Genomic DNA, 101,959 nt, shown 5'->3' with positions numbered 1-101,959 from the left:
TCTCATATATTATGATCGAGTCCGATGAAGTGAGAATATTGATTCTCTAAAGGACATTTCCCATAAAAGAATTGCATGCACATTTGCACCTAAATGCGCGTGGTATTGTCTACTTTCATTTGCCTTCACAAATATATATATATATATATATATACATGCTCCTTCTATTAAGGTATACTTCAACTTATTTATGTTGAGGTATACCATGTTGGGGCCCACACGAGTCGTTTTGTGTCGATCCGAACCGTTCAATTTTTACATCTCCATAGATAGATAATACTTGCAAAAAATTAGCCAACTCGGAAACTATTTAATTTTCATCAAATAAACTGACGAACAAAATATTTTCGATGAAACCGTCCATTTGGTTTATCAAAGTTAGATAGACAAATGATTTCCGATTTGGCTAATTTTTTGCAAAGATGATCTATCAATGAAGATGATCCTTGCGAACGGTTCGGATCGACACAAAACGACTCGTGTGGGCCCCAACAAGGTTATACCTCAACATAAATAAGTTGAGGTATACCTCAACAGAAGGAGCCTATATATATATATATATATATAAGAATACTCTAAAACTAACTAGTTAGTAAGTTAATACAAATTTAACTACCCTATTGGGTCTATTGCACAATGTAATTTCAAAATCAGAAGTCATTTAGCTATTTGATTATGATAACAATTATTTATATGTTTTTATCAAAAACAGTGATCGTCTATTTATTTGATCACAATTAAATGACTAAATGATTTCTAATATTGTATATATACACGTACATATACACACACGCAATGTATACAGGCATGCAATACACATTAATGTGCATCTTTTGTAATGTTGTGGCTGCAGCTAGCGTGAAATAATTTATCTACTCGATCTGCATATATCTTGGGTCCATTTCTATTATTAGAAAGTGTGGGGTACGTATTATGTTGAGACAGGCCAAGACTTATATCGAACGTATGGCCCTAATTAGATATCGATATATCGTTGATTCAAAGCTTTTGCATCAGTACTTCTGGGCTAGCTACCAATATATACCTTCGGAGATAGTAACTACGTACTATGAAAGACGAATTTGCCTAAACTGGTGGTGGAGGATATTGTCCAGAAATTGATCAATAATTCAATAACTACGTACGTACAGGTTCACGTGGTGCCCTAAGTTGGGTTCAAGCTAGGCACTGCACCAGGGATGTTTGTTTGCATGTTTTAAATTCATTGTTGGCACTTGGCACTGCTTGGCTTGGCTTTCAAAAACATACTACAGCAACGATGGCAAATCCGTAATTAAACTCAACTTGCAATGGCAAATTCCATGCACATGCACCAACATATAATGCTTCTATATAATTCGAACCATATATGCTTCTATTATACATTTATAGATGACACCACCATTTGCTTCACTCTCTCCTCTTCAAACCTCCAAACCCACCACTCCAAAAAATGCAAGCCAACCCCCTCCAAATTATTCCCAGAATATTCTCTCCACCGATAAGGCTATCTCCGGTGCACCGAGCTCCGTCACCTGCTGCCACCAGACCGCCACGTGCCATATCCATCTCCGGACCCAACGAAACCCAGGGTCCAAATCCAATTACCATTTCAACCGTGGATGACTCCGTGGCAGCATTCTGGGACTACCAGTTCCTCTTCGTGTCGCAGCGCTCGGAAACCCCCGAACCCGTGGCCCTCCGCATAGTGGACGGCGCACTCCCGCCGGAGTTCCCCTCCGGCACGTACTACTTGACCGGGCCGGGGCTCTTCAGCGACGACCACGGGTCCACCGTGCACCCGCTGGACGGCCACGGGTACCTCCGGGCCTTCCGGTTTGATAAAATTGGAGACGAAGTCAAGTTCATGGCCAAGTACGTGAAGACTGAGGCCCAGGTGGAAGAGCACGACCCGTTGACTGACACGTGGCGGTTCACGCATCGGGGGCCATTTTCGGTGTTGAAGGGTGGACAGAAAGTTGGGAACACTAAGGTGATGAAGAATGTGGCGAATACGAGTGTCGTGAGGTGGGGTGGGAAGCTGTTGTGCTTGTGGGAAGGTGGGGACCCGTATGAGATTGAATCTGGGACGTTGGATACGGTCGGGAAGGTCCACCTGATGGACGGCTGTGATTCGATTGTGGAGTGTGAGAATGGTGGTGGGGGTGTATGGGATGTGGCTGCCAGGTTGCTCAAGCCGATTTTGTACGGTACGTATGAGAGAATATAATACAAGGCAAGTGGTGAACCAAACTAAGTGAATTGGTTTGTCCTTTGCAAAAAAAGAAAATATTTGAACTGGTTTTTTAAATGGAAAGTTTACGTTCAAACTATTTCCTATGGTTTAAAGACAAAATATAAGTTAATGATCATGTATAATATAATCGATAGATATTGATGTAGATGGATTAGTTGTATTGAATTGATGGGCACTAATATTATCAAAATTAGAACGAGTAACATTGAGACACTTATTATTGATTAATAATTTAATAAGTTATGAAAAATGGTAACTACATTCTCTTTTTTACCTTCTATTTTTTTTTTCCTGTTTATTGTTTAGTTTATTCTCATGATTGAATCATTTATTTTTATATTACTCATTCAAGATCATCTTTGCTAAAAATCAATTAAATTAAAAATCGTTGATTCATCTATCTGTTATCATATATATAGACGAGATTGATAATATTTAAATAACTAGACAATTTTTAATTTAATTGATTTGTTGTAGATGTGATTTTAAAATATGATTTAGAAAATAACAAGTTTTGATCATGATATTATACTATAGAATGCGCTTGAGAAGAAAAAATATAGAAGAAAAATGTAGAAAGGAAAAGGTAGCTAACATTAATGCTTCCATTAAACTACATCCTAACACCATATATATATGTATTATAAAGATAATTCTTTTTGATAAATTAAAGACTGATTGCATTAGTTTTCAACCCAGCACTTTTTATATGGCCGGCTATTCAGTATGAGGAGGAGGGGGTAACTTTGAACAAAGTGTCTGAAATCGATCAATTGTGTTTTTTATTAACTCAGCACGTTTTATATGGCTAGAATTGCTATTTTATATTGAAAATAAAATAGATTAGCAATTTTATTTGGTAGGAACTAGGAAGTCGCATATGGTGTGTTTTGTTGCATTAATATTTTTGGGCATAAACTTCACAGGAGTGTTTAAGATGCCTCCAAAGCGACTGTTGTCTCATTATAAGCTCGATGCTCGCAGAAATAGGCTTCTTATGGTGTCATGTAATGCAGAGGATATGCTCTTGCCCCTCAGTCATTTTACATTTTATGGTAATTAAATAATTGAAGGCATGCACATGAATTACAGCTGTTTTTAATTATGTTGATTTTTCAAAGCATGTTAAGGAACAAATATATTATATATACAAGTACAACTTACATATATATTTGTTTTTCTTTCTTTCAGAATTTGATTCGAATTTCAAGGTGCTGGGAAGGCAAGAATTTAACATACCTGATCACTTGATGATCCATGATTGGGCTTTCACCGACACTTATTATATACTATTTGCTAATCGCATCAAACTTGATGTACCCGGTAATGACATCAAAGCTTCATCTACATTGAATAATAATTATATTACTAGAATATCAATCAATCCAAAACAAATATTTAAATACAGCAGAACGTTTTCTTATTGGAGAATCTCACAACATGATATGCTTATATTTATATTATTAGACTATAAATTAAGATCATTAATTATAGTCGATCCAAATTCACAATTTGAAATCATACACATCTAATATTATTACATGTTTGGTCATAGAATATTACTGTTCAAGCACGTAATATGATTTAGTTAATTATGAATAACAGTCTAGTAATATATCAGTTATATGCTATTAACATTTCTCTGTACACGTACGTAGGTAAAATATCTAAGTCTAACAAAGTTGTATGTTGAAATATTGCAGGGGCAATGACTGCAGTTTGTGGGACTACTCCGATGATAACAGCATTGTCAGGGAACCCTAGCAAGGCCACAACTCCCATATATTTGCTTCCTCGGTTCCCTAACGAAATGGATCGACATAGAGATTGGAGAGTTCCCGTCGAAGCTTCTTCACAGTTGTGGCTGCTACATGTAGGCAATGCCTATGAAAATTTGGATGACAATGGCAATCTGGATATCCAAGTACAAGCTTCCGCTTGCTCTTACGAGTGGTTCAATTTTCAAAAATTATTTGGTAACTTTTTTTTTTTCCAAATTAATATAATTTTTTTTTTTTTACAAATTATGTTATGTTATTAGACTATAAATTTAAACTATATATATTATTCAGATGTGTGGTTCATAATAGTAATTTAGTAATATAATATGTCGATCAGTTAAATATTATTGCTTTATGCAACTACAAATTAAGGCTTACTGATATTGTTTTATGCGAATAGGATATGATTGGCAAAGTGGTAAACTAGACCCTTCGATTATGAACATAAATGGAAGCCAAAGCCTGACTTTGCCTCACCTTATTCAGGTTTTTTTTTTATCGAATCTGGATATATCCTTTACTTGTCTTGTTTTCACTTAATGTTATCTTGTGTTTTTGTGTTTTATTCTTAAACCTTAAACGATAGAAGAACCTTTGAATTTGTAATATGAAAGTCCATTTCCTTCTAACTCAAGCATAATATATAAGTTTAAATGGCAAGTAAGTAATATTAGTGCATGAATTAATTAATGCAGGTTTCCATCAACTTGGATGCCAATGGGGCTTGTCAAAGATGTCATGTGGAGCCTTTGAACCAGTGGAACAAGTCATCAGATTTTCCAGTTATTAATCCAGATTTCTCAGGCAGCAAAAACAAATACATATATGCAGCAGCTTCTTCAGGTTCTCGCAGTGCCTTGCCACACTTTCCATTTGACATGGTGGTGAAGCTAAATACTTCAACTCAATCTGTGCATACATGGTCTGTTGGGAGTAGAAGATTCATTGGTGAACCTACTTTTATCCCCAAAGGTTATGAAGAAGATGATGGTTACATTCTTGTAGTTGAGGTAATAATTCGATCAAGTGGTTGATCAGATATGCACATTTTCTAGAAAAGACTATATATGATCAAATTGCTTAGTATATTTTCCGCAGGACAAACATGGACTTATTCTATCTTGCTTGTATTGCAGTATGCAGTTGCAGTTCAAAGATGTTATTTGGTTGTCTTAGATTCCAAGAGGATAGGAGGAGCCGATGCACTTGTAGCAAGACTTGAAGTCCCCAAGCATCTAAATTTCCCTCTTGGTTTTCATGGTTTCTGGGCCAATGACCAATAATTAGTTTTCGGTAATCTCACACCCATTTGTTAATTGATAACTTGACATTGATGTTGGAGTGCGAATTTAAGCAAATTTCATCTCTAGGGGGGCAATTCAGTGTAAATGAACTTGAAAAATCCTATACCCCCATATATATATATTTAAACATTATAATCAGTGAGATATATTACATATTCAAAAATTAAAAAGAGCAAGAAGAAACAATTACATCATCCCTTGTGATATCGAAAAAAGTCATAGTGGTGTTTTCTCCATCTCTGAATTAGATTAGATCGATTCTGAAATTTACAATTCAATCTATATCAAATCATTTTTAAATGATGTGTTAAGCTAAGAATAAAATCAAACAAATCTTAACACGGAAGAATCCGTACAGGTAATTCCCTTTTTATTAGATTATAAGCGTATTTATAAAAAAGTGTTTTTTTTTTCTTGGCTATTGTATTTATAAAAGTAACTAACATTTAAAAAAAAAAAAGTTTGAAACTGGCAAACACTTTTATAAATTATTAAAAAAAGGATAAAGACTTAGAGTCCAGTCTATTTTATGAGCCTTTCTTAGACTAATATCGGTAGTAATTTAAGGTTTTTAATTAAGTCATTTTATTTTTCTTATTTGACAACTTTATGTTATGTTTTAAATTACAACTCATTAAAAAGAAGATAAACACCTACGCTATCATGTTGGGCTGGGCTTCAATAAGCCCATAAAATTTCTGAAAGCCATGAAAATCATTCTGGACTTGAAAAAAATGAATAAATAAATTTGAAAACGTTAAGTTCGTTAACCTAAAACCCAAAATTCTAGGTGGCATGGCTAGAAAGAAAAAGAAAAACCTCAATAGGGAGCCATCCACATTCCCTGAGGAGCAGCAGCAGAGAAGAAGAGGGTCGAATACAATGTCGGGTTTCGCATTCGGAACCTCCGCCTCCTCTTCTTCTTCTCACTCACCAAACCCGCCACCATAACCGGGTTCTCATTCGGATCCTACTCCTCCTCATCTCCTTACTCTTCCTTCAAAACCACCATCTCCTCTACTTTCAGTACCCCAAACCCTAGCTCCACCCCGATTCCTTCTTTCGGATTCGGATCCTCCGCACCCAATACTTTAAGCTTCTCATTCAGGACGACACCCCCTCTCTGGGCTTTTCAACCGGTACCTCCCTTGATGGATTTTGGACTCCCCTTGACCGGTTTTCTCCTGGCCTCTCTTAGTTGATAAAAACAGCAAAATCAATCTCTACTGTGCCTGCATTTGCATTTGGTGTATTTTCTCTCAAACTTGTGTTTGCCTATTTGAATATTTGTATATACTACAACTTTAAGCTTTACTATTTTACAAAGAAACATTAAACGAGACATGAAAATTTTGGTGGTTCATATGCACCAATCTAATACAGGCTTCTGAATGCTGATCATTGACATGGGAAATTCATGAATCAACGGCCACCTGGATTTTGAATACTCTACGTGAATACAATAAAGATGGCTTCATAGTCATCAAATGTTCTTCATTGCACCCCCATGACTAACCAGACTATATATCTCCTCACTGGTGGTTGAAAAATAGCCAGGTGGTAAACAAGGGAAGTACATAGCACACATCTAATTCCATGGACTGGGCAACCGAGCATCTCTGAAAGTAGAAGTGCCACCAGACGCAACAGGGGATGGAGAGGATGCCATGTAATTTGTTCCTGATACAGATAATGTAGGCAGATTTGCAGGATGCCCTTGGTGCCCTATGGGAGCAAAGTGTGATGGACTACTACCAGGAACCCCCAAACTTGGTCGTGTGGGGTGTGGAACCTGCTCATAAATTTGATACCAGATATGAGTACATGAAAAGATAGCAAAGCAAAGAAACATCATTTACATGAAAAGTCTCTTTGTTTCTTAAGAGAGCTACTTCTGTTAGTCCCAAACTTCACTTGCAATTCAAAACATTTTTAATTTATAAGTTTTCAGAAGAAAATGACAAATCCATCAACACAGTTGAGGTAAAAAAAATGAATATGCATACAAGTATGGTACCATAAATAATACTAGCAAACCAAATACATTACCACAATGTGCTGAATATAGGCTGGCCTTCTAAGAGGAGACTCTGCAGACGGGGATGCACTGTTCATCCAAAACACATGGCGGGAATGAAAGTTATGGTTTGATTCATCGCCTTCACCCCCTTCCATATCACCACTAAGATTTGCCTCCGAGCCCAACCTGGCAGCAGCATGCCTAGTCATTGACCCAGAGTCATTTGTTGCATCCCCTTGAAGTGATACAGAGGGGCGAACCACCATTCCTTGCATATTATTCCGTCTCTTCAATTCCTCCTCTGCACTTAAGATCTGTAAACCACCATGAACCAACTCCCTGAGTGTTGATCCTTCCTAATGCAACGCAAAGATAAACCCGAGTGGATTATGGAGCCAACACTTACCTGCTTCAACACTTGTACTAGATTATGCTTCTTCTGGTTCAACACTCGCAACTTCTCCTCAACTTCTCTTTTCCTGTTCTGCTTGTCATTTAACACTTCATCTTTGTTGCATGTCTATCACATAAACAAATAGTAACAGTTACTAACTTACTAAACATTACTCTAAACTAGGCAATAAAAACTTAATTTCTTAATCATAGTTCTCAATATATACATGTATGCATAGATTTGATAAGTACTCGAATTTCTTAATCATCCACATTATATTGCAAAATCCAACTTTCACATATCAATGCAAGAACAACATGAACTTTGAAAATACCCAATACAAAAGCTGACATAATCTTCCATACCTCAGAATTAGGGTTTTCCACTTGATCCACTTTCTCGACCTTAACAACAGCTTGTGAATTTGCACCAGCAACCGCAACATCCGAAACTTTCTCAGCCAAATCGGATTTAAGCACAGCCGATAAACCGGACCCATCACCGAATTTCACTGTAAAATCAGCACCGTCCGATTGTTTCTGATCCTTGTCCTCCCCAGAAGGCCCAGCAGCTCCGGAATCAGCAACAACCTTGTCTGCTGCTGCTGCTTCGAACTCAATCTTGGGTTGAGGCAAATTGTCCACTTTTGGGGCTTCATTGAGCTGGTCCGGAACAAAATTAGGGTTAGGGTTCGATGATGCGGCAGGCAGGGTGGATTGGAGGCGAGAGAGGGCAATTGAGCGACGGGTTATAAGGGATTTGAAATCCTTGAGAGAGATTTTGGGGGTTGGCATAAGCCATCGACGAGGCACGTCTGGGACTCTGTGGAGGTTTCCTCTGTACAGAGAAATCGCCACCATATCTGTCGATTTCTCTGCTGCTCTGGTTTTTATTTTTTGAATTTTGATACGAAAAAGGAGAAGTGTTAAGTGGGTGGTGTTATAATAATCCAGAAGCCGCTTTAAAAACGAACGAGTTTGTTGTAAACTAACTCTAAACAGCAACCATTCACTTATCCAAAGGTGGACTTCGAGCTTTTATGTTCGACTATCCTTAATTTTAGATGTAGTGTTTTATGTGCATCTCAATTTAAAAGAAAAAAAAAATTAGATGGTATTGTTCATGATTGACAATGTTAGTTTGATATATATATATATATATATATATTATTAATTAATTTTTAAGATTTTGAATTTTAGAGTTTAATGCATGTTTAACCGTAAAGTGTTTGTTCAATAACGAAGACAACTATAATTGAGTTTTGAACCATAAATAAGTAAACATGTTTCAAATCACAAATAAGATAGTTAATCATGCTCATGCCAGTAGATTTTCTGTGGTATTATTATCCATTTAGGCCACACCAAATCAAGAAACTAAGTTTGTTATTAAAGCTTAGTACACATGACACACACCAAATCTTCATAGTTCAAAGTAACAGAGTTCCTAAGTTACTAGAATAGTTGCATCATTCATGTACAAGGAGATAGAAGTGCCAACAGAGGTCTATTTATTACAAATCTTAATGCAGTAATGACTGTAATGCCATCAATTTTGGGGTAAATATTATTCAGTAGTAGAATGGTTCTTCCATAAGTTCAGGTAACTCCAAGAACATTTCATTCTCTCTAGCCACTATGTCTTCCACAAATGAACTGTCACATGGTGCTGTAGCCTGAACCTCACTGCTTGAGAGTGTATAATCTATACCTATAGGTCCATTATATTTTTGCATAGCAGCTAGGCCTTCAACTAGGTCTTGTGGCATTGCTGCTTGTGCTTGGTTCAACATGTCCTTTGACGAAAACTCAGCCATATTTCCGTGTTCTTGAGCATGATGATCAGTTGGTATAAATGCGTCTTCAAGGAGAAAATCGCTCCATATGAAGGCCGGAGTTGACTTCTCTTGCAGGGCAGATGAACAAGCAGAAAATGATGATGATGACAAGGTGCCTTCGCTGTAGAAATTGGGTGCTAAAGAAGATTCATGGTTGGTGGTGGAGTTTGAGGCCTCTGTCACCAACTTTATGGCTTGCAGCTGTGTAAGAAGATCGAGTGGTTGGTTGCTAGATTGATTGTTGTTGAAGAAACTGTCTTGAATTGGTTCCATTTTGGTTGGTACCATTGTTGGCATAAAATAGCTGTAGATATTTGACAAATCTTGTGACGGCAACGAGTATGGTTCTGACTTTATCAACATTGCATTCTTCAAGTCTTTGTTGAGAGACCCCCCAATTCCTATTCTCATTCCAGCTTGGGGGAGGCCACCAATGTTTCCATAGTCAGCTAAAATTTGAGAAAAGGCCTTGTGGGTAACAGGGTCTATTCCCATTTCTGAGAGCTTCTTTTTCAGCTTAGTGTTCCAGTAGTTCTTCACATCATTGTCTGTCCTCCCAGGAAGTTGTTGAGCTATTATAGACCACCTGAAAACCATAGAGAACAAGATGAATATCATGTGTTTGGCAGCAAAGAAAATTGTAGATAGAAAGTCTGCATAGCAACATACCTGCTTCCAATGATTGCATGAAGTCTGACAATCAACTCTTCTTCTTGGGGTGTGAATGACTCATGCCTTAGATTAGGCCTTAGGTAATTAGTCCACCTAAGCCTGCAACTCTTCCCACATCTTGTAAGTCCTGTAAACACTCATACATTGAGTTAATTAGCCCCAAAATGCAGTCCTTAATCCAAATCCCCCCCGGCTAACGGGTCAAGAAAGGAGAAAAAGAGAATGAAGGAGAAGAAAAAGCCTCCAATTGAACCTGCTTTTTTCGGGACAGCAGTCCAGTTACCGGTTCCATGCTTCGATACATGAGCAAGTATCTTTGCATCTTCCTCTTCTGTCCAAAGACCCTTTTTCATACTCAGCTTGTCACAGCAAGCAGGTCTCACCATCTTATCTGTTAATCGAAAATTGCACTTAAAATCATAAAAACAAAAAAACAAAAAAGAAGCAGAAAACAAAAAGGAAGTGATGATAAAAGAAAAGAAGTCAGATTATAAGAGAGATGAGACTGTTTTCAACTTCAAACTCTGCTTATGCAGATGCTGTTTTGAGTTTTGAGAGATGTAAGATGATGAGAAGAGGAAAGGTGCTGGTTTAAGGTATAACAAGTGTGGAGGCAAGAAAAGCATGATCAGGAAATGGCATCATTTTCACATTAACTGTTTGAAATACAAATCAGCCTTCACACACTCGCTTGTTGGGTCCAAGACCACTTTGGAGTCTGGTTTAATTTGGGTGAATTATTTGGTTAAACTTAGATTAAATCCAAGTAAAAAATGGCATAAATAATTTGATTGTTTAGATTATTTTGCCTTTGTGTAAAAGGAAATGACTACTACTGCTTCAGTTTCTGAAAATCACAAGTTTGATGAGACCAACTATTTTAAACAAAAGATTCAACTAAGTAAATAGTTAACTTGAAGAAACACAGATGAGCCTCACTCGCACAAGCTTTAATCACCATGTATGCATGATATGTACGTAGCAGTATAAATGTATCCTACCAAGTGTTTGTTAACTTGAAACATTTCAATGCAATAAATCTCGGTCGGTGTATTCTGACAAAGTGTTGGCGACTCAGCGCCTAGCCTTCGACCAGTTCAAGCTCGCTAACTTCCGGCCAAGAACCTTCGCTTCGGCCGGAAATTTGGCATGGTGGGGGAGATGGACTTTTTTTTTTTTTGGTAATCGGAGATGGACTTGAATCTCTTTGGGAGAGAGTTGGTCGTTGTCAGAGAGTTGGCCATTGAGGGACTCCCTCTTAATTGGGCTGGACTCTTTTTTTTTTTGGACAAGGAATTGGGCTAGACTCTAAAGTGTCCCAAAGTAGGAAAATTATTTCACAGCCCAAGCCCATGAAATTTTGTTAAGCCATGAATAATGATTAATGACTCGGGAATTGAAAAAAAAAAAAAAAAAAATCTCTGGCCCCAAAAACCCCAAATTTGAAAAACCCCAGCGAGCCATTCACAGAGAGAGAGAGAGAGCAGAGACGAAGAGGGAGTGACGGACACAATGTCGGGCTTCACATTCGGATCCTCCGCCTCCCCATTCGGATCCACCACCGCCTCCTCTTCTTCTCAATCTACCACCCCTTTCTCATTCACCAACCCTCCCTCTTCCGCTCCCCCCGCCTCCCCTTTCTCATTCGGATCCTCCGCTTCCCCATTCGGATCCTCCACCGCCGCACCCGCCGCGTCGACCGGGTTCTCATTAGGATCCTCCTCCGCCTTCGCTTCCACTCCCCCAAACGCTTCCTCCTCCCCATCTCCCCTCTCCTTCTTCAACCCCACCACCACCACCACCACCTCCAATTCCTCCTCCGCCGCTTTCGGTACCTCAAACCCTAGCTCCGCCCCGATCCTTTCTTTCGGATTCGGATCCTTCGCCGCCACCACCACAACCTCCTCTGCTCCCGCCCCAACATTCCCATTCAGTTCCTCCACTGCAACTTCTGCTCCATCCCTTTTCGGTTCTTCGTCTTCAGCCCCCATGTTTGGTTCCTCTCCATCCCAATCCCTGTTCGGAGCAACTGTTTCCGCGGCCAGTTCAGCCACTAGTTCTTCTCCCATGTTTGGTTCCTCTCCATCCCAATCCCTGTTCGGAGCAACTGTTTCCGCGGCCAGTTCAGCCACTAGTTCTTCTCCCCTGTTTGGCTCATCCACTGCTTCTGCTCCACCTCTGTTTGGGACAACTCCAACCGCACCCAACACAGGTTCATCCACTACTTCTGCTTCACCCTTGTTCGGGACAACTTCAACCGCACCCAGCACAGGTTCATCCATGTTTGGCTCATCGATTGCTTCTTCCACAGCTACAACAAACTTGTTCGGCTCTTCAACACCAGCAGCAGCTTCAGCTTCAACCACTCCCTCATTCCCCAGCTTTTCGAGCTCGTCTGCTCCGGGTTTCTCATTCGCAACAAGTTCAGCTGTTGCGAAGCCCACTACAACAACCTCCACACCCACTACTGTATCTTCATCAACAGGCACTTCAAGCTTCTCATTTGGAGGGACACCCATTTCCTCGGCTTCTCAACCCTCTTTCGGGTTCTCCAATGTCTCTGCCTCATCTCCCGCCCCGGTGTCCACCCCAAAACCCACATTATCTTTCTCAACAGCTTCGGCGCCGCTGTATTCGACTGCCACTACCACCACCGCTTCTTTCACCCCGGCAGCTAATACTACAACCCAGGCTTCTCTGTCTATGCCGGGTTTTGGTGTGACTCCTACTGCTCCGGCTGCGAGCACCACTGCATCGGCTACAACGGCTTTAACAGTGCCTTCCAGCTCAGCTGCTGCATCGGGCACAACGGGTTCGTTTACAGGTTTTGGAGTCTCCTTCGCAACTGCTTCGTCAGGGGCTACTGCTTCTTCTTCGTCTGGCCTTTCGATGTTGACTAAAGCATCTTTGCCTGCTTCCTCATCACAAGCACAACCAAGCACTGCTGTGCCTGCATTTGGTGTGTTTCCTCAACCTTTTGTGTCTATTAAATATTGTGGAAAACTTCTTGGGTTATTTGAATAATTGAATCTATATTGGGTATGTTGGTAGTATGCTGAATTGCAATACTAGATTATGTTGTAAAGGACTTTATGACTTCGGAGTTCGCTTGTTTAGACTTTAGAGCAATTTGAGTTCCCTGAGGCGCATGAGAAAGCGATTTAAAACCAACCACATTGTTTTGAAATGTTTACATGCCTAGCTCAAGTATTTTGTTTAAACTTTAAACTAACCCCATTTTGTTGAAAATGTTCTGTAGGTGTCCCTACATCAGCATCTGTAACTGCAGCCATAAACGGTTCCAGTAGCACTGCATCGCAGACATCAACATCACTTGTTGTGGCTTCTACTAGTGGGTATGTGTACTTTGCCTTGGTGCTGACTTTGCATTATTGTTTCTGTTGGCATCTAAACTATCTGGTATTGTATTTTCCAATGCAACAAGTCCAACTTGTTGACACATTATGCCTTCTACTTTTTCGCTTTAACAGTAATCTTTTTCGGTATTTCATGTGCTCTTCATGTTATAATGAATTTTCGTACAGATAAGTGAACAGAAAAATAAACTTAAAAGATTATGATGGAATGCTGTTGTGTAATTATGCAGTTCGTCTAAACTATCTGCTGAAAACGAAAAGTTGGAAAGAAAAAAAAAAAACTTTGGTACAAATGCTCAGATCTTAAAAAATAGAGACTTCAATTAATTTGACTTGTGCTTTTCTGTTCTGCTTGTCTTATAGGACAACTTCGACTATCAGCACTACAGTATCTACTGCACCAAAATTACCGTCTGAGATTACTGGGAAGACTGTTGAGGAGGTACCTCATATGTTTGCCTTTTCGTTATTAGTAATTGTATCTTGCTGATTTATGAGCCAATTACAACTTATATGTTTGATTTCTATGAATGAAAAATTTGTACAATTCTACTACTGAGCATTAAGTACTGTGAAAGCAAATATATTATGTACACACACACACACACATAATATTACACTATATATGATATCTCCTACAACTTAAAGGGAGGACTATTTTCCTTAAAATAGCTTCCAGAAATTGAAAAGAGGAAAAGGAAAATCCTAGTTATCTAAAAAACATGCGAACCTACCCTGAATGTATGCAACTGAATTTACAATCCCCTCTAGAGCTCTGTGGAGCAATTGCTTCCATCTTTGTCATGATTACCTTTACTTTAGTCATCTTTGTTATGCTCACCTTCCATCTTGTCAGAAGGAAGAAAGGTGAGACATCTCTTTGAGGCAAATACTTTTCAGAGTTCAGACTACCAGTTTCTCTACCCTACTCCCTCTATTATCAGTGCATGTTCATATTATTACAGCACCTAAATTCTTTTTGTTTTATTACCTCTCTATTCTATTAAATTATGAAGTAATTTCTTTTTTGCTTTAATTGAAGATCATCAAGGAGTGGAATGCTGAGCTTCAAGAACGCACTGGAAAATTCCGGAAGCAGGCTAATGCAATAGCAGACTGGGACCGGAGGATTTTGCATAACCGTGATGTTCTTCTTAGGCTTGAGGTGATCTATTTCCCAATACATCAGAGAAATTGTTTAGTTAGACTGATTAAGATATGTGAACTTGTTCAGGCCAATTTTATTCTGTATGTTGATAGCTTTGCTAAATTGTTATGAAGTAGTTATGATTAAGTATAAAGTTTGATTTTCCTGGCCCAAAAGAAAAAAGTATAATGTTTGATTCACATTGCTGTTGCTTTAATTATATAGATTGAAGTGGCGAAAGTGGTTGAAACCCAATCTAAATTGGAGCGGCAACTAGAGTTAATTGAGACACATCAACAAGAGGTACTTTCACAAGTTTTTTGTAGTTTTACTATGCAAAGTTATAATTGTTTGTGCACTAATTGTAAGAGCCTTTGTTATGTCAGTCTTTGTCTATACTTATGCATCTTAATTGGTATTTCCTTAATATATGAAGCTACTCTCTAGTTCTTTAGATATTCTTTTTCCAGGCCCAAGAGGTCTGCAATTGATCACCTTAGATTGATTTACACATCCAGTACTAAATAAACCAATAATAAATATCACCAGTTATGTTTTTTTTTTTGGGGCAGTCACTGTAATAAGAAAAAAAAAAAAAATTCCATTCTAACTTTTGTGTATATTTAAAGCCTGTAAGCTGATACTTAGAAATTTTATTTTTGGAATTCAAATAGTAGCCTTCAAGAAATTTGTAGATTAGCCCTTGTCACCTAAAGGTATTCTTTTCTTCCTTGTACCCAAGAATATATAGAGCTGTCTATAGACCAAAGCAATTGCAAATATAAGCATGATAACATTCCTTCTTATGTTTATATTGTTAGGTTGATAAGGCTTTGCTAAGCATGGAAGAAGAAGCTGAGCGCATATACAAGGATGAGTGTGGATTGCTGCTTGATGATGAAGCTGCATCCACAAGAGATGCAATGTCAGTACTTGCTGTGTTGCTTTGTTTTATTTTATATGATGTAAATTTGTATGGCATGCTTTATGCTATCATTTTTGGACCAATTGCATATGTGCCTTTTCTGTTCTAGTAGTACATTTTTGGACCAAGTAAGTTTAGTGACTTGACATGGAGTATAGAGAATAGATTGTTGGGAACATGTGAACTAGCCAACTGTTGTTGGTTTACTGGGATTAATCTGTTGATTGAAAATCCCTTCAGAGGATCTGTTTACTCCTTTTTATTGGAGTTAGGGTGAAGAGTTATAGGATTACCATTTCAACATGTTCCCTCACATAAGTGCAAGTGAGAGTAGACAATTGCACAGCTTGTAATTGGTCGGGCGAAATTAGTCAAAATCTAAACTTGACATATTTATAATAAAGAGTTGTAATCTCTGATAGCCATTTACTAGGAGATGACTGAGGAAGCTTGACTGACTGAATCCTTTTAATAACATGAAAATGATGAAAGATATGTTAATTTAGTTAGTATTGTATTAAAATCAATTACTGATTTTTCAATGATCTGATTTGGGACGGAGTCATCCTCATAGTGAGTTGGCTCAAACATGCAGAGGCTATATTTTGTGAAAATTGCTGGATTTGGTTTAACTTGCTCTCTCTCTCTCTCTCTCTCTCTCTCTCTCTCTCTCTCTCACCCACACACACACACCCACACAGAGTGAAGCACACATAAAGATTCCTCATTTATTATTGCTCTGGCTTCAATTGCAGGTATGAGCAAGCTGAGTTTATTGAGAGGGAACTAGAGCAGGTGACAGAACAGATCAAATCAATTATTCAGACCCTAAATGCCAACCAGGTAAAGGTTTTCAGTGTTTCTACTTCTTAAAAAGCTTTTCCAACTTATGTTGATGATGATAGTGATGTTTTTATTTCATTTAGGGAGGAGAACTTGATGCAAATGATGGGATGGCTCCATTAGATGTGGTTGTCCGAATCTTAAACAATCAGCTTAGTTCTTTAGTGTGGATCGATGAAAAGGTTGGTACCTTTGTTGCATAATTTTTCGAGTCATTATTATTATTTTTTAAAATGGGTGCATTTTATTGGTTTCATTGGTAACTGGTACTTGAAGAATATAAGGGACTTGCTGAGATGTCAGGCAGATTGCATAGATGTTTGCTTTGGGTAATGTGAAAGAGTTATCAATCTGGAGAAATTTCAAAACCTGGACAACTGCATTCTTTTGTGTACATATTTAGAAATCCTCACTGTTTCCTTTAAATCAGAAAAGTTGGGGGGAGGGGTTAAAAATGCACTTGTTTTTGAAGAATCCCGAGTGTCTGTGGCATTTTCTTTTCAGTATGTTCTTACATTTGTAAGATCCACAGTATCAAGAGTCTAAGACTACTCAACTCCCCTGAGAAAACAACATAATGATTATAACAATGGAATTGGGTGGTTAGATGTGTTTTTCAAATGAATGTGTTACTATTCCGTCAATATTTTCAGATGTGCTTTCATTTTATTTGGAACACTGATCTTCCTCAATCTCATCAGGCTGAAGAATTCTCTTCCCGGATTCAGAAGCTTGCCAATCAAGGTCCTGCAGCAGATCGTGAATTGATGGGCCCAAGATACTGGATGTCATGATCTTAAACTACCTTTATTTTCCCCACCAAGATCAGTTGCTTACTGTATAAGATTAGTATATGCCAAATAGTCTTTGTATACCCTTCCATTTTTCCCCAAATATACATTTGTGGTGCATGGATGTTGATTTTGCTGGATAAGATCAGCAGAAATTCAATCTATATTAACTTTTTGGGGATGTTTACTACTCCTCAACAATGATTGTATCCTTTTGTTCAATTGACTGCTATAAGAATCCCATTGCATGAATGTCAGTCTCTCTTTTGGTGAGGAATCGTGGATCATTCTCTCTTCCCTGAATGATTATGAAATTATGATGGGCTCCCTTAAGAGCAGCAAATGGTGATATGTGCTCGTCCATGCATGTACCCCTTAATCAATAAAACAAGTATCTTCTCTTAGATCTTTCGCTTTAATATCAATCAAGACTTGCTAAACATTGTTCACTATGTGTAGAATTAACACTCTAGTAGTTACGTTAATTACCAAAATGACCAATTTTATGAATCAGTCTGTGGTTGCAGTTCCAAGTATGATAGATCCCAAATGAAAAAAAGTAAATATGATCCAAGACCATTCATTGAACTAAACAATGTTTCAAGGTGTGTAATGTCCACAAATGAGACCGAGTTAAGGTAGTACTAGTTGACTGAGACTTATTATGATGATGATCAATGTGCTTTGTACAAACATCTTTTACTAGGTAAACTGGTGATCAGCCCCTGTGGAATCGAGTGACAACCACAATCAAGAGGATCACAACAGAGAGAAGCAATGAAGATCTAACTTTTTCTTCAAACTGGTCCATGTTGTCGGCCGCAGGGTTTTTCCTCTGTGTCGTCTCTGGAGGAACAAACATCTCATTCATGAGTGATACAAATTTCTCAATGAGTTCCTTAACCTTTTCTTTTGTTATATCCATAATCCACCTCATAAAGCATGCACCTAACTCTGGTTCTTGGTTTGAATTCTGAGGCAGCCCTTCATTTTCAACCAAATAGATCAAAATTTAGTAGAAAGTAGAAGTTAAGCTAAAATTTCTACTTAGTACAAGATCAATTAACACCATAGTGCTTGAGTCAGGCTGTGCATAAAGTTGCTCAAAGTGACTCATTTGTCTTTCAAGGAATCTTGAGCCAGTAATTTGATAAAACACATTGCACATGCTGACAGTTGCTTAGAAGATCATTTTCAGTAGTTCTAGTATTTGATCTTAGAACCAAGTTTGCTTGAGTGAAAGATTGCTCTTGATTGCATTGTTTGTATAAGAAGGTGCTGTAAGTTGCATAGCAGATTTCTGGAATGACCTAAAACTGAGAAGGTCTCAACTTCAGCTCAAGTATTTTAACTTGTTTACAGCCAATTGTGTAGCTATGGATCACCACATCTTATAGACTAGTTCCCTTTTTTTTCCCCATTTGGACATTAATTAGTACTTAAGAATTAATGAAAGCAAGGAATCCACATCAACTTCTATTAACTGTGAATTCTCTGTTTCACTCATGACTGCGATGACAGATAAGGCAACCTGATTTCCTAATTTTTCCTTTTTTGTTTATCAAAAACACTACTTTGAGACAATTAGGAATACTTTTGCATAAAGCTTTCTTTGACACTGCTGTCTAGACACCTAGGCTGCATTGCACTCATATGTCCTTATCGGTTATCAGCATGATTGACAGTTTTACTTGAAGCCCTTTATATGGTCGAGATACATCAAACAAATATGCAGCAATGGCATTGGTGCTGCCAATTTTCTATATGAGAAATCTGTGAAAGATAAAACAACAACCAAATTAATTAAATTAAGTCCAAGATAAGTGGAATGCATACCTGAGGCGAGAGGCTCCCAGAGCTTCCTAACCAACTCATTGTTGGTAACAGCATCCCATAGGGCTTTATCAGATGATAGGGAAACCACCAGTCTCTGCACTCAAGTAGATTTCTCAAGGAAGGGGGTCAAAAACAAGATAAAAGACTGACCTATGCAAGTATCATTTCAATATAATTAACAAATTATAATGGAAAATGCAGAAAAAGGCTTTACATCGAAGGGTTTGCCTAACTGTGAAACAACTACAAAAACTCCACAATGAGAAAACAGAATGAAAAACATGTTTAAATTCTTTGAAGGATAAAGAAAAATTATAACTCCCAAAGAAAATTGTTTGTTTTTTTTTTTGGGGGGGGGAAGCTGTGTTGAGGATGTTGTAAATACTGCTGTAAGATTCATTATCTTCAAATCTATGGACCAATGGTACTCTTTATCAGAATAGGTGGCATAATAAATTATAGTACAGAGTTATAGGGTTGGATCCTTCACCAAGTTAAAACAGGTTCCAAATAAGCCCTTAGCATAAATACAAGAAGGCACCTTAACAGAAGGATCGGTTTGCAGCAATTGGAAAGCATCATGAACTCTTCTGTGTCCATACGACAGAAATTTTCTTGTAACACAACAATCCAGTATTTTCTGAAGCAATTCTAACTCCGATTGAGACGAGGTTATCCCCTGCATAAAACTTGCCAAGATGGATATATGGTCAGAAACACTCAAGTCTCAAGTGCAAGGCAATCAATCATTTAATCAGAAAGGTACAATGCAAAGCATGATGAAAAAGTCATGCTACAAAGTACAAACCGATGGAAAAATTTAGTTGTTTTAAGGTCTTTGATTTGTTTTGTTAACTACAAGCATAGCTTTCTCTGTTTTGGATATCATCCAAATAATTTCTTATTTTAGGTAAATAAAATCTTGGCTGCTTTTCATGGGATTGAATATCTCCTCTCTCTCTCTCTGTGGACAAAATTTGAATTTCATATGATTAAAATATATAATTTGAAGAATAGAAAGGATATAAAATATAAAATCTGAAGATCGAAAGGATATTCAGCGATTTTTTATGAATTCCATATTCTGCTATATATAGGTCTAGTAGAATTACCAATAGCCAAAAAAAAATAACTAGTTGTGTAAATTTAACACTTACTTCAAAAGAGCAGCTATGGCATTTTTGACTTCAAACTGGGATGGAACAGGCCCAAAAACAGAGCTAAACAAAGACCCACTTGCTCTTTTATCTTCATTTCCACATACAGACTCTAGTTTTCTGCAAGTCCCACTCTCACAGAAGCAGTTTGAAGCAGAACAAGAAGGTTTAACAGATACAACATTACTGGATGAAACAACATTACTGGATGAAACTGGCAGTGGAAGATTAAGATTATTATTTTTACTACCACTATTAGAAGAAGCAGAAGAATATTGTTTGATGTGCATGAAGGGCAGGTCAAAGTGCATGGTTCCTCCTCCCATGGCTTTTCTTTCTTCAAATCCACTGAAGTCTGTCTCTGCTTCTCTTGTAAGCTTCTGAGTTGATTTTATAAAATGAAAGGAAAGTGCCTTACTTTTTGTTGGTTGTTCTCATATCTAATTATCTACACGTCAAAGACTCAAAGATTCAATACCTGATATTTTGCCAATCAGTTCTATTATTTCTATACTAACCTCATCATTTCCATAGGCCCATGCATATATCATTTGGGCTGAGGGAGGCACCCTTTTATACCCATTAATACCAAACCAGACCATAGAAGAGCCCAAAGAATCAACAACCAAAATAGAAAATCTACATTTTTTAATTGAATAGCACAATATTATATAAACTATTTAAAAATATGAGTTCATCTTTAATGCCAAGAGAAGAACTTATTTATCCTTCATGTGACATTACTTGGTATCCTCGTTCTCTCTCATTGGCTCTCTTTTATCTTACTCTCTTTTTTTCATTTTTTGTTTATATATATATTTTTTAAAAATGTCACATCACTACAACATAAACATAAATAAATTTTTTCCTGATGCCAAATAAGAAAGCTTATTGACATATCAAGAGGCTAGTACACTTACACCATTGGTAATAAAAAAAAAAAAAAAAAAGAGGCTAGTATACTGTACACCTACAAAGCTTTGGTAAAATAAAAAAAGTAACTAAAATATGAGATGAAAATACGACGTCGTCACGTCATGCTTATTCCGTTCCATTCCATCAACAAATGTAAATTTCTATGCTGCTATTAGTAATGGCGTTGGCGAGTCAATGAAGAGCCGAAGAGGACGCGAAGCGTTGCGTCGAGAGACAAAGCAACAAAGAATAGGCTAATAGATTTGAACACCATTTTCTCAGAAACACCTCACATTTGGAATAGCTTCCCCATATCTCTGTGTTTTCTTCATCTTCAAGGTACATTTTCCCTCTCTTGTTTCGATTTTTGATCCATATTATATATATGTATATGTATATGAAATATGAAGAAAATTTATAATGTGGGTTGGATTGGATCAGATGGCTGAAGGGAATGCGCAATCGAGGTACGTGAAGCTGACCAGGGAACAAGAAGCGCCAGCGGAGGATATCAACCCTGGAGAGCTCAACCAGCCCATTGAAATCCCCCAGGTCCTTGTTTCACTCCCTCGACCTTGAATTTTTTGGGGTGCAAATGTCAATTTTCGGTGCATATGAAATGAAATACGATAATGTGTTATATGGTTATTGTTTGTTTTAGTGATTTCATGAAAATTTCCTATCTTTTTGCAAATTGGCATCTGGGTTTGCTTATAATTGAGAATTCAAAGAAATCTTTTCTTTTTTGTCTTTGGATTATATATAGAAAAAAACAATACTAATAATATTTCTGACATTAAGTGGACTGAGTTTCGTGTACATGAAGCATCTGTACCTCAATTTATAATGTTGGAATATTGTCCTCGTCCTCGTCCTTCTTGTTGTTGTTGATTATGTTCAGTATTGAACAGTTAGTTGTTGAGAAGTGTCACGAATGCGGGCAACCCCTACCAGAAACATACCAACCCCCAGCTGATGAAGATTGGATAACTGGGATATTTGGCTGTGCTGAAGATCCCGAGAGCTGTAAGCTAGATTTCATCTGCTTTATTGCTTTTTATTGTTTTTTTTTTTTTTGGGAGGAGGGGCGGTTTCAAAGCATAGTTTGCCACTTAGGATAATTAATCTGGTGAAGAATAACAAGTTCTATGTGACCTAATGTTTCAGGAAGTACACCTTTAGATTGTCCAAGTTATGCATTGATTGTTTTTGCTTGCAACCTGTGCTCATCTCAGCAGGTCAGAAGCTTTGCATGTCAACCGAGGAGCATTTTGGCAATGTCTCTATTACTCCCCTAGTTTGTTTTTGCCTATTGTGCTTCTTGCAGAGATCATAGTTTGCTTAGTTTTTGTAATATGTAGTTGAGTGGGACAAGATAGAAGTCGCTACCTCCATGAAAGATCTCTATGTTCATCACACTTTCCTGATTATTGATAATTCCTTGAGTTATTGTGTTTATGTTGCAGGCCGGACTGGACTTTTCTGTCCATGTGTGTTGTTTGGGCGCAATGTTGAAACAATACGAGATGATATTCCGTGGAACAATGCCTGTGTTTTCCATGCATTGTGCGTTGAAGGAGGAATCGCAGTTGCAACAGCAACAGCCTTCTTCCATGGTATTGATCCTAATACATCAGTTCTCATCTGTGAGACATTGCTATTTGCCTGGTGGATGTGTGCAATCTACACTGGTCTGTTTAGGCAGTCATTGCAAAAGAAGTATCATCTCAAGGTGAATTGCAGTTCCTATATTTTCTTGAACTTGGATTTACATGCAAAATACATCTGATAATATGGAAGAATAGGATGCAAAAACTAAGGTTTCTGACATGTAAAAGGTCTGTGTACATCCAATATATAGAATTTGATGTTCTCCGCAATTCATTTTTCTCTTTTTGATATGTAATTTTGTTAGATTTTCCCCCATTGTTTGCATTGTAACCAAATGGCTTTCGGCGATTGATCCTACTTTTATAAGGTCAAATTGAGAAGAATCTTGCCTGACATACAGTATATAGCTTCTGATGAGAATTTTACTTACTACTATGATATGTTGGTTTCACATGTTGGACTTTGCAAATGATAGCTGGGATTAATATGTATATCTGCAATGAGCGTGTGCTTGTGTTTGTGCCTCCAGTTCAAGTGGGATGTTCTTGTGTGTATGATGTGTATCAGTGTTCTTTTGACATTATACTGATTTCTTTTATGAAAAAAACATTTGCTTGTACATTTGGATGTGAGATTGTGACTCTTTTTGCCTCATTGTCTCTATTGTTGGAAGCATAAATATGGTTGACACATAGTGGTGCTGGGTGCTGACTCATTGGTGTTACTTCTCTGCAGGATTCACCGTGTGATCCATGCATGGTGCATTGCTGCATGCACTGGTGTGCTTTGTGTCAAGAGCACAGGGAGATGAGGAACCACTTATCCGATAATGTTAGCTTGCAAATGACCATTGTTGACCCTCCACCAGTTCAAGAGATGAACTCCGGTGACTCTGGTGCGAAGAGGGACGCTGGTGACTCTGGTGCAAAGAGGGACGCTGGTGACTCTGGTGAGAAGAAGGATGTTGCTTCGTCTGCAGAGTCTTCTGGTCATGAACACACTGGTATGGAGTTGCAGTTGCAGCCTGTGTAGGATTAGCATTTTGCTATATACATGAAAAGAATCTTTCTTTTCCATAAATTTTGCGTTTTCAGAAGATCAACCTGTGCAGAATTTTAAAGATTGCTTTTGAGAAAAATATTATCAGCAAGGCTTGTTATTGGCATCAAGTCGACATGTTCAACATCAATTTTGTAAACCCATGATTTTGCCTTATAGTTGCAGTCATACTAAGCCACAAAAGCTCTTCAAGACTGTTGCATCTTTGCAATATTATACAAAAAAGAAAATTTCAGGTAACCTCGGGGGATCAAGCCCAGCAAATATTATCATTTTTTGTTTGTTTGCATAGCCTCTTAGTTTTGGTTACATTAAAGATGATCGATTTGGTTTTACTTGTAACCTAATTCTTGACCCTTTCTCACCATTAGGCTAATCCCAAAGGATTTTGTAATAGCCTCATTTCGAGGTCATATATGCTTTCTTTTGCATCATGGAACATCTGAGACTGGTCAGCTTCTTGACAAGTGCTAACTTGAATCCCCTATCTTGAAGATTTTTGGTTGTCATCGGATAAACGAAAAAAATTAAAAGTTGTTAGCGGAGATTAATGACCATTGGTAGTAATGATAGACTGTTCTTGTAACTCTTGTTTAATCATGCAATCTTCTCTCTCTACTAAAAATAACACTAACAGACATTAATTAAATATATTGTAACATAATAAAAACTTGGCTTATTCACGCTAATGTCATCTGAAAGTAATTTCGATTTTCAATTTGCCCCTTAAAACTTCATTCCTCCCACTTTACCCCCGAATTTTACAAAATATCATATTCCGTCAAGTCCGTTATAAGCTCTTATAGGCAGACTTAACGAAATATGATATTTTGTAAAGTTTGAGGGGCAAAGTGAGAGTAATGAAGTTTCAGGGGGTAAATTGAAAATCGAAATTACTTTCAGGGGCATTGACGCGAATAAGCCTAAAAACTTATATCTAATACATTGTATAATTAAGATCCAAAGTGTTCCTGAAAAAAAAAAAAAAAATTCAAATGGTTCGATTCGTAATTAGAAAAAAGTCACATCTTTTATAGAAGATTTAGCTTTCACTATCATATTGCAATTCTTATACATGCCTTTTTCATACCTATTTTTGGCTTTTTTTCTTTTATAGACATCCTTGTTGGATACCTAAAAAATATAATTGCATATTATTCAAAGTTAACTATTAATGATCCATTACAGAACAAAAAAGAAAAAGAAAAACTAAACTATTAATGATCCTGCACTATTTTGTTTTCTTATAGTAATAGCTTTTTGAATAAATTTTAATACATTCTTTAATCATCATTAAGAACAAGGGAAAATGTTAGCAAAAGGACTATAACTGTACTCCTATTTTCAGTTGAGGATCCCATTTTCACTTTACTTTAATTAAGGACTATTATTTTTCAAGTCCTTCAATCAAGGATATTTCGTCAATTCTGTTAAAACTTCCATTAAAATTGATCACGTGAGGGTCACGTGACCAATTTATAAGAGCAAAATAGTATTTTCTCATAAAAAAATAAAACTAAATAAATTTAAACAAATTTAAAAACAAAAAAGAAATTCCCTCCATCTCCCACCTTCGCCACCCCCTGCACCATGTCCTTGCCCCCTCCTCCTACTATACCATCGCCATCCCTCCCCCCTCCCCTACCCGTCCCAGCCATGGCCCCATCCAGCTCCACCAACCCAACCCAGCCCCGGCCCCGTCGCAAACCCAGTCAAACCAGCCCAGAGTAGCGAGTACTCCACACGCCTCCAATTGCGAGCGTTGGAGCTCTCGGTCGGAGTCTCCCTGGACCGGTTGCCGTCGTCCAAGGCTTAGTAGGAGCCGTCGGTCTCCAACTCCATCATGGCCACATTCAAGCGGTCGCAGGTGAACCAGCGTAGGCACCCGGAGAGCTTCCACTTGCAGCAGATTTACAACCAGCAACAAACAGCGTCGCTTTTGAAGGTCGAGCTCAAGAACTTCATTTTGTCGATTTTGGACGACCCGATTGTGAGTCGGGTCTTCAGGGAAGCCGGGTTTTAGAGCCGTGATATAAAGCTCGCGGTTGTTCACCCCCTGGTGACTCAAGCGTCGACCCGGTTTCCATGGACTAGGTGCCCGCCCATTTTCTTATGCAATTTAACGGATTCGGACCCTGCTCTTCCGGGTTTCAGCTTCCTCTTTTCTGGATTCGAAGATAGGGACAAGAATTGTAGACGAATCGGCGACGTTTTGTCCAGAAATAGCGTTGAAAAAGGGATTTTGAAGTTTGTTGTCAATGGTGGGAGTGAAGAGAAGATGGGTATCAAGCTTAACGAGGTGGGTCACATGGCTGAGCATTGCTCTGGAGTTGGTGTTATTGTCAACTTGGGTGAATTGAAGGCTTTAGTGGGTGAGGGTGTGGTGGACGGGGCTGGGGCTGGGGCTGGGTTTGACTGGGTTTTGTGACGGGGCCAGGGCTGGGTTGGGGTGATGGAGCTGGGATGGGTGGGGGTGGGGGTGGGGGAGGGGGGAGGGATGGCGATGGTATAGGGGGAGGAGGGGGCGAGGACATCGTGCAGGGGGTGGCGAAGGTGAGAGATGGAGGGAGATGGAGGGAATTTCTTTTTTGTTTTTAAATTTGTTTAAATTTATTTAGTTTTATTTTTTTATGAGAAAAAACTATTTTGCCCTTATAAATTGGTCACGTGATCAATTTTAACAGAAGTTTTGACAGAATTGACGGAATATCCTTGATTGAAGCACTTGAAAAATAATAGTCCTTAATTGATGCAAAGTGAAAACGAGATCCTCAACTGAAAATAGGGGTATAGTTATAGTCCTTTTGCTAACATTTTCTCTTAAGAACAATATGATTGGAGTGTAACCTTAATTTATAATCTAAATAGTGATTAGTTGCAATTTTATTTAACCTAATTATGCTTTTAGGATGTCATTGATTCAAATCAATAATGACATTAAGCCATGTCCAGTTTAAGCGCCATCTTAGCATTGTTAATTTGTTACCCGTCTTCATCTGCTTACCTATCACTGGCCCTAATTTTTTATGTATATCTTTCTGCATGTCTACATGTTGAGTAGACTAACCAGCCTTCAGGAATTTGCCTCTATCATGTTTGAGAGATTTTAATTTCGAATTCGTATCTCTAAGTATTCAATTTGTTGTCAAATTCAATGAAAAAGCCCATCACAAACCCGAGCCCAATCATTGACCCAAAAAAAAAAACAAAACCTGAGCCCAATCAACCCGACCCGTTTTTTCTTTCTCTCTCCTAATATTTGCAACTCGCAAAACCAGCACCAACACACAGTGACTCAGTGAGTGACACAGAGGGAACTCAGGGAAGGAAGCGAGCGAAGGTTCAGGGTTTTACCTCGACCCCGCAAAACCCAAAACCCTACTGACCAGGCCACAACCATGGTACGCTTCCCCCGACCCTCCACACCACGCCTCCTCTATACCCTCTACACCACCCCCAAAACGACGCCGTCCCCATCTCCATCACCAACCTCCTCTCTCCTCCTCGGCTCCTTCCACTTCCGCCACTTCTCCTCCGGCAACCTCGCACGTGTCAATGACGACAAAGAACCCTGGTGGAAGGACTCCATGGACAAGCTCCGAAACATCGGGATCTCGGCCCACATCGACTCCGGCAAGACCACCCTCACCGAGAGAGTTCTGTTTTACACTGGGAAGATCCACGAGATTCATGAGGTCCGAGGGAGGGATGGGGTCGGCGCGAAAATGGACTCCATGGACTTGGAGAGAGAGAAGGGAATCACCATTCAGTCTGCTGCCACTTACTGTACTTGGAATGGTTATCAGGTAATTCTAGTTTCTGGGTTTTGGGTTTGCTTCTGTTTTTCTTGCTCGGAAAGTAATGGAATTCGATGGAATTGAGAGTTGTTTAATGGTAAGAATTGGTCTTCGTTTTAAGTATTGGGAGATGGGAACTTGGGATTAGCTTAGTAATGGTGTTGGTTTAGTTGGATTGTTAAATTTATGAACTTGTTGAAAATGGAGAGGTGATCACTTTGATATGGTCTAGCTAGAGTTGGTCTTGGTCCTTTGTTGTCTTAACTAAGTAGTATTAAAGTTTAAAATTTACAAATTTTTGAAAACTTTTGGATTTTGAATTTAATATATACAAAGAGATGGAATAACAGTTCAGTTTGTTGCTTCTTAGTATCTACTATAATATTTAAGAGGCTTGATTCAGTTCTTTTTCATTGAAGAGAAGTTGTAGGAAATGAACGTGGGCATTATTGCCACTTTTGCTCTTAATTGAGACCTGGGAATACCAGAAGGAGTGAAGATCATATTAGAATATAACATTACTTTTGGAGTTAGTAGGACAAAACAGTATTAATATGTTCCTGTCTAAACCTACTTATTATGGTAAATCAAATTACTATTGTAGATATGTTGGCGTACTGTCTGCTGTTCTAAAAGAAAATAAAATCTTGGAAATCACCAAGTAAGATTCAGTTTGTCATCCATGCTTCTCCTTCACTGCCTTCCCTTAGTAAAATTATTACTTGTTAAAAACTAAAGTGAGGATGGAGTCTTAACTTTTCACCGTGTGGTTACTCTGGAACTGTGAATTTTAGTTAAGATTTTGAATTTAAGAATTGCAGTACTTCAAACTTTGTGCTTGCGTTAACTAAATTCCAGAATAAAAGCCAAAACTGTTACCTTCCTTGCATATTCTAATGATCTCTTATAGAACCAGAAATTTTCCATTGCAGATTAACATAATTGACACCCCTGGTCATGTTGATTTCACCATTGAGGTTGAGAGAGCTTTGCGAGTTCTTGATGGTGCCATTCTTGTCCTTTGTAGTGTTGGCGGCGTGCAAAGTCAGTCAATTACTGTTGATCGGCAAATGAAGAGATATGAAGTTCCAAGAATTGCATTTATAAACAAACTTGACCGAATGGGTGCAGATCCGTGGAAAGTTCTGAACCAGGTGCATTTCAAAATTGATTAATCATGGAAAGATCTTAGATTTATTATTTTTTTTAAGGTTTATTTATTATTTTTCTACAAGGGAAAGCATTCAGTATACTGTTTCCTTCATCATATTGAACACAAACCAGTACCTAATATCTCATGATCTTGGCCTGCTAATTATCCCTTGAGGTTTGCAGTGCATGTCTGTAATATACCTGTCAGAAATTGATTTGATAATTGTGTTTTTAAATCTCTATTTCTAGGGATGTAAAATTCTTTGGTTAATATAATTGTAATTTTGTAGGATATTGTTTCGGTTGAGTAGAAAATATGAATAATCTTTAGTTTCGGTTGATTCACAATGTCCGTATCGTTTATAGTATGTTGCCAAATGCCTTCTGCATGGTTTTAATTTATGCAACAACTTCATGCAGTGAAGTTTGAATTTTCTTTTTCTTTGATACAATGCAACTAGCATGCTAAAAGTTACTAGTTTCAGTTAAGGTTATGCAACAAGCCAGATTACCCTTGATGGTTCAGATTGAAATTTTGTCTGGATAGTTGTACATGTTCATATAAATTATATTGAACCTTAAATAGTGACGTGGTAATGAAATTGATTTTCTTGTAGGCAAGGTCTAAGCTCCGACATAACAGTGCTGCCATGCAAGTTCCGATTGGGTTGGAAGATGATTTCAAGGGTCTTATTGACCTTGTGGAGTTAAAAGCTTACTATTTTCATGGTGCTAGTGGGTCTGTTATTAACACTATTGTGTTTGCATGGTTTGTTTTGGATGTGCTTTGCCATTTCTAAAATTTTGCTTATGGTCTTTTTGCATGTTTTAGTGAAAAGATTGTTACTGAAGAAGTTCCTTCTGATATGGAGGCGTTAGTCGCAGAAAAGAGGCGTGAGCTAATTGAAGTTGTATCTGAAGTTGATGACAAACTTGCTGAAGCATTTCTTGATGATGAGCCCATATCATCTACGGATCTTGCGGTACGTTGAACAAAATAAAATTAAAAAAATCTGAAGAAAGAGTTGTGGAAAAATGAAAATACAAAATATTTTCTTGATTTATCAGATGCGACATAAGCTACAATTTTTAATTCTGTTTGCCATTTGATCTGTTGCGGGTTTTGGTGGTTGTATGTTCTTACAAAGTTAAAAATATAATTTTGTACATAGAAAATTCTAGATGGTGCTATTTCTAATGTCAAATTTTGTTCGGGGGAAATTAATTGTGCTTATGTATCTTTCTGTGCTCTTGAAGTTTAAAGTTTTCTTTTTCTTTTTTGAGTAGGAAGCTGTGCGAAGGGCTACTGTAGCAAGGAAATTTATACCTGTGTTCATGGGTAGTGCATTTAAAAACAAGGTATTTCTTTAAATTTTTTTTTCCTTTGGACAATGTGTATATTGTATTGTATTGTCTCGTCATTACTCATCAATCAATTTGAAACTGCTTTAAGTTGATGTGTTAAATTTCAAATGCTTTTGCTTAATGAAGATTATGATGTATTATTTTATACAGTAAAGGCTCTAAAAAATTTATGATCATCAGCTTAAATGCTATTTGGTTCCCCAGTGGGTAATTGGGCATAGATATATCTAATCTCTCTATAATTAGAGGTTTTTTCTCTCTTTTTATAGCTATTTGGTTCTACTTGAGGTAAGCCTAAATGGGCTAACACAGGGACCTTACTGTTATTTTTTATATTTTTGGTTTTTCCCCATTGGCTTTGTTGAGACTTTATGGTCTTTGTTGGTGCAGTTGCATGTTATTACATTGTGGGAAATTATGGATGTCTTCTAGCAAGCAATGGTTTTCTTTGGTCTGTTGCATTGCATTGCATTGCCTTGTTGTTAATAATTGTGATATTGGCAATTCTTGTTGTCATCAGTTCTCTAGAGTAGTTGTCCTTTTCCTTTAAAAACCATTTAGGTCAAAGGATTTCGTATATGCCACTCATTTTGGTCTGAATTTTATTAATGATACTCGTGGCTCTTTATAATTTCCATTTTCTGCCATTTATGGAGTACAGGGTGTACAACCACTTTTGAATGCAGTACTTAGTTATTTGCCTTGTCCAACTGAAGTCAGTAATTATGCTCTTGATCAGACTAAGGATGAAGAGAAGGTATTAAGTTGGCGGAAATTCATCCTGAAACTTTTCTTTTATTTCATTCTCCATACCTGTCTAGGTAATCAAAAAATTGTCGTAATGCTGTAGGTTACATTGGGTGGAACTCCAGATGGGCCTCTTGTAGCATTGGCTTTTAAATTGGAGGAAGGGCGTTTTGGTCAGTTAACATATTTAAGGTATGCCTTAGAGGTGCTATGTTTCCATTGTAAAGTTTGTGTTGCTTATCTTATTTTATGCTAACAATTATTTTGTTGATGAAGAATCTATGAAGGTGTCATTCGGAAGGGTGATTTTATTTTTAACATTAACACTGGCAAGAAGATTAAGGTAAGTTCAAGGAATGTAATGTTTCAGCTAATAGTTCAAGGAATGTAATGTTTCAGCTTAAAGTTCAAGGAATTTAATTTTGACCCACAAAAAAAAAAAAAAGTGAAGCCTTTATGCCTTATGGTTATGCTGCAATATTTGTTTCATGCTACCAGTTTTTTTCATCTAGTCTTTTGGAATCTATTTTTATCTTTTTTAAAAAGCAATTGGTGGCTAATTATGATAGGTGGAATGATCTGGTAATATATGATTTTGTATGGTAGTTTAAATATGTTCTTATAAAAAAATGGTAGATTAAATATGAGGCAAGGTGATTGAGGTCAATTGTGGGAAGCGATAATTATTTACTATAATTGTTTAAGGAAACTACTTTGAGCTGGCTAATTCCAGCGTCAGGTACTGCTCTGTGTTGTGGAAGGCACACGCTTTATGGGGAGGGAAGAAGTGTGAAGTATTAAGGAGATGTAGAGTGTCGGCTGTGTTTTGTGTAATTTGGTTGGAAAGAAATAGGAGGATGTTTTTACAGCTTTAGGGGTGAGGAGGGGGAGTTTGTGGGATAAAGTTCGTTGTTGGGCATCCTTATGGGCTTCAGTGTCTACAGAATTTCAGGAAATGCCTTTATTTGCATTTTTTCAGATTGGAGGGCTGCTTTATTTGGGGAAAAGTACTGTGTCTGCAAGGTTTCTTCTTTGTAAGATTGTTAGAATATGAGCTCTATTTACAGTGGACATCGTGCTCTCTGATTTGTACTCTTTCTTGTTAATTACTAAAGTTGGTATCTTATTGAAAAAGTTAGTTACTACAATTGTTGGTATGATTGCAACAAGCAAGGTTCATTAATTTTATAGGCCATTTGGTTAGAACACTCGAACAAACTGACCCATAAAATCAATGAACCTTAGAGTTGCATTTCTCTGAAAGAGGTGATTAGGAGGGTTGAAGAGTAGTAGAAACTGATTAGGATGGAAATGTCTACAAGAGATGTAGTGGAGGATATAACTCTTAAAGAGGATTGGATGGTGAAAGAAATTCTTGTGGTGGTTTCCAATTTGTTTCAGATAAGGATTCGTGTAGCTACCCCAAGCAGTTGGGGAATAAAGCTGAGTTGAGTAGAATTTGGTTTAGAAGACTGCCATCTATATGATGTGAACTGTTACGTTATTTGTCTATTACCAGTGGTGAAGAGTAGTAGAAACTGATTAGGATGGAAATGTCTACAAGAGATGTAGTGGAGGATATAACTCTTAAAGAGGATTGGATGGTGAAAGAAATTCTTGTGGTGGTTTCCAATTTGTTTCAGATAAGGATTCGTGTAGCTACCCCAAGCAGTTGGGGAATAAAGCTGAGTTGAGTAGAATTTGGTTTAGAAGACTGCCATCTATATGATGTGAACTGTTACGTTATTTGTCTATTACCAGTGGTGAACTTTTACTTTTTGTTTTTCTGGAAAGTCTATTTTCAAATCAATGGTATGAAACTTTAATTTGTATTCTTTTGTATGTCTTGTTGAATTTCTGTTATCGTCCTGGAACAGGTTCCTCGCTTGGTCCGGATGCATTCTGATGAGATGGAGGTTAGTTTTTTTTCTGAAAGTTCTGCTAATAAAATTATTTGAGCTTTCAACATGTGAAAATAATTTCTAAGATAAAACATCTCTAAAATGTTCTGATGGTGGGTCTCTTCTCTGGTGATGCATGGGTAGGATGGCATTTGGGGAGTTCCTAGATTCAAATGCGACATGAAAGATTGTCTTTAGCGGATTAACACTGCAAATTAGACTTAAATGGTATAAACTTTGTCAATTTACTGATATATTTATTTTTTTGTGGGGCATTTCATCCACAGGATATTCAAGAGGCACATGCTGGGCAAATAGTTGCTGTATTTGGTGTGGACTGTGCATCAGGTTTGACTCTTCCCTTTTCATGTCCTGAGAAGCACAATATGTGTCTGCTTGTGCACACATGTTTAGATAAACGATAGATGTATAGATTTACTAGATCTACATTATTGACATTGTTTTCCTTGTAATCTGAGTATTTACTAGATTTGCTGAGTATTAGCTGTATGGAGTCATTCAGAGAAGATCTAAATTTTTACAGTCAAGTTTAAGTCATAGCTTTCTTAATTTTGTACATGAAAACTAACAGGGATTAAGCCATATAACCTGATGATTATAATGCTTTCTTCCCTTGTTTTGTTTTGTTTGTTTTTTTATAAATTTGTACTCACATGTTTTCTTGTATCTTCAGGAGATACATTTACTAATGGGTCAGTTAAATATACAATGACTTCTATGAATGTCCCCGAGCCAGTGATGTCGTTAGCTGTTCAACCAGTTTCAAAAGATTCTGGAGGACAAGTGAGTGGATTTCCTGTGATTTTTAGTGTGCATGTGTGTATGTATAGTATTCAATGCTACTTAAATCGGCCTTTATGTTTCTTTGTTGCTAGTTTTCGAAGGCTTTGAATCGTTTCCAGAAAGAGGATCCTACTTTCCGTGTTGGCTTGGACCCTGAGAGCGGACAGGTTCGATTTACAATATGATCTCCTCTCTCTCTCTCTCTCTCTCAAATGCAAATGGTCAAAATATATTTTGTCTCCACTTCAAGAAACAATTGCCTTGCCTTACAATTATTGTTCCTTGAGTAGACAATTATCTCTGGAATGGGAGAGCTGCATTTGGAGGTTTATGTTGAACGCATTCGGAGAGAATATAAGGTGCCTGGCCTGTTCTCTTTTTCTAATATATAATATCAAATTTTTAATGTTATGTAGGTTACATTTTTCACCTTGTATTGATTCTTTGTTCATATTATCATATGTTGTGTTAAACAGGTTGATGCCACTGTTGGAAAACCTCGTGTAAACTTCAGAGAGACTGTTACTCAACGGGCTGAATTTGATTATTTACATAAGAAGCAATCTGGAGGACAAGGTCAATATGGGCGAGTATGTGGGTAAGTCCAGATGATGCCTTTATCCTACAGACCTGATTGTATTTATGCAACACATCATGTACATGACATTTTACATGTACTCAGGTTACTTGGCAAACCCGCTAATTGGTTTTGTAACTGCAACTTGGTGTTCTCCCTTGTTTGTAATATTATTTCTTCTATTTCTACATTGCAGATATGTTGAACCACTGCCTGCCGGTTCACCCACCAAGTTTGAATTTGAAAACATTATCGTGGGACAAGCTATACCATCAAATTTTATCCCAGCTATTGAGAAGGGTTTCAAAGAAGCAGCAAATTCGTGAGTCCCCTGTCCGGTCTTGAAAGTTGGTTATGGAAATTTGGATAATACGATGTCTAATATATTCAGGAATTATGACACTATAGGGTGTTTGCTCATAATGCTATTCCTTGTACAGGGGCTCATTAATTGGACATCCAGTTGAAAATATTCGTGTTGTTTTAACTGATGGTGCAGCCCATGCTGTGGATTCCAGTGAACTTGCATTTAAATTAGCTGCAATATATGCATTTAGAAAGGTCCTTCTCATATCCTTTGTTCCGATTGAATTCTTTGTAATTGTTTGATTGAAATGAATTCTTAGAAAGGTCCTTCTCATATTCTGTGATTTTGCCCATGCATCATGCAGAGCATTGGAAATTAATTTTTCCTTCACAATCTATTCTCTGTCTTCAAAATTTTCTCTGACCTGGTTATTGTATGTTTTTTAACTTCTGAAATTGTTAAACAGTGTTATACAGCTGCAAGACCAGTGATATTGGAGCCTGTTATGCTGGTGGAGTTGAAAGTACCTACAGAATTTCAAGGCACTGTTGCTGGTGATATTAACAAGTGAGTGTTTATCCATCGAATATCTCCGGGCCTCAGTTAGAACGTTTTAAGGTTTTTTATTTTTTGGTCAACTGAAGTATTATGGTTTAATTACCAATTATTTTACCTGAAAATATCACTGCTTTCATTTGATAGGAGAAAAGGTATCATTGTTGGAAATGACCAGGAGGGAGATGACTCTGTTATTACTGCCCATGTAAGTACCTCTTTCTTTTCATGTAATGCATCTTCATTGGATAGCCGAAGAAAAAGGGCACTGTTGCACATCTTGACTTTAATAGTTTAATGCCACTAAGAAAATTTGATAAAATTTGCATATTCTATTCAACATCTGTGTAAGGTTCAAGCATGATATGATACTACTATATTTCCAGCTTCTCTTCTAGTTAAAAGTTTGATATCAGCATTGCTCTTAGGAAATGTGGGAGCTTCTGTAGGAGTAACTTTTATATGTAGATATATATGTTTTACTTTAATTGAGAAAATGTAGGAATTCCTTGAAGTTTTTTCTATTTGTAAGTATGCTTTTTTCTCACCAAGAAGAAATTTGTAGCTTGAATTAGTCCATATACTTGCTTCTTTAAACTGTATCTATGTCTATATTTGCTCAATTAAAACAATTGATGATCTGATTTCAGAGTGAAGACACTTCACCTATGTGACGTGTCTTGCTATTCATTGTTACATTTAAATTCTTATAAAAGAAAACTTTATATTAATTTGCTAAATTTGATTTTAGTCTTGATTGCAATACCTGAACTGAATGACAGTTGTATGAGATAAGTCCTTGAAAAATAATGTTATTGTCTCTTTAGGTCCCTCTGAACAACATGTTCGGGTATTCGACTGCTCTTCGATCAATGACACAGGTAATGAAGAACACTGTACTTTTAAGTGCAAAATACTCCATTTTCCAATTCCCACTTGCATTCTATGTAAGTTTTGTCTATCTGATGCCTCTATCTCTGCAGGGAAAAGGTGAATTCACAATGGAGTACAAAGAGCACTCGGCTGTTTCTAATGATGTGCAGGCGCAATTGGTAAACAATTACAAGGGCCCCAATGCTGCCGAATAGTATGCATTAAAGACAGGCATCTGCTCCTTTGTGTTGCCGCAGTCAAATATATTTGTTACAATGATATTTTTTCCTCCAATTTTGTTAATTATTTTTAGGAAAGAGGAGTCATGTATGTTACATGATCCATAATTTTGAAAAGCCCCAATAAAACTCAAATTTCCTTTTCTGAGCTGAGATGTATCAAAGTAATCAAACAAGAATTGTGTATCATATAGTTGTACGTTTTTTCTTTTATTATTATTACTGAATAGCTGTACTATACCATTATATATTAAAAATTTGTCCTTCATAAATGACTATGCAATATTCATCCTAGCTTCTCCTTTGTTCCTGTCTTCCATTTAATGCAATTTTTATTATGGATTGCAATGTTTTTGCACACTTTTTGGGCAAAACTTAAAAATTCGTTGGGGTAATATTCTATTTATTCGTTGAAACTTGAAACAAGCAAAGGCTCTGACAAAAATAGACAATTATTAGGAAAGAAAAAAGAAAAAGAAGATAAATTTCATAATTAAGGTATCAGAGATGTTGCAGAAACTAAATAATAAGAACAAGCATCTTTACTTGAGCTAGAGTTCGTATTAAATTACATTTTCTTTGTAATTCTAATAGAACTTCCCATATAAACCACAAGTTTCCTCATTTTGAATAAGCAAAAAGAAGAGTCGATACCAATTTTTAAGTCAGCAAACTCGATGAAATTCTAATTTGGCCAAAATAAACTGCTGCTTTGTCATTGCAAGAAAGACAGGAACTGAGTGGCGTCTACGTTGGGGGAGTGTCAGTGTACGCACATAATTGCGTAGCAAATGTTGAATTTTGTATCTCTGCTAACATCAAAAGGGCAATTTGGTACTAGAAATTGCTATATATACCACCCTCAAATGCTTTATCCACCAAGCATATCCCACACAACAGCAAAGCATCTGAAAGAGAAACAGATAGAAAATGAAAAGCTTTTTCTCAAAAGGGTCCATCAGTGCCGTCCTAGTCAGTCTCCTTTTAACAATTTGCTTGGTTGCTGAAGCTCAACAATGTCATCCAAGCAGCAGGATCAGAGGAAGGAAGGCCCCTCCTGGACAATGTAATCAGGAGAATGACTCTGACTGCTGTGTTGCTGGAAAAATGTACCCAACCTACACATGTTCACCCCCGTTGTCTGGGAGCACCAAGGCCTACCTCACTCTCAACAGTTTCGAGGCAGGAGGTGATGGCGGCGGTCCATCAGAGTGTGACAACAAATACCACAATGACAACACCCCACTTGTGGCACTGTCCACTGGATGGTACAACAATGGAGGAAGGTGCCATAACAACATCACTATCAGTGCCAATGGGCGCAGTGTGGTGGCCATGGTGGTGGATGAGTGTGACTCTACTGAGGGATGTGATGCAGACCATGACTATCAGCCTCCTTGTCCTAACAACATTGTTGATGCCTCTAAGGCTGTCTGGAAAGCCTTGGGTTTGCCTGAAGACCAATGGGGTGGCTTAGATATCACCTGGTCCGACTCTTAGTTACATTAGTGTCTCTGTCTAGCTAGCTTGTTGCCTTTGTTGTCTTATTGCCTTATGTCTGTGTAGCTTCATGGAATGTGTTCTGTATGATGTTATGTATCTTATAGAAGTCAATATAGACATTGACTTCTGTTTATGTGATCATGCTAAAACTTCTATCATCTTATTTTGTTTATGTGGAACTTTAAGACAATCTAAAACATGGATCTCATCTATAAGTAAAGTAAATCTTTTATGCTTTGAAGAAATGAAAAAGGGGATTGAGGTTTCTTTCCTTTGCAAAGAACAGAGTGTTTGTTTATGTTTAATCTACCCAGTCATGAATGTTCACTGAGATTTTATGTTTCTAATAGCATACTAGTTAAAAGACAGTGTCCTTTGTCTTCATTTTGGGCAATTTTGGGCTTATAACCAGCCATTCATGAATCAAAGATCTGAAAGTCACTTGTTATGGCTAAAAATGCTTCTGCCACAACATGCCTCGCCGTAGGCGAGGTTTTCAACCTTTGGGCGTGAGTGCGTAGGCATGCCACTATTCGGCTTAGAGTAGCCAAATAGAAAAAGTGTGCAAAAAGGGAAATTAAAATAAATATGAGGCGCCAAATAAAAATCTAACTTCTAAAAGCGATTGAGCGATATAAAAGGAACGAGAAAAATCTATTTGGGTTCGTTTCTTGCCTAGGCATTCCAGGACTTTGGGTATGAACAACCAATGAAGACTAATAAATAAAAAGAGTCTAAAATAAACGAAGAAAACTAGAAGACTGTTGTAAATATATTGTTATATGTGGCTATCCCTGTAATTAGTTGTAGGGGCATACTAGTAAATATACAAAACCTAGTAAACCCTACTTCTATATAAGGATATTTATAACATGAATAAGAATGACTGATCATATTCTCTCTGCCTCCTCTCTTCCACAAACCCTAGATTTCTACATACTTTTACAACACGTTATCAGCACGAAAAGCTCTTTGGATTGTGGACCGCCAAACAAAAGAGGATCATCATTCAATCCGTTCTTCAATCAATCAAGCACGAGAAGCTCTTTGGATTGTGGATTGTGGATCGATAAACGAAAGAGGATCATCCTTCAATTTGTTCTTCAACCAAGTAGGTTTTATAAAACAATTTTATGTTCATGTTTTAAAACCTTGATTGATTGAAAAAATCTCCATAAAGCATGAACCCTAAATCTATGTGATTGATTTATTTGGGATTACATATATTTTATACATGTATTTGGGTTGAATGATTAAATAATAAAAAGGAGGAAATTTATTGGGGTGATCGGAAACCACCCCGCGCGGCCAGCAGCCCCCCTCACCCACGAGCGTTGCCTCGCGCTTCGCTGCCAGCAGCAGCAGCGCAGCAGCAGAGCCTCGCGCCGCTGCCAGCGTTGCCAGCGCCTCCTCGCGCGCACAGCAGCCCAGCAGCAGCGCCTCCTCGCGCGCATAGCAGCAGCCTCGCGCTGCCAGCCCTCTTGCACCAGTAGCCATGCAGCAGCCCAGCAGGCCTTGCTGCCTTGCAGAGGCGCAGCCCAGCAGGTCTTGCAGCAGCCCAGAGGCGGAGCCCAGCAGGCCTTGCTGCAGCTCAGCAGCGCAGCCCAGCAGTGCAGCGCGGCCCAGCCCAGCAGCCTCGCAGGCCCAGCAGGCCTCCCACGCTGGCAGCCCAGTAGGCCCGCCACGCAGGCGCCACGTCACTCCCACGCAGGCAGCCCAGTAGGCCCGCCACGCAGGCGCCACGTCACTCCCATTTTGGCAGCCCAGTAGGCCCGCCACGCAGGTGCCACGTCACCTCCACGCTGGCAGCTCAGCAGCCCACCTTGCAGCCGCTGCCACGTGGACGCCACGCGAGCTGCCACGCAGGCAGCCCAGGCCCGCCACGTCAGCTGCCACGTCAGTGCCACGTCGCTGCCACATCAGCGCCATGCAGGCGCCACGTCAGCGCCACGTCGCTGCCACTCCCACGTTGACACATGGCAAGCCTCCTGAAACTTTGTAAAAAGGAGATGTTAATTCTTGTCATGCCTGGGGTTTGAACCCAGGACCTCTTGGGTACCAAGAGTGCACCTTAACCACTGTGCTGCTGATAGTTTATTGTTAGTATACAAACCATTTAATATATATACTCTAAATGCCAGAAACTTTTATTCAAACAATTTTGTGATATTTTTCTGTTCTACTTGGGTATATGAATATTTTACTTGTTTAAATTTTTGCACTAGAATATATGTGTAGAAATTGCAGGTAATTAATAAACCAGTAGTTCATACATAAATATTGAAACTGTAGCTTCAATAATGCCGTATAAGGAACCTGAAGTTTCCTTCATAAATTCACCATACATGATAAAACCAGTAGATTTTACATGTCTATACCATGTTATAGAACTTGAAGTTCTTATTTATTGCTTATCGATGTTATTGCCCGAAGCACTAATTATAATTATTTGTTCCTTTCAACCAAAGAATGTCAAATCTCAACAAGCTTGATTTTGTCGCTTTGGAAGTTTCCGGAAGAAACTATCTAAAGTGGACTCAAGATGTTAAGCTTCATTTGACTGCCAAGAAGATGAGATCGACAATCAATGCAGACAATGTTGTCGCAGAATCTCTTAAGGCAAGTGCCATGATCTTCATGAGGAAGCATATGGAGGAAGCACTTCAAGTTGAGTACCTCGCTGAAGAGGATCCACGAGCTCTTTGGGTTGCTCTGGAAGAGCGGTTTGACCATCAAAAGACCATTTTCTTGCCTGAAGCAAGACATGATTGGCAGAACATTCGTTTCCAGGATTTCAAATCCGTGAATGAGTATAATTCGGAGATCTGCCGGATCCGGTCGCTCCTCAAATTTTGTGGGGAGGAGCTCACCGAAGCTGATCTATTGGAGAAGACTTTCTCCACCTTCCCTGCCTCCTGTTTGGTCCTGCAGCAACAATACAGGGAGAGGAATTTTACCAAGTTCTCGGCATTGATCACCACTCTGTTGCTCGCTGAAAAGAACAACAACTTATTAATGAGAAATGATCAAGCCCGACATGTCGGTACTAAAGCAGCACCATTGCCTGAAGCAAACGCTGTTACTTATCGCGATTCAAACCGCGAAAGAGGATACCGAGGTCATGGAAAGGGCACAAAGTCTGACCGCCCGAGATATGGAAGGAAAGGTTCTCAGAGGAATGGCCTGTATGACGGAGGCCAACGTGGCCATGGCCCACGTGGTAGAAACCACGGTCTCTCGGCCCTAAGAACTCGAAATGAGAGGAACACTGGTCCAGCCCGTCGCCACCAGAATCAGAATCAGAATGATCTCTGTTACCGATGTGGATGAACTGATCACTGGTCCCGCACCTGCCGTGCATCAGCGCAAGCTGTAAATGAGTATCACGCCAGTCGCGGAACTCGAGAGACCAATCTCGTTGATGGATCATTTCCTATGGATACCACCTTAGAGGTCACTGATTTCCAGACTGCTACTGGACACTTCGAGGACTAGAAACTCGATGACATGGATATGATCGGCGCTTGTGCCGTATTTATTTTCTGAATAATGTTTTTCTTATTCAGATTATTTTGGTGATTTATGATTTTGATTATTTGTTTTGGAAATTTGGTTATGCTCGAATATTATTTAATTCAATCAAGTTATTTTCATACATGTGATCTATTGAATTAAATTTATGAATAAGCATGTTTAGTGGGGAAGTTTGTTGTCTGGCAGACAGTGCTACTACGCACACCATACTTCAAGATCGGAAGTATTTTTCAAACTTATTGCTTACTCATACCTCTGTGACAACCATATCAGGCCAATCCAACCTGATAGAGGGTCATGGCAAAGGCCATTTTATGTTGTCCAATGGTACCGAATTTACCATTAATGAGGCCTTATATTCTCCATGTTCCAGAAGAACGTTGTTGAGTTATAAGGATATTCGAGCCAACGGTTATCACGTTGAAACCACTGAGGAAAATGGAGTGGAATATCTTTGCATAACCTCCAATTTGTATGGCCAGAAGCATACATTGGAGAAATTGAAATGTCTATCGAGCGGTCTCTATATGACCACCATTAGATCGATTGAGGCAAATCACATAGTTAACCAGAAGTTAACCAATTCGAGCAGTTTCTTTCTATGGCATGACCGGTTGGGATACCCAGGTCAAAGTATGATGCGCCGTATCCTCAATTCATCACACGGGCATCCCCTTACTAATAAGGATCTTGTGTTTAGTGACACACTATGCCAAACTTGCTCGCTTAGAAAGTTGAATACTAGACCATCATATGCAAAGACTAGTAAAGACTCCATCCTTTTCCTGCAAATGATACAAGGGAATATTTGTGGACTTATCCAACCACCATGCGGACCATTTAAATATTTCATGGTTTTGGTTGATGCATCGACAAAGTGATCACATGTTACACTATTGTCCACAAGAAACGCTGCTTTTGCTAAACTTCTCGCCCAGAAGGCTCACCACACGGATTATCCTATAAAGTCCAGAAGATTTGATAATGCCGGAGAGTTTACATCGAAAACTTTCGATGATTATTGCATGCCCCTAGGGATTAATGTTGAACATCGAGTTCCCTATGTTTACACCCAGAATGGTCTCGCAGAAGCGTTCATTAAAAGATTACAAATGATCGCACGAACCTTGGTTATGCGCACCAAGCTTCCAATTTCTGCGTGGGGCTATGCAATCTTGCATGCAACCATGTTGGTCCGGTTGAGGCCCACTGCTACCCAACCTTACTCCGCGTTACAGCTGGTGACTGGGTACGAACCTGACGTTTCGTACTTACGCGTATTTGGGTATGCAGTTTACGTGCCAGTTGCGCCGCTACAACGTACCAAAATGGGTCCTCAACGAACGATGGGCATATATGTCGATTATGAATCCCCATCCATTATACGCTTTTTAGAGCCCTTGATAGGCGATCTCTTTACCGCTAGATTTGCGGATTGTCACTTTGATGAGACAGTCTTCCCGCCGTTAGGGGGAGATATGAACGTCACCGTTCCTGAAGAACGACGTGAATTGACGTGGAATGTCCCCACTATGTCTCATTTCGATCCCCGAACCGCACAATGTGATAGTGAAGTGCGGAGAATTCTAGATCTACGGAGTATAACTCATAATATGCCAGACGCATTCTCTGATCTAGCTAAAGTGACGAGATCACATATACCTGCTGCAAATGTGCCTGCAAGGATATTCGTCCTCGAAGGACGTGTCGTCCTAGGAGGACGTGTCGTCCTAGGAGGACGTGTCGTCCCAGATGGACGAGGTACAACAATAGTGGCTAACCAGTCATATGTCCCTGCCCAGAAGTGAGGTTGACCACTAGGTTCGATGGACTCTTATCCCCGGAAGATGATACATTTGGCACAAATGAGTCCCCTTGACATCGCGATCTCAATCGATCCATCTCACGAAATAGTTCCGGATTATGGGTCCGTCCCAGAAGAGACGGCGTTGGGGGACGCTCCAACGTTAGAACCCACTCCCGAGAACATAGAGATCTCTATAAATTATGCATGCTTAAGTGAGCTCTGGAATCGAAACGAGATTATCATCGATGGTATATTTGTATTCGCGGTAGCTACCGAAATCATAACTAGCGATGACATCGAACCTCACTCCGTTGATGAATGTCAACGTCGAGACGACTGGCCAAAATGGAAAGAAGCAATCCAGGTCGAATTAGATTCCTTGACAAAGAGAAAGGTGTTTGGGCCTGTCGTTCCTACACCTTCCCATGTTAAACCTGTAGAATTTAAATGGGTATTTGTAAGGAAGCGTAATGAGAAAAATGAGATTGTGAGATACAAGGCTCGTCTAGTGGCGCAAGGATTTTCTCAACGCCCTGGGACTGATTACGAGGAAGAGTATTCCCCCGTAATGGACGTCATAACGTTCCACTACCTTTTCAGTTTGGTAGTTTCCGAAAAACTGAGTATGCAGCTTATGGATGTGGTCACTGCTTATCTCTATGGGGATCTTGATACAGAGATATATATGAAAGTTCCCGAAGGACTTAAGACACCCGATGCAAATAGTTCCAGACCACGGAACACGCTCTCCATTAGTTTGAGGCGTTCACTTTATGGATTGAAACAATCTGGACGGAGGTGGTATAACCGTCTAAGTGAGTATTTGATCGGGATGGGATATGTGAATAATGTTCTATGCCCTTGCGTGTTTATTAAGAACAAGTTCCGGCTTTGCTATTGTAGTTGTTTATGTCGATGACATGAATCTAATTGGTACTCTTGAAGAGATCAAGTAAACAACTAAACACCTGAAGTTGGAATTCGAGATGAAAGATCTTGGGAGAACGAACTTCTGTCTCGGCCTAGAGCTCGAGCACCGTGCAGATGGAATTTTGGTCCATCAATCGAATTACATCCAGAAGATGTTAAGGTGCTTTAATGAGGATAAAGCGAAGCCTTCTAGCACGCCCATGATCGTCCGTTGTCTAGATCCTAAGAATAATCCGTTTCATCCCGTAGATGATAACGAAGAGATATTGGCACTAGAAGTCCCATATCTAAGTACAATAGGCGCATTATTGTACTTGTCTCAATGTACTAGACCGGACATATCATTCGCTGTGAACTTGTTAGCTAGATGTAGCTCTGCGCCAACACGCCGCCACTGAAATGGCATAAAAGACATTTTCCGCTACCTTAGAGGTACGACGGATATGGGCTTATTCTATCCCTAGCTACGCATCAAGGAATGAATCGAACCCCCTCGATCCTCGGAATGATGCCCGCCTTTTGGATATGCTGACGCAGGGTATCTATCAGACCCGCATAAGGCGCGTTCTCAAACTGGTTATGTCTTTACCATTGAGAATACAACAATATCTTGGAGGTCTACGAAACAGACTTTTGTTGCTACCTCTTCGAATCATGCTGAGATTCTAGCCCTTCACGAAGCAGTTCGTGAATGTATATGGCTAAGAGCAGTTTCCAAGCATGTTCGAACTACGTGTGGGCTGAATTCCACCACTGATGAACCAACGATTATCTATGAGGATAATGCCGCTTGCATCCAGCAGATGAAGACAGATTTCATCAAAGGAGACAACACCAAGCATATTGTACTGAAGTTCTTCTTCAATCAACAGCAACAAGAGCATCAGATGATTGAAGTCAAGCAGATCCGATCTCAAGACAACCATGCAGACCTCTTTACCAAGTCACTGCCAAAGTCCACGTTCTTGATGCATGTTCGAGGTATTGGGTTGCGTAGATTGGCTGATTTACCTAGTATGTAGTCTTCAGGGGGAGTCGACATCAGGGGGAGTATCCCGAAGCATACTCACTTGATCATCGTGTACTCTTTTGTCCTTCGTCCAGGGTTATTTTGTCCCACTGGGTTTTGTTACCTGGCAAGGTTTTAATGAGGCACATCTTGGCATGGTCACCCTACTCATACTACATCCTGAAGATGTATTGATCTGATATATATGCATTTGCTCATCTTTTCCCTTCGACCACGGGTTTCTCCCATTGGGTTTACCGGGCAAGGTTTTGGTGTAGCAACTCTAATGCACTCCGCTCCCATAGACATACTATTTGCCTATGATCCATAAGATATGACTTCACCTACTTTCGAGGTTCTGATGCGACTACTCCACACTCACGCGCGTTGCACTCTTTTTCCTTCGACCAAGGTTGTTTTTGTTCCCACAGGGTTTTTATTACTTGGCAAGGTTTTAACGAGGCAACTTAGAAGCGCCTAGCAGAGACAACACTAATAACATGAAATATCCAAGGGGGAGTGTTGTAAATATATTGTTATATGTGGCTATCCCTGTAATTAGTTGTAGGGGCATACTAGTAAATATACAAAACCTAGTAAACCCTACTTCTATATAAGGATATTTATAACATGAATAAGAATGACTGATCATATTCTCTCTGCCTCCTCTCTTCCACAAACCCTAGATTTCTACATACTTTTACAACAAAGACAAAGCTTTAAAATAAAAGCTAGCTGATGTAAAACAACATTAATGTAAACTCAATGCTAAGGAGAGGCTAGATCTTAGCAAAGCAGCAAAGAAAACATGAATTAATATTAAAGATCTTGGGACTTGACAAAAACATATAAAGAAATTAAAAGCAACAAAAGAGAGCTTGAAAGCTATGAAGACGAAAATACATAAAGCTTTAAGAATTAAACAGCCTATGGGCCGAATCTGAGAGCAAAAGTTGCTATGAGATTTCACATTGCGTGAGTGTTCTGGGTATATCGAGAAGCCCTTTCCAATTGCCTTGTCTTCCTTTTTATATTAAACCATTTACTTTGTCCCCAAGTTTTGGTAGCCACGTGTGTGGCTAAGAATGACCTGCTTTTTGGATAGGTAGACAGCTGTAGTTGAGTGACTTTGAGTGATGGACACCTGTCTAAAAGATAAGAATGAAGTGTGAATGAGCTGATTGATAAGTAGCACAACAGTTGACAGGCTAGCTAGCCGAGAGATATATCAAAGGCTGATTTAGATGGCTGATGGAGAGATTGTTTTGTTGTTGGATCAAGAAACAATACACACCTTAATTGCCCAAAAGATACCCACGTGGCCTTGTCAAAAAGAATTACAAACCCCAGGAAAGTACTTCCACTCACATCATCCATGCTTACTATATATATATATATAAGCCTTGTTTCAATCACTTCAAAGCCATATTTGCCAAAATCATTCGCCCAGACCAATACCATTCGCAAAGACCAATTTGCGTAGGCCAAATTGTTCCCCTAGTCATTTCTTCGCCCAGCACCAAGTCTATTCGTCAAGACTAAATATGCCTTCGCCAACCCATTTCTTGTCCAATTTTGCTCTTAGGACTATCTCCTAATCAATTCCGGGAGGTGTAAAAACGGGTACAAACAACACTAATTGGTGTTCTGAACTTTAACGTATACCTTTCATTCTAATAAGGCACACCCCTTGCAATATCAACACAAGAGTAGCAGCTATTATAGACTATTTTGTTTGCATTTTGAAACCCAAGACATATCTATTTAAGCATCAGCGCAAGTAATATCCAATTCTCCCCAGTCATCCTTAGGAGCTCCACAAGGCTTCCCAAACTGCTCTTAGAGTTAGAGGCATCAACAATGTTATCAGCAGATGGTGGCTGATAATCATGGTCTTCATCAATCCCATTGTAAAGTCACATTCATCAACAACCATTGCCACCACAATCTCACCATTACCACTTACAGTACTGTTGTTGAGGTACCTGGCTTTTCTATTGAACCAGCCAGTTGATAGTACTAGTGCCACAATTGGATTGTCATCAGAGTGATATTATTTCTTGTCACAGTCGGATGGACCGCTGCGAACCCCTCCCTTCTCGAAACTGTTGAGGCTTAGAACTGGCTAGCCTTGGTGTGGCTGGAAACTGAGAGTGAGCACTACTTGTAGGTTGTGTAGAGCTTGCCTTTGATGCAACAATCGGAATCATTCTCTTTGCTGCATTGCCGAGGAGGGGGTTTCTTCCCTATGATTTTGCCACTTGGCCTGCAAACTCGAGCTTCTACCTCTAAACAATTTGCAACAAGATCAAGTAATGTAGAAAGAGACACTATTAAGATTTTTTTTTTTCTTCATTCTCTATTCTAATTAGATAGTTTGATTAGAAATGTTCAAAAGATGGTACCATATTATTTTACAGTGATGATGTCAACCCTTTTATAGACTTTTCTTTCAGGGCCTGTTGAGTGCAAATATTTGAATTATTTAGTCTTTAACTAACTAACCTGGTTCTAACATGCTTGTGCATGATAGTCCTAAACATGACCTTTGCATTGCCTTATTAAAATTTGTGCGATCAAAGGGTAAGTAATTGTCTATCATTAAGTATATGAATAGGATTATAGGAATACTTGGTGCAACCTCGGGGGCCCAAAGACTTGCACCCAACATGTCTGGCTGTGGCTGACTGAAGTTCACTAAACAGGTAGTCTGATGGATCTCTACGCGTTTAGATAATTATAACATGGTATCAAAGCCTTGTTTGCAGGAAGTCTCGGGTTCCAATCCCCCATCCCGAGTTTTGTCTTTTTTTGGCTATACATGAGGGAGGGTGTTAGCTTGATATACATTATTGGTCCATTTCCTGACAGTTTAAATTTTTGGGGTACAGTGATTGTTTAACAGGACAATATTGTAGTCTTAGCAGTAGATACTATGTTCAAGGATTTATTATAATATGGTATCAAAGCCTTGTTTGCAGGAAGTCTCGGGTTCCAATCCCCCATCCCGAGTTTTGTCTATTTTTTGGCTATACATGAGGGAGAGTGTTAGTTTGATATACATTATTGGTCAATTTCCTGACAGTTTAAATTTTTGGGGTGCAGTGATTGTCTAACAGGACAATATTGTAGTCTTAGCAGTAGATACTATGTTCAAGGATTTATCTTATAATTAGCTGGAGTAGCATAAGCCAAAAGTATACTTCTAAGTTGTGTCGTACTAGTCAGTCTCCTTTTAACAATTTGCTTGTTTGCTGAAGCTCAGCAATGTCGTCCAAGCGGCAGAATTAGAGGAAGGAAGGTCCCTCCTGGACAAAGTAATCAGGAGAATGACTCTGACTGCTGTGTTGCTGGAAAAATGTACCCATGCCGTTGTCCGGGAGCACCAAGGCCTACCTCACACTAAACAGTTTTGAGGCAGGCGGGGATGGCGGGGGTCCATCAGAATGTGACAACAAATACCACAATGACAACACTCCAGTTGTGGCACTGACACTGTCCACTGGGTGGTACAACAAAGGAGGAAGGTGCCACAACAACATCACTATCAGTCTATCAGTCTATCAGTGCTAATGGGCGCAGTGTGGTGGCCGTGGTGGTGGATGACTGTGACTCTACTGAGGGATGTGATGCAGTCCATGACTACCAACCTCCTTGTCCTAACAACATTGTTGATGCCTCCAAGGCTGTCTGGAAAGCCTTGGGTGTGCCTGAACACCAATGGGGTGGCTTAGATATCACATGTTCCGATTCTTAGTTACATTAGTGTCTTTCTAGCTAGCTTGTTGCTTTTGTTGCTGTGTGTAAGTATGCGGAATGTTTTCTATAATATGTCATGTTATAGATCACTTTGACTTTCTGTTTATGTTTACGTGAACGTGAACGTATGTATTAAATCTAATTCTGTAATATGTATATATATTAAATCTAATTCTGTAATATGTTATGGAAGAAACGCTGTACTTTTTTGTGTCAAATTGTGACATGTATGTAGTTATTTGGATGTGTTTCCAATACTAGAAAGATTCTTCAAAATCTGAAAGACGGTCACCACATACTACATGTCACGATCACACAATTTTTACAATCAAGTTGATACGATACCTTTCAAATCAAATAAAAAGGAAATCATGCGATTATGCAAACAAAGTAGGTTTTAGTTTTGTGAACAACAAAGAAGGTAGTTGCCTCTAATAATCAGTAATCCCTTCAAAATGTTTGGTTTTACTTTAGAAATTACAAATTCTATATTAAGCAATAAATGAAACAAAAAACATTGAAACCATTATAATGGGTTTACAAACTAGTTCAGGTCAGTCAACTCATCGGATGGGGAGGTGGGGGCATTTGAATGTTAGGGGGCCTCATTTGAGGGGGTGGTGGCGGCCGCCAAAGAGGTTGTTGGTTCCCCATACTCCCCATACCCATCGGTGGTGGAAGAGACCTTGGAGGAGCTGAAGCAGCTTGTGAAGGGGGTGGTGGCATGTTTTGGGGAGGAGGAGGTCTGTACTGAACTTGTGGTGGAGGCATCATTGTTAGACCTTGCTGCTGTGGCTGACCTTGCCAAGTTGGTGGTACAGCCATCTGCATGGTTGGGTATGCCATGGCCTGAGGGGGCGGTGGTGGTGGGCGAAGTTGAGGAATCAGACCTGAGCCAACACCACCATTTGCAAAGGGCCGTGGAGGCACTGGACCCCCCATGGTACCATTGGCCTGAGAACCATTGGGAAGTGTTGGAGGCCCACTAGCGAACAGTGTGTGAGGCCGGCTCTTTGCAGTAGGATTACTTGCAGCCAAAACTCTCTCTGCAATGTAATTGCGATAATTAAGTAATGACGAGTAATAATAACATTGACTTATTCTAATCCCTACAATTTTTCTTCCCAAGGCTAACCCAACTACAAACATAATACAGTGGATGTATCCATCCAAGGATGAATCAAATTCTGGTCCCAGCTATAGATATAAACACAAATGCCGCACGCATGAACATACATATGTAAAAACAAATAATACTAATCTCTTTTAGGAATTTATCAACTATCATGGTCTCACTAAATTCAACAATACCCTTGTTATTAAAGCAAAGCTTTCATGTGGCAATGAGAGAACAAACACTGAAGCAGCAGTTCAGTAAGCAAGAGGACTCACCTGCTGGAGTACCATGACGCTCCCCTTTAGTGTCCTTCTTATATGCATATGACACTGTTATTTGACGATTGCACAGATACTGGCCATTCATTGACTGAAAAAGGGAGAGAGATTAAAAAGAAAATCAAATTCTAAGTCAACTCCACATGAAAAGAGCCGCCATTTCAGCAAGCATTACAACAATGAAGAAATACCATTGGATACATGCACAATGAAACTAAAATAATATCCTTCAGACTTTTAGGCTTCAAAACGAAATATAATTGCCACAAACCTATACAATTTCTAAAAAGGAATAATCACATATGGAAAACTTAACAATCCTTAACAGAAATTAAGCTTTTACTTACAACTAGAACCTTAGTTTAGATACTTAAAATACACTTTGACATTTATTAAGGAATTGATAACAAGAAGCACATACTCATCCAAAAATTGTACTTTTTCCAGCTGAATTACCAAAAAAATAAAAGGAAGGACACATACCTCAATAGCTGTATCAGAAGCCTCAAAGGAATCATAGCTAATGAAGCCAAATCCACGGGAATTCCCAGTTTCAGGGTCTCTCATTATCTAGAAAAGTGAAATCCCAACATTACAGTCCAATTTTGCACATAAGCATCACTATTTAATAAAATAGCACAGAAAACAAAAAACTAGCAATGGCCATTATGCATGAATTTACCCTCCAAATGACACGTATGCTATCTTTTCATATTACAAATAAAACTTATTGACAAAATAGAAAAGAATTTCATAAAACCAGAAAAAGTGTTTATACTTGTAATCAGTTTTGTAACCATGAAAAGGTTCTCGAGTATTTAATGCTTAAATGATTACATACTCATATATACCGGAAGAATAAAAATCCATTCCATTTTTCTATTAAAATATAAAAAGGAAGAAAGATAAAAGCCTCTGCTAAAAATTAATACATTGCACAAAGTTATCTAAGTTACGAAAGTTTTTTTTTTTTTTTTAAATGTTATCCCAATGAAAGACAATTCTGAGGCATTACCTTTGGATTCGTAACTATGACTCCAAATGCACTGAAAGTATCGTAGAGAAGTTTCTCATCCACATCCTACGAGAAATTTCAGGTTAAAATATAACATTAGAACTGATGCCTTACAGTATATCTATTTGCACACAGGGTTTTGAGCAAGACTTAACAACTTACAGGATCAAGATTTCCAATGAAAAGGTTTGCCCCTACATCCAAGCTCTTTTTATCTTGGGATGCCTGAAACCAAAGAATTCACACAATCCATCAAAACTTCATTACATACATAATATGTAGCATACAGAGACTGAACAGAATGCTTTTCCCTCCTGTTAAATAGCATTACATAATTGCTACAGAACCCAGAAAATTATGGCAAGAAAAAACACATTTCAATACCTTATTTACACGTATTGGCTTCCCGTAAAGTTTGATCATGTTAAGCACCTTGATTGCCTGCATATAATAATATATATATTATAGATAGTCAGTATTATAAAACTTTAACGGGGGAAAGGGGAGCTATAGAGTAAGTTGAGAAAAGGAGCATTGTATTTGGGGCTTATGCGCAACCCTTACATAATCAGCATCCTCTTCGCTACGGAATTCAACAAATCCATATCCTTGATGAAGGTTTGTCACTCTATCTTTGGGAACATACACATTAACTGAAAGAGAAAAAGAAGCTCATACTGTAAAAAATCTTAATTGAATCAAATTCACATTATTTTCATTAGAGGTTTCTTTTCATCTAAATCTGCAAAGCAGGGTTTAACAGATACATACCAACAGGTCCAGCTTGAACAAACAACTCCCACAACAATTCTTCAGTAACCTGAAAGCCACAAAACAAAATCAACAACTCTGAAACCAAATTATAGTATGACCAAGTAGAGCAAACTAAAAGACAAAACCCTAGCTGCTCAAATTTCTCAATTTCAGCAAACACTAAAAACCCAAATAAGAATACAAGTAGAAGAAATGGAAAGCGAACCTGGGGGTCGAGATTTCCAACGTAAGCAGTGGCGTCTTGGTTTCTCTCGGCGGAGTGTTGGCCCAGCAAGTTCGCTCCTACTCCCGGAGCTATTCGAGTCGTCATTGTCTCTCTCAGAGCAGAATTGCAGAGGGAGATAGGAGGGTTACTGAGGATGGCTGGGTTTGGGTTTTGGGTTTTGTTAAAGCCCTAAGCCCAAATGATGCTGTTTTACTTTTGGGTATCAAGAAAAGAAGGAAAAGCAAAAAAAAATCCCAATCATCTTCTTGTAAGAAACTTGACCAAATTTTAAAAAAATAAATAAAACTTCGAGTGAGAAACACAAAACTTTATCTAGGGGCATATACCAAAAAAAAAAAAAAAAAACTTTATCTAGGGGTTGCAATGTAGATTTGAAAATGATGCAATAATTCTCAATTTTGGCATACTTAAATTAAATCTGAAATTCAAAATCTAAATACTTTGAAAAAAGAAATGGATTGCAATCGAAATATTTCTATAAATTCTTATCCAATCCAAATTCCAGTCCAAAAATTTTGAAATTTTCCGAAGGTATTTGGATCCAATAATTTTGATCAATTCCAAAATCATTAGGATTTATTCCTAAACATAGTTAATGAATTCACATATAATATGACATACATACATATTTTCAGAAAAAAATAAATAAAAGGAAAATTTTGTGAAATAATTCAGTTTAATGTTGAAATTATTTTTTTGACTTTCAGCTTAAGGACTAAACTTTTTGACCTTTTTGGCATGTAAATTTTGTATAAGTTTTCGAAATTTTTTGTTGGGAGGTTTGATTCATGAGTCTTGTGAATATTCTGACCTCTTCGGTTGACTCCTAGGAAATCAATTTGATGAATTGTTTAACTTTGTAAGTGGTCTTCATATTTCAGGGGTGTTTGCAGCACCGAACTGTTGTCGAAGAGAACATTTTGAAAAATTTGTCAAGTAAATTATATGATATATTTTTCTTTAGAGTGCTACTATTCTCACCCCTATATCCTATTTTCTCATTCACCATTTTATAAAAATATTAATCACTTGCTTAATTTTTGCGAAATAACCTCTAAAGACTTATGTAAACAAAAAGATACTTTACCTATTCACTTCTCTACACCCACCTAAACTCATTCATCTCCTCTTCATATTCCACACTTTAATCTACAAGAAAAACCACTTTGGATTCATGAACAATATTTTCTTTTCTTCTACCGGAGATTTATTCACAATCTAACTCTAAGATATTGTTTCCAATATATGATTTTGTCTCAATCATTCATATTCTCAAATCCCCCTTATTTTTTTAATTGTTTTGTTTGATTTATTCTCTTATTCACAATATCACCCTAACATAAAATTTCTTGGGCACATTACAAAGTTACAATTTATGGGTTGATTTAACCTTTCCCCCTCCTCTCTCACTCTCTTCCTATTTGATCTAAGAGTATGTATGAGGTTGTATATGAGTTCAAAATTTGGTGGTGAATAGAGTTTAGGGTTTATAGAAGAAAGAAAATATAGAGAAAGAAATTTGGTGGAAAGAGTATTTGTTAGTAAGGGTATTTTAGGGACATTAGGGGGTGGAAAAAGAGGATTATTATTTCTTAAAATTTTAAAAGGGGTGTAATTATAGGGTAGGTGAAAAAATAAGACATGAGGGTGGGAATAGTAGCACTATTTTCTTTATTCTCATATATGGTCAAAAGCACGAAATCAATCTAATTATATGATTATATCCAACAAAGGGTACAATAAAAAAAAAAATCTAAAAGTACCCAACACAATGCTCATATATGGTATACTTTCTGGGTTTGTTTGTGTTTTTACGAACAAAGGAAAAAAAGAAATGATAGTTGAATGAGGTGGGAATAGTGTTTAGTAGGTTGGTATTGTGTTGGTATATCAATGAAAGTGTATTATTGGAATAATGAGAAATGAGCAGAGTGTTTTTATATATTTTTAAAGTTAATAAATGGTGTAAAAATAAGGTAGATAGTTAAATATGATAGGAAGGTGGAAATATAAGCACTCTAAAGGCTTGTTGAGTTCATTTTCTAGGGGTAAGGGAATGTAAGATTCTTATTCATGAGTTTGGTAATACTGGGAAAGTAAACCAGAAATTACCTTTTTATTTTCATTTCCATATTTGTTTCGTGCAGGAATAAAAAATAAAATTTTTTCAGTTTTCCAATTATACCCTCATATATTACCTATTATATATATAATGTGAATAGTTTTTTGGGAGACTTTGCAGTTCATTTTATGAGTCTTTCTTAAACTAAGACCAGTAGTGATTTAAGATTTTTAATCAAGTCATTTTATTTTTCTTCTTTGACTGCTTCGCCCAAAATCTCAAAGTTAAAAACTAACATGCAGTATCTACAAAGCCCACTCTACACTATAGGAAGAGAAAATACCTTTCAAATCGGAGAAGGACTTTACTATGAATTAAAATGATTTTCTTATAAATTAAAATGACTTTATTATGAATTAAAAGAATTTTCTTATAAATTTTAAAACACCTCCGATCTACATCTAAAAACTGTTTTTCTAAAAGACTTAAGCCTAACTCTAGTTTTTTTTTTTTGATAAAATTGGTATTATCAAATATAAAAAGGGATATAACTATCTAGAAAAAATGTAATAAATGTTTTCCCAAGGGGAGGAAAAACAAAACCCAAGCAGGGATTCATTTTCCCCCATTTGGGTGCATCCGATTCTCATAGATTAGAAAATCATTTCTCATGCCTGCACTTACCAAACATGGGAAATGAAATTATTTTCTCATTCCTATCTTTCCAAAACTTAAAACAAATGGACCCTAAATTTAAAACATGTGTTTATTAACATTATTGAAAAGTCTACAATGAACTTTTTCAACATTAACTAATCTATTCTTGTTTTTAGAGAAGTACCTTAAAATAATGCTATTTAGATCTTATGCAAGAGTTGTGAGAACAAATTTGAGAGGAAACAAATGAACATAGGATGGAGCCAGAGCATGGGTCGCTTGGATGAGATTTGCTAAAGCTTCAGACGAAATAAATTAAAACTCAAAAAATAAAATTACCAAAATGGACCAAGCTATGCCTAGCTAAGCCTAGTAATTATTGTACTTGGACTGAGACTCGTATTACACCAGAGTGAGAGGAACTTACATATCCCTTATTGTATACAACATATGAGACACATACATGTATGTCTCACATGTTGTATACAACAAGGGATAGGTAAGTTTTAGCCCACCGGAGTTATGGCATTAGACTATTACACTTGTTGAGATGTCTGGTTCCAAGATAGACGACTATGGTGTGGCATCTGAGATGCACATGTGAAGGAAAAACAAGATTGAGCATCTACAGAAAAACTCATCAGCAAGTTATTGAACAGCTCCATTAGAGCTAGGTTTAGAGGACCAAAGAAAACCTAGCTTTATTGTCAATTAAAACAAAAACAAAAACTTTGATATAAAATCTTTTTTGTGGCTAAAGACCCTAAATTAAAAAGTGTATATATTCTTAGTCGTCTACTGATAAATAAAAGGATAAAGTTCGAATCTAAGATAACAACTTCCATAATAAGCACGTCCACCTAGTCTTCTATGGCTTTCTTTTGAAAGTTCGTTTATTGCTACACCAAAGCAGTTCTTACAAACTTCGATAGAAAGATCTCCTGTGCATTGAGCTACACCATAAAGTAATAATTTAGTACTGTTGGATACCCGTAGCCTCCCATGAGCTAGAAGCCATCGATTAAGTAAAGCTTTGATACATAAATTAGTTAACAACTCTTGAACTTTCTGATCAAATAAAAAGGAATCACCACCAATGGATTCATTATTCTTCACATATATCCCATTAGAGGTGTCACTTATACCAATGAAAGGTTCATTTGAGTATTTTATAAGGCAATCTTCGTACCAAATAATAGCTCCTTGATTGTAAGGGCAGCGTTTGCGAAGCTCTATTATTGCTTCCCTCATACAAATTTTGCAAAGTTCGTAGGGGATTGGCATCCAACATTGCTCTAGCCCGTATACATCTAAATGGCTCCTTGGATATTCTCCCCTCATGCGAGCTCGAAAGTTTTTTTTAGGAACATTTTTAGTTAAATCTGTAAATAACACTACAAGAAAAAAAGGTTTGGGCGACGAACCTAGTTCCTCTCCCAAAGTCTAATTTCGTCGCCCAAATGTTTGGGCGACGAACTCAGTTCGTCGAGAGTTTGGTCGCCCAATATGTCAAAGACCCACGCTGAAAAAGAAAATAATTTTGTCAAAGACCCTAACAATATTAAAGAATATATATGTATTAAATTAAATAATGACGTACCCGACGTCGCGACTCCACTCGATATGATGGGCGTCGGACCACTATGATGGTTAAACGGCTTCCCTTTCCGGTTTCTGGCGTTGGCGACCGACTTCTTCTGTTAAATATTTAGCAAATTATAAATATATTAGTGTATGTATACAATAATAGAATAACAAAACAATAATCGATTTTTTAAAGTCTTAAGATGATAAAACGTACCAAAAACGACGGACTCATGAAATGATCGCACAAAAAACGCCACTGGTCAGACCGCTCTACCAACTCCATAGGGGGGTTCGCCAATGCCTCAACTGCCGACGAAAATCCCTTGAAATGCACGTCTAGTTCGTGCTTCTACTGCCTGTAGGACTTGATGAGTAAATCTGTCATGTATGTGACAGTGAGGGGATCATCCATCTGAATGTCAAAGTTAACCTAAAAAAAATATTAGATTGTTATGAATGATCAAATTTATCGTTTTGAATTAATTATTGAGCTATATACTCACTGAGATGGAGCGAATCACTTTGTGTTGAATCTCTGCCGGCAATTTTTTCAAAGTGGTTGCAACCATGGCGCACTCGGCACGAATAATAGCCCCCACATCATGCGAGAACAAACTGTCAACGTTAGGATCTAACGGTCGTCGGCCGTTTTGCACACACATGACTGGAATCCGCGCCCCAGTACTGCGCACGATCCGAGAGGACTTCAACCCACTACATGGTCCCCTCGTCGCAGTGGATGACGTCGCAGTAGATGAAGCGGAAGCGGAAGCGGAAGCGGTGACCTGACTAGAGCGGTGAGATCGACGGGCCCTCCGTGGCATAGAGGGGCTCCCAGTACTCGAGGATGGCTGAACTACATCATTGGGAGCTGACTCCATCGCCTTTCACCTTATAACTAAATTATATTTCTCAAACTAATTAATCTACATTTTGTAATTAAACTAAATTTTATAATTAAAAACTAACAAACTACCTAATAAATTTTATAATTAAAAAACATATAAAACTAACTAATTTTATATGAAAACTAATTTGTTATCTAACATAAAAAAATATCAGCAAACTAAGAACAATGATCAGAATTAAACTAATTTATTCAACACTAATAAACAAATTTAAGAACAAAAAATTAAAAACACCAGTCAAATAACATTAAAGCAGCGATTGAGTCTTAAGTCTAACCTGAAAAATTTCCCTGGGTATTACTATTCCCCTGGCCACCTGCACTTGATCCCACTGAAAAAAAACTAAAGCTGATGAGCAGAAAACACACAATCGGTGGGCTTGCTGCAGCCGGGTTGGCCATAAAATATAAACCCACAACATTAACTAATTACTACTAAAATCAGAAATTTCACAACCAATTTATGCAAAATCCACAACAAGTACAAAATCCACAATATTAGAAAACATAAAAAACAGAAAATACCATAAAAAACAGAAAATACCAAAAAAAAAACAGAAAATACTATAAAAAACAGAAAATACCATAAAATACCATAAATTCAAAAAAAAAAAACAAATACCTGTGTTGAGCTGGTTTCGGCTTCGAGGGGGGGTTTGGGTGAGTGGTTTCGGCTGGGGGGGGATGGGTTTCGGTGGGGGTGGGTTATCGGGGGAGGGTGGGTTTCGGGTGGGAGGTGGGTTTCGGCGGGGGTGGGTATTCGGGTGGGGGGTGGGTTTCGGCGGGGGTGGGTATTCGGGGGGGGTGGGTTTCGGCGGGGGTGGGTTTTCGGGGGGTGGGTTTCGGCGAGGGTGGATTTTCAGGGGAGGGGGGGTGGGTCTCCGATGGGGGGGGTGGGTTTCGGTAGGGGGGTGGGTTGCCGATGGGGGGGGGGGTTTTGGGTTTCGGGGAAGGAGGGAGGAGGAGGAGGGAGGAGGAGGGAAGGACGAAGAGGCCGGCGCGCTGAGAGGGAGTGAGAGGTGAGAGCTGCGGGAGGAGGAGGCTGCGAACTGAGAGAGTGAGTGAGACAGAGTGACTGAAGGGTTAAACTTAAAGACTTTGGGCGACGAACATGAATTCGTCGCCCAAAGTCGTTGACTTTAGGGCACCGTTTTATCCCGCCATAATTTCAGACTTTGGGCGACGCACTGTTCGTCGCCCAAAGCTACATTTCGTCGCCCAAAGTTGAATTTTTTTATGAACCATGATCGTTCATACGTTCGAGCTCCAATACCAAACTTCTAGATCTCCAATTGACCTAATATTTTAGAGGAATGATCTTTGAGTGACAAACTAATAAATGAACGGTTCAGAACACAATCGACATATAAGGTTCTACATATAAATCAGTGGTTTTTGCATTTGAATAATAAAATTATATCAACTCTTTCGTTAAAACCTTGTAGCTTCAATAATTGTGAAGACCACAACGTGATTATCACAATCAGAGCCATTCTTCATATATGTTCATACTCAAAGATCAACCCTGGAAAAAATCGGCTCAATCGGAGTTCATCTACCCGTTCGATTATTATTATAAGAATCAAGATCGTTCATACATCCTAAATGCTAAACCTAACTTCTACATCTCCAATTAAGTTAATTTTTTGCATGGATGATCTTTGAGTGAGGCACTAAGGAATGATCGGTTCAGATCGTTAAAAACACAATACAAAAGTGATCTTCTACATACAAATACACTTGAAGAGTATAATTATATTAACTTTTGGATAGAAATTTTGGCGATTCAACAATTTGTGAAGACTACAATGTTATTTCAACGATCGGAACCGTTCATTCTATTCGTTTATACTGGAAGATCATCCCTGCAAAAAATCGGCTAAATCGAAATTCATCTCATACTTCGATTCGTATTAGAAAATTTACAATTGTTCATAAGTTCAACCACCGTTACCTAACTTCTACATCTCCGATTGAGCTAATTTTTTGCATGGATGATCCTTGAGTGGGGAATTAAAAAATGAATGGTTATGATCTTTGGAAATACAATCGTATCGTATGCTATTACATATATAAAATTGTAAACAAAAAAGTATTCTTACTTTGGGCGAGGAACTGAAAATTTCGTCGCCCAAAGATGGTTTGAGCGAGGAACCTCACAATTCGTCGCCCCAAACTACTTTGGGCGACGAAATGTGAAGTTCCTCGCCCAAACCATTATTACAAAACAGGATGACCCTTTGGGCGACGAACAAGTTCCTCGCCCAAACCACCTTTGGGTGACGAAATTATGTTCGTCGCCCAAAGTATGTTTAGGCGACAAATTTACGTTTTCCTCGCCCAAAGACACCTTGGGCGACGAATATATATATTCCTCGCCCAATGTATTTCTCAATTAATTGTTTGTCGCGTATGTTTAGGCGACGAGATGAGTTCGTCGCCCAAAGTTACTTTGGGCGAGGAATGTGTTATTCGTCGCCCAAACCTCCTTTGGGCGACGGATCTGTTCGTCGCCCAAACCTTTATGACATTGAGCGACAAATGTTCTTGTTCGTCGCCCTAAATTGCTTTGGGCGACGAATATATGTTCGTCGCCCAAATATGTTTTTCTTGTAGTGTAAATTATTCAAGTTAACCTCATAACTCCCGTTGGGTGGAAATTGAAGGTCATTAAAACAATTATGTCCCACAACAAGAACTTCAAAGGCCGCATGCAGCAGAAAAGGGGAGAAACATAATAAGACACTCAGAGCCGATATTAATGTTTTTAAACAATACATCATGTTCAATATTTAAAACTGAACATTCATTGCATGAATTCAGTTTAAATGATCTTAAAACAAATGCATAAAGCATATATAGGCTTATATATATAATATGTCTATATATCGGCCCAAATCGTGTTATAAAGAGCCATATATGCTTATATATATATATATATATATAGGAGTGCTCTAGTGCTAACAAGTTAATAAAATAATATGACGCTAACTATCATTTTGAGCCCACTACACAATGTAATTTCATGATCTGGACCGTTTATTTTTTAAGCTATCATTCAAAGATCATCCTTAGAAAAAAAAGTAATAAAATCGAAAATCATTTAGCCAACTATTAATAAGCTAATTGTGTTCATGTAAATGGACGAACACAAGTTTTTCAATAAAAGATGAAATGATTGTAATGATAATCGCATGACTAAATGATTTCGAATTTGGTTAATTTTTTGCAAAGTTAATCTTTAAATGGAGACCTAAAATATGAACGGTTTGGATTATGAGATTATATTGTGTAGTGGGCCCAAAATGATGGTTTGTATTATATTATCTTACTAACTAATTAGCTCTAGAAACAGCCATATATGCTTGTTATATATATATATATATATATATAAGAAATTAAATTTTAAAATCCTATATCTTGATCACTTTATTCCGAACGTAACAACACTAAAATCTTTTTCTATCTATTGTTTATGCATTTATATATAATAAGTGTATGTTGCCAATCAAAGTATATATAACCAAATTAATTAATTAAGGTTTTTTAGATTGAGATATATGAATTCCTTGTGTGGTTCAATAGCTAGTCATTACCACCGTTTTCCATCTATTGAAATATCCAACCCTCCATTGCCACAAAGAGGCTAGAGAATTTTGATTTTTGTATGAAAGTAATTGGCTTAGATGGTTCTCATCAGATGATATGTATATATATATATATATACCTCAACATAATAGGGTATACCTCAACAAAACGACTTGTGTGCGCCCTAATAGGGTATACCTCAACATAAATAAGTTGAGGTATACCTCAATAGAAGGAGCCTGTATATATATATATATATATATGAGGAGTACTCTAAAACTAACTGGTTAATTAGTAAGTTAATGTGAAACTAACCATGCTTTTGAGATCACCGCATAGCTAATCTCATAATCCAAATCGTCCATTATTTAGGTCATACTTCAAAGATCATCATTGCAAAAAATCAACTAAATCAGAAATCATTTAGTCATCTAATTGAGATCAAATAAATAGACGATTAGTATTTTCAATAAAAGTATATAAATAGTTGTTGTTATAATCAAATGACTAAATGACTTTCGATTTTAGAGATTTTTTACAAGGATGATCTTTAAAGTAAGGCCTAAAAAATAAACGGTTTAGATTTTGAGATTACATTGTACGGTAGGCCCAATAAGATGGTTAGCTTTGTATTAACTTACTAACCAATTAGTTTTAGAACATTCTTGTATATATATATATATATATAATATCAGAAATTCTTTGCAAGAGGTATGTTCTTTAACTAAAGAACAAAAGTAAGTCTTTTTATGATATCATGCCACTTTTGACATGGCTCATCATTTTAGTATAATGTTCTACATTTTAGGGTATAGGGTTCTTTATTTTAAGGTATATATAGAATTATCTTTCAAGATTATCTTTCAGCTTTTAACTCTCGAGTTTTGGGTTGCCAAAAAACTAAGGAGTTAAAACCTAGAATTTTAATCAAGAAACGGAAGCTCAAAATAATGAGAATTAAAACCGAAGAATAGGTCTCGATTGACAATTTATACTTTAAGTAATTAAACCATGTCAATATTTAAATCAAATAATAAAAAAAATAACTATAAAATATTTGCGTCATTTATTTAGTAAAAGAACGGACATCCAGAGAAAAAGATTGTGTGATACATAGTTATATATATACACACATTACAATCAATGTAGGAATGGATAGAATATTTTGAGAATTAGTGGCTGTACATATGAGCAAGATATATTTAAAGAATTCCTAGAATTAAAATAGTCTGCACTAATCAAGATGATTGATTTGTGGATCTAGCTGTTGTTGACTTTTGATGAGGAGAGATCAATGTGTTGACATTGATCTGGATTGCAGCAGGATAGATAAATGGCTTGACATTAATTAATTGCAGCACATGGAGTAGTATCTCCAATATGCCACACATATATATGTACCCATAATTTCTTATATGTTTTTGTTCATTTATATGCCATCTATGACACCCTAAAACTCATAAACGAGACAGTGGCAGTTGCACCCACCTAATTAAGGATATGCAGTCCCAAGTCCCTTTGAATAGGTTAAGCAGTACTTTTTGTATTAAATCCAGTTAGATTAACTTAGATCAGAGTTTTTGATAATAGCGAAAGATAAATAAAATATTTAATTAATAAGACTTACTCGTATAGGCTACGAGTTCAAATGTGTAACCCTAACGAACAAATATGCATAAGGTGATGCTCAACATATGTACATTACAACCAACAGATCGATATGGTAACAGATGTTCAGATTATGTACAAAAGATTCCCAAATTGGTGCAAAAAAAGATAGAGAAAAACAACTAGAATATCGACAACAAATCGACATGGAAAAAAAAAGTAACATGCTCAAAAAGTACACCAAAAATTAGTATTGGAGCTGTCAAAAAGCAAGGCGATGACCTCAGTCCAAGTCATCAACATGTGTCTAATATTCACTCAAAGTTACGTTCATTTGCCCCTTTAGGGGACACCTGACAGGGTTTGAAAATAAAAGCGCAAAAATTTACTAATATAGTTAATGAACATATAAAATTTGTACAAGCTCAATCATATATTTATTAGTGTAGAAAATCAGTTGCATACTCGCACAACTTTTGCAAACATTTTAGGTGCTCAAGCTAGCTCACCATCATACCTGATGGCCGATCAATGAAAGTCAACTACGCTTACCGAAAATTATATTCATATATATCCATCATCAATTAGTAAGGTAGTGAAAGCATTCATTTCTAGTTATACCGTATAAATCCGATCTTTCATGATGGACATTTGACAAATTCATTTGTACATACAAATTCTCCAGAGGTTTAAGGGATTGAAACCCAAGATCATTGCAAATCAATCATATATGTAGTAAAGTAGCTAGAAACATAGAAGAACCATATTAACCTAGCTTTTGCATGCAAAAGCTTGCCATGTAAGGAATTCGATCATGATGAAAACACCCAAAGTTTAAGAAGAAAAACCCCACCGAGTCTTCAGCTAGAAACATAATTTGATTAAGGTTTATTGGATACAAGTCACCAAAATAAAGGATCATTGGATACATATTTTGTAGGCTAGGCTACTCCCAACCTTTTCAGATCTAGTCCAATTTCAACAAGGGGCTAGATAAATATAACTAGTTCCTAACATGGAAGAATAGTAGTTTAATTAATTAGGCAATTCCTTGTAACATACCTTTGGAATCTTCCTTGTAATATACATAGAATTAGAGAGAATAATCTGTTGTGATTAGAGCATAAATATATGTGCGAGTAATTAACTTAACCCCTATATTCTCAAATTATTGAATCCATTTTATAGTATAAAATTTTATGAAATAAAATATAAATAAGAAATAATTTTCAAAAACGATCATCATTGCTCAAAATAACTCACAATAATAGATGCATGCTTAATTTACAACGTTTATCCACATATGCTACTTTGAAACAACTTGGAAGGGAACACATCCTTTAGAAGCTGCATGAGCACTTTAACCAAAGAATGTAGGTTCAACATATAACTCATGTAACTCATATATATGAACAAAAGATCTCCTTGACCAATTGTTGAATATTGATTATTGACCATAATCTCGAAATAACATATGACTCCGTCAAATTACAATTTATAACTCTCATAATAATGTATGACCGTACTCTATGTAGTAATCAAAGATATCAATTTCTAATTCACAAAATGATATTAAATCAATACACAAATTATGGTTCTAATTTAAAGCATCAATAAGAAACGTCTTAAAAAAAATAAAGATTCTGCTACACGTACATATAAGTTGGACCAATTAACACACTTAAAAAGTAAACAGTAAAGAGTGTTAATGTTGGCTAATATAGGATCGACGAGTCTACCGTTTATCATTTGAATATTAATGTGGGGCCAACAGCGGTGTACTTTGAAGCTGCGAGGAGGAGTGGGGGGAGAGGGGTGCTGCTCTTTGGGGATGTTTTTCTAAAAAAAAATTTGTCTTTTGGAATTTTTTAGAACAAAAAGACTAAAATACTTCTGCCACATCAGCATTTTTAACACCTACACCGACGGAATAGACGAAAAAGATAATTTCGGACAAAGAGTTAGTTCGACTATTAAGGATATGGAGTACGTCATCGTCGAGTATAGTGTTAGGGGTCGTAATGTTAAAATTAGTTAAACTTTGGGGGGCCAAAGTAATATTGAGCCAAACAAAATATATACAGTTGTGTTCTCCTCTAAGTCAACGTGGAGCACTCAATTTTGTGGTTACACCACTATATGTGGAGTGTTACAGTTTTCGGCTCAACATATGTTACAGTTTGAACATATATGTCATTGTCACAATGGATTTTACCTTGTTATTTTAATGTAAAAGGGGTGCAATCAGGTGTAATAGGGTTAGGAAAAAAAAATCGTTGGGGGAAAAGCTTGAATATTTAGCTTTTTTTTTTTTTTTTTATTAGGATAAATGCCATTGAAAACGATTTAAAAAAATTTGTCTCCAGCACACATTCTCCGAGGATTGCTTTTACCATCTCATGTCTCCTTCAATTTTCTTTATTTCTGATGCACAGGCACTTAAGCTTTAATATAATTTCTTTTTTTCTTAGACAACTCATGAACATAAGCACGTCATACCCACAAATGCTATTTAGCGAAAACAAGAGAAAAATATTAGGTATATGTGCTTTTAAAATAATGGATATGCATAAAATGATATGTTGGAGAAGAGCATTCTAAATTTCTAATTCTTGGCATCATTTGACACCTCATTGGGGTTGCTCTTAAAATACCTACTTCTCTAACAGAGGTGATCGAACCCACCAATACATTTGAGACTCACTTTTTTAAGAAAAGTGGTATTAATGTGGTATAACAAAAAGGTGATATAAATAGTTTTATCCAATATTTAAATACCCCACACCAATATTAAAATGTGCACTGGGTTTACATAAATTTAAAACGTGAGTTTATTTATTATTAAAAGTCTACAATGGACTTTTTTCAACATTAACTATTTCAATTTAATCTATTTTTGTTTTTAGAAGTACCTTAAGATAATGATATTTGGATGGTATGCAAGAGTCGCAAGAAGTTCTTAAGTGAGATTTGCTAATAGAAGTGTACAATGGGTCGGGCCGGCTTAACCTGATCCGTTTAAAATGGGCTCATTCGTGCTTTGTGCCATGTTTGGACTGGCTCATTTAATAATCAGGCCAGATTGCCTCCGACATAATTATCTTAAACCTTGAGTCCAGCTTGGCCTATGGCCTGATCCATAATGGGTTGTGCCGGGCTGGGCCGATTATTTATTTTAAAATTTTAATAATTATTTAATAAAAATTATTAATTAATTTTTTAATTTCTTTAACATCGTCTCAATAAAATTAGAGGGAGATTAATATTTCACTTATAATGATTAGTTGTACAATTAGAATATTGCCACATAAAAAAACAATTTTATAAAAACACATTAATGATAAAAAAATTTTAAAATAATTGCCAATTAATAATGAATAACTTTGGAATAAACTATTTGCTTTATGCCAATTATGTATAAAATATTTACTTTGGCAATTAATGAATAACTTTGGAATAAAATCTTTGCTTTATGCCAATTATATACATATAATTATATATAAGCAAATTAAAATTGATGCTTATATATAATTATATGTATATATGTTTGCCCAATTTGTGCTAGAAAAAGCCATATATGCTTATGTATATATATATATCATTTATACATATATGTTTTGCCCAATTCGTGCTTGAAAGAGCCATTCATGCTTGTTAATTTTATATATGTAAGAAATTAAATTTTAAAATCATCTTGATCACTTCTGAAAGCAGCAACACTAAAACCTTTTTCCATCTATTGTTTATGTTTATAATTAAAGTTTATGCTGCCAATCAAAGTATATATAAGCAAATTAAGGTTTTGTAGATTGGGATACATGATTTGTGTGGTCCAATAGCTAGTGATCATTAGTTCATTACCATGTGTCATCTATTAAATATTCGATCAACCCTTCATTGGCACACATACGTACCTTTCGCACTCTATTCTCATTCATTTAGATGTCATATCTCACTCCCCAAAACTCGAAAACGCAACAACGTTACTCACCCTAAGGATCTCGAGAGCACAACACCCCACTCCCTAGCGTTGCAGTCTCAAATCCCTTAGAATAAGTTAAGCTATTTTTGTTTTAAATCGAGTTAGATTAGAGCTTTTGATGAAATCGGAAGACAATAAATAAATTTAATTGATAAGACCAACCCACCAAGCTTATGAGTTTGAATGTGTAATCCTGAAGAACATAGATACATAAGGTGATATGCTCAACATACATACATTAAAACCAATAGATATGGTAATAGATATTTCAGATTATGTACAAAAGATGCCTAAAACCTTCCAAACTTCAAAAAGTCCCTGTAAATAGCTTGGAACTCAAAAAAAAAAAAATATACTACAGGTATTAATGTGATATAGAAAAAAGTGGTACCATTAGTTTTATACAGTATTCAATTACCCCACACGGGCCACACCAATATTAAAATGTGCAGAGAGTTGGTATATAAATTTAAAACCTGAACTTATTTTAGGGAATTTTTTTTTTAAATAGGACATATGTTTTGGAGTCAATTTTATTTCAGAATACATATTTAGGGTTTTGTTGATGAATGACACTTATTTAGAGTTTGTATCAATGTGGAAAATCAGTCACCTTTGTCAAGATTTCCGTTTTAAAAAGACCACGTTCCAGTCACGCGACATATTTTCATTGAGCAAAATTGACAATTTACTTCAAAATATTAAAAAAAATTAAAATTAAAACGAATAATAAAAATAAAGAAGAGGGAGATGGCAGCGCATCCCCCTCCCCCACCTTGCCCAACCAACGTCCAGTGGTTGCCCTACCTGCCGGCAATGGCCTCACCTTCCCCTCTTTCTCTATCTCTACAATGTACTTTTTTCAACATTAATTAACTATTTTAATTAACCTATTTAATTTGTTTTTAGAAGTACCTTAAATAAGGTAGTTGGATGGTATGCAAGAGTTGCGAGAACAAATTTGGGAGGAAATAAATGCACACAAGGATGGATCTAGAACATAGGCCGCTTGGGGGAGATTTGCTAAGGTTGAGACGAAATATATTAAAACTTAGAAAATAAAATTACCAAAATGGACCAAGATATAACCTAGCGGGGCTTACTATTGACTTTTATTATACTAGGATCGAGACTCGTAATAGAACCAGAGTTATGACATTAGGCCAGCCACACTTGTTGAGATGTCTGGTTCCAAGATAGACGGCTATGGTGTGGCATATGAGAAGCACAAATTGCAAGAAAAACAAGTGCATCTACAGCCAAACTCATCAGCAAGTGGTTGAAATATATGCTACTTTAGAGCTATATTTAGGGGACCAAAGCCAAAACCTTTAGGATCGGTTTGGATGAAGATATTTCTATTTAAAGAAGGGATTTTGATTTGAGCCAAATCTAGGGTAGATTTTAGAGGCCTAAATTCATGGATTTGAAATCACTTCTATAGGTATTTGAAATCTCACCTCCACTCCCCCTCTCACTGCCGGCCACTGCCGACCCCCTCGCCGCCGCCTGATTTCCTCCATCCACCATGATTTGTTTTCAAAAAAATGTAGACAAAGTGTAGTTATTGGGGTTTGAACCACCAACATTATACAAACAAATAAAATTCTCAACCAACTAAGCCAAACTTGTATTTGTATTATATTGTCTATTTTTATATATTTATCCTCAATTGATAAATATTTGAAAATAAAATATGGGAAAAAAATGAAATCCTCACATTTAAATTTTTATCCAAATAACAGAATTTCAAATCTAAGGATTTTAAAATACATGGATTTCAAATGCATATATTTGAAATCCAAATCCAAATTCAAGAATCCAAATGGGCCCTTATTGTTAATAAGAAAAAGGAAAAAACCAAAAGCTTTGATATAAAACTTTTTTTTGTTGTCGAGACCATATAACATATATATAGTCTTAGTCATCTAATCATAAAAATAAAAAATTACAGATTTGGTCTACTTATTTTATACTTAGTTCAATTTTGGTCCATGATTTTTTTTAAGTTCTGTTTTGGTCCACTAATTGTTCTACTTGTTCAATAAAGATCCAGATTTGTTTTCTCAAATTTGTTCTGACTTTTACTCTATCAAATTTCAACCAAATCCAGCAAATATATATTTGTTTTAAAGCTATGCATCTCCTTTTTACAACCATATAAAGATCATTCAAATCAGAGTACTTAAACTCAAGATAATTGGCCCCAAAGTAGGGTACCTAAAACTACCAATTTTTCCTAGAAAATTTTTCAATTTTTTCAAACTTTACAAAACTTCAATTCTCATCGATTCTAATACTCCAAATTGGTTCCTATGACTAGAAAATGATGAAATATAACTTATACTTCAATTATAATTGAAGAAAACATAGCCAAAAGAATTTAAAATCATAACTTAAAAAAAATCGTAGACCAAAATTGAACTTAAAAAGATCGTGAACCAAAATTGAACTAAGTATAAAATAAGCGGACCAAATTTGTAATTTCTATAAAAAGTGATAAAATTCGAATCTAAGATAACAACTTCCATAATAAACACGTCCACCTCTTCTTCCATAACTTTCATTTGGAAGTTCGACCATTGCTACATCAAGGCACTCCTTACAAATTTCACTAGAAAGTTCTCTTGTTCATTGAGCCACACCATAAAGTATTAAGTTGGTACAGTTGGATACTTGTAGCATCCCTTGAGCTAAAAACTGTCGACTATCTAAAGCTTTAATACAGAATTGGTTTAACAACTCATGCACTTTCTTATCAAATAAGAAGGTATCACCACCAACGAATTTCTTATTCTTCAAAAATATCCCGTTAGTTGTGTCACTTATACCAAAGAATTGTGCATTTGAGTATTTTATAAGGCAATTTTCATACCAAAGAGCTATATTTGAGTATTTTATAAGGGGCAATTTTCATACCAAATAATAGCTCTTTGATTGTAGGGGCAGCGTTTGCGAAGCTCTATTATTGCTTCCCTCAAACAAATTAGGCAAAGTTCTTTGGATATTTTCATCCAACATTGCACCAGCCCGTATATAATATGACTCTTTCTTGGATATTTGCCCTCCGAGCGAATTCGAAATTTTTTTTGAGGACCCTTTATCATTAAAGTTGTAAGTAGCTTATTCAAGGTAACCTCATAACTCTCATTGGGTGGAAATTGTAAGTTACTAAAACAAGTATGTCCTACAACAAGAACCTCAGAGGTTGCATGCAGCTGAAATGGGAGAAACATAATAAGACACTCAGAGTGCATATTAATGTTTTTGAGCAATACATCATGTTCGGTATGTAGAATTGAGCATTTAGTGCATGAATTCAATTTAATTGATTTAAAACAAATGCATAAAGCAAAATTGATGAATTATGGGTGCACATATATATATATATGCTTGCATATATAATATGTATATATTTTTGCCCTATTTGTGCTAGAAAGAGCCATATTATATGCTTATATATATAATTAAATTTTAAAATCGTCATGATCACGTTCTTTCGAAAGCAACAAACACTGAAAAAAATTTCATTCTATTGTTTATGTATATATATATAATTAAGGGTCAATTACAAAATACCTACATTAACTATGTGACATTTACAAGTTGTTACATAAGATTCAGAATCCTACAATTACGTACGTACACAACGTTTATTTGATTTGACAATTACAAATATTCGTCATTACTTCTATTAGATTTTTCGTTATATGCTTATGTGGCACTACTAAACCCTACATATATGAGGATCAATGTGCCAAGTGGGATAAAGTAATTCTACATGGACCTAAATATATATAAAAAAAAAAAAAACATAAAAAACTAATAAACTCTTAAACTATTAAAAAAATTTAAAATAATGAAATCCCGACACCATCCCACCCACTGCCAGCACCACCGTCGGGGTCCCCTCCTCCTCTCTCTTTCCCTCTCTTCGACACTGTTTTTTACAATCAAACCTCTCAATCTTATCCACATTCCCATAACTTGACGACTAGGACCTCAAATTTTGAATCCTCCTATTTCCTCTGCTATTGTCCACAGTTTTCTTGGGTCTCTGGTAAACTCAAACAACATGCAGAAGCTAGCTCATTCCTCACCCACGCCGTATAAGGCAAAAGAGAAACCTCATCCTTCTTTCTGTATTCTTCGTGAAATGCCTTTTTAGCATCAATTGCATAGACCTCAAAGAATGGTACACGTTACAATTAGTGTAGGAATGGAAAGAATATTCAGAGAATTAAAGGCTGCACATAAGGGCAAGATTATAGGAATCTTACAATTTAAAAAGTCTACTTATCAAGATGAGTGATTTGTGGATCTTGGGACATTAGGTTTGAAAATAATTGCGCAAATATTTACTAAATATAGTTAATGAAAAACATTTAAAATATGCACAAGCGGAAATCATTTATCAGTGTAGAAAATCAGATGAAAAAAAAAGCTAGATACACCAAATTAGTTGAAAACAAGTATGTCATATAACAAAGCTAGATACATATCTCTCTCTCTCTCTCTCTCTCTCTCTCTCTCTCTCTCTCTCTCCTCTCTCTCTCTCTACAATGTACTTTTTCAACATTAATTAACTATTTTAATAGTGTCTAATTTTAAACCCCCTAATCACCTAAAAAATTTGCTTAAACCCCTACTCATCTAGAAACTCTTTCAGAACTCTCTATAACTTATAATCCTAAATTACCCTTCTGACGTGCGCTGACGCATGTTGACGCGCGCTGACACATGCTAACGCGTGCTGACGCACGCTGACATCACTGTAACTGAATTTTGGTGAAACTTTTTTTTTTTTTCTGGAATTGAAGTTTTTGCTAAAACTCAATATTTCGCTAAAACTAAAATAAACACTGAAATTGAATTTCATTACACTAAAACTGAATTTCAAGAATTCAGTTACACTAAAACTGAATTTCAAGAATTCAATTACACTGAAACTGAATTTCATAAATTCAATTACACTGAATTGAAGAATTCAGTTACACTGAATTGAAGAATTCAGTTATGAATTCACTTACTAAAACTAAATTAAGTGACGAAACAATTACACCTTCACTAAAATGCAATTACACCTTAATTAAAAAACAATTACACCTAAACAACGTCGTCCGATCACCTCACGCGCGATGAGTACACGACAGTCGCCACTGCCTCGATCTATTTCTACCTGCAAATTTGATTCATCATATTTCAGAACCATAATTTTATTCAAAATTCATTTAAAACTCATGTTTCACGAACTGAAACTGTTTAATCAATAAATGTAGGTTTAAAGTTTCCTATCCAAGAAACTGAATTTTCACGCACTAAAAAATGAATAAAATAAGGCTTTAATCGCCACCACTCGCGGCGGAGCAACCGCAGTGGTTGTGAGGTTTGATTTGGGTTTTCTTGTTTTTTCAACAATTGGACCAATTCAAATACATATAATTGAAGAGCACAACGAGGTGATGAAGATAGGTACCTGACTCGTCGGAAATGGCTGCCAGAAAAGGCAGATCGCCAGCGGAGAAGCCGCGGCCTTTGTGGCTTCAATTTGCCACCGTGGCTGATCGGATGGAGAATCCGAGCACACCATCATGCTCAAGATGTCAAAAGGAAGAAGGCTTGGTGGTTTGGCATTCCAACTCCGCCGGAAAAGGCAGATCACCGGCGGAGAAGCCGCGGCCTTTGTGGCTTCGATCTGCCGCCGTGGCTAGGATGGAGAATCCGAGCACACCATCATGCTCAGGATGTCGAGAGGAAGAAGGCTTGGGTGGTTTGGCATTCCAACTCCGCCGGAAAAGGCAGATCACTGGCGGAGAAGCCGCAGCCTTTGTGGCTTCGATCTGCCGCCGTGGCTGATCGGATGGAGAATCTGAGCACACCATCATGCTCAGGACGTCGAGAGGAAGAAGGCTTGGGTGGTTTGGCATTCCAACTCCGCCGAAAAAGGCAGATCGCCAGCGAGCACCACCGATCGGAGTCGCGGCGATCTGGGCTGTTTGGGCATGATTCGGGGCGAGTGATGACAGAGGGAGGAAGAGGAGAGAGAGAGAGAGACAAAGTTGATGGTGGTGGTCTCGCTGGCAACCGTCGCCGAACAACGCCACACGCGTGCGAAGGAGAGAGAACAGAGAGAAGAAAGATTATGCGGGAATAAGAGAGAGAGAGAGTGTGTGTGTGTGTGAGAATGAGAGGAAGTATATTGGAAATTGATTTTGAATAACCTAGGGTTATAATAGGAATATTAAAAAAAAGTCAAATTTAGCTGAGTGTTAGTTGACTAGGCAGTTTTGGAAGAGTTTAATTAAGTAATAGGGAGTTTTGAATTAATTATATTAAGGGTGGAGGTTTTGAAATAATTAAGTTCTAAATAGGGAGTTATGAATAGTTTACACCTATTTTAATTAACCTATTTTGTTTTTAGAAGTACCCTAAATAAGATAGTTGGATGGTATGCAAGAGTTGCGAGAACAAATTTGGGAGGAAATAAATGCACACAAGAATGGATCTAGAACATAAGCCGCTTGGGTGAGATTTGCTAAGGTTGAGGAGTGCTCTAAAACTAACTAATTAGTAAGTTAATACGAAACTAACCATGTTTTTGGGACCACCACATAACTAATCTTATAATCCGAACCATCAATTATTTAGATCATACGTCAAAGATCATCATTACAAAAAATCAAGTAAATCGGAAATCATTTAGTCATCTAATTGAGATCAAATAAATAGACGATCAGTGTTTTCGATAAAAACATATAAATAGTTATTGTTATAATAAAATGACTAAATGATTTCCGAATTTGAAGATTTTTTACAGGGATGATCTTTGAAGTAGGGCTTAAAAAATAGACGGTTGGGATTTTGAGATTACATTGTGTGGTGGGCCCAACATGATGGTTAGCTTTGTATTAACTTACTAACTAGTTAGTTTTAGAGCATTCTTGTGCTAAGGTTGAGACGAAATATATTAAAACTTAGAAAATAAAATTACCAAAATGGACCAAGTTATAACCTAGCTGAGCTTACTATTGACTTTTTTATTATACTAGGATCGAGACTCGATCGTATCAGAACCAGAGTTATGACATTAAGCCGGCCGGCGGCCACACTTGTTAATTAAAAAGTCCGGTTCCAAGATAGACGGCTATGGTGTGGCATATGAGAAGCACTAGTTGCGAGAAAAACAAGTGCATCTACAGCCAAACTCATCACTCATCAGCAAGTGGTTGAAATGCTCCTTTAAAGGACCAAAGCCAAAACCTTTTCTGTTATTAAGAAAAGAAAAAAAAAAGCAAAAGCTTTGATATAAAACCTTTTTTGTTGCCGGAGACCATATAACATATATATAGTCTTAGTCATCTATTCATTAAAAAAGTAGTAAAGTTCAAATATAAGATAACAACTTCCATAATAAACACGTCCACCTCTTCTTCCGTTACTCTCGTTTAGAAGTTCGACTATTGCTACATCAAGGCACTTCTTGCAACTTTCACTAAAAAGTTCCCCTGTGCATTGAGCCACACCGTAAAGTATTAATTTGGTATTGTTGAATACTCGTAGCGTTCCTTGAGCTAAATACTGTCGACTATCTAAAGCTTTAATACATAATTGGGTTAACAACTCACGAACTTTCTCATCAAATAAGAAGGTATTACCACCCACAAATTTCTTATTTTTCAAAAATATCCCGTTAGTTGTGTCACTTATACCAAAGAACTGTGCATTTGAGTATTTTATAAGGCAATTTTCATACCAGATAATAGCTCCTTGACTGTAAGGGCAGCGTTTGCGAATCTCTATTATTGCTTCCCTCAAACAAATTAGGCAAAGTGCGTTGGATATTTTCATCCAACATTGCACCAGCCCGTATATAATATGACTCTGTCTTGGATATTTGCCCTCCACGCGAATTCGAAATTTTTTTTGAGAACCATTAATAGTTAAAGTTGTAAGTAGCTTATTCATGGTAACCTCATAACTCCCATTAGATGGAAATTGTAAGCTACTAAAACAAGTATGTCCTACAACAAGTTCAGAGGTTGCATGCAGCTGAAAAGGGGAGAAACATAATAAGACACTCAGAGTGGATATTAATGTTTTTGAGCAATACATCATGTTCGTTTTTTTGAATTGAACATTTAGTGCTTGAATTCAATTTAATTGATCTTAAAACAAATGCATAAAGCAAATTTGATGAAGTTATGGGTATATATATACACAATAAGCATATATATATGGCTCTTTCTAGCACAAAAGGGGCAAAAATCTATAAATTATATATATTTTTGCCCCTTTTGTGCTAGAAAGAGCCATATATATATGCTTATTGTGTATATATATACCCATAACTTCATCAAATTTATATATACATATAATATATATGTATATATTTTTGTCCCGTTTGTGCTAGAAAGAGCCATATATATATATGCTTATTGTGTATATATATATACCCATAACTTCATCAAATTTATATATACATATATAACATATATATATGTATATATTATATATATGTATATATTTTTGTCCCTTTTGTGCTAGAAAGAGCCATATATATATGCTTATTGTGTATATATATAAGAAATTAAATTTTAAAATCATCATGATCACATTCTTCCGGAAGCAACAAACACTAAAACAATTTTTCATCTATTGTTTATGTATTTATATAACAGTAGTGCTAGACATCTCATATTTATATACCATAATTTCATACCACCTTATGTGGCAACTTACGTGGCATTCATGCATTGGACACTAAAAAATAAAAATAAAAATTCAGAAAAGAAAAATAAAAATAAAAATTTTGTCCACTAAAATAATGACACGTAAGATGGTATAAAAATATGGTATAAGAATATGGTAAATATAACATTATTCTTTATATAATTAAGGTCAAGAGGAAATTACCGATTTAGTCCACTTATTTTATACCTAGTTCAATTTTGATCTACGATTTTTTTTAAGTTATGTTTTGGTCCACTAATTGTTTCACTTGTTCAATAAAGGTTCAGATTTGTTTTCTCAAATTTGTCTCGCCTTTTACCCTATCAAATCTCAGCCAAATTCAGCAAACATATACTTGTTTTAAAGCTATGCATCTCCTCTTTACAACCATATAAAGATCATTGAAATCAGAGCTCTAAAACTTAAGATAATTGTCTCCAAAGTACGGTACCCGAAACTATCAATTTTTCGTAGAAAATTTTCAGATTTTTCAAACTTCTATTCTCTTTAATTCTAATACTTCAAATTGGTTCGACTAAGAAATGATACAATATAACTTATATTTCAATTATAATTAAAGAAAAGACAACCAAAATGATTTAAAATCATAATTTAAAAAGGATTGTGGACTAAATTGAATTAAGTATAAAATAAGTGGACCAAAATTAAACTAAGTATAAAATAAGTAGACCAAATTTGTAATTTCCTCTTAAGGTCAATTACAAAATACCTACATTAACTATGTGGCATTTGTAAAACGTTTGTACCATTTGACAATTACTGACCTCCGTCAATGCACTTCCATTAAATTTTCCGTTATATGCTTATGTGGCACTAGTAGAACCTACATATATGAGGATCAAATGCCAGGTGGGATAAAGTAATTCTACATGGACCTAAATATAAAAAAACATGAGAAACTAATGAACTTTTAAAATATTTAAAAAAGTTAAAATAATGAAATCCCCACACCATTCCACCCACCCCCCCCCCCCCCGCCAGCACCACCATCAGCGTCCCCTCCTCTCTCTCTCTCTCTCTCTCTCTCTCTCTCTCTCTCTCTCCCTCTCTTTCCCCCACCCAAAAATAGATTGGGATGGCTTTCTCTTTGACACTGTGCTTTACAATCAAACCTCTCAATCCTATCCACATTCCCATAATAGAACTTAGTGGACAACTAATTTCCCTAGCCAAGAATAGAAGAAATGCTTTGACTAGTGGAAAGCTTCTTCAAAGGGAGCTTGCTTCCCGTGGTGTGTTTCTTTCAAAATTTAGAGAAAGAAGCTACCAAAAAGAGAGCTATATGTATACATACATTGATTTTACAAATGTTTGTCTGCAAATTCATCGTACTCTTTCACTAAGGTTTCTGTAGAACAGCTATGGTATATTTGCACTGTATAATGTTTGTGGTTGCTTGCAGATGATTGCTCGTATTTAAGGTTTGACCCTAGAAATACCTTCAACCCAATGTTTGAGTGGGGAATGCATTACTTAAATCACCCTCTTTTACCCCGACCCCATTTCTAAAGCATACAATACTTGCCTTTTCTTTTCTATCCACTTTTAGAAAGGTCAGAGTGATCTCTCACCGGCAGCTCTGCCGGACTCAGGTTTCATTAGGTCCTAGAACTCACTTGGTCTGGATATCTCTGTGAAGAATGCAAGCAACAAAAAAATAAAATTTAGATATACTTAAGCGAGAAAGCTTTCTTATGGAATAAAACTAGCAGTGAAGTAGAAACATAAAAGAACCATATTAACCTTTTGCATGCAAAAGCTTGTCATGTAAAGAATTCATGATGAAAACAACCAAAGATTTAAGAAGAAAAACCCCACCGAGTCTTAAGCTAGAAACATATTTTGATGAAGGTTCACTGGACACAAATCACCAAAATAATGGTTCATTTGATACATAAATTTGTAGGCTCCGCTCCCACTTTTTCAGTCTAGTCCAATTCAACAAGGGGCTAGAAAAATATAACTAGTTACTACGTGGAACTGTGGAACTGTGGAAGAAGATTAATTTAGACAATTCCTTGTAAAATACCATTACATAGAATTAGAGAGAACAATATATTGTGAATAGGTGAACTAGGTGAATGCTTCTCGCAGCTCTGTTGGTAGCTCCAGGTCAGGCTCAAACTCACTAAGAGGGGAAAAATATTGATCCACCATGTCTTCGGATACTTTATCAAGACTTGGAGGATCCCACTGCATAGTTTGGAAACATGATACTGTTACAATTATGAATAAACAATATAGACACTGATCTAAACATGATATATTTGGGGTTACAATATTGCTTTTTGTATTTGAAAGAGAAGCAATACACACTCCAGGCATTTCCATCTCTTTCCTGTTTCCACTTTCTGCATTACTAAAATTTTCAGTTAGATTATCATAAGCCATCTTGGCAATATTGTTTACCCCACTTTCATCAAATGATAAAAGAGGATACCTTTGGTGCAAAGTCCCTTTCCACTAGTCGTGCTCGAATCCCCTAATGAAGATACCATATATAGTCACAAAATCATAAAAGTCTATTTTATTGAAAAGAATTGAGGAATTTTATACCTCGCAAAAGTCGCTGGAAACCTGCTTAGAGATTCCCTGTACAGTCATTCGGTACTCATGGACCAAGCACTGATCAAGGGTCTGAAATCTACCTTCTCTTATCTGAGCCACTTAAGAATGAAGGATCAGGCCACATATATAATGCAACAGTTTTTAACCAAAGTTGCCTCAAACATGAGAGAATAGAGAGAGAGAGAGAGAGAGAGAGAGAGAGAGAGAGAGAGAGACTCACAGATCTCAAGGAAACCTTTAAACTCAATGGTGAGACTTCTTTAAGTCTCATTAGAGTAGAAATGCACCATGCATCAGTTGTTCTACCTGCCTCACATTCCTGAAGTTTGGTTTTTAAAGCGCACAATCAGATGCCATCCAAGAGGGTATAAAGTGATAAGGATCATTAAATATCCCCTCAATGTTGGAAGTAATCACTTCCAAAAGAAAAAGAGGGAGAGAACCGAAAGATGATAGTGAAAATGAAACTCTTTTGAGTTTCTAAAATTTTTGGAGGTAGCTGAAGAATTAGTGATGAAGTTCAAATGTGTAGCAAAATCAGATCACCAATTTGGTTTTTTCATTCATTGGACGTACTTTATAAAAATAAAAATAAAATGATAGCACCATCTCAAGGCAATGTAGCAACCCTTTTAAAGTGAGAACCAACTGCACCAAAAATTCCAAAGGAACTGGGCCCTGAAGATTTCATGCATCATCTAGAAATTTTTGGATTTTCTCCATGCACATCTCCAAAGTAGGTGCTTGGATTGGCTCATTAGAAAATTGCCTCCTTGATAAAATAAATCTGTCTCGAAATAAATGAAATTAACTTATATGCTTCTTCACCAGTCTAATTTTCTGTATAGAAAATATTTTATCTATAATACTATGAAGAGAATACTCTTTACCAATCATCACACAGGAAATGCCACATAAACCCTATTATTTAAAACAATCTTAATAATAGTTATAAAAGCTAAGGATAGTATGGTAATCACATTACCCCATTTCTTTTTTCTATTCAATTATATGTAAATCCACATTAGTTTCTAATTGGTTCTTACTTTTACTCTCATTTTCCTTCTTTCAACCAATTCACTTTTATCCCGCATACACCTTCTTTCTTCCTACTCTAACGCACATCACATTGCACACACATAGCATGTGCATTATACTTCTAGTTTTAAGAAAGAAAATTGGAGAAAGTTAAAAACATCATGATGCCCTAATGATTCTTAACTAAAGAGAAATTAGAAAGCCCAATACATGCTTACCAAGGCATCAATGATTTCTTCAACTGTGTCATGGCTGAAACATTTATCAAGTAATTCGATCCTATACAAATCAGACATGTAAATATAAGATAATTAAAAATCAATATATAGATTGAAGGAGCACACGATATGAAAGGTTTTTACAATAAACATTATACATTTAAATTCGTTCTAAATTATGGAATGTAAGGACAGTTTGTACATACTCTAAAATGTCAACTAAAACTACTATCTGAAGGGTTTTGTACGATTAAAACAAACCTGTGAAGCACAGTTTTCTTATCTGGATGAACAAGTTCCCCATATTTTTCTAAGGAAGTTTCAATGACGGAAGGATCATCAGTGACTAATTTCCCAAGTTCTTCTTCAATCAATGGAAGCCTCTAGGATACAAGGAAACAAATTACACCAAGGTTTCTTTAATATAAAACAAAGCTAGATACACCAAATTATCAACAACAACAAAAAAAGATTGACCAAAAATGTTTGAAAAAGAAAATGTGGAAAAGGGTTCTGAAATTAACTGAACTATGCAAATAGTGTGTTGCAAGCCCACAGGCAATCATGTCCGTTCCGTTGAGTTTTTCACCTGTAAGAGCCAAAAACTCCCCTACAAACAAGAACGGACATAAGCAGAGGACATTTGGAAAAGTAAATAAGGGTTGTCAATCTCTGATGCAACGATTTACTATTTTGACACAGTTTGACGTCCAGAATGAACCTAAATAATGCCATGAAGAACCTTGAAAACATTACCAATGTAAAACAACCTCCAATAGCAGTAGAACTGTGCCATTGCACAGACATTTCTTGTATAAATGTCAATGGTGAAGATGACATATTACTGAGGCCAAAAAACCAAGTCCAGCTTCTTATCTACTTTGTCAAAAGAAAGCAACAGCTGTGACAGTTTTCTCAATTCCTCATAAAGCACAGTATAGATGTGTTCAGAGTTCAAAACCAAATTCAAGGATGAATTCGCTCCAAGAGTTTGCTAATTGTTATGCAATCCCCTTCATCTTTTTAACAAGAATAACTATCCAATTAATTTGAGAACACTGCAGAAGAAAATTAAGTAAACCAAGGGAAGAAAAGCAAAAGAAGACTACTAGGTACACTAGGAGGAAGAAAACTAGAAATGGCCAACTTAAAGGTTAAATGAACAAAATGTCCTACAGAAGTACAAGCTGAAGCACATTAACTTCTTTCAGTTGTCTTAAACAAAGAGGTAAAATTATATCAAGTCTAACACTCCTAGAGGTCATCTTTCCCTAAATAACCCCCAGATGCATCCTCAAACTCAGAAGAAGAATCAAGATGGATAGATTGAGTCAATAAGGGCAGCATGGATGTGAAATCCTTGTAAGAATCTCCAAAGAGATTGTCCATAATAACTATTGGAGTTTGAAATCACATAAAATATAATAAAAATTCCAACGATTAATTCTTATTTAAATACATATACTCCATCTATTTGAAAATAGAAAAAACTATTTTCTTTCGCTGTTTTTTTTTTCTTTTTACTATGAAAAATAATCTAAAAACCAAGTTAAACATGCAAGCATACCTAAGTGACCTGGTAGATGTGAGAGGTAAAAGGATGCCCCAGCATCTGGATGGAAACCAATTAGAGTTTCAGGGGTAGCAAAAACCTGCAAATTGCAAGGATGCAATATAAATGCTTCTACCAACACACCAACGAACACAATTTTTCTTTCTAATCCTTTTGAATAAAAGATAAAGCAGAAGTAATATCCTCAACTGCTTGGTTGGACTCCTCTGTGTCTATGGTGAATAGAGAATAAAGATCCTACTACTTCAGTAATTAAAATTTGAATACTCAAATATAATATTGAGCAAACCAAAAATTTCTGAATTATGCAAATAAGGCTATGTACTCAAATATAATATTGGGTAAACCAAAAATTTCGGAATTATGCAAACAAAGCTATGTACGAAATGGCTGTATCATCACAAGTACACAGCCAGTGTGTGAGCAAGAAAAATGAGAAGGAAGAATACTGACTAGTGAGAGTTCCTTCTATCTTTTTTCTTTCCCTATGGATTTCAAATAAGTACAGCATCAGGTTTGGGTTGATTATACATAACTTCCACAGAAAAATGGACTATATGATGTCTTTTTGGTAAATACATTATGTGAAGATATATGATTCCCACAGTTTGAGTTAGTTTCAACTTCGCAATAGGGAAGGGGGCGGGGGGTTAGCACACGAGTTACATAGTTAACAGAAGAACCAGATTATAAATTGCAACTTTTAATGAAGACTTCCTGAAAAACCTCAGAGACTTTTGGCCTAATTACATTATTCCCAAACACCTCAACCAATGTCTCAGCCCCATTTCTTACATTAATAATTAGTGTGAGCCATTCAAACATGCTCAAGTCATGAGGGGCTAGTCATATAAATGCTTGAATGTACTGAACAAACTGTGTAAATGCTGAAGTCGCAACTAGATACATTAGGACACTTTTGCAAAGTGAACAAATATCTATAACAGAGAAAATAATAATGTGTACAAGTATCCCTGTTACATACAGTTTTATCAGTTGCAATACGGAATGTCCCAGGGATTGAGACTCCAGCACCACCACCCATGGTAACACCATTCAAGATAGCCACCTGCAAGTAATAATGAATTAGAAATATAAAAAGAAATTAACTTTAACTCTCTGTTGAAGGTTGGGAGAAAGTTTGCTACAGGTAAGAAACTCTTTTCAGTCAGATAGTGGAGGTGACAGCATACTAGTTTCATGCGCTTTCCCTAATATTTTCTTGATTCCTTGATCTTTGAATTTTCTAGACACTATTTCTTCTCATATACTGCCTGCCTAAGGGCTCATATAAACTTGAGCATTTACATTTCCTTTCTAATTTTACATATTCCCCAAGCCCACTGTTGGCATGTAATATTATATCATATTTTCTTTGTGTACAAGAACTTGAAGATTATGGAAAGGTCCAACCACCTGATTTCATGTTTCTTTGCTTTGACAGGTCCATATTTACATACCTGATTCAAGGGCCTTAATTAGTTCACACACACAGATACTGTCCTAAACCCGGGAGCCTAAATCCTAAATCCTAAGCCCTAAAAGGGTGCTGTTCGAACGGCAAGCTTCTTATTGTTTGAACGACAAAGACTTACCGTTCAAATGACAACGGATCTCACAGTCCAAGATTCCATCTAAGAAGCGCTGTGCAGTGCCCAAATACACCAATAAATAGTATATTAAAGCCTCAACATTAATTGTTGACTAACCATAAGTTACGCAATAGCATAATCCTCTTGAGTATATTATTACACAATAACCTTCCACAACTCTTAATTTAAGTAATTCATCCTTTTGAAAATAGCTTATTGCGCACATGATATCAATGCCATAAGATTGTAATACTTATAGAAGATTAACAGAACTCATCTCAATCTTAGCCATATCTCCAAGAAAACAAGGCTCACTCATACAAAACGCCAAGAAACCATATTTCACAAAATGAAGACCCTAGCATTGAGATTTGGAAAAAATTTCTAAATTGCCTTCCATCATCTCAACTCAACAGTGGTGAACCACAACTAAAATGTTATGAAACACTTACACCATAGAAGAGTGGAAGTAATATAAACACAAGAAAGACACAAAAGAACCACAAAAGCACTAACACACTTTTTTGTAGAGGACTTTTGAGTATATCACTCAAAAACAAGCTCACAACATTTGCAATAACACACGCATGGGGACACCTCCACAATTGCACACCACACTTCTCCCCAACACTCTCACTTTTTCATCTAGGACTCCTACTTCTCTAATGCATAGAACAAGAGTATTTAAGGCTGTATTTATAGGTGCTGAATGCTGACAACTTTGCCAACTTGAAGAACCTTTGTCCAATCAAGAACAGAGGTGTAGGAGAGTTCTAGAGTAGTGGTTGTTTGAGCTTATCCAGCTAAGTGATAAGCATGACGAGAGAGAGAGAGAGAGAACCATAGATTTCAATATAGACTCAAGAATGATGAGTACTCACATTTGGCTTTAAACATGTACCAAGCAGATATACAAAAGTATATACTGCCCTAAAAAATTCCTTAGAGTCTTCTATTTTCCCTGCACAGAGTAAACCAAAGTGTACAGGGCTGTTATGAATATAATTGTCTAACAGTAAGAAGAAAGAAACCAACTGGACAATAAAAGAGTGTAGTGTATAGCCCATAACCAGCAACTGAAAATATACATATTATTGGTGTACATTTTGAAACGCACATTCTGGAAACAACATGATATCATAATCTAATTGCATCCTCTTTCAACTGATCGCATAAAGTGAGAACTTTCTTTTACAAACTTGACATAAATAATGACATTTATGCCATAGAAAGATGTTTAGGAACTTATAAACTTATTGTAAGAGGAAAATCTAGTTATCTGTGTCTTAATAGCAAAATCAGATGAGTCACCTTTGTTTATCCAATGATAGAGAGAAACTATATCTCCACCAGCACAAAATGCCCTGCCACTGCCCTTCAAAAATTCAAAAAATTTGTAAGCTGCCACTTGTGTAATCACAGCTAAGCAACATCAGTGAAAGCATTGGACAAAAATACTAGCTTATGTTAGAGAACTTAACAAGTGGCAATAGAGGAAAAATAAAAACTACCTTCATTACAGTAAAGCCAATATCAGGGTTATCTTCCCAGCTTCTGTACAGTTTCTGCAACCTGAACCCCTATATAATCATTATGGACTCCTTAGTAATGGTGCCACCCAAACCAAACAATCGAAACTAAATGTAACAATGTGCGGCACACAACATAAAATTGAGTCAGTTGGAACTTGGAAGTAAATCAGCTAAGCACAGTAGCACACTACTATACCTTATAAGAGTCAACCAAACACCCAAAAATCAGTGACCCAGATAATCAAATATAAACATGAACAAATTGGGATCAGATAACAACTAAAATACACAGTTCCAGGAATTGGGTATTTACCAGTTAGCCAAAAGACAAAAAACAACTTCACAGAATGAAACCAAACACAACCTTAAATAACAATTAAGAGTATTATAAAAATAAATAATAATCACTTTATAAAAGAAAGCACACCATTGAAGTAGTGAGAGCATTGAGCGCTGAAGGTCTGTTGAGAATCGCTGTTCTGGACCAAGCGTTGCCTTCAACCAATACCTGAGAGAGAGAGAGAGAGAGAGAGAGAGAGAGAGAGAGAGAGCATGTCAGTTACACAATTGATAGCTTAAAATAGAAAGAATAGAGAAAAGGGTAAATTACTAAATTAGAAACTCACTTGATGGTCCAGATCATCGTTAAGAGCAGCTTCTGGGAGAGAGCAGAGGCCTCTGCAATGGCTGAGGAAACTACAACTGCGAAGGCCGTGCCTTGCCAATGAAGCTGCCTTGATCCTCTGCGTCATTTTGTTTCCAAATTCTTCTCGAACCTACTACTGAGTCAAGACGGTCGATCAAATTTGTGTGCGTCTAAGTTATGATAGCAAAATTATAGAAGCGCAGTGTTGTCAGGCCTTCAATTTTCGCACCTCTTCAATTTGTAAAGAAAGTTAGGCACCGTTTGAATTGACGTGGAGGACCGAAAACCTGCTGTGTATGATAATTCTCAATCACCTACAGCAATTTTGGTGCTTGGTAAAAAAATAAAAAATTACTTTTTTCCACAATTCTCAACTCCCCACAACAAAAACAGAAAGCAGGTTTCTAAGTGCTTTTGAAAGCTGCAGTGACTCACAGCAACAATGAATATTTTATTTTACTCATAATATCCTCATTGATTTCTATGATTTTTATTTGTTTATTTTAAATTAAAAAATATGTCTATTGGTAGTTATATTTTATATTGTGATAATTAATTATGATATTTTATTTATAGGATTAAAATTATAATATACCTAAAAAAATAATAGGCATACTTATTTAATAATGTTGTTCTTAGAAAAATTAATGCTAATAAAAATTTGTAGTCAAAAATTTCAAAAACAAGTAAAAAAACATATTATTTTTACCAAACAAATAAGTGAAATGCACTTTCAACATTATGTCTATTTTAGTAATTATACACAGTCACAGCATTTTTATATTAACATTTACCAAACACTTTGATACTGTTTTTTGCACTCACAACACTTTTGAAAACATAGTTTACCAAACATTCAACTGCTTTACTTTACAGCTGACTTTACTTCACAACTGTTTTACTTCACAACTGTTTTTTCTCACAGTAATACCAAACTGACCCTTAATCCCATCCAAGATTACTCTACGATGGGCCTAAAAACAAATGTAAAGGTGTCAAACGGATTGTGTTGTATTATTGATTCGGTCTATTTAAATTTGGCTCATTCATTTAATAATGTTTTCTGTTTGTGCTAATCTAAATAGCAAATAGCTAATATCTAGATTCGGAATAATGTTAAAAGAGTTGTGCCTAATTTGGGCCTATTTTGTTTGTGTGTTCGTGTTGTGCTCGTGTCGTGCTTGATAAGCTAAAAACTTCAGTCCAGCTCGATCCATTTACTCGTGTCGTGTCGTGCATATTTTAATCGTGTCATACTCGAGTCAGTCTGGCCCGTTTGACACCTCTACTTACAATTCTTATCTTATTTGTGCTTGTGTCATGTTCATGCCTATCTTAAATAGGATGTCCCACATAATATTTTTTATTTTGAGCTTTTAAGGTTATAAAACTTATTTTACATAAAGTTTTTTCTTTTACAAATAAATATTATTTTTTTTATTTGAAAAATTAAATGTATTAGTTGAAAAGTTCTTTAAAAAGGGAAAAAACAATGTTATACAAAACGTGCATAATTTGGGGTTATTTCGTGTTTATGCTAGTGTCATGCCTAATGTGTCAAAAGATTTAATTTAGTTTGACTCATTTACTATTATCATGCCGATTCACTATATTTCATATTCGTACATGCCATTTTAATATTATTGTCCTCGTATCCATTTCACCTTTATTAAATTTCTCAAGAAAATTTACCAACCTAATAAATGTGGACTTCGTAAAGTTTTAATTTTTGTTTAAGGAATAATGGGATAAAGCTGCCTTGATCCTCTGCGTCATTTTGTTTCCAAATTCTACTCAAACCTACTATCAAGTGAAGATGGTCGATCGAATTTTTGTGCATCTAAGTTATGATAGCAAAATTATATGAGCATAGTGTTGTCAAGGCCTTCAATTTTTGCACCTCTTCAATTTCTAAAGATGTTAATCTCATCCTAGATTACTCTACGCTAGGCCTAAAAACAAATATAAAGCTGTCAAACAGATTGTGTCTTATTAATTCGGTCTATTTAAATTAATTTGGCTAGTTTATTTAATAATCGTTTTGTGTTTGTGCTAATTTAAATAGCAAATAGCCAAAATCTAGGCTTGACACTATTCACAATCCTTATTTTATTCATGCTCGTGTCATGTTCATGACCTACCTTAAATGGGCTATCTCACATACTCTTTTTTGTTTTAAGGTTAGAAAACTTATTTTACTTAATTTGTTTCATTTTTACAATTAAATATTTATGTTTTTCCTTGAAAAATTAAATTATTTTATTGAAAACTACTTTGAAAAGGGAAAAGACAATGTTATACAAGATGTGCCTAATTTGGGCTCGTTTCTTGTTTGTGCTAATGCCGTGTTTGATGTACTAAAATATTTAATTCGGTTTGACTCATTTACCATTATTGTACTCGTGCTGATTCACTATATTTCATGTTCGTGTTGTGTCATGCTCATTTTAATATTATTGTCATCGTGTCCATTTCATCTTTACCAAATTTCTCAAGAAAATTTACCAACCTAATAAATGTGGACTCAGCAAACTTTTAATTTTTCTTTAAGAAATGAGAGTTTTTTTTGTTAAGTTTCTACCGAAAAGGGAATGATGATGTGAGAAATCTCAAACTAATTGTGTAATTAATACTACTCTTTTGAATTTATCTCCACGTTTAGATCATCAACCTTATCATTTTCTATAATCCCTTTTGTTTTGTTCTTCACGGCCCTTCAAATCAGGTTTGCATTAGTATAAATATAAAGTTGTTTGAATGAATAATCACAATTGAATTGAAGTTGTAAATGTTAAATTAATAACTTGTAGAAAGTAAAATGTTGCAAGAGAGAGTGAGCTAAGAGAGACCGATAAGTGAAAGGCAGGTAAAAGAAAAAGAAAGTCTTTAAAAATTAGAGTGTGGGGTTGGAGAACAAGAGAAGATAACGTGGTGGTTAGTGTGTGTAGTGCACTCGCAAAGTTAGGGGTCTCAGATTGCAAAACGGACGCTACTATCGGGCTCATAATCAAAAATACAGTTGGGAGGAACTTTCCTCAACGACCGGATCCGTCGTACGCCACCGCCACGCGCCAATGGTGCGAGTGGGGGTTGCTGGCGAGTATTGTTTTTCCAGTTTTTATTTCAATTTTGTCTAAACGTTTAACCTATCAAATCTCCACCAAATATCACAATATTATACTCGTTTTGAAAGTATGCATCTTCTCTTTACAATCATATAAACATCATTCAAAAAGAAGCTCTAAAACTCAAGATAATGCCACAAAGTAGGTACCTGAAACTGTCAAAATTATTTTTTAACTTTCAACCTACCTAAATTTCCTTCGAATTCAACACCTCAAATCTGGTTCTTAAGCTTCTAAAAACATCCCAAATCAATCACCCAACCTCGAAATGATCTAGAAATCAACATCTCATTCAAGAACCTAAACCCCAAAAATGACACCCCATCCGAATTCTTCCTCCATTTTTAATTCATTTCCTATGTTAGTCTGCTATAAACGTCTCTAACCTCAAATTAAACTTCACAAATAATAGAAATATAACCAAACGTAATTTCAAATAAAAACAGAGGGTTTATGAAAACATTTTAAACTTACCTTCTTTCTCCTTTCTTTCTCTTTCACTCTCTGTTCTTCCCTTCTTTCTCTTACTCTCTTTCTATTCTTGTAGTCTTCTTTCTTTCAGGGTTCCTCTTTCCTTCTCTCTCTCTCTCTCTTTTCGGTTTTGTCCAAAAATGCTAGCTGCTCTCTTTTGTTTTTAAACCCAGCCTTATAACATCAACACGTACAACATCACACACCACCGCCTAACACACACACCACCGCACAACACACACACACACACACAAAACACTAGAATTAAGTTGCTTACGTCCAGCAGCTTCCTCTTTTTTTTTTAAGTAAATAAGTATATATAAATACAAAATATACAAATAAAATATAATTATAATTAATTTAAAATAGTTAAACACAATTTTGTTTTTTCAAAAATCTAGGTTATTAACGTATTACAAAACACTTTACTACTGGTTTTTAAAAAGCCATATTCTTCCTCCTTCTCAAACCCAAAAAAAAAAAGCCATATCCTCCAATCAATATGAGAGTTCCTAAGTGTTCAGCTTCATATAGAGCTTCTGGAATTGTAATTGTCCTGTATTTATAAACAACAGATGAGTAGACTATTTGGTGGAAGACCATGTTCAAATATCACGTACATATTCATCTCCTGAAACATGTCGTGCAAGATCGTGAATGACATCATTCATTTTGTATACAACCATCACATACCTCTACTTCTTGAAAAAAAGACATCCACAACAAATCGGCAAAGTATTCATCACCAATGTACATGTCTTCTGGCCGCTTGTTACCTTCTTGTAGAATTAAGTCTTCTGCCATCCACAAAAGAATTAACTTATGCTTCTTGAATTCATAATTTTTAGGAAATATTGAGCAGAATTAACGTATGCTTCTTGAAATTATATTGCATCATTATATGCCAATTGAGCAAGAGTCGTCTTGCCAATTCCTCCAATACCAATTATCGGAATATACACATTGCATATCCTTGTTGATAATTAAGCTTCAGAAGATAGTAACAGTTTGACTAACTTCTCTTTCTCATCCTCTCTTCCATATATCTCTGACTCAATGACAAAAGAACTAGTCTCCCTTTTATGATCAGATCGTCGAACTACCATACTAGGCTTTCGAAAATTAAACTTAAAAAGTTAAAACAGTCCCTCACTAATGCCTGGAGCACCTTTCTAACTTTGTCAGCATCTATATATTTTGGAATTGGAAAATGTATATATATATTATCTAGTTTTTCAGGACCCATGATGGTTTCTTTAGCAGCAAAGAAGTTGAGAAGGTCCTCAGCATCATGAGCTTCACTCTTGAGCCTTGACAACCAAAGTCTGACAGCTTTGTTGGTCAATTGTTGCTCCTCTGCATCTTCAAGAGTAGCTTGAACCATCATTAAGGCATGTTATTGTAAGCTCTGTAGGTTGTCCTTGAGATTCCAGATATCAGCTTTTGTAGGACTGTGGATGCTAGTCTGTTAAAGATCACTTGCAAAGCTGGGGATAAAACTATGTCTGCCACTTCTTGCTGCAATAAACTAAAACAAGGCCCAGATGAGGATGGTTAGTGTTAGACAAGCCCTTAATAAGCCTTAAATTGAATGAATATGAAGCAATGAGGCTAGGATGATTGACTTCAAGTCAAGGTCTTTGATGTCTAGCTTTGTAAATGTGTCCCACTTTGAAAAATCTTCATCCAATTATATGTTAACAAGCACAGTGGTCCACATATAAAAAACACTGTTATAACACACCCACCAGAGAAAGATAATTTCATTTTCTTTCCTCACTGTCATTCGATCCCTACTTTTATTGGTGAAAGACTAGGAAACCCATGGCAGGCAATATAAAAACCTAAACTTTTCTTCCTTTTTTGTCTGTGTTGACATTATGAACTTAAACCTCATCCAAGAATGAGCTAGCTTCAAACAACATGAACCAGAGAGTAAAAACATTTTCACAAGAATGAAGAAACTACAATATTTTCATGGTTCTCTAATAAAAGTGTAATGTACCTCAAGATACTTCCATCTGAAAGACTATGTAGCCCATTGTAAGTTTGGTCAGCTTCACAAAACCCAAACACAGGAAATAACATTAAATCAGGAGAAAAGGGAAAAAAAAAAAAAGATGGGAAGAACATATGCTTTGTGGTGTGGGTTACCAGGCAAAGATTTTGTTTTTATGGTTTTGCAGGATAGCCATATAAAGACCCAAATTTTAAATGGTGATAGTATGCCCACCCAAGCCCAACTCCAACCCATATTTTAAGCCCAATTCCTTATGCCATTTACTTTACACCTCCTCTTTCATCAAAAGAGTAAAGACCTCCTCTTCCTCTCTCCTTTTCTTTTCTCAGCTCCAGTCACTCCTCGGAAAACCCTACTACAGAGCTTATTGCAGTTTCAGTTAAGTTATTAGGTATGTTTCTCAGCGTATATATCTATGTAATTTTCACTTGGGTGTTTTTATTTTTCAAAACTTTTCTTTGACCCATTTGTTTCTCTGTATTGCCTCTCCTTATCATTAATCAAACCCATCTAATAAATTATAGGTATTTTTTTATGATGTTTCAGTTATAGAATTAGGTGGGTTATCTTGTTGAGAATTCAAAAATGGATGAGACCATGAAGCAATTCCAGAAGAGCTTAATTGAGCTCGAGACTGAAGCTGATCATCTCCTTCTAGCTCGACTCCAGGTAATTCATTCCTCAAGATCGTTTCTTAGAAACATGTTTGTTTTATCTTTGAAAATTAATGCTTTGTAATTGTAGCTGACAAGTTGGAAATTTAAACTCAAGGACAATAACACATTATAAGTGTCAAAAACAAATTGAATTAGAGAATTGGAACCAGAATATTATTTCTTATCTTTATGAAGAAGATGGGTGATTAGATACTGCAGATTATATGAAACTTTCGAGTCAAATTAATCAATTCCGATGTTGTTATTTGTCTTGGCTAAATTGTTCGAAAATTTCCCTTTTGGTTCCTTGATAAGTGATATATTTATATTGGTTTTTGTTAATTGCTCAATCCCAGTACAGTTCAGTGGCTTTAATGTGTAAACAAATCCAATTTTGTTAAAAATTAATGTATTTTATTTGGTCTTGTTATTGGGAAAATGGAGGCATTATGATTTTTATGGTGAAAATGCAGCTGGTTGAAAATGACAGGGTGTGGTGGGAACAGAGAAGCACTTACATCTCTGAGGAAGATAGCTCGGACAACCAAGACTAGTGTTCCATCTCCTTTTGAGTCGATAATGAAGGAGATTGGGCGGCCTCAATCAAGACCTTTGGTGAAGGAGGTATGCCCCACCTGTGGCAACCATGACTCAAATGAGCGCACGTAGATGATGTTCCCAGGAACTGATGTCTTTGCAAGGATTCCATTTCATGCTGCCCATACCATCTTGGAGACAGGTTCTCTCTCAGGCCTCTCAAGAAATATTTTATCAAGGCTTTGTTAAGTTTAAGAAATTTGGCATTGTCAATCATAAGGGTAGACTTTTGATTTCAAAACTTGGTACTCTATGTAATAATGAAATTGAATCTGATATCTATGTTTTTAACCTTAGCAAGCAGTCATTTGTTTCGTTAGGTTGCTTTTTTCCTACTGATATCTGATATCTATGTTTTGAAGATTCTTCACTGCTCAAATCAACAAAACCACATTCCCATGAATGGAAACGCTTTCACTATGATGTCATGTCCTTGTGCCTTGGTGGTAACAGGTGGGATAGATGGTGTAGTCTTAGATTTTCAATTTTTTTTTCTTCTATGTTTATAAAGTTTAGGTGTTAGTTTTCATTCTAGCTGTTCCTTAGAGTTTAGAGGCTTAAACTTTTAAAATTCAGGGACGAAAGTTCAAAACACTAGAGGAGCCCTATTTATATATAAGAATGGTTATCCATGAAGGAAGACCTAGTAGATGCAGGAGTGTTAAAAATTCAGTATTTTGGAATCTGCTCACTCATTTTTGCTCTTGGAAATAAAATCAGAGAATTGATGTTGGTGTTAACTAAACTTGTCAAGATGAAAAACATTAGAACGGGAAAAAAAAAGTCTAACTGTTGAGACTCTAGAGTTACCTTCCATTCAAAAGGCTTATAGATGATCATGAAGATGCCAACATCCATTAATCTCACAAAAGGAAGCTATGCTTGAGATTATATAGGATAAATTCGTATTGAAGATGAGAAGGATCTGTTCATCATCAAATGATCATTAGAACTGTAGGTTTCTTTGTTCCCGCTGAAGGGTTTTCAATCAATCTCTGATTGTGTTCCTCCTGGTTATGTATAATTTCTCAAACGTTACCCTTGAAGCTTCTTGGAGGAATTCATTTAACTTTCTAGATAAACGTGGCTGCAATTGCTGGTCTCTCTCTCATTACTGTCAAAATAAAGTTGGGAGTACAATCATAAACTCAGAATTCATAAGTTATCATAGTTTTTTTTTTTTTTTTTTTTTTTTTTTTTTTTTGTGTTAGTTTCTTTTTTCAAGTAATTATTATCTCATTTTTAATTTCAAGAAATAGATTATGAATCTTTTGCTATTGTCCTTGGGATGCAGATCAAGAACAACTTGACTTTGATTCGAGAAGGCTACAAAGCTTAGTGAAGGATAAGTCCCTTTTGATTTCAGAAAAAGGTGCCCTTGCTGACAAGGTCTGTCCAAGTGTGCTGAAGTCTTTGGTAACCTTGACAGACAAACCAAAATGAGTTATGCTTGATGCAGTGATATTTGATTTCAGTTTAACCTCACATCCACTCCCAGCTAAGGAGAAATGAGTGAACATTAGTCTCCCGGGCTAGCATCAGTAATCTCTCTACCTAGTATCGATCAGTAGTGTAGCCAGTGTGTAGACTAGTGTTTGTAATTGTTCCAGTATTTGCTACTCCTTGTGCTGCTAAAATCAGCATTTACCTCAATATGGGGATTGATTATAACAGAAAAGCTAGAAATTGTCACATACTATAATACATGGTTACTACTTGTTGATGGCTGTTTGAACACTTTGCATCCCCCTTTTGAGTTTTGACACTTGCAAAATAGGAAATATATGATGTATGAACCAATTGAGGGATTCCTGTAAGATGTTATATTTTGCAAGGTTCCATGAGTCCTAGAGTCTAAAGTTGTTATATTTGTCATAATGCCCATTTCCCCACTTGGACATCAATAGCAAGACTCATGATTTCCATAGCACTTTAATTTTTGTGCATGTTCTGCAGGATACCCAGACATTAGTGCATCCTGTTATATCTTTTGGCTTTCTTTGTCCTTTTAGTGCCAAGTTTACTTCCCTCCCAAACTACAAAAGATACCAGATTACCAGTCAGGTCTAGGGACCATTTTGTTTCATATGTTAACTAGCTGTGTGGAAGTTTCGTGTGCAGTTGTGCACTGCCAGTATAATTGAAGATAAATGCAATGGGGCTTTGTCTTGTTTTCAGGCTACTATCACCCAGTCACCCTTCTGAAGGTTTCCACATTGTACGGAATGCTTTACAGGAACTTTCCCCATTTTTATGTTTTATGTGCAAGTTTGCTCTTATCATATCGTAAATATGACCATTGATTAAGTCGACTCTAAACCAATCGGATGTGCAATCAAAATTCACAGTCTCAATTCGGGTTGAGTTGGAAGTAACAATTCCGGTTCGGATTGGAGTTGGGTTTGGACTAATAAAATCCTCAACTCAGCTCCCAACCAAAATATATTGGTTGAGTTCATGTTGATCCAATTCAAGTTGCACCCAGTTAATTGCATTGGATAAATACTTTTAAAAAAAATGATAAAGTACCTCACCTAGGCAATTGTTTGGTTACAGGATTCTTGATCGTGCCAGTGCCTTCTTTTTATGTGGAACAAAAACCAAAAGTTAATATTGTCATAAATGGGATATATAAGTACAATTAGAGGAGGGACGTTATAATCGACTTGAATATCCAGAAGATGATATATAGTGACTCCATATATAATGTATTAATGCGTATCCTACTCATGATTTGCATTGTCGCACGTACTACCAATGTCCAGGTCATGTAGGAATATGAACCGTGCAAGAAACAAAAAAAAAAACAAAAAGAAAAAAGAAAAAAAAAAAAAAAACTTATATGATCATGATTCAACTTTAATGGTTTTTGTTTGTTTGTTAGATTGCATATCCTGTCCTGTAAGGTAGGCCTGATTGAACTTTAGTCATTATAGTTATAATTTTAACAAACTTATTACCCTTATAATTTGCTAACATTTTATGACCAAATTTATAATTTTTTTCTTTTAACATATTTGTTGACATTCTCAAAAAATATATATATATATATATATATTGGTTGACAAATAGAAAAAGTAAATTTACCCTTTATCATGGCACAAATTTACATTTTTGCCTCATTAGCTTCCCTTATTTCATCATGAAATTAGGGTGAAAATTCACGTTTTCTATTCAAGCATTAATATGAAAAAAAAAAAAAAAAAAAAATGTAAGTTTGGACCATATCGGACAAGTTAGCAAACTATAAAGACCACAATAAACATGTTGAAATGATAATCAAATATTTATCTTTTTTCTCTTTGACAGCCTTCTATTTATTCTTTCGTCACTATCGTTTCCATTGTGCAAATTGCCATTGCAATAAAATATGGAGACATGTTATTTAGACATCGCTTTCTCTCCCTCCTCAACTGATGAAACATTTATAGGTGAATGGGGTTAAACCATAAAGATATATACGTAGTTGGGAGAATGGATTTATCAACTTGGTGAACTACAAATTACTACGCAACCCTTGTTGACCATTTTTTCTTTGCAGAAGGAAGAATAGAGAAGGGGCATGCTTTGTGCCAAAATTAGCTATATGTCATTTTTTCTTTGATCAAAAGATATTGGATGATGGAGAATTCAAACTCGAAATCTTAGATATAGGGATAAATGTTGTTAGCCACGGGTTATAAGCCTCCACTTATGCCTGTTAGATAAAAATTTATCTATCATAGATGTATACACTAATATTTTTTTTTTAATTACACATTAGGTTACATGATAAAAGAGATAGAGACAATAAGTGTATACACCTACTTCTAGACTTGATCTGTAGTTTCACCTGCATCTACACTTGATCTGCAGTTTCACCTGCATCTACACCTAATCTGCAAGTAGTAGCAAACTAATAAGCGTATATGTATTTGGCAGCTAAAAAATGTAAATCGAAACTGATATTGCAATTACAATTGAAACTACAATTGCAACTGCAACTACAATTGCAACTGAAATTATAATTACAACTAAAATTGCAATTATCCTAGACCACATACTAGTTATTTCATATGTATTTACACTTGATCTCCAAGCGGCAGCAAGCTAATAAATGCAAATGAATGTTACAACCGCAAATGCAAACTACAACCATGAATACAAACTGAAACTGCATATATAAACCATAAAAATACAATCAAAACAATAATGCAACATACATGATTTCCATAGAATGCCAAAAATTAATACTAAAACCAATTTTCAATATCGTCAATTTCAAATTGAGCACCAACTAAATCACAAATCGAAAAAACATCTACATCAATCCCAAAAAAAAAAACCATATTTACAAATCACAGCACAAAAACAAACCAAAATAAAAAAAATTAAATCAAATAATAAGCAACCAAAAAAAAAAACCTCACCTACATTGATCAGATCTATATCGAAAAAATCAACAACAAACTTCATTTACATCGATAATCGATCTCAAAAAAACTAGATCTACAAATCATAGCACAAAAATAAGCTAAAATCAATAAAAATTGAAAATCGGACCTGAATATGTGACTTCAAACATAAAAAATATATATATCAAAATATGAAAGAAAAATTTAAAAACAAAGCAAAATAAACATCAAATCAAATGCAAGCGAACCTTGAAACTAGCAATTGATAAACAACAAGAAGATCTAACCATATCCAAGACCAAAATCGAATTTAGAGAAGCGAGATCGAGAAACGAGCGAGAGAAGTGAGAGAAGCGAGAGCAAACTGAAAAAAATTAAATCGAAAAATTTGTAAAGCTGCAACTCTTAGTACCTGCCAGCTGGCAAGTAGGCAGTGGCCTGGAGTCAACTTGGAATCAAATGCAATAACCTGATTCTTAATAAAGTGACCTATTTGTTACATATTAATGATTATTGTATTACAACTTAAAAACAATAACTAGTATGTAGTCTAGGATAATTAATTATAATTATTCAGAAAATTTTATATAGGGAAAAAAATACTTTTGGTCCCTGTGATTTCAAAACATCACATTTGATTCCTGTGTTTTATATTGTTTACAATTTTATGACATTTTATAACCAAAATGAAAAAAAAAATCAAATTAAAACTAATGACTTGTATAAACTCGCGAATTTTACTCAAAATGACAAAAAATCATGTATGTAACCTTCAATTTGATTTTCAAACAAAAAATTAAAAATTTGAATTTGTTAAAATTGTTCTCATATTGCAAATAACCAAAAAAAAAAAAAAGAGTTTTGAAATCACATGGACCAAATTTTTTTTCAAGGTAAAACACAGGGATTAAAAATGATTTTTTCCCTTTTATATATGTTTTAGCTAAAAAAGTAGGACAATTACCTTACCCTAATGATTAGTGGCGGATCCATAAATCAACCGTTATGAGTTCAAGATTAAGAAACTCACGATGCATCTCATGTGACTCATCATTTCTTCCCCTTCCTCTAGTCTTTTTTTTTTTCTCTTTTAGACATTTACACAAACACCATGCTTGCATTCTTTGCCCTTGCGCTTGCCACCAAGACCCAAGATTCATGGAGTCAAAATTTTTCCTCAAGTCCAATATTTTTTGGTTCATAGGGTCAATTGACCCTACCCTGCATTTGCTAGTGTTGATGACTTCAGCTAAAAAAGAAAAACCTCTGATAGATATTATCATTGTTGCGAAAATAATAATACTAGTGAGACCACATTTTGGGTAATATCTACTTACATGCATAGCTCTTATTTCTATTAGAGATATAGTACACATTAGTATCAAAATGTGGTGTCTCTAATATTATTCTTACAAAAACACAATAGAACCCAATTAACAGGGAAAACAAGAAAAAATAATAAGAGGATAACCTGAAATTTAGTATGTTTGGTATTCTATTCAAAATCTATTTTTAAAAATTTTATTCTTTATTTCGTCTATATTTATAACTAATAAAAACAAAAAACAATTTTTGGGTAGAAATGTAGAATACCAAACCGCGTAACATGTTATCCCATTGTGATCAAATATGAACCAAACAAATATTTCAATAACAATCCACTTTAAATTGACCATCTGACATGTTTGTAACAACACAATATGTTATACTATGTCTGAAAGACGACATTTCCCTACATAAAATATTAACAACAAAATTTTCATCGAAATTTGATTGAATGAGTTTTGTGGATATGCTATAATTTAGAGGTACATGGTAGGCCTGTTTAGGTGATAGACATGATGGGTTAAGCAGCAACATTTTTATCATTTCAATTTACAAAAGTCTGATCCAACATCAACTCGCAAAATTCGAGTTAGGTCCCTTTCAATAGTTAAGAAACAGAAATCAAAGCTTCTTCAAAACAAAACAAAATTACTAAATAAAAAGAAAAAGAAAAAAAAAAAGAAAAAGTGAAAGATTCAGAAGATCCTGATAAAGGCAAGATGATCCGCTGCGCCAAACTGATGAAACTAGACAAGGCAAAACAGATAGTGGGCCCCATTTTTAATTACCACAACCGCGTTAGAGAGAGAGAGAGAGAGAGTCAGACACTAAACCCACCCACAGGTCTCCACGCACACACACACGGTTTGTGATTTGTGGGTTTGAGGCAACCAATTAACTAAGCTAGCAACAGTCCTTTGAACTCCAAACTCCAAAGTCCTAACTCGTTGGACTCAGAAATCCGACTGCAGTAGCATGCCAAACGGCATGTAAATAGGTGAAATTACATTTTTGTCCCTATAGTTGTAATCAAAACTCCACTACGGTTTGTGTGGGTTTCGATTATGTCGATTCTTTTGTCAATAAGTAGTTTCCTGATGGTTACAATTGGATGATGCATTTTTAATTTTGTCAATTTAATCATTGAAAATAGCTTACGACATGTAGGATTCAAATTGTTTTACTTTTTTTGGCCACATGCATGATTCAGGTTTAGATGGTGATATTGAAGCTAAGCCACCCACAAATTTAAGACTCTGAAATTATAGTTTCATCTCATTGAACTTTTAAAATTTATTGTCTCAACTTACTCCCTATAAATTTTTCTCATGTCTCATATAACTTGAAATTGTCAATTCTACTATTAATTTACCCCATATTAAAAAAATATCAGGTCAATAATTCAAATGATGAAATAGACGAAAATAGCAATTTTGAAGTACAATAAAATACAATCAAAACTTACAAGAGTTTACTGAGACAATAAACTTAAAAAAAATAAAGTGAAGTGAAATTATAATTTCACCGATAATTGTGCAAATAAGTCCAAATCTAAAATACTTTTACTGGTGTGCTTGACTTGTATCAAATGAACAGGGGCAAAAATGACATAGTTGAATGTACAGGGATTTTAAGTGGAAGATGAAGAAAAGTAGATAATTTGGGTATGTAAATAAATATGGGGATGGAGAAAATGGTAATTTTGGAGTTGGGGGAGTTTTGTACTAGTATGACTTTGTACAGTTCTACTCTCTACTCACTCGCTCATCACTCTATCACTGAGTACTACTGACCCACCAATCAATACTCTCTGCACAAGCCGCCTCATAACTGAGTTCCTTCACTCTCTCAGTTTATTAAGTTTTTCAACAGCTCCACCCCTGCAGCCTGGAGCCTAGAGCCTAGAGCCAAACACTTCTACATGACCACGCCATCTCTCTCCAAACAAACATTTAAGCTTTTGGGAGAGAAACAAAGAAATAAAACACACTCTCTCTCCCTCTCTCCCTCCCTCTCTCTGGGTGAGTGCTGAAGGTACAACCCATTAAAGCAGCTAAGCATTCGAGAATTTGGAGAAAAGTAGAAGCAGCTTGCAGACCAGAGTGAGTGAAAGGCTGCAAATGGAAACTTAGGGTTTCCCAACTCTCCCTTTCTTTCTTTTTCTCTCTCTCTCTCTCTCTCTCACTTTCATTAACTGACACAATCTTTTTCAGTTCTGGTTCAGGTTCCCTACAAACGACGTCGTAGTCGGAACGTCTAGGCGGAGGAGGAGGAAATGCTGGACTACGAATGGGGAAACCCCTCCACGGTCATGCTCTCCGCGGACGAACCCGAACCCGTCCCGGGCTCTGACCCGACCCGCAACCACCACCACTTTCTCGACCACTACGCCACCACCCAAGCCTCCGCTTTCAACAACCTCGTCCCTCCACCACCGCAAACTCAGCCCACCTTCGCCCACCATTTTCAACAGGCCCACCAGCTCCACTCCCTCTACGACAACCCACATGCCTACTCAGGCGCGTCCTCCTACGCGCCTCCACTGCATCACCACCCCTCCATGCTGTCCCTGGACCCAATCTCCGGCGGCTCCGGCTCCGGCGGCCACGGGTTCATGCTGGTCCCGAAGAGCGAGGACGACGTGTGCCGGGGTGGGCCTGTGGACTTCGCCTCGAGGATCGGGCTCAACCTCGGCGGGCGCACCTACTTCTCGTCTGAGGACGACTTCATGAACCGGCTCTTCCGTCGGCCCAGACCGGGCGAACCCGGTTCGGCAACCCCCAACAACCACAGCAGCTCCCCGCGGTGCCAGGCCGAAGGCTGCAACTCCGACCTCTCCCACTCCAAGCACTACCACCGCCGCCACAAGGTCTGCGAGTTCCACTCCAAGGCCTCCACCGTCATCGCCAACGGGTTGACTCAGCGATTCTGTCAGCAGTGTAGCAGGTTGTAATGACGAAAATGCCCCTGCTCTAATCATTAGTGTTTTCCCTATCCCGAGGGCATTTACGTCCGTAGAGGATTTATAATTAGTTCCGTTTTCCGTTTTGTGCTTTAACGCATATTGCCGCATAGTAGTGCGTGCTTTGCTTCTAAAAAGCGTACGTTTTAGTTTAATAAAAGCGAGGGGTTATGTTTTGTCCGAAAGGACAAAAGTACCCCTCGCTTGCTGTGCGGGCAAATCAAAATGCCGCTCTCGCTCTCTCCGACAGTGGTTGACGATAATGCCCATGGGAATCGACCCATGCATCCCAATGATTGGCCCTTCCGTACATGTGGAAATCCCGAGGGCATTTGTGTCCGTAAATTTTAGACCCTTTTTATTGCACTTTCCGTTCACGTACTGTGTGCTTTGCTTGTTACAGAAAGTAATTAACTATTAGTAATAATTCTCTGGTTCATCATTATGACTAATAATTAATGATCATGTAATTAAATGCATTGTTTGGATTATCTTGTGAAAATTGTTGCAGATTCCATCTTCTCTCGGAGTTCGATAATGGAAAACGGAGCTGCCGGAAGAGATTGGCCGATCACAACCGTCGACGGCGGAAATCCCAGCAGACAAATCAAGAAAATCAAAACCCACCACAGCTTCTGGAAAGTGCCCGAAATTCATCTTCAGATAATGTTACAAGTAAGTATATAACTTCACAAATTATCGATCATTTTTACATTTAATTAATTAGCATGAATTATATATATGTATGTGTGTATATTTTCTATTAGTTAATGTGAAATTGAATTTTCGTGTATTTGGTTTTTTTGGGATTTGATTTGTAGGGTCTCCACCGGAATCTGCAGGGCATTCGTCATCGGTGACGGTGGCGGTGTCGCCGCCGCGAATGGCGTTGGATTGCTTCAGGCAGAGATCGTATCAGACCACAACTTCTTCAGGGTCATCAAGCTCACTTTTTTTCTCAAGTGGGTAAATAAATGGAGCAGTGTCATTCATTTTATGGAGGGAGCTAGCTAGCTTTGCCAGGAAGGAATTGAAGACTTAATGAAGTGGCAATTACATACGGGAATTAATTAATTGATGCATGTCGTACGTCTATTTTTAATCTTTCCCTAAAATGTCGATCCGTTTTAGTCTGAATGAATATTTTAGTTAGTTACATTTAATTACATGCAGTGTAATTAGTTGAAGCATTACTCTTTTCGAGCATGGTAGAATTTGAGGTTGGTGGGAAATTACATGGGAAGTTTCCAAATTCTAATGCAAGGGTCGATCTGTGTTTGGTTTCAGAGAAAGTTGTGCCTTTTGAGTCTTGTCTTGGTTGCTGGAATTTTCCTGGAAAATGCTGTGAACTGAAGGAAAAAGATAGAAATTGACCGTAGTACTAGTAGCACTAATTTTGGGGAATATAATGACGAATGATAAATAACACTGTTTTTACAATCATGAATTGACCGGCGCTTAAAGTGTGAATGTAAGACAAGTGTTGTATACACCCGATGCACTTAAATAACAACGTGTATATACGATACTACTTTTGCAATAGTTGAGCACATTACCGACAACGGAGGGTGGGTGAAAGAAATAAGAAAAAGGCTCGTATGTAACGGTTAATACAATATTATGTCTATTTTTTTTATTATGTACTAAATTATATGATATGATGAGAAAAATAAATACAAAAAATATATATAATCATGATAAAGTAAGTCTTTTTAATGAAATAAATATTTCACACCACGAAGACCGTCTTGTTAAGGGTGAATGTAAGACTTCGATCTATACCCCTATACCTTTTGATTGAAAAAAATAAAAAGGAGGAGGAGGAGGTCAAGCCGTCAAGCTGTCTGTACTTAACGAAACCAAGTTAATTATTGTGGACTGGGGGAGCTAGGCAAAGTACTGAT

General features: G+C 36.6%; 12 protein-coding genes and 3 pseudogenes across 14 annotated transcripts; 9 read left to right on the top strand and 6 right to left on the bottom strand.

The window, feature by feature from the left end:
* The first annotated feature begins 1,409 nt into the window (after nucleotides 1-1,409).
* On the top strand, nucleotides 1,410-5,436 carry CCD7 (carotenoid cleavage dioxygenase 7). Of its 2 annotated transcripts, XM_086236802.1 has the most exons (7): nucleotides 1,410-2,210; nucleotides 3,184-3,312; nucleotides 3,449-3,580; nucleotides 3,961-4,233; nucleotides 4,439-4,524; nucleotides 4,734-5,048; nucleotides 5,175-5,436. In XM_086236802.1, exons 1-7 carry the CDS (start codon nucleotides 1,454-1,456, stop codon nucleotides 5,319-5,321), a joined length of 1,839 nt encoding a protein of 612 aa, XP_086092928.1. In that variant the 5' UTR covers nucleotides 1,410-1,453; the 3' UTR covers nucleotides 5,322-5,436. The 2 variants fall into 2 exon arrangements, with proteins under 2 accessions (XP_086092928.1, XP_086092929.1); XM_086236803.1 differs by lacking the exon at nucleotides 3,184-3,312.
* A 654-nt stretch (nucleotides 5,437-6,090) lies between these two features.
* Nucleotides 6,091-8,712, bottom strand: LOC147290893 (uncharacterized). Its single transcript, XM_086237567.1, has 4 exons — nucleotides 8,122-8,712; nucleotides 7,769-7,882; nucleotides 7,392-7,676; nucleotides 6,091-7,134 (listed from the first exon to the last, which is right to left on the bottom strand). Exons 1-4 carry the CDS (start codon nucleotides 8,614-8,616, stop codon nucleotides 6,931-6,933), a joined length of 1,098 nt encoding a protein of 365 aa, XP_086093693.1. The 5' UTR covers nucleotides 8,617-8,712; the 3' UTR covers nucleotides 6,091-6,930.
* Nucleotides 8,713-9,326: 614 nt separating this feature from the next.
* Nucleotides 9,327-10,651, bottom strand: LOC147290892 (transcription factor MYB35-like). Its single transcript, XM_086237822.1, has 3 exons — nucleotides 10,519-10,651; nucleotides 10,263-10,392; nucleotides 9,327-10,179 (listed from the first exon to the last, which is right to left on the bottom strand). The coding sequence occupies exons 1-3, from the start codon at nucleotides 10,649-10,651 to the stop codon at nucleotides 9,327-9,329; spliced, it is 1,116 nt and encodes a 371-aa protein (XP_086093948.1).
* A 1,049-nt stretch (nucleotides 10,652-11,700) lies between these two features.
* Nucleotides 11,701-17,557, top strand: EMB2766 (structural constituent of nuclear pore). Its single transcript, XM_086236188.1, has 9 exons — nucleotides 11,701-13,224; nucleotides 13,525-13,621; nucleotides 14,006-14,084; nucleotides 14,685-14,807; nucleotides 15,015-15,092; nucleotides 15,611-15,714; nucleotides 16,470-16,557; nucleotides 16,641-16,739; nucleotides 17,259-17,557. The coding sequence occupies exons 1-9, from the start codon at nucleotides 11,778-11,780 to the stop codon at nucleotides 17,349-17,351; spliced, it is 2,208 nt and encodes a 735-aa protein (XP_086092314.1). The 5' UTR covers nucleotides 11,701-11,777; the 3' UTR covers nucleotides 17,352-17,557.
* A 342-nt stretch (nucleotides 17,558-17,899) lies between these two features.
* LOC147290890 (uncharacterized) lies at nucleotides 17,900-20,772 on the bottom strand. The gene is made up of 4 exons (XM_086237074.1): nucleotides 20,342-20,772; nucleotides 19,726-19,873; nucleotides 19,185-19,278; nucleotides 17,900-18,332 (listed from the first exon to the last, which is right to left on the bottom strand). Exons 1-4 carry the CDS (start codon nucleotides 20,665-20,667, stop codon nucleotides 18,067-18,069), a joined length of 834 nt encoding a protein of 277 aa, XP_086093200.1. The 5' UTR covers nucleotides 20,668-20,772; the 3' UTR covers nucleotides 17,900-18,066.
* A 681-nt stretch (nucleotides 20,773-21,453) lies between these two features.
* Nucleotides 21,454-24,149, top strand: LOC147290889 (cell number regulator 6-like). Its single transcript, XM_086237456.1, has 5 exons — nucleotides 21,454-21,595; nucleotides 21,698-21,808; nucleotides 22,168-22,282; nucleotides 22,723-22,988; nucleotides 23,603-24,149. Exons 2-5 carry the CDS (start codon nucleotides 21,698-21,700, stop codon nucleotides 23,897-23,899), a joined length of 789 nt encoding a protein of 262 aa, XP_086093582.1. The 5' UTR covers nucleotides 21,454-21,595; the 3' UTR covers nucleotides 23,900-24,149.
* Nucleotides 24,150-27,228: 3,079 nt separating this feature from the next.
* LOC147290888 (Translation elongation factor EFG/EF2 protein) lies at nucleotides 27,229-36,513 on the top strand. Its single transcript, XM_086235508.1, has 20 exons — nucleotides 27,229-27,732; nucleotides 28,656-28,877; nucleotides 29,493-29,614; nucleotides 29,708-29,858; nucleotides 30,163-30,234; nucleotides 30,902-30,997; nucleotides 31,091-31,179; nucleotides 31,264-31,330; nucleotides 32,865-32,903; nucleotides 33,176-33,236; nucleotides 33,583-33,692; nucleotides 33,785-33,859; nucleotides 33,983-34,051; nucleotides 34,169-34,290; nucleotides 34,466-34,591; nucleotides 34,710-34,830; nucleotides 35,043-35,143; nucleotides 35,279-35,339; nucleotides 35,959-36,012; nucleotides 36,115-36,513. The coding sequence occupies exons 1-20, from the start codon at nucleotides 27,325-27,327 to the stop codon at nucleotides 36,217-36,219; spliced, it is 2,271 nt and encodes a 756-aa protein (XP_086091634.1). The 5' UTR covers nucleotides 27,229-27,324; the 3' UTR covers nucleotides 36,220-36,513.
* Nucleotides 36,514-36,774: 261 nt separating this feature from the next.
* Nucleotides 36,775-38,492, top strand: LOC147290887 (putative ripening-related protein 1). The gene has a single exon (XM_086235138.1). The coding sequence runs from the start codon at nucleotides 37,174-37,176 to the stop codon at nucleotides 37,741-37,743; it is 570 nt and encodes a 189-aa protein (XP_086091264.1). The 5' UTR covers nucleotides 36,775-37,173; the 3' UTR covers nucleotides 37,744-38,492.
* A 1,723-nt stretch (nucleotides 38,493-40,215) lies between these two features.
* LOC147290886 (uncharacterized) lies at nucleotides 40,216-44,043 on the top strand. Its single transcript, XM_086235841.1, has 2 exons — nucleotides 40,216-40,931; nucleotides 43,965-44,043. Exons 1-2 carry the CDS (start codon nucleotides 40,216-40,218, stop codon nucleotides 44,041-44,043), a joined length of 795 nt encoding a protein of 264 aa, XP_086091967.1.
* A 2,559-nt stretch (nucleotides 44,044-46,602) lies between these two features.
* On the bottom strand, nucleotides 46,603-51,871 carry LOC147290884 (kiwellin-1-like; annotated as a pseudogene).
* On the top strand, nucleotides 47,771-48,783 carry LOC147290885 (putative ripening-related protein 1; annotated as a pseudogene).
* Nucleotides 49,151-52,373, bottom strand: EMB2444 (RNA-binding (RRM/RBD/RNP motifs) family protein). The gene is made up of 9 exons (XM_086235137.1): nucleotides 52,175-52,373; nucleotides 51,967-52,015; nucleotides 51,760-51,848; nucleotides 51,580-51,636; nucleotides 51,358-51,420; nucleotides 51,196-51,261; nucleotides 50,664-50,750; nucleotides 50,178-50,271; nucleotides 49,151-49,831 (listed from the first exon to the last, which is right to left on the bottom strand). Exons 1-9 carry the CDS (start codon nucleotides 52,277-52,279, stop codon nucleotides 49,344-49,346), a joined length of 1,098 nt encoding a protein of 365 aa, XP_086091263.1. The 5' UTR covers nucleotides 52,280-52,373; the 3' UTR covers nucleotides 49,151-49,343.
* Nucleotides 52,374-77,194: 24,821 nt separating this feature from the next.
* On the bottom strand, nucleotides 77,195-84,751 carry LOC147290882 (3-hydroxyisobutyryl-CoA hydrolase-like protein 1, mitochondrial). Its single transcript, XM_086237636.1, has 14 exons — nucleotides 84,485-84,751; nucleotides 84,286-84,366; nucleotides 83,838-83,906; nucleotides 83,638-83,701; nucleotides 83,208-83,287; nucleotides 81,720-81,803; nucleotides 80,729-80,813; nucleotides 79,686-79,771; nucleotides 79,423-79,544; nucleotides 79,162-79,222; nucleotides 78,126-78,224; nucleotides 77,894-77,995; nucleotides 77,778-77,819; nucleotides 77,195-77,530 (listed from the first exon to the last, which is right to left on the bottom strand). Exons 1-14 carry the CDS (start codon nucleotides 84,608-84,610, stop codon nucleotides 77,411-77,413), a joined length of 1,221 nt encoding a protein of 406 aa, XP_086093762.1. The 5' UTR covers nucleotides 84,611-84,751; the 3' UTR covers nucleotides 77,195-77,410.
* A 5,567-nt stretch (nucleotides 84,752-90,318) lies between these two features.
* Nucleotides 90,319-93,063, top strand: LOC147290881 (uncharacterized; annotated as a pseudogene). Its single transcript, XR_015121312.1, has 4 exons — nucleotides 90,319-90,511; nucleotides 90,667-90,789; nucleotides 91,250-91,515; nucleotides 92,668-93,063. The product of XR_015121312.1 is annotated as an uncharacterized LOC147290881 (transcript).
* A 5,933-nt stretch (nucleotides 93,064-98,996) lies between these two features.
* On the top strand, nucleotides 98,997-101,318 carry SPL8 (squamosa promoter binding protein-like 8). The gene is made up of 4 exons (XM_086236221.1): nucleotides 98,997-99,195; nucleotides 99,307-100,039; nucleotides 100,567-100,730; nucleotides 100,877-101,318. The coding sequence occupies exons 2-4, from the start codon at nucleotides 99,369-99,371 to the stop codon at nucleotides 101,023-101,025; spliced, it is 984 nt and encodes a 327-aa protein (XP_086092347.1). The 5' UTR covers nucleotides 98,997-99,195; nucleotides 99,307-99,368; the 3' UTR covers nucleotides 101,026-101,318.
* Nucleotides 101,319-101,959: the final 641 nt, after the last annotated feature.

The sequence above is a fragment of the Dryas octopetala genome, chromosome 3, assembly GCF_963921425.1.
Source record: "Dryas octopetala chromosome 3, drDryOcto1.1, whole genome shotgun sequence".
In the NCBI taxonomy this organism is placed as follows: domain Eukaryota; kingdom Viridiplantae; phylum Streptophyta; class Magnoliopsida; order Rosales; family Rosaceae; genus Dryas; species Dryas octopetala.
The sequence above is the reverse complement of the archived record's forward strand: the minus strand, read 5'-3'. Positions and strand labels throughout refer to the sequence as shown.

Bases quoted from the DNA above. Each gene is read 5' to 3' on its own strand.
- CCD7 (XM_086236802.1), top strand. From the start codon at position 1,454: ATGCAAGCCAACCCCCTCCAAATTATTCCCAGAATATTCTCTCCACCG. The intron at 3,581-3,960 runs GTAATGACATCA...GAAATATTGCAG, and splicing joins CATCAAACTTGATGTACCCG to GGGCAATGACTGCAGTTTGT. The intron at 4,234-4,438 runs GTAACTTTTTTT...TTATGCGAATAG, and splicing joins CAATTTTCAAAAATTATTTG to GATATGATTGGCAAAGTGGT.
- LOC147290893 (XM_086237567.1), bottom strand. From the start codon at position 8,616: ATGGTGGCGATTTCTCTGTACAGAGGAAACCTCCACAGAGTCCCAGAC. The intron at 7,883-8,121 runs GTATGGAAGATT...TTTATGTGATAG, and splicing joins TGGAAAACCCTAATTCTGAG to ACATGCAACAAAGATGAAGT. The intron at 7,677-7,768 runs GTAAGTGTTGGC...GGTGGTTTACAG, and splicing joins TAGTACAAGTGTTGAAGCAG to ATCTTAAGTGCAGAGGAGGA.
- LOC147290892 (XM_086237822.1), bottom strand. From the start codon at position 10,651: ATGGTGAGACCTGCTTGCTGTGACAAGCTGAGTATGAAAAAGGGTCTT. The intron at 10,393-10,518 runs GTTCAATTGGAG...GAGTGTTTACAG, and splicing joins TGCTGTCCCGAAAAAAGCAG to GACTTACAAGATGTGGGAAG. The intron at 10,180-10,262 runs GTATGTTGCTAT...TATGGTTTTCAG, and splicing joins CATGCAATCATTGGAAGCAG to GTGGTCTATAATAGCTCAAC.
- EMB2766 (XM_086236188.1), top strand. From the start codon at position 11,778: ATGTCGGGCTTCACATTCGGATCCTCCGCCTCCCCATTCGGATCCACC. The intron at 13,622-14,005 runs GTATGTGTACTT...CTTGTCTTATAG, and splicing joins GTTGTGGCTTCTACTAGTGG to GACAACTTCGACTATCAGCA. The intron at 14,085-14,684 runs GTACCTCATATG...CTTTAATTGAAG, and splicing joins CTGGGAAGACTGTTGAGGAG to ATCATCAAGGAGTGGAATGC.
- LOC147290890 (XM_086237074.1), bottom strand. From the start codon at position 20,667: ATGGGAGGAGGAACCATGCACTTTGACCTGCCCTTCATGCACATCAAA. The intron at 19,874-20,341 runs GTAAGTGTTAAA...CATCTTGGCAAG, and splicing joins GCCATAGCTGCTCTTTTGAA to TTTTATGCAGGGGATAACCT. The intron at 19,279-19,725 runs GTGCCTTCTTGT...ACTTGAGTGCAG, and splicing joins AAACCGATCCTTCTGTTAAG to AGACTGGTGGTTTCCCTATC.
- LOC147290889 (XM_086237456.1), top strand. From the start codon at position 21,698: ATGGCTGAAGGGAATGCGCAATCGAGGTACGTGAAGCTGACCAGGGAA. The intron at 21,809-22,167 runs GTCCTTGTTTCA...AGTATTGAACAG, and splicing joins AGCCCATTGAAATCCCCCAG to TTAGTTGTTGAGAAGTGTCA. The intron at 22,283-22,722 runs GTAAGCTAGATT...TTTATGTTGCAG, and splicing joins TGCTGAAGATCCCGAGAGCT to GCCGGACTGGACTTTTCTGT.
- LOC147290888 (XM_086235508.1), top strand. From the start codon at position 27,325: ATGGTACGCTTCCCCCGACCCTCCACACCACGCCTCCTCTATACCCTC. The intron at 34,831-35,042 runs GTCCTTCTCATA...ATTGTTAAACAG, and splicing joins CAATATATGCATTTAGAAAG to TGTTATACAGCTGCAAGACC. The intron at 35,340-35,958 runs GTAAGTACCTCT...TTGTCTCTTTAG, and splicing joins ACTCTGTTATTACTGCCCAT to GTCCCTCTGAACAACATGTT.
- LOC147290887 (XM_086235138.1), top strand. From the start codon at position 37,174: ATGAAAAGCTTTTTCTCAAAAGGGTCCATCAGTGCCGTCCTAGTCAGT.
- LOC147290886 (XM_086235841.1), top strand. From the start codon at position 40,216: ATGTCAAATCTCAACAAGCTTGATTTTGTCGCTTTGGAAGTTTCCGGA. The intron at 40,932-43,964 runs GTATGACGGAGG...GTGTTTATTAAG, and splicing joins GGTTCTCAGAGGAATGGCCT to AACAAGTTCCGGCTTTGCTA.
- EMB2444 (XM_086235137.1), bottom strand. From the start codon at position 52,279: ATGACGACTCGAATAGCTCCGGGAGTAGGAGCGAACTTGCTGGGCCAA. The intron at 52,016-52,174 runs GTTCGCTTTCCA...TGTGGCTTTCAG, and splicing joins TTGGAAATCTCGACCCCCAG to GTTACTGAAGAATTGTTGTG. The intron at 49,832-50,177 runs GTGAGTCCTCTT...ATTACATTGCAG, and splicing joins GCGTCATGGTACTCCAGCAG to AGAGAGTTTTGGCTGCAAGT.
- LOC147290882 (XM_086237636.1), bottom strand. From the start codon at position 84,610: ATGACGCAGAGGATCAAGGCAGCTTCATTGGCAAGGCACGGCCTTCGC. The intron at 77,996-78,125 runs GTGAGTCTCTCT...TAAGTGGCTCAG, and splicing joins TAAAGGTTTCCTTGAGATCT to ATAAGAGAAGGTAGATTTCA. The intron at 77,820-77,893 runs GTATAAAATTCC...TATCTTCATTAG, and splicing joins TTTCCAGCGACTTTTGCGAG to GGGATTCGAGCACGACTAGT.
- SPL8 (XM_086236221.1), top strand. From the start codon at position 99,369: ATGCTGGACTACGAATGGGGAAACCCCTCCACGGTCATGCTCTCCGCG. The intron at 100,040-100,566 runs GTTGTAATGACG...AAATTGTTGCAG, and splicing joins TTCTGTCAGCAGTGTAGCAG to ATTCCATCTTCTCTCGGAGT. The intron at 100,731-100,876 runs GTAAGTATATAA...TTTGATTTGTAG, and splicing joins ATCTTCAGATAATGTTACAA to GGTCTCCACCGGAATCTGCA.